The following is a 144,179-nucleotide window of genomic DNA, read 5'->3' as shown; positions in this document are numbered from 1 at the left end:
GCAACTCAAGTTTTAGTGACAAAAAGTTGAATAAAAAATCACCAAAAATTTTTTTACCGTGTATCATTTTTTTTCAGTGTAGTCCATATCCATACCTACAACTTTGCCGAAGACACCAAATCGATCAAAAATTCCTTCAAAAGATACAGATTTTTGAAATTTCATGCATCATTTTTTGTATGGCCAGCTGCCAAATTTGTATGGAAAATTATAAGGACAAACTAATGATGCAAAATGGGCATACCGAAGGCACCAAAAAAGTTTCAGTCGGATTAAAAAATACAAAAATTGAAATTTAAGAAAAAAAGCCGATTTCGTAGAGAACTGCTCTGTTGCTTTCTAGTAAGATTTTAAACAGATATTTTATAACTTTTTTTGAAACTTATAGAGTTACGTAAACATAAAGCATACAATTTCTTTTCAAATGTTGATATCTACCTAAACAATACAAAACCGACACAGTCGGTTTTTTGAAGTGCAATAAGAAGATTTTTTTAATAGTAGTTCATGCAAAAGGTTGCCTAAAGAAATATTTTTCAGCACGAATTTTACATTTATGTAACGAGGTTCACCGGGTTGAAGATATACGACGTGTTCCATACATTTTTTTCTGCAACTCCGAAAACACAAGTTAAATGGAATGTTAGGTCAAAAGTCCATTTGTAAAGACAATTTACCGTTCAAATGGTAAGAATATTGAAAAGTAATAAATTGCAATAGAAGTGCTGAAAAGTTCAAAGTTTCAGCCCTTGTATCGCAAAGCAGTCCATTTAATCGTTCGCGAATGATAGGAAATGTGAGTAGTTTCAGGAAGGAATTGCAAATAATAAGTTTTATGAATTGAACAAATTGGTAAATCCTTCCCTTTCTAGACTAGACGAAAAATATAAACTACAAGTTATCGTATCCAAAAATGTGAAAAATTAAAAACAAATATTTGTTTACATAGTAGAATATGACAATCATTGGATTTATTTGGTAATTTTTGAATTTTTTATTTATTTTTTTTTTGTTTTGAAAAGGACAGAATCGAAACATTTAAAAAATCATACCATAAATGCTCAAATAAAAACCCAAACCTGCTCGATTTCCCATCATCATAAATCACCCAATTTCACAATCATAGTTGCTATCAGTTACCATCTCTCGAACATCGTGTCGTGTTGCAATCGTGTTCGCCCACACATCCAATTAATTAATCACCATATAACCTTACAAAGTACTAAAGCAGATCCGCTGCCCATTCACCAGCACGCTTCTGCCACTACCTTCGAAGGTTCACACACACCCACCGTCCATTTTCCACTCCACAAACTGCACCTTGCAACCTTCAATTTCGTCAGTCAGTTTATTTTTCCATTTCTTAATCGCCACATATTAAAACGATCATCTGCTCTACCTGCTGCCTGGCGCTGCCGCTTCAAGCCCAAAATGGTTCACAGTTTTTCCACCCTCTTATCACCATCACCACCCCCACCATAAAGCACCAGCTCACGCAAAACAAAGGTCTGTTTTTTGAAGAGGTATTTATGCTTGCACTAATAAAACCACAAATATGACGAAAAATGGTCTTTTCCTTTTTCCATACTGCTGTGGCTGTGAAGAAGCTCGCCCAACCGATAAATTTCCACGCCACCCCTCCCTCAAAACTAGTTCAGCTCAGGTTCACATCACTCTTGTTTAAGTACTTCATAATTAATTAGCGATGCCCAAGCCGCGTTTGAGCAACCTGTCAAAGGTTTCTCCACACAATTTTATCACCTCCCCTCACTCTGCGAGCGTTCTTCTCGTCACTTCTCGTGGAAAATGTGTTTTGTTTCTGGGCTTCTTCAACTTTTTTTTCTTCATTTTTTTCTTCTTCTTCCAAGCTTAACTTGTTTTACTATGCGTGTCTTAAGTTTAACGATCTTTATGATCGCGCACCCCACGTACAAATAATCATCACAACTTGACACGAGCCACGAGCTTTTGTGCAACTGTTCTTCTTCGCCTCTTCGAAAGCTTCTTCATCACGATAAGCCAGTCTAGCGCTCCAGTTAGGGCACACATCTTAAGATTGCTGCAATTTGCTTGAAATTTTCTCAAAAAAAAAAAAGCAGAATTCGAGCTAGAAACCTAAAACTACTAATAAACGCTCACCTTCTGATGAGATACGGATCCCATCGTTGGAGTAACTTTGTTTAATCTTAAAATTTCTGTTAAAAAAACCGTAAAGAACTGAGCTTGAAAGAGAGAAGGGAAATCGCGCGCGCGAACTGAACGCGGTGGGGTCGGACGGCGAAATGAGCTTTCGGGCGTGGGCGGCAGGTCGCTATATAGCATTTTAGCGACTGTACGGATCCGGGGTCTTTGGTTTTAGGGTTTGGTTTGCAGCCTCCGAATTGATGCTGGTGTGAGGTGCGTGTGACACAGTGTGAGGGTGGCGAGGGGAGGCAGCGACGAAAACAAACAAACAAAATCAGCTGATGGATGATGACGGCAGTTGTGGGGAAGTTTGATTAGCCTAAGTGGAGAACTAAATTTAGAAGAAGAGTGTGTTATGTAAATTTTTAAAATCTTTTAATTCAAAGTAACTATTGGTTTGGTATCTTCGTAAAAGTTGTGAGTACAGGTAAGAAGAATCTTTGAAAAAAAAATCATAAGGAAAATACTTACATTTTTGTTAACTTTAAAATCAAAATAAAAAAACAAAGCGAGTGTTTTGTGATACAACTCAGACTCGATTATCCAAAAGCTCGATTATAGGAAGCTTCGATTATCCGAAAGATTGTATATGACTTCGGATAATTGAACCATTTTCAAAAACAGGTATTTTATTTTTTTCTTATTTTTAACAGTGAATTCGAGGTCTGTGACCTCATATAAATCGAATTTAAATTTACCAAACGCATTTTAAAAATATTTCATCTCCGCCTGTCAACAGCCATCTTAGACTTAAAAATTCAAAATCACTTTTGATTAGTTTAGAGGTTAATAATAATAATATTGAATGATTGGCCCTTTTGAAATGTTAGTCTTGATTTTAAAAAATATAAAGAATTTTCTCAGCTTTTCAAAAATATTTTTGGCAAACATGGGCGCTAATTTAAAAAAAATGGATAACTGCGACTATTTAAAAAAAAATTACCTACAAATGGCTCTAACTTGAAAACGTTGCACTTTATCAAAATTTCACTTAGGTACTTTTTGATTGCAATTTGATTTAACGTCTTAAAATGAAATTAGTTTTTTTTTGCGTTCAGTATTTATTCAAAAATTCATAACTCGGTTAAAATTTTTTGCCTACTCTGAATGTTTCTGAAAAGTTCGCATTTCCCATGTAACATTTTTAAACCAAAAGCCACCACCTAGTTTTATTAAGGTTTTATGGTAGCATCTTGATTGCTTAATAGTTTTATTTTTGCATTCACCGCAACCAATAAACAAGAGCTAATTAATAGGTTCTAACAGGATTTTATGCCTCGGACACAAAACCTTTTGACAATAAAAGCTAAATGGCTTTCAATAAGGTTTTATGAAAGTTTAAGAACGAGTTTTTCACCAATGTGTAACAGGTCGTATCGAAGTGCTCCAATTTGGATGAAACTTTCAGCGTTTGTTTGTCTATACATGAGATGAACTCATGCCAAATATGAGCCCTCTACGAAAAAGGGAAGTGGGGTAAAACGGGCATTGAAGTTTGAGGTCCAAAACACATGAAAATTCTTAAAATTGCTCGAATTTCCGTAAAACTTCATCAATTCCAACTCTCGTAGATGCATTTGAAAGGTCTTTTGAAGCACTTCAAAATGAGCCATAGACATCCAGGATCGGCATGACTTTTTCTCATAGTTTTTGCAAATTACTGTTGAAAATGGATTTTTTTAAAACCTTAATATCTTTTTGCAACAGCCTCCAACACCCATACTCCTATGGGTCAAAAGTTATGGAATTTCATCGACTATAAGCCTACGGTAATAACTTTTTAGCCAACCGGCTCCGTGGCTTAAAGGTTAAGGCTTCTGCCTCATAAGCAGAAGGTTCAGGGATCAAATCCCGGCCGGTACCTTTGAAATTTGGAATCGGAAATTTGAACTTTGAATATGAACAAAAACGAAAATGAATCTGGTGGGATTCGAACTCACGCCTCTGGATTGGTGGTCTGGGACGCTAAGCAGTCGGCCATCAGAAGGTTTACACTCTAGCAGTGAATTGATCCGTAGTATTGAAACATGTCATTTTCTCATATTAAAATACGCGCTGATCCCTGATTTGCCTGAGGGGATTGGAAGTCTAAATATAGATCGAGTTTCCTTCAGATGTTTGCTTCTATGTTTAGGCGGGGCCGAACAATGCCCAGCGACCTCGGAATTGGACCGCAAGGAGCTCTGTCATTCTGAAACGGGTCGTTGGAAGCAGCGCGAGGGCTATCACCACCTAATACCCGGGACTGAGATAAGTTGTATCAGCATTCGGCATATACAAAGTCTGATACAAATTATACTTTCCCATAATATCGCTACCGGTTAGCGGGTATTGGATTGGACCACACACACACACACGGTAATAACTTTTTGGCCAATCGCAGTTTTTCTCATAGTTTTTCGATTTTTCTATAACAAACTTTTTACAACGTTAGTTTTTGCCATGTAGGATTCCATAGCGGCACTTTTTGTTCTCAATTTTGTCATATTCGGAATCCTCGGAAAATTTCACGTTAGTCAGAAGTATTGGAGTGGTTAATTTGATTGGAAAAATTGCCATTTAGAATGAATTAAAATATTTTTTTACAATTTGTTGGATTAGGGGGGAAACAGGATTTCGCCTACTTGAAACAGCATTTTACGTATTGATCACAGAGTAAAATAGATCTTTTCCTTTTTCAAAAATGTTTTATTTAATTATTTTTTCAATCAAATTTACCACTCCAATACTTCTAACTAACGTGAAATTTACCAAGGTATCCGGATATGATAAAATTGAGACCAAAAAGTGCCGCTATGGAAGCCTACAGGGCAAAAACTAACGTTGTAAAAAGTTTGTTGTAGAAAAATCGAAAAACTATGAGAAAAATTGCGATTGGCCAAAAAGTTATTACCATAGGCTTATAGTCGATGAAATTCCATAACTTTTGACCTATAGGAGTATGGGTGTTGAAGGCTGTTGCAAAAAGATATTAAGGTTTTAAAAAAATCAATTTTTAACCGTAATTTGCAAAAACTATGAGAAAAGTCATGCCGATCCTGGATGTCTTTAGCTCATTTTGAAGTGCTTCAAAAGACCTTTCAAATGCATCTACGAGAGTTGGAATTGATGAAGTTTTACGAAAATGCGAGCAATTTTAAGATTTTTTAGGTTTTTTGGACCCCAAACTTCGAAGCCCGTTTTACCCCACTTCCCTTTGTCGTAGAGGGCTTATATTTGGCATGAGTTCATCTCATGTATAGACAAACAAACGCTGAAAGTTTCATCCAAATCGGAGCACCTCGATACGACCTCTAGAACAAACCGAGCAGAATTTACAAATACTGCCTCTTAAAGAGAGTCGTGAAAACTAAATGGTAATGTCATGGCAAACGGTTTTATCGCATGCTTCTTTAAGACCAAGGTTTAGCTGTCAAATGCCATTAGGCATGCAAAAAGCTTAATTAAAACCACAAGCTCCTGGAAAAGCTTTTAACGCGGCCAATTAGCAGCGTATAAATATGGCGCTAAACGCGTGTTCTGATGGAATGTGATTGACCGCCATCTTGGTTGAAAAAATAGAGAACTGACAAATTTGATTTAAATTTTACGAAAACACTCATTTATGCTGATTTTCTGATAGAATAAAAATAGCGATAAATGTTAATAAATAATTTGTTATTTTTTTCAAAGAATTGCAATAAAATATTTTTTAACAGTAAAAAATATTTTTTAACATGATCACAAATGATGATTTTTTATGAAGCGAGTTGATTTTTTTTGGCTTTATCTCCCTTCAAAATCAAAAATCAAATTATTCGCTCTACAGCATTGCCTTGGCGTTCCCGATTACGGGATTCCTACTCGAAACATGATGTCCGAAGGCTTGATTGTTGAGGCAATTGCAAACCTCTTTTTACACCTTAGCTTCCATCCACCCCGGGATTCGAACTAACGTCCTTTGGATTGTGAGTCCAACTGCCTACCAGCGACTCCACCGGGACAGGACCCAGGGAGACGACTCCTAGACCTGGACTGAGCTAACGACCTAACCTTTTTAGGTCAGTCCGGGGCCAACATTTACTTCCAGTCCGACGGAAGGCGTGATCAGACAAATCTCGTCTCAAAATTTGCCACCGGGACCTTCTGGGATCGAACCCAGGCCGACTTGGTGAGAGGCAATCACGCTTACCCCTACACCACGGTCCCAGTCTCGCTTACATTTATCAATACAATTTCAACCGCAGCTGAATTGCGAGAAATAAGCTTTCAAATTATTTCGATTACCTCCAATATCTATTATTTATCATCGTCATTTTTGCAAACCATATCCATTTTATCATGTGGCAAGAAAAAGACAAGCTATTTGGGATAAGACGTTTACAGACGTATGAAATGTAATTGTTGTTTTAACAATGGTTTTTTTTAAGGCTTTGAGGATGTTGTTAGGATTCAGTTGTTAAGCCTTGAACTCCTATGTAGGTTTTATAAAGAAGCCGTTACAATCTTTTGCGAAGGTCCTTTTGGGTTTTAACAGAGGTTTATCGGGGTTCTGGGGAGGCTGTTACAACTTACAAATTACAAATTAATGTTGGTTTTGGCTGATAGGTTTTATAGCGGTTGTGACAGCTTTGATAAAGCCTAAAATGTTACTTGGGTTGATGTCCCCTAAAACATATCAGAAAAAAAAATAATTAGAAGAGTTTTTTTTTTGCAAATCAAGTTTTAGAGACAAAAATTAAATTAAAAGTCATTAGATTTTTTTTTTTGCCCTGTATCATGCTTTTTTCAGTGTAGTCCTTATCCACACCTACAACTTTGCCTAAGACACCAAATCGATCAAAAAATCCTTCAAAAGATACTGATTTTTGAATTTTCATGCATCATTTTTGTATGAGCAGCTGCCAAATTTCTATGGAAAATTATATGGACAAACCAATGATGGAAAATGGCTGGCATACCGCCGGCACCTAAAAAGATTCAGCCGGATTAAAAAATACAAAAATTAAAATTAAAAATGAACAATTTCGTAATGAATTGCTCCGTAAAAGAGCTGTTATGGAACGTCATAGGGCTGATATGCTGACATTAAATTCTCGATAAAATTATATACCTTGGTTTAAAAATATTTTTAACAACATTCGTGATTTTGTTATCATTCTGACAATTTATCGGAAATTTTTTAAATCAGCTTTTGTAAATTAAAAATAGGTTTTTTTTAAATTTATTTTGAAAATATAAGATACGAAAACATTTCAAAAGCAAAAACGATAATACATAAGATGAGCATGAGCACTAATGGGTTTATAAGTAGTTTGTAGATTTCATAGTAATTCATAGAATACTTTGCTAATCTTGCGTAAGGGATTGCATAAATGAGATGAAGGCACCAACAACCTATAGGTGCATTTAGTAACATTTATTGAAAAAATACATTAAGGTGGATTTAGCTAGAAAACAGTGCACTTCATCAAAACTTAGTTTTAAAAACTAACTTAATCCACCTGGTTGGTGCCTTCCTCACTCTGTCTATGCCAACAATTGGTAATTCGATTCTCAATGTTTTGGACTCGTTGGAAGGGTTTTTTTTATTACCAATGCACAATAAATTACAATGTATAACATGATGGTATTTGAGTCGATTTCTGGTTACTTATCTAACATCCGGATAAATACAAAATCACATTTTTAAACATGATTTTTGATCTACTTATCGAAACTTTATAATAATCAATAGATACGCCCGGAACCATCATCCGACCCATCGTTGGTTAGGTAATCAAGAGACCTTTTCAACGAGCTTACAACATTGAAGATTTGGCAACCCTGTCTCGAGTTATGACCACTTAAGTTATATCTGTGTACTTATTTTTTTGGATCTTAAAAAATAGCTGAAATATGTGTCCAAACCACTCATATTACCCATTGTTGGTAAAAAGTGAGGAAGGCATCAACCACATAGGTGGATTAAGTTAGTTTTACTTTTAGATTCTGAGTCTGTGTACATGATGGTGGGTCTACGAGCTTTCTGTGAAAAGTTCATTTTTCGAGCAGAATTATAGCCCTACATCAGTGAGGAAGGCAAAACATTTCGTTTACAAATTCGATTTCAAAATGAAAACGTTGCTAACCTACATCTGGCGAATAATTAGGCTACAATTTTCATTAATACTAAAGAAATCATAACTTTTGATAGAGTTGTCAATGTTTTTGCTTTCCGTCAAGTTCTTTACAATACATCTCAAAAAATTAGTATATATTAGTCTTTCAAAAACACCCTTTTTACAAACTTGAGGACTTGAGTTAGGAACGACTTTTTCAGCATAATTTTTGAAGTACCAAACTAAACTAAATACCTTAACAAAATTGAAGCGCTTACTGACATCAATTTGGAAAATGTTGAGATGTGTTCTTATTGTTTCTAAGAGGGTGTCTATTCCTCTCCACAAAAGGAAGTCATTTTCATTCTCCATGACAAGGTCGCAGGAAGTTCCTAATCCACTGTCAGTGAGACCCAAAATGAGCGATCAAATCTTGTGGGACATATTCAAATTCAATGCTCCTTCATACTTCAACACCGCCCATTAATAGCCCTTACCATGCCTTGCTGCCAGAGTGGCTCAAATTGCAAGTTCCCACCAATCAAACCTGCCCGCTCGCGTGGTGATCGCATTGTTTGTGCACCCAAAAAGTTGCAGGCAAATTTGACTACCTTCTTTTTTGTCTCCAAAAGGCAAATCATGTTTAGCCCAACAATAGCGTAGCTCAAGATCACATCTGAGGAAGGGAGGGAAGGAGGGATTCTTTTTTGGCAACTGCTCAAGACCATTTTCTGAGAGGCACCTCGTATTTTCCGCTACTTATGGGTGAGATTTATAGTCTAAATGGGCGATTAGAGCCGCAGCTCCCCCTTCTTGTGACAATGTGAGCAGTCCAAGGAAAATAAGTGAGGGAGGTTTTGATGGGGGAGGGCGGAGAACTTTTAGCATAAAAACCAACGTGAAAATGATTCTACGAGGCGGCCTATGAGCTGTGGGAGGTGTTCTCAGTAAAATCGTAATGTTTCTGACTGGTTCCAAAGCACTTGAATATGTGGGCACTTGAATATGTGAACAAGTTAAAACTGCACGTATAAAATCAACAATAACTCAAATATGGGACAGCCCAGAACCAATGTCCCCCTGATGAAGGTACTCAACTAAAGTGGTGGATTAGGGACATAGCACAGACCGCAAAATTAAACGGAAATTGTTTTTTTTCCGAAAAATGGTGCAATTATGGAGCTTTGGTGTCTTCAGAAGAGTTTTTGCAAATAAAAAGGGGCAACTTTTAGCTTTTAGCACGATTAAAGTGTTTATAAAATTCAAACTTTTCAGGATTTTTTAGGTTTTTTTGTCTTCTAGAAAGTTGTTCTCTAAATTTGGTCGAAGAAGTGGTGTATCTAACAATGTTGCTTGGATTGACAAGCCAAACAACTTTCTAGAAGAAAACAAAATATCCCAGAAATATTCATGAAAAGTTCAAATTTCATAAACACCCCAATCGTGAACCACTCTAATTTACAATCAAGCCAAGAGTTGCTTCGTTCCCTTTTGCAACAACTCTTCTGAAGACACCAAAGCTCCAGAACGGAAACATTTTCGGAAAATCAATTTTTGATTAAAGCACTTTGAATCAAGATTTTCATGTTTTTGATTGTTATCATTTTTGGGCAAGGCAAAATGCCAAAATTGGTTCTATGAAAAGTTTACACAAAGTATCATCAAAATCGAAAATACTGACTGAGAACTAAAAACCCGATTTAATCCCACCTGGGGTGAGATAAAGCCTTTCTTACTAATGAATATAACAATGGTAGAACTTTTTTCAATTCATAACATCGACTTTGTTTATTTATAACGTCAGCACAAAAGAAAGTCTTATGATGAAAGCAAAGTACTATGATGATATTATGAGTATTATGAATGATATGATTTCCAAAAGAAATAAAAAACGCAATTTTCACCAAAAGAATATTTTCAATCGTACAATATGTTTGTACGTTTGTAATCAAACAAGCGTTTATGACAAACGCGATCATAGCAAGCTTTCCAATGCGCCAGTGGCAACGCACACCGCGGTTTTGGTTTTTTAGCTTCGGTGAACCGCGTGTGCTGCACGGTGCAGGGAAGCTAGCCATTCAGCTTCTAAGAAAGTGACAAAGTCAGAGATAGCTATTTTCAACAACCGCACCACTACACACTCAATCGCGAGAACCTTTGGTAGAAAACCATTGGCGTCGCCAGCATTGAAAACTTTGAAAACGATATAAACGATGAAAGCTTGGAAAGCTCTTATTGGAATCCAATGAACCCTGTTAAATAAAATTACGAAAATGAAGTCTACATTAAGGCGATTTTAGGAGCGCACGGGAAACAAATTGATTGTAGCCAGATGAATGTCCTATGTCACAAAAGTTTTTGCATAAACATTGGACAGTTATGCAAAAAAGGACAGAGCAAAAGAAACCGAAAAGCCACGATATCATGCATGTTGTAGGAAACATCGGTAGACAAGCTACTACAAAACGAGTATAAGTCGAGCCACAAAATATATGCGCCAGCATTCTCGCGCCAGTATTCGAAGCTCAACTTGACAACTTGTCGACTTGGCAGTGTGATTTTTTGACGTTTTTTCCGATTAAAATTCATGCTGAATCGACATATTTACGAAGTTGGAAATGACGTCCAGCCTTAAAGTAAAACCTATACCTTTCTTTAGTAAGAAAGGCAAAAAAAAAATTAATATGTTAGGTTTTCTTGAAAACAAAATGTTTAAAGTTTTCTTCACAGAAAAAAATGTGTTATTTATTCAGCAAAGCCACAAGAATTGCCGTTTTAAGGATGACTCATATGTGTGAAAATAGAATTCAATTTATGTTTGAAGGGGAAGTGAAGTGAATGGAATTCATCGTTTTTGAGATAAATTTACCATAAGTTTGATTTCGACAGCAGACCTGAATTTTTAAAGATTTTCAAATGGTGCTTTGTATTTTTGCTTCCTTTAATATTCTGTTTTGATATTCCTTTATATTCTTCTAAAAATATAAAAAATAGACCTCTACATTGTGATAAAACATAGGTTTTTGTAGGTTTATTGATGATATGTTATATTTTTCAACAGAAAAAGTGCAGTTACACACAAAAAGATGTAAATTTACACATTTCCCAATGCAACAAAATTATGTTTTTTTTCGTAAAAACACTCAGAGATTTATTGCTCGTAAACGCAAACTTTAGAACTTTGGATACCACTCAGTTTAATCATTTTATGTCCCTAAGTACAAATTTGTGTTCATTTTTTTAACAGTTTCAAAATTGTAAATCGATAATATTATCGTCTGACGATAACGATGATGGTTATTGCCGATAATTAACGATAACTTATTTTTATAATCTTTCTAAAATCGATTAATGCAACCATTTCATGTTTAATTTTCAATGCTATCACTAAGCATATATTTTTTGATAATTTTAGTTAGGTGCAAAGTATTAATATTTATTCAAAATTGTTCACAAAATATCAATATTTTCGTAATTTGCAAACAAAGTTTCAAACTAAGCAAAATTTTGTATGCATTTTCAATTTTTTAGAGTTTTTTTTTTTGAAAAAAAATCAAATACCGTATTTTTTAGAAATTACTTAAATTTAAAAAAAAATGCAATATGGGTATCAAACGATAAGAATTTTTTTATACTTTTTATTTTTGTTGCAGTTTTAATGGAATATACTAAAATTTTCACTAAACACCTTATTTTTCGAAAATACACAAATTTTCAAAATTTGCAATATTAGAATCAAACGAATTTAAATTTTGTTTGCTTGTTCACTTCATTAGACTTTTTTTTTTAAACTTTTTTTGAAATTTTTTTTTCAAATTTTGAAAATTTGTGATTTTTCTTAAAAATATCGGTAATTTGTGAAGTATTCAAAAAAAAAAACTCCAATAATTTGAAAAAGCAAACAAAATTTTGCTTCGTTTGATTGCATATTTTGAAAATTTGAGCATTTTCGGAAAAATACGGTAATTTGTGAAAATTTTAGTAATTGACAAAAAAATCTTATAATGTGAAAAAGCATACAAAATGTTGCTTCGTTTGATACCCATATTACATATTAAGAAGATTTGAGTATTTTGAATAAATACAATAAATTGTCAAAATTTTAGTACTTTCCAAAAAACTCTAATAAGTTAAAAAAACATACAAAATTTCGCTTCGTTTGATACCCATATTGCAAATTATGTAAATTTGAGTACTCTCGAAAAAATACGATATTTTGAGAACAATTTTTAGTAGTAAATCTTAGGCCGTTGCAAATATTTTTCAAAGTTTGGTCCTAAAATTCAGAGGGCAAAAATAAATTTGCGAATGGGGTATTATGGAGAATTTATAATGATACTCTTTTTTCTGAGTAGCTTACACGCAAAAAATGGGCAACGTGCTCAAGAAGGCCAAAAACTGAAAAAGTTAATTTCTCAATACTTATGCTCACGGAAAATATTTTTTATTTGTGCAGCTCGAGTCCCGAGTTAAAATCACAAATGTTTACGGTAGCCGGGCATGTACGTGTGTCAAACGCGTTCTAATCGAAACCCCTTTGATCGTTTGTCGCACTTACAGCAATTTTCGGGATGTGTCAAGGTAGCACGACAAGAGTGAAACTTCTTTCATATCAAGAGTGACGGACTTTTTTTCGGTTTTTATTTAATATCTCAGGATTGAAATCGAATTTCAGGGATCTGTGAAGGTCAAAAGGTGAGGCATTTGGTGCACGATGGAATAAATTTCCGTTCCCCTGTCAAGAAATCGAGTTTCGCAGAGAATTTTCACTACGTTTTGGGCCTACTAAGCTCGTAGTTGGCCATCAGGTTTTTGCGCGGGCGTGGAGGACGCGTGAACGAGAGGAACCTTTGACAAATTGAACACAATGGGCGGCGTCGGTGGTGGGTGGCTGGCTGGCTGGCCGCCAGTTGATGCAGGGGGTGGCATGCAGGGTGTCCGGAGCACCCCTGTGTTTGGCAAGGTTGGGAAAAATGTGCGACTTATTCTTTTGCATTTTTATGCGAAAATTTCCGATTCTTTGGCACACGAGGCGAGGCGAAAAATCAACGGAAAAAACGGTTGTGAAACGGACTAGAACAAAAGAACGTGTGCATGGTCAACGTGGTTAATGTGTCTTTCAAGCTTGTACAAAAGCTAAAGAAAAATCTCTAAAGAACGCAAACCTTAATCTCTTATTCTTTCAGCGGACTCCACAGTAGCTGATATTGTCTTGTTGAAATAAAGAAAACGCACTGTTGACTAAATTGTCCCTAAATGCCCTTCCAAGAGTTCAGCATTTGCATTTAAAATTTTGCAAGCGAAAAACAACAAAAGTAAAACTGACCAAACATTTGGCGCTAAGTGATTCATAACTGTCACAATTACTACCACCCCCTTTTACAACGCCTAATTGTAAATCTCTCATCAGTGAAACAGCAGCGCCGGGGGTAATTCAACCATCGCCACCCACCAACAAACAGATTGTGGAGGGAACTACTAATCGTAAAGCGATATTATGCTGCTTGCGGAAGATGAGCGTGAACAAGCGTTGGTGTGCTTGGAAAACTATGAGGATGTAATACCAAGCGGAGTGCCTTCACAAGGTTGAGGTGGACCACTCCGATGGGGCAAGTTGACCTCTTGGGAAATGGTTGAACGTGATAGGTGTTGAAAGAATTTGTAAAGATGTTTAGTAGCTTTGTAAATAACATATTTTTGACGGCTTTAAGATCATCAATGATTTGTTCTGCACGTACTTCGGCACTACAGTCATGCCTCGGTTTTGCACGCCTCGGTTTTGCACCGTTCAGCTGCCTCGGTTAAGCACGGCCCATTGCTTAACTGAAGCACAGAGCTTATGGGTTTTTGGCTATATGGGAGACATTATCCTTAATCGTATGAAAAATCATACAAACATCAAAAAATTATACTGTTTTGGAATCGGGATGATGTCAGTTCGTCGCCATCGTGCAAAACTTGTCGTACGTGCATTTTGGGCCAAATTGAGTTAAGAACGCCAGTTTGTGCAGCTCACAATGCCTCATCTTTTGACCTTCACAGATCCTCAAAATTCGATTTCAATCCTGAGATATTCAATGAAAGCCAAAAAAGCTCGGAAATTTTTTGTCACTCTACATTTAAAAGAAGTTTTAATCCTGTCGTGCTATCTTGTCACTCCCTGAAAAATGATGTAAGTGCGACAAAGGGCAAAGGGATTTCAGGCCAGGATGCGTTTGACGCACGTACAAGTTAGACTACCGTAAACATTTTTAATTATAACTCGGGACTTCAGCAACCAACTTCAACCAAACTTCGGGACAATGCACAGAATGGTCAGCCAAACAAAACGTGTTTGTTATTGTTTACATTGCGTGCTTTCGTTTTTGTTTATTCAAGGTCAAACATTAAAACGCGTTTTTCTCGGAACGTCAAAATGGCGGGTGCGACATGATAGCACGACGACGTCGAGTTAAAAATTATTATGTTATGAAAATTTTCACAAAAATACGTATTTTTCCTGTATTTTGAAAATGCATTTTTTCTCTAAAAAATCCAAAAATATATTGTTATTGGAATATGGGTATCAAATGATCAAGTTTTTGAATACATTTCGGATATAATAACAAAATTTTTAGAAAATACTCCAAATTTTCACAAAACTACGTTTTTTCGAAAAAAAACTAACTTAATCCACCTAAGTGGTTGGTGCCTTCCTCACTCTTTTCCAACAATTGGGTGATATGTGATATGATGGGTTTGGACACAAATTTCGTCTAATTTCGTTAAGTTCCGGAATACAAAAAAAAACACACATATCACTCAAGGGCTCATAAGTTGCATCATAAGTGGTCAGAACTCGAGATAGGGTTGCCAGATCATCAATGTTTTAGACTCGGCCTTTCAATTATCTTACCAACGATGGGTTGGATGATGGATCCGGACATTGTTTACATACATTTAAGTGAGATCCGGCTACAAAAAAAGTGCATAAATATCACTTAAGTGGTCAGAACTCGAGACAGGGTTGCCAGATTATCAATGTTTTAGGCTCGTTGGAAAAGTCTTTTGACTACCTAACAAACGATGGGTCGGATTATGGATCCGGACATTGTTTACATACATTTAAGTGAGTTCCGGCTACAAAAAAGTGCATAAATATCACTTAAGTGTGTCAGAACTCGAGACAGGGTTGCCAGATTATCAATGTTTTATACTCGTTGGAAAGGTCTTTTGATTACCTAACCAACGATGGGTCAGATGATGGATCCGGACATTGTTTACATACATTTAAGTGAGTTCCAGCTACAAAAAAGTATATAAATATCACTTAAGTGGTCAGAACTCGAGACAGGGTTGCCAGATCTTCAATGTTTTATACTCGTTGGAAAGGTCTTTTGATAACCTAACCAACGATGGGTTGGATGATGGATCCGGACATTGTTTACATACATTTAAGTGAGATCCGGCTACAAAAAAGTGCATAAATATCACTTAAGTGGTCAGAACTCGAGACAGGGTTGCCAGATTATCAATGTTTTATACTCGTTGGAAAGGTCTTTTGATTACCTAACCAACGATGGGTCAGATGATGGATCCGGACATTGTTTACATACATTTAAGTGAGTTCCAGCTACAAAAAAGTACATAAATATCACTTAAGTGGTCAGACCTCGAGACAGGGTTGCCAGATCTTCAATGTTTTATACTCGTTGGAAAGGTCTTTTGATTACCTAACCAACGATGGGTTGGATGATGGATACGGACATTGTTTACATACATTTAAGCGAGATCCGGCTACAAAAATAGTGCATAAATATCACTTAAGTGGTCAGAACTCGAGACAGGGTTGCCAGATTATCAATGTTGTAGACTCGTTGGAAACGTCTTTCGATAACCTTATCAACGATGGGTTGGATGATGGATCCGGACATTGTTTACATACATTTAAGTGAGATCCGGCTACAAAAAAAAAGTGCATAAATATCACTTAAGTGGTCAGAACTCGAGACAGGGTTGCCAGATTATCAATGTTTTATACTCGTTGGAAAGGTCTTTTGATTACCTAACCAACGATGGGTCAGATGATGGATCCGGACATTGTTTACATACATTTAAGTGAGTTCCAGCTACAAAAAAGTACATAAATATCACTTAAGTGGTCAGACCTCGAGACAGGGTTGCCAGATCTTCAATGTTTTATACTCGTTGGAAAGGTCTTTTGATTACCTAACCAACGATGGGTTGGATGATGGATACGGACATTGTTTACATACATTTAAGCGAGATCCGGCTACAAAAATAGTGCATAAATATCACTTAAGTGGTCAGAACTCGAGACAGGGTTGCCAGATTATCAATGTTGTAGACTCGTTGGAAACGTCTTTCGATAACCTTATCAACGATGGGTCGGATGATGGATCCGGACATTGTTTACATATATTTAAGTGAGATCCGGCTACAAAAAAAGTGCATAAATATCACTTAAGTGGTCAGAACTCGAGACAGGGTTGCCAGATCTTCAATGTTTTATACTCGTTGGAAAGGTCTTTTGATAACCTAACCAACGATGGGTTGGATGATGGATCCGGACATTGTTTACATACATTTAAGTGAGATCCGGCTACAAAAAAAAGTGCATAAATATCACTTAAGTGGTCAGAACTCGAGACAGGGTTGCCAGATTATCAATGTTTTATACTCGTTGGAAAGGTCTTTTGATTACCTAACCAACGATGGGTCAGATGATGGATCCGGACATTATTTACATACATTTAAGTGAGTTCCAGCTACAAAAAAGTACATAAATATCACTTAAGTGGTCAGACCTCGAGACAGGGTTGCCAGATCTTCAATGTTTTATACTCGTTGGAAAGGTCTTTTGATTACCTAACCAACGATGGGTTGGATGATGGATCCGGACATTGTTTACATACATTTAAGTGAGATCCGGCTACAAAAAAAGTGCATAAATATCACTTAAGTGGTCAGAACTCGAGACAGGGTTGCCAGATTATCAATGTTTTAGGCTCGTTGGAAAAGTCTTTCGATTACCTCATCAACGATGGGTCGGATGATGGATCCGGACATTGTTTACATACATTTAAGTGAGTTCCAGCTACAAAAAAGTACATAAATATCACTTAAGTGGTCAGAACTCGAGACAGGGTTGCCAGATCTTCAATGTTTTATACTCGTTGGAAAGGTCTTTTGATTACCTAACCAACGATGGGTTGGATGATGGATCCGGACATTGTTTACATACATTTAAGTGAGATCCGGCTACAAAAAAAGTACATAAATATCACTTAAGTGGTTATAACTCGAGACAGGGTTACCAGATTTTCAATGTTGTGGACTCGTTGGAAAGGTCTCTTGATTACCTAATCAACGATGGGTTGGATGATGGATCCGGACATTGTTTACATACATTTAAGTGAGATCCGGCTTCAAAAAAAGTACATAAATATCACTTTAGTGGTCAGAACTCGAGACAGGGTTGCCAGATCTTCAATGTTTTAGATTCGTTGGAAAGGTCTTTTGATTACCTAACCAACGATGGGTCGGATGAAGGATCCGGACATTTTTTACATGCATTTAAATGAGATCCGACTACAAAAAAGTACATAAAAATCACTTAAGTGGTTATAACTCGAGACAGGGTCGCCAGATTACCAATGTTTTGGACTTGTTGGAAAGGTCTTTCAATTACCTAACTAACGATGTATAGCATGATGATGTTTGGTTCAGTTTACTGCCATTTATTCAACTTCTGAAAATATGCGAAAACACATTTTTATACATAACTTTTGAACTACTTATCGAAACTTCAAACAATTCAATAGCACCGTATGGGACCCTAAACCAAGTCGAATGCGACTGGTTTGGTCAAAATCGGTTCAGCCAGTGCTGAGAAAACTGCGTGACATTATTGGTCACATACACACACACATACACACACACATACACACACACATACACACACACATACACACACACATACACACACACATACACACACACATACACACAGACATTTGTTCAGTTTTCAATTCTGAGTCGATATGTATACATCAAGGTGGGTTTTCGAGCTTAAAATAAAAAGTTCAATTTTGGAGCAGGATTATAGCCTTACCTCAGTGAGGAAGGCAAAAATACTCAAAATTTATTTTTTTACAATATGGGTATCAAACGATCGGGACTTTTTCATACATTTCGAATGTAATAACAACATTTTCAGAAAATACTTAAAATTTTCACAAATCTACGTATTTTCGAATAAAATACTAAAAATTTCAATCTTTACAATATGGGTATTAAACGATCGGTAATAACAACATTTTTAGAAAATACTCTAATTTTTCACAAAACTACGTATTTTCGAATAAAATACTAAAAATTTCCGTTTTTACAATGTGGGTATCACACGATCGGGATTTTTTCATACATTTCGAATGTAATAACAATATTTTTTTTGAAAATACTCAAAATTTTCACAAAACTACGTATTTTTGTAAAACTTTTCAAAATTTCAGTTTTTAAAATATGGGTATCAAATAATCAAACCATTTTTTTCAAAAATACATAGTTTTGTGGAAATTTTGAGTGTTTTCATTTTTTTAATAACTTTCGAAATGTATAAAAAAACCCCGATCGTTCAATACTCACATTGTAGAAACGGAAATTTTTAGTTTTTTTTCAAAAATACTTAGTTTTGAGAAAATTTTGAGTATTTTCAAAAAAATATTGTTATTAAATTTGAAATATATGAAAAAATTCTGATCGTTCGACACCCACATCGTAAAAACGGAAATTTTGAGTATTTTTTTTAAAGAAAATACGTAGTTTTGTGAACATTTGGAGTATTTTAAAAAAAATTGTTACTACATTCGAAATGTATGAAAAAATCCCGATCGTTTGATACCAATATTGTAAAATCGGAAATTTGGAGTATTTTTTCGGAAATACGTAATTTTGTGAAAATTTGGAGTATTTTCAAAAAATATTGTTATTACATTCGAAATTTATGAAAAAATCCCGATCGTTCGATACCGACATTGTAAATACGGAAATTTTGAGTATTTTATTCGAAAATACGTAGCTTTGTGAAAATTTTGAGTATTTTCTAAAAATGTTGTTATTACATCCATAATGTATAAAAAAAACGTTGCTTAATCCACCTTAGGTGGATGGTGCCTTCCTTACATTCATAAAGTTAATTCGCGCTTGCCATTTCATTAGGGCACATAACTTTTTTAACAAAGAGTGTGTCCCTTTCACACCTTATGAAAACTGTCATTTTAGTGAAAGGGATGCACTATTGTTTACAAAAATTATGTGCCCTTTTGAAATTTTAGGCTCCAATGCAGCCTCAAAAAAGAGTATAAATAAGACTTATTGTTATCAAAATATCTGAGATCCGGCCTAAAAAAGTGTATAAATAACACTTAAGTGGTTATAACTTTTGAAATCGTTGTCAGATCTTCAACGTTTTAGGCTCATTGGAAAGGTCTTTTGATTACCTATACAAAGACAGGTCGCATGGAGGATCCGGACAACGTTTTCATCAAAATATTTATGATCCGGCCTCCAAAAAAGTGCATGAATAACACTTAAGTGCTTATAACTTTTGATAGGATTTTCAGATCTTCAACGTTTTGGGCTCGTTGGAAAGGTCTTTTAAATACCTTTATAAAAATGTATAGCATGACGGGTTTTCTTACAAAAACCACCCTTTTTACAATCTTTCGGACTTTATTCGAAATCGTTTTTTTAGCATAACTTTTGAAGTACTTTACTAAACTTCATAATATTAACTAGGGACACAAAGACGGATCGAATGAGACCAAAACGGTTGAAATCAGTTCAGCCAATCCGGAGATAATCGTGTGCATATTTTTCGGTGCACGGACTCACATCCAGACACACGCACAACATTTGTTCAGAATTTGATTCTGAGTCGATAGGTATACGTGAAGGTAGGTCTACGAGGTCTAATAAAGAAGTTCGTTTTTCGAGTGATTTTAAAGCCTTTCCTCATTGAGGTGAGGAAGGCAAAACCTGATCATTTGATACCCATATTGCAATAACAATATATTTCTGGTTTCTTTAGAGAAAAAAATGCATTTTCAAAATATAGGAAAAATACGTATTATTGTGAAAATTTTCATGAAATAATAATTTTAATGGATAGCTGACATCATCCCGATTTCAAAACACTATAATTTTTTGATGTTTGCATGATTTTTCGTACGATTAAAGCCAATGTTACCCATATAGCAAAAATCCCATAAGCTCTGTGTTTTGGCTTTGCATCCCCCATATGCGGTGCTAAACCGAGGCATGACTGTATTCACAACTGAGGTTGCATTTTTTCCTAACAGAGTCAAGTCATTTCATATGGCTCTTTACAAAACTTTAAATCCTCCTCACCCTCTTCGCCTGAATGCTAATGGCGCGTGCGTTTCCAATTGATCTTAAAAGTTTATCATTCTCATCTGACCAAAAAGATTTGTCTTTGCTGATTATCTGCCCGTCCCATTTATAAGCCCCATTAAATTTGACACAGAGAGCAAAAACTGCAGCATGGTCGAGCAAATTTTTATCCGTTTTTAATGATTACAATATCAAGGTTTGCGTATAATTTTCGACCTCCCAAAACTGGCACTGAAGATATAGATAGAGGCTGGAAAACTCCCACCATAATAACCGCGACCGATTCCGATCTTTGGTGGCCACGCCACGCCGGTGATCTTGACGTCGAATCAAAATTCAGTAGATTATTCCAATTTGTGCCAAAATAGGTTCATTTTAATCAGACTTGTCTATAAAATGAAAAAAAAAAACATTTTTGTAAGAAATGCAAGCTTATTAAAAGTTATGAATAATATCGTTTTTTCGTAAAGATATAAGTTTTGCTCAAATTCAGCCAAAAAACAGCAAAAAGTAGAGTTGACCACCCTTGCCTCTCGGCCATTTTCCGACCCAGAAGTTTAAGGTCGATCACGAGCAATTTTGGTGCGGATTGTTTTGTGCACTTTCGTGCACGCGGGGTGGTGGTTAAATAAAATCAAGCTAATCACTTTGGCGCCTGCGTTGACGTTGATTCGGAAGAATGGCGCCCGTCAAGATTGGCGCGGGGGTAATTAAAGAAAGGGGCTCCCATCGCCTTAAGGTGACAGATACGTTCAAGTTCAGCGCTAAGGTGGGGCTTTCGGTCACGCTACCAATATTTTTCAACTCAGGTATTGGTTAGATGTGGCGACCTTAACATTCTTTTCGAACTTTGCCGAAATTGCTGTCTTTTGGGCAAGTTGCAAAACCTGGCCGGTGTTACAAGAGACCCAGAGCAAACAAAGCCGAACTTACTGAAGCAAAGAAGCGTTGAATTAAATCATCTCTTTTTGCCAAAAACAACAAAACCTATCGAAATCACCTAACTAATTGATCTTGGCCATCGAAGGAGGCGGACCAACGCCAACCTAACCGGCCAAGTTTGGATCATTCGTCATTTGGTATCTGGATACGCTCCAAAAATTTCCCCCCGAGACAATCTCTTAGTAGGCTTGTGAAGTTTGTCTCCTTGGGCGCGGTTGTGCGAAGTTGGTGCTGATCGTCATCGTCGCCTTCTGAGATGCAGCAAAGTCAATTATAAATAATTCATGTAGAAAAAAAAAACAAACTTTTGTAAAAATCATAAATCTTTACGTGGACAGCGGAGGAACATCTACTAAAAAGAGCGGTCTAGATTGGAAGGTGTCGATAAGTCGAGAGTGAGTGGTCACTCAGTTTTATTGGGTACAAGGTAAAGGATTGCAAAGAAGATGCCTTTTTTAATGCAATTTTGGGCAACATATTTTACTATGCGATGAGAGTTGAGCTTAGCTGTGTCTGCTTATTCATTCTCAGGAAAAGGAAGTTTATGTAAGATCTTGAATAAGTTTTACGATTTTTTAAAAACAAATTTTGGTTCTGATTTTGCCCTCTAAGAAGCTTCTCTTATCTTCACAATTTTCTCAAATTGAAACCCAAAAATGCCTTTAACTTGGGCAATAGCAAATTTAATTTTGAATTTAAAATTCAACTCCGACTCCGGTGCTTGAAAATTTAGCGAGTCCAACTCCAGCTCTCCAAAAGTACTCGTCACAGTTGTTGGTTGAAACTTAGCTGACTCCGACAAAGATTGACTTCAGTTTCTAAGAAATTGGTGACTCCGAGCCCGGATTTTTAAAAGACCCGACTTAACCGACTCCGACTCTGACTCTAGTTATTTTTGTTTTCATTATATGGCTGTGGAGTCGGAGTCGGAGTCGGAGCCGGAGTCGGTGGAGTCGGGTCTTTTTGGGAAGCCTGGAGTCGGAGTCGGAGTCGTAAAAACTCGAACAGCTGGAGCCGGAGTCGGAGCCTGAGTCGGCTTAATTTTATGAGCTGGAGTCGGAGTCAAAAATTTCTGATTACCCGGAGTTGGAGTCGGAGTCGGAGTTATCTTAAAGTCAACAAAAATTATGTTCATTTTTTATGTTTTAGTATTTGCTATAAAACAGATTAATTTACAAAACTTCTTATATTTTTCATTTTTTTTTTCAAGTTGCATGCGCTGCGTTGCCAATTTTTTATTTTTTTAGAGATCACTAAAAGATAACCTATTAATCAGCTCTTACCTAAGCATGTAGTATTATCATAACTCAAAAAAAATAAAATAAAAACAATATTGGTTTTGTATTCCGAAATACTTAATTGATTTTTGACTGCATCCTTTTGCCAATATTTATGTACCCTTTAAACTCAAATTTGACCAAATTTAATCAAGTTCTTTCTGCCCGAGCCACGTAGCCCAGTGGTAACGCTTTCGCCTCGTAAGCGGTAGATCTGGGTTCAAATCCCGGCTCGGACCAACACAACTGGTGATCTTATCCCTTCTGGAATCGATTGCTTAGTAAAGGGAAGGTAGTGTATCGTCACAAACTGGACCTTATCACGACACCTTAGGGAGGCGACCTATGGAATGTTATCATTAACCCTAACATGTTAACATTAAGTTGAGAATGAAACTGCCACTGAATCCGCTTTGTAAATGCCGGCCCCGATACTCTTCAAGGGTGTTCCCCTCAGGAACTGGGAAAGATTTACTTTACTTACTTTCTGAAAAAATTACCCACATAGTTATCTGATACCCCGATAGTGAATGCTTGGTGGTTTTAAGTAAATCGATGGTCAGGCAAAAAGTTACGAGGTACTGTCAGTGGGGGTGACATTGGGTCTGGGGGGTGAGATTGGGTCAAAGTGATTTTTTACTGATTTTACCATTTTTCAGGTTATTCTCAATGAAACTGAATTCTGTTAAAGGGGTTGTGTAGGGGACATCTTAAGATGACTTCGCTGAAAAAATCTGGTTCCAACAACAAATCCTGTTATTTTGGCAGATGTCTAAAGTTAGGGTAAGTTTTTGGTCAAAAATGACCTCTCGAAAAATCATTTTTCTAATATTTTTGTTAGAATTGCTCGAAAACTACCCAAATGTTTGAAAATCTCCACTTCAAACATTGTAGCGTGTCAATACGATTCCCTCGAACAAGAAACGCTGTTGGATGACTTGTTTTTACCATATCGTTGTATTTGAGCATCATTTTAGTTTCATTTGACCCAATGTCACCCTCTCTAAGGGGTGAGATTGTGTCAATTTTCAAACTATTTTGGGAAAATGTTAGTAAACTATCTAAGAACAAATCTACGTTGAATGATTTTCGATGTTATTTAAATTGTTTTTGTTATTAAGAAATTTCGAGAGGTGTATCGTTTTTTGACCCATAGTCACCCCCACTGACGGTACATCAAAAAATATAAATAATAATCACTATTTATGGAAATCGGAAACAACAAAAAATCATTGACAGCATAAATCTTCCAACAAATATTCAACGATTATAACAAACTATTACTTGGAACTCAAACTTTGTACAAAAATTAAAAGTGTATGAGAATGTTGATCCTTTGGCAAACTATTTTGATATTGTTGCAAATTATTGTTAAACAAATCTCAAGATATCAGGATAGGACAGAATTTCAAGATAAAAAAATATCCGTGACCTAAAAAATATTTATCCTGTGGATTTTTGTTTCATATCCAATTCTAAGTTGTTTCATATATTTTCATGGAGGCGTACGACCATTCATAATGCTTCGTTTTAGGTGAAGATGCAAGACTTATCGAGCGCCTCCTTTTAAATATATAAAAAAATAAAAATTCAAATAAATCCAAAATTCCGTGGTAAAATCAAAGAGTATTGAGTGTACCCTCTCATTTCCCTTCTCTCTGGTAAAATATTGCCTAGGTCACGGATATTTGAAAAGAACTCCTTAAGCGTTCTTACCACAAAGATTTTTTTAGATACATTGATTTGTAATAATAAACTTCTTCAGCCTTGGCGTGATGTCCATGTACGTTTTAAAAATGTCAATGGAGCTTTAAAAAATAGTTTCGTTTAAAATTGTTATTTAAAAATACAAGGTGACAAGGTATGATAGTCACTGTGCTTCTCATAAATGTCAAATTAAAAATGAGCAAATTGAATTTATATGTTATATCAATCATTTAGGCCAGCTTTCTTTTAATGATCATTAAAAAAATAACAATTTAATATTTTAGCTTTTAATCATTTTAATGTAAATTTGAGGTTAAGTAAATAAATCCAAATTTACTTACCAAACTGTTTTTCTGAAAATGCCTTCCAAACTGGCGTTTTTTTTTTTTATTTCTGTGTCAATTACGTCTAAAACTCGTATAACTAGAAACTTTTTTCCGTTTTTTTCACTTAAAGAGTTTTTTAAATAATCCTATTTATCCAAGGGTTTCCTAAAGCGTTTATTACTTGCCAGTCTGCCAATTAATTATTCAAATTACTGGTCCAAAATGATTAATTACACACATTTCTTAATTACTTTTCAATATGATAAAAAAACATTTAATTTATATTTAAGTATTCATTTCTACGGTTCTAAACTAATATCATATAGGCGATCAAACGTCAAAAATGCCCCCAACTAGAGGGCGCTGAAACTTTGAGTGATGTTTACATGATATCCTACAGCGAGTTAATTTGGATTTTTTTGTTTTATTATAAAACTTGTATTTAATGATACAATTTTTCGGTAAAAAATAAGTAGCTCAATTGATATCTAGAGTTTTTTTAAATAACATATGAATCACAATAGCTTATAGGACCTTTAAAAAAAACTTTGGATATAAACAATAATAATTGTTTCATGGCCAATTTAACTTGTTCATTATCTGATTCGAAACTTCCTTATTGAAACGTGAACAAATCATCCGAACCCTTATCAATCAATTGCAAATGAAGATTATTTAAGTTGACTTACGTTTTTTGAAGTCATGTTTGCAATAAAAGCAAAAAAAAATATTGTACTGTTTTACTTCAATATATGAATTTCAATAATATTTTCAGCTTCCAGATCGAATGCCATTAATTTATAGAATTTGTTGTTAAAAGGCCCCCTGATTATTTGAGCTAAACAAAAACTTTGACAAATATTTGCAGCGGCTCTTCTTGAGAATTGTGGAATTCATCAAAATAACGTTAAGTTTTAATAGTAGTTTATGCAACATGTTGCAAAAAGAGGATTTTTTCAGCACGAGTCGTACATTTATCCAACGAGGTTTACCGAGTTGGATAAATACGAAGAGTGCTGAAAAAATCAAGTTTTGCAACGAGTTCCATACAACATTTTTTGCAATTCCAAAAATCACACACTTAGTGAAATTTTATGTCAAATTTTCATGTATTTTGTCAATAAATCGTTTAAATCAAAAAAATGTTGAAATGTGTTACTTTTCGAAACAGGTGCTGAAAAGTTCAACTTTTCAGCACCCATTTGTGTGCTGAAAAGTAGAACTTTTCAGCAATTATTTAGAAAAGTGTTGCTATTCGATTCTGTTATTTTTGGTACAGAAAAGTAGGCTATTTCGTCGTTCAAGAATTTGGTACAGAAAAGTAGGCTATTTCGTCGTTCAAGAATGACAGAAAAAGTAAGTAGTTTCACGACGGAATTGAGCATGAGCATGAGCATGAGCATGGTTGACTGCCATTGAGCTGCTACTCCGTTATTGACAGATCAGCTGAAGTTAAACAATGAATCAAAAATGATCAGTGGGAGCCAACCATCCATTCACTGTTTAACCTCTGAAGATCCCTACTTTATTAGTCAATACCGGCGCCCTCCCAAGAAGCCTGCAGTTCAACGAAAGGGAGGAATGTTAGTCCGATAGTTGAAGTTGCAGACTCATCAAGCACATAGTTTTTCGCTATATACTTGTTGATACCGCTTGAGACCGTTGAATCCACAGCATCTCCTTCAAGCATCACGTGATTATTATTTTTTGGGTTAGTAGGATAAGGTATTGGCTTTTCGATGCCTCCCGAGCTACGATGCTATGGGGAGGACTTTCATAACAGACCCGTCGGCGAGCCTTCCGAGCAACGATGCTATGGGAAGGTCTTTCTGGTTAACACACAAAATCACTCACTCACAATTATTTCACTACACTATTAATTAATCCAAAATGTCAGTGCGTCTTTCGATCATTGTATAGAAATGGCTTTTTCACCATTAAAAATAAAACCTTATTCAAAACATTATACACAATTTACCCGACGCCGTGCCTTCCGATCAATGATGATATAGGAAGGGCTTTGAAAATGACAAAACAATTAATTAAGATCTCAAAAAAAATCACAAAAAAACACCAATTACTCAACGAAAATTACGCTCAAGACACAAATAATTCAGTAAGTCATGCTATTATTCGATCACCACAATCACTCACCCCTAACGAACAGCGACACAAAAGCACACAAAAAAAATAACCTGCATAATCACGATTTCGCGTCCCCACTTCCAGCGCACTAATGATGCTATTATTCGATTACCACAATCACTCACCCCATACGAATCACAGCGACACAAAAGAAATGAAAATGAGCATGCAAAAACAAGACAGCGCGTCCCCGTGGTCAGCGCACTAATGATGCCATTATTTAATTATAATAACCACGCACCCAAGCACACCAACAGCGACACAAAAGAAATAAAAATGAGCATGCAAAAACAAGACAACGCGTCCCCGTGGTCAACGCACTTTTGATGCCATTATTTAATTATAATAACCACTCACCCAAGCACACAAACAGCGACACAAAAGAAATGAAAATGAGCATGCAAAAACAAGACAACGCGTCCCCGTGGTCAACGCACTTTTGATGCCATTATTTAATTATAATAACCACTCACCCAAGCACACAAACAGCGACACAAAAGAAATGAAAATGAGCATGCAAAAACAAGACAGCGCGTCCCCGTGATCAGCGCACTAATGATGCCATTATTTAATTATAATAACCACGCACCCAAGCACACCAACAGCGACACAAAAGAAATGAAAATGAGCATGCAAAAACAAGACAGCGCGTCCCCGTGGTCAGCGCACTCAGTAGTTTCACGACGGAATTGCAAAAAAAAGTTTTTTTAACATTGGTTTGACATTACTTTGCATTTTTTTCTGAAGCAAATTTAAAAAATCTGTTACTGAAAATACAGATAATGTGGAACGTGACATTACCATTGGATTCAATTGCATCTGAATATTAATCGATTTTAATTTCACTGAGTTTGATTTTTACGATTGAAACATTTGTCTCAGAAATATTTGGCATTTTTTCGGGAAAATAGCTTATCTCTTAATAGAGAGATATTACAGGACTGCAAATTTCTGCAGATGATGAAAAAATATTAAAAAAAAACATATTTTTATTTTTATTGATTTTTAAATGGCCAACACTTGAAAACTTTGTTTATTTCGATGATAATTAAGTACATTCTGGTTTTAAATATTTGATCCACAAAAACTTCAAATAATTTTGACTGCCTATTAGAAGGAAAAGCATAAAAAAATAATCGATTCTAATGTAGTTCTTGCAAAAAAAAAAACATATTTTTATAATAACATAATAAAAATGAATAGATTTCGGATTAACAAAACATTTTTCACTGGGTAATATATCATGGCCTTTCGTTGTTAATCAGTTCGATAAACAACATGATAAAAATAAATTTTAGGAGAGTTTTAGGAGAGAACTATGGCGAATAAGGCTTTCTACATACAGAATCAGTTTTTGTTATCTTTGTGTTTCACTCTTCTTTGAAATTAATAAGATTCTGTTCAAATAGATTTTATATAAAAAGTAAATAGTTTCGTTGAAAAAGTATAATTAAAAAAATCAATTGCTGTAATTACTCAAAAATTACTTTAATTACCAATTAATTACTTTAAATTACCCTAATTACCATGAATTACTAAGTAATTAAAGAATTACCTAATTACCAGCTAAAAATCAAAGTAATTATTAATTACTTGCCAGTCTGAGGCCTTGCTGGAAACCCTTGTATTTATCAATGTTTTCGAATTAATAGTAAAATAACTTTTGAAATATTTGAAAATATGTGGAATCGGAGTCGGAGCCAACCATTTTTTGAAAGCTGGAGTCGGAGTCGGAGTCGGCTAGACTTGGTGGGCCGGAGTTGGAGTCGGAGTCGGAGCCGGAGTTGGAGTCAGAGTCGGAGTCGCTTGAAATTTGCCCCGACTCTGCAGCCCTGTCCGATATTTTCTTAAAACCATCATCAGTACCAGATTTTTCAATATCCCAAACCTTTGAATAAAAGAAGTTTTTGTATGTCCCTAACTTCTGATTTTTCTATATGTTATTCGGCAACACTGTTGGCCCTTGCTGAGTGGGTCTCGTGGCGCAGGGGTAGCGGCTTCGGCTGCCGATCCCGATGATGCTATGAGACGCGGGTTCGATTCCCGCCTTATCCACTGAGCTTCTATCGGATGGTGAAGTAAAAACGTCGGTCCCGGTTTTTCCTGTCTCGTCAGAGGCGCTGGAGCAGAAATCCCACGTTAGAGGAAGGCCATGCCCCGGGGGGCGTAGTGCCAATAGTTTCGTTGGCCCTTGCTGGGTCATCGCTCAGAAGTTTTCTTTATCTATCCTCTATGACATATAATGTTTATAAAAACATTTCTTTTACAATAGTAATATGCGAGATCTGATTTAAGTTGACAATTTTCTTGTGTGTTTTATAGTCAACAAATTATAAACAGCCAAAGGTCAAGGCTACCATCATTCATGTACATGATAATCAAATTGTCACAAAGTTTAATTATGCAAACGTTCCATTGTAGCCAAATTTGATCGTTTTTCCCCCATCAACCCTTCATAGACAGTGCATTTCCATGGTTTAACATTAACATTTATTTTGGCTTGCTAATCATAGTCAAACCAAACCAAACAAACACTTCCGCTCAAGCTGCGAATAATAAACACCCACTCGTTTCATCTTTGAAACCAAGGAAGTCACAAAAACAAACTCAAATAAACCAATTGGAATTGACCATCCTTGAACGTGGGTGTCGTCGCGGGGTGGCTTACGGGACAAAGTCGCCGGACTCGTCAACATCCGGACCTTGGGTTCAAATCTCACAAACGGTTGGACGGACGCCGCCGGTGGGTCATAACTCAAAACTACTAAAGCAGTTCAGTGTCATTTTCATATAAAATGTTGCAATTTACGACTCTTAATCACGTCTTTATCGTGTCGCTCGTTGTTGAACTCTAGTACAATATCGTCAAAAAAGGGGGAAACAATGCCCTAAACTAGCCTTTGAGTGGTGTACTAGTGGTTGTGTGTATGCAGATTCATTTCTTCATTCTTCTTGCGGGTGGGAGTAGGCACTTCTTGACAGACCTAGAAGAAACAAAAGCAAAACAATAGAACAACCGGTGCAGAGTGCGAAAACGGCATTCCCACGGCAGTAAAATATTTGTTTTGTCTATTTTTTTCTGGTTTTTGAAGAAAATGACGCCGAATGAGGTTTAATGGACAAAGTTGAAGGTGGTTTACTGGTCAATTTAAGAACTTGTGGACTCGGAAACTGGAGATTAGTTAGTTGATAGGGCATGCGAGAGGTGAGAGCATTCTTAGAATAATAACGCTACATGACACACAACAGAGGGTACTTACATCGCATAAGTCAAATTTGAAGGTTATTTTACGCAGTTGGGTCGTTCTTTTAAAGTGCATTGTTGCACTTATTTCTACGCTGTGAGTAATGTGTGAAATTTTGGTGCGTCAAATTTGAGTTGGTTCTATTCAGTTGATACAAATATGAATGCTTGGTATTATTGTTGAAATTGGTATTAAAATAATGAAAATTGTAGTCAGCTTCAGTTTTTTTATAAAACACAAAAAATACATTTAACATTATCTTGAGAACTGGAAGTCTTTTAACGTTAAGAAAAATAAATTTTAATTAAATTAAGTCATGATTAAGACGATACCAAAATTTTCCAAACCTTATTGTATCTGTCCAATAAATGTTAAAATCTTATTCTTTGAGATATTTTCTTTCAAATTACCATATTTTCGAACACTACATAAATTTGATGCGAATGACAACAGTTTGGTTCAAGTCACCTCAATGAAGTAATTAAAAACAAGTTTAAAAGGGCTCAAAAGCAGACATTTTGGCCTCATTTTTCCGTTTTTTTTTACAATGCTATAACCTGGGCCACTATTTGTTTTTGTTGAGTTTGTTGTGCTGGAAAATTTGGCTCTATTTTTTTAAATTTTTTTTGAGTTTAATTTTAAAGTATATTTGAAGTTTTTTTTTTTGAAAAAAATCATATCTTTGTGAAGTATTTTTGACCATACTATCAACTAGCTCAACAGTTATTTTTAAGTCAATCGATTTTAAAAGTTATTAAAAATAAAACTTAAATATTAAGCAATATTTTTTGTCACGGATTTCTATGCAAAAGTTGAAATTCAATTTCCATCGGCCTTGTAAACAAATAATTGTGCTATTGACTAATGACTAGGCTAGGTAATTTGAAAACACAAAAATTCACGGAAATTTCACGGATCGCGAAAAATCCTCAAATAAATAAACCGAAACGATTTTTGTTAACTCTGATATATCGATGCCTCTGTGCTCTCTTATGCTATCTAAATAGGAAAACCAGCAAGCTAAGAACAACAGAGCACAAAATAAATGCAAATTTTGTTTCAGTTGTTAACCTTATTGCCCTTTATATAAAATACAAATTTTGTTTCAGTTATTGCTTTTCTCCCTCTCCTTCACAATTTCCGAAAAAAAAAATAGGAAATTATTGCTAACAATACATTTTTTTATTGAAACAAACATATTAAATAGATTTAAAAAAAAAAATATTTTTTATGCAATTTCATTCAAATAAACTGCCGTTCTACACAGAAAAAAAAATCATGGTAATATTACAGCTGGAAAGGGGTACATCTTTTATGTCAGAAAAAATGTGAAATTTAACCTCTGAAAATATGTAATTTTACCTATATTCCCATGTCATTTTTGAACGATTTTGACTTTTTGTCATTTTTCAATTAAGTTTGGCGTATACTTTTAGAAAAACACATAAAATTTAGTACTTTTTTCAGAAACTCTTCAAAAACAACACCAAGTCTGTTTGTCCCATCGTTGCATTTCCACGCTTAATTGTCCCAAGCTAGAGCGTCCAATTTCCCGGGTTTACAAATTTCCCGGGAAACGGGAAATTTTCAACCAATTTCCCGGGAAATCCCTGGAATTCCCGGGAAATTTAAATTTATTGAAAATTGTTTTGATCTTGGTTCTGCTGCAACTAAGTTGTTTAGAACAGCGACTGAAAGGCTAAAACAAGATCAATTAACAGCTTAACTGCATGTAAAAAATCATAAAATTGCAAGAAAATGTTATTTTTTCTTATTTTATAAGCTCCAATAGTACAATAAATCAAAAAATAATGTCATTTTTTTATGAGCAAGGTAATTAGACAGTGAGTAGTGGAACAGCATCTTATTCCGTCGTACCTCTTATGTTGGCAGGTCAGCACTTTGACGTTCAATTGCAACTCATTGAAGGCGATTTCAACTGAAATAGAGTGATAAATAGCTCAATAAGAAGTGAGCAAGCAAGTTACTTTAAAAAGTTTTGCAAAATTAGTTGTCTGAATAAAAAAAAATAGCAAATTGGATGGAGTTAGGAGCGAGTGCTTAACCTGCGAAACCTACGAGAATTTCCCCTAAAATGAATCCATACTCCACAATCATAAAAATTATTTTCTTGCCTCTGTGACCAGTAAAAGAAAGCGTGGTTTGATACAAAAAAAATGAAAAAAAACATGCAGAAATTATGTTTTTCATGACAAATCACTTTTCTAAAATCAATTTTCTCTTGTTTGTTTTAATTTTTGTAATTGATTGTTTATTTGTGACGAGAGTCTGTTAGTTTACAACTTTTTATCAGGTCAAGGAGGTACTTCAAACAACTCAATGTTTTCAAACATTTGGAATTAACATCATGTCATAATCAGTCTTACATGTTTTGATATTTAACCTTCTAACACCCATTGTTACACCAGTGCTTAATTTTTCTTTTACTACATATTGTAATTTCTTGTATACCAGGTATTTAACGAATTGAAATAATTCTTCTATTTTAAAAATGTTATGATACCAATTTGGTTTTCAACTCAATAGATCATGGTAAACAAAAACGTAAAAATTCTCAATTTAATATATTTTTTTTAAATAACTCCAAATATTCTTGAAAAAGCCACGACCGAGCCACGTGGCCTAGTGGTAACGCTTCCGCCTCGTAAGCGGTAGATCGGGGTTCAAATCCCGGCTCGGACCAACACAACTGGTGATCTTTTCCCTTCTGGATTCGATTGCTTAGTAAAGGGAAGGTAGTGTATCGTCACAAACTGGACCTTATCACGACACCTTAGGGAGGCGACCTATGGAATGTTAACATTAACCTAAACATGTTAACATTAAGTTGAGAATGAAACTGCCACTGAATCCGCTTTGTAAATGCCGGCCCCGATACTCTTCACGGGTGTTCCCCTCAGGAACTGGGAAAAATTTACTTTACTTACTTAATTTTCCCGTAGCTTCAAAAACTAATATTATCCGATATCAAAGTGTCTGATAATCTAATTAATTGTATATGAGCTATAAATTAAATTTAATTGAACAAAATCTTCTTAATTTATTTTTCTCTGAGCATCTAAAAAAATGGTTCCAAAAAGTATAGAAAATGTATACTTTTGCTTAAATTTCGGGAATTCCCGGGAAATTTACAAATTTCCCGGGAAACGGGAAATATATTTTTTCGGGAAATCCTGGGAATTCCCGGGATAATTTTTCCCGGGACAGGAAATTGGACGCTCTGTCCCAAGCAGTTTATGGCGCATGTTTTCGAATGGATTTTTGTTTGAAACTGGATTCTTTTAATTTGATAGTGCTCTCTGTAAAAGAAGTCCAAAAAATACCTCTAAAAATGGCTTTGACAACATTTACTGGTCGAAAATAGTGAATCGAAAAAAAAAATGTTCGTCTCGGACCCCACGGCTACAAATCTGACTTATAAAAATTGTGGGTTTTACGAGCGGTTTTCCAATGATGGAAGACACCAATTTTTAAGAGCGGATACAGACAACACTCAAGTATTTCAGAAAAAGAGCTCTCATAAATCAGTTTTTGAGTTCCGGGTTTCGGACCAAAATTCAATCGAAAGAGTGCTTCTATACCTTCAATTTAGCAATAAGATTTTTTTCTGGTGTGATTTTTTCTGAGAAAAGCGTATTTCCAAAAGCAAACCTTAAACCTTCCTTTTCTAAGAAAGGCAAAAAATGATTTATATTTTGCGTTAGTAGCATAACTGATATAATGCAATTACTTTTATTTTAGAAAATTCAACTTGAATTTAAAATTGTGTTATTTAAATTTGTTTCAAACTCCCTTCCCTCCAACAATTCACGACCAGATTTGAAAGATAAAAACTATTAGACCAATTCCGGCGTTGCAACGTCACGATTTTTTTTCTCTTTTTTTCGAATTATGTCTCGTATGATATCAAAAACATTCCAAAACATAAATATTATAACAGATTCGGATCAGAAATTTAATTTTCTACCAGAAGCGACTATGGATAGTTAATGATATGTCAAACTTTTATTTGCCACGTCGATTAGGGGAGCTGGGGGTAAGACGGCCACCCCACTGTTTTAATAAGTATACTAATGAATATTACTAAAATGTTTAGCAAATACTGTTCCTCATGCTAAATAATGCATATGGAGTCTCCTTTGCCAACAAAATAACAAATAATTTTTGAACTTGAAACTGGATGTAATTTTCCTGAATAACAACAAAGGCGTTTTTGTTAGATAACAATATGTTTTTCTGTCTTCAAATATTTTGTCATGTTAAATTGAAGTTTTCCCTAGATTATGTCCCTCGGAAAAGTTTAAAAAATGCGACGAGCTTTTTATTTGGGGGGCAAGACCACTCGTAATTTTTAAATTTTATTTGATATAGGTTATATTTTTGACGGTTTTTTGACTGTTCAGACATATTTGTAGCTAAGGAAAAGCATTTACAATAAAACTATCCATTTTTGATCAAAATGCTGTTAAATACCGTTTCGACAACATTCTTTACTATGATATAGCAAAATTCATTGATTAGTATAAAATCCTATGAAACTTTGCATAAAAATCGCTAATTTAGTATTGTTTACATAATTTTGATTTACTTATTCTAATCGAAATACACAAATTAATTCGTTTGCATCAAATTGTGTTTGTTTCGTAGAAAAAAATCCCAGTTTTTCATAAAATGTGGTTGCAATAATATGAAATTTACTGAGCCAAATTTGTATTTTTTAAACAGTATTTTTCTTCACACTTGAAACTTGTTGCCATTGTTAATGCGGCTGTGATTGATGATTGGACTAATAAAACAACAAATAATTATTTAAAATGTTCGTCCTACCAACCAAAACGTACCGTTTTTGTTGCGGAAGAATGTGCCATTACTATTTTCTTCACGTTTTTTGTATCCTTTGGTTTTGGTTCATCAGGCACGAACGTTTTCATAAAAAATAGCTCTACAAAATGTATTTGCAATAGAGCATGAACTTCCCTGCTGCTTCCAGTTCCAGTTCCAATTCCGGTATGGCAATCTGTACTGACAGGAGCACTAAATCACATCCTTATTGCATTGTCTAAATTGCTGGCACCTTTCCCGAGAAGATTATGAATGCGGCTAAGAACAATTGCGCTAGGCTTTTGCAGATGACTTTTCCCCCACAAGGGTAATTTATGGATTTTGTACTTCCGGTTCCAAGCTGGCCAGTGAATTCTTGTTGAGAATATGTGGCATTCTTAAAGGAAACAGTTGAATTGCGTTCAAATCCAATTATAACTTAACATTTCTTAAATCGAAACTTGATGCAAATGGAACGAAACACAAAAAAAGAACAAAAAGTTATCGCATGAAACGTTAAATTCAAAATGATGATGATGATGATTACAAATAAAGCTTGCTACGATTCCATTTCCAAACATTCCTCCGTTTTCGTTCTTTTCGTTAAAAGCTTGGTAAGCTTGGAAGTTTCGAGAGATCGCAACTTTAAATCGATCAAACTATCCAGTTGCGATCGTCGATTCAGACGGACAGAAAAATAAACGCCCTGATCTATGCAACCGTCAACGCTCTTTTAAGTCGATTGTAGGTGAAGCTTTCTGCTGATGTTGCCGAAGCTCATTATTTGTTCGAGCTACTGCTCGAAATTACACTGTTCGAACGTTGCCTCTAGACGGGTTGAGTCCTCAAATGCGTCAAATTGATTTGAAGATTGGTTTGATTTATTGGAAAATTGTCACTTTTTCAAAATTATGGTTATTGTGGCTAGTTTTGTTTCATGTGACTTTGTGATTTTTTAACTCTCTAATGCTCTTCAAATTGAAATTCAACTAAGATGTTTACTTATAACATTAAAAATTATATTTAATTTGGTTAAGTCTTAGGGAGCAATCTTTTATTACGCAACGGAACGCACTTTTATATTAAAAACATATTCGTATTTATCAAAATTGTTTTCAGTGTAAGTATAAACAAAGCTCCTATACTTTCCAGTTACACCATCGATCTTGACATCTGCTTTTCATCATTTCAAAAGGGACATAAAACCCACTGCCCAAAATCCGGAACTTTATTCACCACTAACCTAATCTTGGGTTGCCAGATCGATTCCAAGCACACGCAAACCTGCCAACACCCACCCACAACTAATCCATCAATCGACATCGATTCATCGGTTTTGAAACCCTTTCTCCGGGCACCCGATTTGTGATCGATTTTTTCGCCGTGGTCAGTCGTCCACCCAACTCGGTAGCCACGCGCTGAATACCAATTAGTAGTGTGGTGATGGTTATGCAACCGAGTTTTGACGGACCAAAACAAGCCCGCGTGTGTGTGTGTGTGTGCTGTATTGGCATTGCGATTGAGAAATTGCAACAACTGGCAAACTACTTTTACTCACTGCTCTTGGAATTGCCGGAGTTGTCCAGTTTACTCATGACTTGATTGACTTTGAACTAGTTGCAAGCGATTTGGTTAATTTTTGGGTGAATGTTGCACACTTTTCCGGATTGATTTATTCGTATTCTTCTTTGTCTCCATGTTTTTTTATTCATCTATTCTTCTGTTTTTCTGTTCTTCTGTTCTTCTGTTCTTCTGTTCTTCTGTTCTTCTGTTCTTCTGTTCTTCTGTTCTTCTGTTCTTCTGTTCTTCTGTTCTTCTGTTCTTCTGTTCTTCTGTTCTTCTGTTCTTCTGTTCTTCTGTTCTTCTGTTCTTCTGTTCTTCTGTTCTTCTGTTCTTCTGTTCTTCTGTTCTTCTGTTCTTCTGTTCTTCTGTTCTTCTGTTCTTCTGTTCTTCTGTTCTTCTGTTCTTCTGTTCTTCTGTTCTTCTGTTCTTCTGTTCTTCTGTTCTTCTGTTCTTCTGTTCTTCTGTTCCTCTGTTCTTCTGTTCTTCTGTTCTCTTGTTATCTTGTTTGTCTTGCTCATATTTTATAATAAAGCTTACTCAAAACGTTATCACATAATCATTCAAAATCGTAGCAAAGCCATTACGCAATCCCAACATGTTGGCCTTAAGTTACGCCGCTGGACCCTATTTTCACCACCCGTGGGTCTCGTTCACAGAGGCCGCCACGTGTAGAAAAGGGTCGCGAAAAACTTTTCTCCACCGTGGTTGCCGCCACCAAAGACCATTATGCGGACGGCAAAGCACTACATCTTTGTGGCAAATGGAAGCGCAAATTATGGGGTATTAGCGATATTATTTAATTCGCACTCACCTGACCGAACCTTTCCTCTTGACGGTGACCTAAAGTGAGCTTGGCGGGTCTCGTTGCTTCACGCGATTTGTTTGAAGAAGAAGGGAGAAGAAATTTGAAGAGTTTTTGAAAATGCTAATCAAGAAGGTATAAAAAGTAGAAAACAAATCATTGAGAAACAGAACAGAAGAACAGAAAATCAAAATTTAAAGTTGCATAATCCATTCACATTGTAAGTTCTTCCAGGTCGTCGACCCTCTAATAAGGAAATTATCCAAAACAGTCATAACCTCAAACTTAAAAAGAAAAACAAAACCGGTGTTTCCACAGGAGGTTGTTCCGCGCAGACCCCGAGGCCCCCTTCCTCTCGGCACCTGGTTAGTTGAATCCAGTGCCAACCTTATGCAACCGCAATTCGGTCAACGATCTACAAACATCCCACCCGGCGACATTGGACCCACCGCGAGTGTGTGTGCCTCTGGAACAGGCTAGGTTGTGGACCGCCCTGGCACACAAACCGGTGGCGCGACCTCTCGCGGTTCTGTTTTTCCACGCGGGCAAGATAAACCGGGATCCGAAAGTGAAAGTGCATCCAGGGTGGGGGGCACTGAGGAAAATTTGTAATTAAAACATTTTTAAGATATATTTCATCAAAATTTTGAGACATTTTTTGATTTTCAGAAGACCGAGATTACAAATGTTTGCTTCTAATACACAACATTTTCCCACGGTGCACCATACGGTAAAGTTACAAGGTGCCAGTTTAAACTCTAGCATGATTCATGTCGCCAAAACTTAAGGAAGTCTCACCAGTTGTGATGGAGAAATGGTGGCTGTGATCCGGACTTGTTGCGGCACTTGCACATGTGATTAAAATAGACAAAAAAATACAAACTAAAAACATGCATGCAAAACAAAACGACTAAACTAAAAGACAAAACCAGATTGAGACTTTGGAGTTGTGATTAAACGCGAGTTCACACGCTACTTTAAAGATCTGCCTGCCTGGAAATTTACTTTCAACTATGCACTATGGGAACGTTCGAATATGACCTAACACCTTCCAAAGAAGTGACTATAATTCCTTGGCTTAAGCGATTCTATTCACTCTTCTTAAACTCTATTAAGATTCTAACTGAAAAGTTGACAAAATAATAAAATACCTACTTTCTTTTGATAATCTTCACTCTCAATGTCCACCATATTTTTTTTCTTCTGAGTCTCATCAAACAAGTCAAAAAAAATAGAAATCTTGCAACCCTGTCTGAAGTGATGACTCACAGCAAAAAATCGCATGCAAAAGCATGCACATCACCTTTGTGAGCAAAAGCATGTAATGTTGTACGAGAAAACGTGTACACAAAAAGCGTGTACTGAAGAAAAAAAATCAGGTCTGCTCACCACAAAAGTAACATCAATCCGGCGAGAATCATATTCATATTACCAAGTCCACGCCCCAACCCCCTCGGCTATTGCCGCTATGTATATTGAAGGATCTTCACCGATGTAGCTGTAGGTTCCCCATACATCTTATACAATGGTGCACTTCCATTCGAGCAGTTTTTGCTTGTTTCTACAATGTATTTCTTATTAGGTTTTGCAGCGTGACGTCACGAGCGCACACGCACACTCATTTTCAGTGAGACACACGTGAAAAAAATGTAAACAGTGCAGCCAAGCTGTCAAATTTCTAACCTAAAAATCGAGCCGGTGAAAAACCTAATGGAGCGAACTGTCAAAAACTGCGGGTGCTACATTAACACAGTATACGACGTACGGAAAACCTACTCTTAGATTGGCATTGATCCGTTTATTTTTACAGCGGCGAGATAGCCGAGCGGGTTGAGGCGCGGACTTGGTAATCTGAATAATTTTTCTGATCTGATTTTTTTTCTTCGGTACATACTCTCTGTGTACACGTTTTCTCATACAATATTACATGCTTTTGCTCACAAAAGTGATGTGCGTGTTTTTGCAAGCGATTTTACACAGATTGTTTTCGCTGTGTACTTATGAAACATTTATGTAATTTCTTAAGCCGGATCTCAACAACTTGGATGAGTATGATGCCTGAAACTTTTATGAGATCCATCGTTGAATAAGGAATCAAAAAACCTTCTTTGTGATACAAAGAGCATGGGATTTGCCATCCCTATTTAGTGGTTGTAGTAAACACGACTTCTCTCCAACGCAATCCTTTATCAAATTCCGTTTCAACGCGAAAATTTCCCCTTTATCACCTTGTTATTGTTTTACATTTTACGATCTAAGAAGTTCATCGTTGATATTTCCAGATTAAATTTCAAAAGGTCCTATCTACACAGGAAACCCATGACTTGTAGGTTGTTCTGAAAATTTACTCTAGTTTTCTGAAATAATGAATTCGATTTTTGTTTGAATTCATTTATCAATTTTTTATGTTTAATTTTTTTTACCTTTGGCGTTGAAGTAAAAGTACTAATGAAACTTTTTATTATGATATTTTTTATGGTATGAAAAGAAAATGTTTAGCTTTTGTAAACATGTTTCACAATTTTTAAAAAAATTACATTTAAAATGTTCAACGTTTTCTCATCAATCTCTCACAAACTGAAACTGGATGTATGTGAAACGTAAAATTAGAGAATCTAGTCAAATCCCCAAAATTTCCTTTACAAATTGAAAGGGTTCAAGTTGCCCCAAGCATTATAAAAGTGTTATATACATAATATGTTCTGAAAACGCTTGATACATTTGAAAACACAACCAAAATTGAAAGCTATTGGTTGTTAATTTAATGTAGTTAATGTATTGTTTACATACTAATTCTTTATGAATCGTTTAAATGCAAATTGTGGGCGAATCCCTAATGTTACCCATTTTGTTTGGTAAGGAGTGAAGAACAAACAACATGATTGAATGTCACCGTCAGCTGGGGCGAATTGGGACAGCAGTATTAACCATGTTAGAGCACAATATTTTGATATTTTTTGATAAGTTTCAGATAGAACAGACTCAGCCCAACAAAATGTGTTCATCCATTTCCAAATTTTAGACCTTTAAGTGCTCTACACCCAAACGGCGGTCGCATGATTTTGATGCATGGCGGCATGAAAGTATATCAGAATCTGCATGAAAACTGTCCTCATGCATTTTTTGCGATATAGGGGTATGACATTTTTGCCCGTTACCGACAATTATCGACATTACCGACAGCTTTTTGGTTGTATTTCACAAAAAAAAACCTTAACAGAACGAGGATTGAACCACCAATTTCTTGGTTATTGATCCGACACGCTACCACCGCGCCATGGACGCTTGATGAAATGTGAGTGAAAGAGCACCAACATATGCTTCTCTTTGGAGTGTTGCTCGCGGACGGGCCAGCATTATATGTGTTGGTGAGAACTGAAATATTTACACGCGGGCAAAAATGATCTAGGGGCTTGCTGCAAAAAATGTTATAAAATGTGACATTTTCTGCAGCAAATCCACTGTTGCAGATTTTGAGATATATTTTTCTGTTGGGTGTAAACACTGCTGTCCCTATTCAGACTGTAGTCCTGATTTGCCCCAGATGACGGTAATACAAATAAAAATAAAAATAAATACTTCAATGATAATACGCACATTAGGCCGATGCAAATATTTAAAAAAGTTTTTGTCCCTCGGCCCTGGCCGAGGTCAAGGGGGGGGGGGCAAAAAAAAAAAATATAAAAATTTAAATAACAAGCCATAATCTTCACATTTAAATGAAAAAAGTGTTTTAAAATGCATTTTACACTAGTTCAGTTGTTTTGCAATCATTAGTTTTCAAAAAATCTAAGATCTGACAAAAACAAAAATTGTAACGAAAAAAAAGATTTTGCATCGAAAATTTTCAAAAAATCTTAAGATTTTTTAATAAACCCAAACATGCTTAAACATGATTTTAAACGCAGGAGAATGTATTTTCATTTGATTTCAGCTGGTTGCACTTGAATTTTCATTGAAGTTTATTGTAAAAATATTTTTTTTGCCCCCTGATTTTTCGGGCCAATTTTGACAAAAACTATTAAAAATATTTGTACCAGCCTTATTGTAGGCAAAAAAAAGTTTACCATCTCGCATCTTTTATGAGTGTTTTGTAACATCTGAGACAATTTCCACAAAAAAAATGATCGAAAAAAATCGTAACATCTCCTCCAAATTTACCTTTAAACTTAAAATCCAAAAATCTCATAAAATGTTCATAATTTTTATTTCAGTGTATCTTTCAGATAGCTCATTTCAATTTCCTGATACGACACAACGGCTTCGTGTTACAGCAATATTTTAATAACGATATGCAAAATTATTTTAATAACTTACGCTCTTCTCAAATGTCATTCTCGAGAGCAAGCCAGATATACACAAGAATGGCTCATATACACAGAAAAAAAAGAATTTTGGAAGGTTGAAAATTTGATTGGATTGGTATATTTTTTGAGAAATTTTACCTAAAAATGTGTAAAAATGTGAACCTGATGAAAATTCACCAGTTCTCACACATTTTTTGACACAGCCTAGAATAACATTTCTAATCATGCAAAATGTCTTTTTCGACACAAGGAACGCGTGGAAAAATATTCAGAATCTCGAAAAAATAAAACGATTCATATATTTATCCAAAGCTACAATTTGTTTAAATTTTTCTACAATGTTTTGCTGATTCACATATTTAAAAATTTCAAAGAACTTTTTAAAAGCATTTTCACGATAGTTTTTTTTTGAAATTCAAAAATCTGTATCTTTGAAGGAATTTTTAAATCGATTTGGTGTCTTGGACAAAGTTGTAGGTATGGATATGGACAACACTGGAAAAAAATGATACACGGTAAAAAAATATGGTGATTTTTTATTTAACTTTTTGTCACTAAAACTTGATTTGCAAAATAATTTTTTTTATTTTTTTTTTATTTTTTGATATGTTTTAGAGGACATCAAATGCCAACTTTTCAGAAATTTCCAGGTTGTGCAAAAAATCATTGAATGAGTTATGAATTTTTGAATCAATACTATTTTTTCAAAAAATCGAAAAATTGGTCGCAAAAATTTTTCAACTTCATTTTTCGATGTAAAATCAAATTTTCAATCAAAAAGTACTGTAGAGAAATTTTGATAAAGTGCACCGTTTTCAAGTTAAATCCATTTTTAGGTGACTTTTTTGAATATAGTCGCAGTTTTTCATTTTTTTAAATTAGTGCACATGTTTGCCCACATTTGAAAAACATATTTTTGAAAAGCTGAGAAAATTCTCTATATTTTGCTTTATTGAACTTTGTTGATACGACCCTTAGTTGCTGAAATATTGCCATGCAAAGGTTTAAAAACAGGAAAATTGATGTTTTCGAAGTCCCTCCCAAACAACACACCATTCTCTAATGTCGATATCTCAGCAACTAATGGTCCGATTTTCAATATAAAACATTCGTGAAATTTTCCGATCTTTTCGAAAAAATATTTTCAAAATTTTTAACCAAGACTAACATTTTAAAAGGGCGTTATATTGAAAGTGGGCTAACATGCGCACGGATTTAAAAAAATGAAAAACTTCGACTATTTTCAAAAAAGTCACCTAAAAATGGATTTAACTTGAAAACGGTGCACTTTATCAAAATTTCACTACAGTACTTTTTGATTGTCAATTTGATTTTACATCAAAAAATGAAGTTGAAAAATTTTTGCCACCAATGTTGACTCGCTCAAAGATTTTTTGCACAACCTGGAAATTTCTGAAAAATTGGCATTTGATGTTCTTTAAAACATATCATAAAATAAAAAAAATAAAAATAATGTTTTTTGCAAATCAAGTTTTAGTGACAAAAAGTTAAATTAAAAATCACCACAATTTTTTTTACCGTGTGTAATTTTTTTCCAGTGTAGTCCATATCCATACCTACAACTTTGTCCAAGACACCAAATCGATCAAAAAATTCCTTCAAAAGATACATATTTTTGAATTTTCATGCATCATTTTTGTATGGCCAGCTGCCAAATTTGTATCGAAAATTATTTGGACAAACTAATGATGCAAAATAGCTTCTTTGTGCATACCGAAGGCACCAAAAAAGTTTCAGTCGGATTAAAAAATACAAAAAAAATCGAAAGACCGAAATCTGAGAGAACTGTTCAGTTTTCAGTTTGTGAGTCCAAATTAAGTGTCGAAGTACAGTTTTTTTTTAGATTGGAAGAGGAAAAAATATTCATAAACAAAATGACAATAATATAAGAAAGATATTCAACTGAAAACAATAAATATCTGACAAATGTTCGATTCGGTGTTTTCATTCCATTTTAAAATAAGTTATAGATGTCATAAAAGCCATCATTCAAGCTTTAAAAATATGTTCAAAACTACTGTGGAAGGGTTGCCATTTTTTTTTAATAATGATTTATGATTTTATGTCAAATTTAACTCACGGAACCATCTCAGTCCCATCCAACGTTATCCAGATCGTACCGTCGTACCACCTTCACCTTCACTTTGAGGGCAGAAAATCCGCCGGCCGTAATCTGCCTCCAGCGATGGTCTCTGTGCCACCGTCGTTAAAAAAAAGCAGACGCCGGTCATCAGGAAGGAATCTCAAGAGCGCGCGTTCAAAAACACCAGCTGAGCTGAGGAGATGCTGCGCCAACTGCAAAACACTCCAAGTTTAGACTGTACTTCTTCGAGGGTTTGAGGTGTGGTCTGTTAAAAATGTTTGGCTGATAAAAAATAAGATAAGGGAGGGTTGGGGTGTGAGAGTTCGACTAAGTTTGTACGAGACTTCAATTACGGACTTCAGGTTTGATATAGCAACTCAAAAATTGTTTCAATAGTTCGTTTGAGTCAAGTCAGGTAAGTGTTTAGATTTCTGGTAAGTACTCTTGTCAACTGTCACCAGCTGTCACAATCTGTCACCTGTCAAACAATAACCCCAACCTCCCTCGTACATGCGAACCCCTAATCAGCTTGGTTAATTTTGGTCAAGCTTTTTTTTAGTTTCGCACACACGTCAAGCTTTTCCCCAGGTTGTGGTCCTATGTGCAGTCGCGCAGTAGGCATTGAAGTTCAAGGTCACGCTTAATAGCCAATTAAACTTGGACTGCTTAGATCCGCGTTGATGATGACGCGAAAACTTCAAAGCTTCTCTCCCCTCAGGGGGGTGTGTGTGTGTGTGCATCAGCAACCTAGGGAACGACTTATTGTTTACTAATTTTTGAGACGGCTCAGCCAAAGTGGGCTGCTGGAAGAGCTTGTCCGTTTGAGGATTTGTTGAGCTCGGCTTGATATGCGGGGTGATACGCCGGAGGTCGGAAGGTTGTCGATTGAGGAAGAGATTATGAATATTTTAATTAGGTTTTTCGAGGGTTGATGAATGAGCTGATTAAGTCAGAGCTGTTGGATTTACGCGAATGATACGTTCCATTTTGAATTGTTTGGAAGTTTCCTGGTTTCAAGATGACGTTCTTAAGACTTTTAAATCAGTACTTATCTCAATTGACAGTTAGCTAAACTAACCACAATTATCATCAAGGTTGCACAAATAGTGCACAATTTAGTCGCCCGCCAGTCAGCCTCTCTTTACTCTCACCCGCTGATGTAATCGCTTATCGATTGACGGCATGCAGTTTCGCCACCCGTCATAAGGCCCCAAGTTGTCAATCTGGTCGTACGCGTAGCATTGCAAACCACGTGCTCGGTAACGAGGTGGCATCCTAATCAGGAGACACTTTGCTTTACTTTTACGCTCGGTATTTTCTTGGACCTTCTAGAGCCACAAGATCTTTCACAAGATCTCGATCGCGTACTTTAACGGGTTTTAACCCTCACCAGTCTTCTTGTTTCTTGTTTCTTGTTTCTTGTTTCTTGTTTCTTGTTTCTTGTTTCTTGTTTCTTGTTTCTTGTTTCTTGTTTCTTGTTTCTTGTTTCTTGTTTCTTGTTTCTTGTTTCTTGTTTCTTGTTTCTTGTTTCTTGTTTCTTGTTTCTTGTTTCTTGTTTCTTGTTTCTTGTTTCTTGTTTCTTGTTTCTTGTTTCTTGTTTCTTGTTTCTTGTTTCTTGTTTCTTGTTTCTTGTTTCTTGTTTCTTGTTTCTTGTTTCTTGTTTCTTGTTTCTTGTTTCTTGTTTCTTGTTTCTTGTTTCTTGTTTCTTGTTTCTTGTTTCTTGTTTCTTGTTTCTTGTTTCTTGTTTCTTGTTTCTTGTTTCTTGTTTCTTGTTTCTTGTTTCTTGTTTCTTGTTTCTTGTTTCTTGTTTCTTGTTTCTTGTTTCTTGTTTCTTGTTTCTTGTTTCTTGTTTCTTGTTTCTTGTTTCTTGTTTCTTGTTTCTTGTTTCTTGTTTCTTGTTTCTTGTTTCTTGTTTCTTGTTTCTTGTTTCTTGTTTCTTGTTTCTTGTTTCTTGTTTCTTGTTTCTTGTTTCTTGTTTCTTGTTTCTTGTTTCTTGTTTCTTGTTTCTTGTTTCTTGTTTCTTGTTTCTTGTTTCTTGTTTCTTGTTTCTTGTTTCTTGTTTCTTGTTTCTTGTTTCTTGTTTCTTGTTTCTTGTTTCTTGTTTCTTGTTTCTTGTTTCTTGTTTCTTGTTTCTTGTTTCTTGTTTCTTGTTTCTTGTTTCTTGTTTCTTGTTTCTTGTTTCTTGTTTCTTGTTTCTTGTTTCTTGTTTCTTGTTTCTTGTTTCTTGTTTCTTGTTTCTTGTTTCTTGTTTCTTGTTTCTTGTTTCTTGTTTCTTGTTTCTTGTTTCTTGTTTCTTGTTTCTTGTTTCTTGTTTCTTGTTTCTTGTTTCTTGTTTCTTGTTTCTTGTTTCTTGTTTCTTGTTTCTTGTTAGTTTTTAGTTTTTAGTTTTTAGTTTTTAGTTTTTAGTTTTTAGTTTTTAGTTTTTAGTTTTTAGTTTTTAGTTTTTAGTTTTTAGTTTTTAGTTTTTAGTTTTTAGTTTTTAGTTTTTAGTTTTTAGTTTTTAGTTTTTAGTTTTTAGTTTTTAGTTTTTAGTTTTTAGTTTTTAGTTTTTAGTTTTTAGTTTTAAGTTTTAAGTTTTAGTTTTTAGTTTTTAGTTTTTAGTTTTTAGTTTTTAGTTTTTAGTTTTTAGTTTTTAGTTTTTAGTTTTTAGTTTTTAGTTTTAGTTTTTAGTTTTTAGTTTTTAGTTTTTAGTTTTTAGTTTTTAGTTTTTAGTTTTTAGTTTTTAGTTTTTAGTTTTTAGTTTTTAGTTTTTAGTTTTTAGTTTTTAGTTTTTAGTTTTTAGTTTTTAGTTTTTAGTTTTTAGTTTTTAGTTTTTAGTTTTAGTTTTTAGTTTTTAGTTTTTAGTTTTTAGTTTTTAGTTTTAGTTTTTAGTTTTTAGTTTTTAGTTTTTAGTTTTTAGTTTTTAGTTTTTAGTTTTAGTTTTTAGTTTTTAGTTTTTAGTTTTTAGTTTTTAGTTTTTAGTTTTTAGTTTTTAGTTTTTAGTTTTTAGTTTTTAGTTTTTAGTTTTTAGTTTTAGTTTTTAGTTTTTAGTTTTTAGTTTTTAGTTTTTAGTTTTTAGTTTTTAGTTTTTAGTTTTTAGTTTTTAGTTTTTAGTTTTTAGTTTTTAGTTTTTAGTTTTTAGTTTTTAGTTTTTAGTTTTTAGTTTTTAAATTTTAGTTTTTAGTTTTTAGTTTTTAGTTTTTAGTTTTTAACTATATAAACTCCAACAATCGAGAGTTAAACAAAAAACACGTTTTCATCGCCCACTTTGGATTGAGCGCGATATCAACCTGCAATCGAACGCTGTGCACGAGGTGTTTTGCGGGGGGCATATTCTTTAATCGCATTTTTATAAAACTAGTTCAAATAGTGGCCCGCTGCAGCCAGTCAGTCTGAATCTGATGCAATTCGTACAGGTCGTTGGCCGACCAAACAGATTCGCGAGCAGACGGAGTTGCCTCAAGCGGGGTGAAATGTGTGATAAATGTGCCGATTTATCGGACTAGATCGAAAGTGGTGGTGAGGTGAGGTTATGTCATGCACTTGCTGCGAAGCTGGTACGAACAGGTTGATGTTCTAGATTTTGAGATCGAAGCTTTGGGGAAATTCCTTCGCCATCAATGATGATTGGACGTACGATGTATTGCGACTTACCTTTTACGGATGTTTAAGCAACAAACTTTTGTGTTACGACTGTCTTTTAGAAAAGTGATTTTCGTGTTCATTTCAAGACCATTTTTAAAAATTTCTCCACTGCCCTTTTACAACATTACAAAATGAACTCGCTGCCCAAAATTCGTTTCCAAACTGACAGTCAGTTGAACCTTGATCCTTTCTACAAACCTTCCTTATCTAACTCTGATCAGGTTGTGTTTGATGAAATTTATCTTAGTAAAAGGTGCTCACTAACTCACTTTTGCCATGTTTTCTATAGAAAAAACAAAACCGCCATCGGGCATTAACGGTGCTGTGCGTATAACTCTTTTTCTCTCGAACAACCAGGCCGTCTGTCATGTAACGTGATTTTATGTGCCCTAGCCTCGGTTGACAGCTCTCGCGGTGTAACACCGCACAGATAAATTAAAACCACCCCCGCAGAAACACGTGGCGTCCAGTGTGTCTTAAAATCGAACGAAAACAAATGAAACCTTCGTGGCAGACACTTTTTCGAGGAGGTGTCGAGTCGTAAAAAAGGCAATCAATCAGTGCGACCAAATTGATTCGATTCGTTCGGAATTGAGTGGATAATAATTGGATCCTGTGCAAAAATGACACAATGTCGCCATTGGAAAAAGGAGGTCATCAAAAACTTAACAGAGTAAAAAGTTGAGTAATATTTAAAGTTTTATTGTTTCTTCTTTTAAGAAGAAATATTACGCAAATTAAACCTGAAAAAATGAATGGTTAGTTTACACATTTTTGAAATAAAATCAAAATGATTTATCTATCATGGTAAAGTTTCAATGCTGACTAATTTGGGATCAGGAAAAACAACCTCTCAAAATTAGTGAACTAGGATGACAAGAAACAATAAAAAAATGGAAAATCTCAAGATACCTGTGAATTTAACTGTGGAGCAGTTCTCTCAGATTTCGGTCATTCGATTTTTTTTTTGTATTTTTTAATCCGACTGAAACTTTTTTGGTTCCTTCGGTGTGCCCAAAGAAGCCATTTTGCATCATTATTTTGTCCATATAATTTCCCATACCAATTTGGCAGCTGGCCATACAAAAATGATGTATGAAAATTCAAAAATCTGTACCTGTAGAAGGAATTTTTTGATCGATTTGGTGTCTTCGGCAAAGTTGTAGGTGTGGATGCGGACTACGCAAATATTCATTTATTTATTTATTTATTTTTTTCTTAAAAAACTATGAACTAATTCTAGATTTGAACACATTTTTAGACACAATAAAATCAAAACATGAATGAACGTCATTAAACATTCGTGAAATTTTCCGATCTATTTGAAAACTATATTTTAATTTTTTTTAATCAAGACTAACATTTCAAAAGGGCCAAACATTCAATATTACATCCTTTAAAAATGTTAGTCTTGGTTTAAAAATTTTGAAAATATTTTTTTCGAAAAGATCGGAAAATTTTACGAATGTTTCATATTTCAACATTGTAAATCGGACCATTAGTTGCTGAGTTTCGACGTTACAAAATTGTGGGTTGTTTGGGTGAGACATGGAAAACATCAATTTTCATGTTTTCAGCAACTAAGGGTCGTATCAACAAAGTTCAAAAAATCAAAATATAGAGAATTTTCTCAGCTTTTCAAAAATATGTATTTTCAATGGTGGGCAAACATGTGCACTAATTTAAAAAAAAAAGAAAATTTGCGACTATTTTCAAAAAAGTCACCCAAAAATCGATTTAACTTGAAAACGTTGCTTTTTATCACAATTTTAACATTCCAACGCCCAAGGCTCCAAAAAAGTTGGAACGGTAACTTCAACTCGCTGGTTCTCGGGCCTAACTCAACCAATCAAGATGATTCTTCTTTCTAGTGATTTGTTAGGATGTCTAGATCATTCTAGAACTTTGCAGATCTTAATTTGATCAAATCTGTAATATTTGCGATCAAAAACATCGTTCCAACTTTTTTTTTCGCTTGTAAAAAAAAATTCGCCGAAAATTCCGCGGAGGCAGTCTTTTTAAAAAAAGGTGGAACGATGTTTTCGGTCGCAGAAATGACAGATTTGATCAAATTAAGTTCTGCAAAGTTCTAGAATGATCTAGACACCCTAACAAATCACTGGAAAGAAGAATCATCTTGATTGGTTGAGTTAGGCCCGAGAACCAGCGAGTTGAAGTTACCGTTCCAACTTTTTTGGGAGGCTTGGGCGTCCGTGTAAGTTGGACATGCGTTGGGCGTTCCAGTGTTAATACAGTCACGGCGTGTTTTCTAGAACAAACATTTCAAGAAAAAATAGTTATCAATACTGTCAAATGTGTCTTAAAGGAAACTTTCCCAGTTTTACTATGCTTCCAAGAGCGAAATGTTTCATCGGGAAATTTCTGAGATATCTATTTTTAAAGTTTTTCGTTTTAAATTCCAGTATTATTTATTGTAAACTTTGTAATAACTAATCTGGAAACTTGTCAAATGATGTTTTTCATGCGTCATTTACTCATCAAAATGTGCAAAATAAGGCAAGAAACATCTTTGGAGGTGGCTGCCAATCGCTAAATATTTTTAAAATTATGTTTAACCGAGTTTTTGAATATATGAGATGTATTCAGAAATGAAAATCATAAAACCGTATTAAAAAAATATTTTTTTACAGTAATTAAAACATAATAACATAATTTTGTTTACGAATATCACGTTTATGCTCGAATTAAGCTTGAATTAAGCTGATAAAACCGATTTTTTGTTGCAAGTTTGAGATTAGTTAGGATATCACTAGATTTTTATGAAAAAAAATCATATTTACTTAAACAAAAATCAATCAATTGGATACAAAACATGTTATATACTCAAATTGAACTATAAATTACTGTGGCAAGCTTCAGGAGAAAAACTTTTCATGAGTATGAAATGATTTTTATAATTTTTATTTTGTATGTAATGATCAAGGAATCAGCAATATTATAGAAGTCTTATCTTATCTTTTTAAAACGTTTTTAAAATACTTTGATTTTTGTTTGAATAGTTTGGAATGGAAGTCTCTGTTTGATTTTTTCTGTTAAATAATATTTTATTTATGTTTAAACCAAAAAATGTATGTGGCAGTGGCTCAACATTCAGAGTTAAAACACACAAATTTTGCTCCTACATTTAAATTCATTTTCAACAGTAATTTTTTTTTTCGTTATTTCATAAACATGAGAATATAACTTTTGAACCTTGCAACAGTAATTGGTAGTACATTTTCGATTTTAAATCATCTTTTAGATCCATGTTCCCGGTTCATGTATGCTTCATGAAGTATCATATTTATTCATAAAAATCCATTAATAAACTTAACAATCTCAAACCTTCAAAAAAAAAATCGATTGTATCAGCTCAATAAGAGCAGACACGTGATATTTGTACACAAAAATTGTGTAATTATCTTTTAATTCTTGTAAATAACATTTTTAAGAAGGTTTTATGATTTTGATTTTTGAATAATTCGCATATATTCAAAAACTCTGTTAAACTTAATTTTAAAAATGTTTAGCGATTTGCAACCTTCTTCAAAGTTGTTTCTTGCCTTATTATGCACATTTTGATAAGTAAATGACACATGAAAAACATAATTTGACAAGTTTCCAGAATAGTTATTATAAAGTTTACAATAAAGAATAAAGGAATTTAGAACAAAAAACTAAAAAAAAAGATATCTCAGAAATTTCTCGATGAAACATTTCGCTCTTAGAAGCATTGGAAAGCTGATAAAATTTACTTTAAGACACATTTGATAGTAGCGATGACTATTTTTTCTCCTTAAGGTTGCCCAGAAAACACGCCGTGCAGTACTTTTCGATTGCAAATTTGATTTTACATCGAAAAATGAAGTTGATAAATTTTTGCGACCAATTTTTTTTTAAATCTGTATTGATTAAAAAATTTATAACTCGGTCAAAGATTTTTTGCACAACCTGCAAATTTCTGAAAAGTTGGCATTTGATGTCCTCTAAAACATATCAAAAAAAAAAATAAAAAAAATTAAAATTGTTTTTTTTGTAAATCAAGATTTAGTGACAAAAAGTTAAATAAAAAATCACCAATTTTTTTTACCGTGTATCTTTTTTTCCAGTGCAGTCCGTATCCATACCTACAATTTTGCCCAAGACACCAAGTCGATCAAAAATTCCTTCAAAAGATACAGATTTTTGAATTTCCATACATCATTTTTGTATGGACAGCTGCCAAATTTGTATGGAAAATTATATGGACACACCAATGGTGCAAAATGGTTTCTTTGGGCATACCGAAGGCACCAAAAAAGTTTGAGCCGGATTAAAAAATACAAAAATTAAAATTGAAGAAAAAAGACCGATTTCGTAGAGAATTGCTCTGTAGCAGATCAGTCATCTTGCCTTTATGCTCCCACCCAAAGCATTCCTCGAATCGCCCAAGATCAAACTATTGTGAAAATAATTTGCCGCCGGGCAAATTGCTTCCAGTTGACTAATCCACAGCCGCATGGACTCTGGCAAAGTCTGACTAAGTCACCCCGTTACCGCAGGTTCCCAGGCTCCTAGGGCCAACTTCTGTCGCACAAATCGAAAAAAAAAACACCCCACGATTTGTAATTACTCCCAGGTGCACTTCTAAACCTACAGTCGGTACCATTTTCACGCACTTTACGGGCGTAAATCGATTTACGTTTCTCAGCCCCCCTCATCCGAATCATCGTCAACCGACTTGGTACCGTATGCGCGAGACGGAGAGACCCAATATCCTTGAAGTGGTCACATTCCTCGCGGCGTTCGACGCGGTTGCTGCTTTTGATGGAGTGTAGAGGTACTCTAGTTACGGGTCAGACTGGTTCTCACCACACGTAACTGGCCTGCGAACCGTTGCAAATTGAATCACTCCTCGCCAGGTCTCTTAATCCGAGCGGGTGCGAAATTAGAGCTGGCTTTGTGGTGGTCACTTTGAAACGGGCAAAAAAAAATGTTAAAATTTCGTGATTTTGCGGGTTGGATTTATTGAATGTCAATATTTGCTATCGTGAACTCCACGCCCATTTTGGTTTGAACTCTATAAGATTGTATTGTAGAGTTGTTCAGTTGTTGTTGTTATTTAGTTATCGAGTTGTTAAAACGCTGAACTGACGATTTGTTGAATTCAAGAGCGATTTTCCACAATTTTGTTTGCTTCAATTTGCATAAGTATTCACATTCACATAAATTTCAACTCACAATTCATGTGCAAATTCACAAAGATACTGCAGTCTGATCACAATCTCGCCCCAGCCCTAGCAAACCTCAAGGTCCGCTGCAGTTATGCGCACTCCAAGATCACCAAGTTGGTTGCGCGGGGTTCACTCAACAATCAACCCCGCCCTCACTTCGGGGCCCCAACCTCCCACGTACGAAGCCACGTGATGCTCCAGAAGTGCACCGTGTCTTGGGTGTCTACCCAGTGTCGGTGTTTTGTATGCAAAACAATGTTCAAGTGATTAATTTACCATATTTTATTGCTATTTTTTAAAAGTATTTGCAACCAAGCTTGAGTAGTTCATAGGAATTCAACGCCTTAAGGTATGCAAAGTATGCGACAAGTTTTTGACGGTCATTTTTGCCCACCAATGACCACCAATTTAAACTAGATCAAAGTCAACGACCAGTGCTGCGCACACTTTTAGGTTAGGTTTTACGACCCCAACGGAGAGTGCCAAGTCGTAAAGATTGCCCCTTGTCACAAGCGCGGAGGGGGTCATAAAATTACCTTTTTCGAAATGTCACCGATTGAGGCGTTGATAAATTACACCGCGTTGAGTGAGCCAAGCCGGATGTTTTGCGAGGGCTAATTGGCCGGGGCTTAGAAAGGAGGTGTATCGCGAGAGATTGTTGTTCCAAATTAAGAAATCAGCACAGAAATGTTCCTAGAACGGCCAATTTGTCTGATCTACGGATTAGTGTCAGACGGTAAACGGACGATTTGTATTGCGAGCTCAATTTTAAGGTTAATCCGGCACCGTAAAAATGTTCTTGAGGTGGGCTATTTTAGGGTGCAGCTGATGGTCAATCACAGCAGGCCTGGTGAATTTCGAGTAGCACATGGCATACTTACTACGACGGGGGTTGAATTCTTGTGAAAAATAAAACTTACGGCAATGGTCGCTAAGGAGTCTTGCGCAGTTGGATTAACCAGTTTGTTGATCGAGGCATGTGCGTAATAAATATGAGTTGAGCTGCTTTTTTCCAAACTATGCCACCTTGGAATGGGTGGGGGCCTGGTTGTTGTCAACCTTCTAACCGTTACAGTTGCTTACATTGAACGAGTTGACTAACGGCTGTTGTAAACATGTGGCTAGCTCTTTGGGTTTATTGCATTATGCCTATCAGCACATTAATAAATTAATAAATCTACCTTTAGCAATTTGAAAAACCAAAATGCTAAAAAACTGGATCTCAAATAAAATAATAAAAAAATTAACAAATCAACAAATCAACAAATCAACAAATCAACAAATGAACAAATCAACAAATCAACAATACAACAAATCAACAAAACAACAAATCAACAAATCAACAAATGAACAAATCAACTAACCAACAAATCAACAAATCAACAAATCAACAGATCAACAAATCGACAAATCAACAAATCAACAAATCAACAAATCAACAGATCAACAAATCAACAAATCAACAAATCAACAAATCAACAAATCAACAAATCAACAAATCAACAAATCAACAAATCAACAAATCAACAAATCAACAAATCAACAAATCAACAAATCAACAAATCAACAAATGAACAAATCAACTAACCAACAAATCAACAAATCAACAAATCAACAAATCAACAAATCAACAAATCAACAAATCAACAAATCAACAAATCAACAAATCAACAAATCAACAAATCAACAAATCAACAAATCAACAAATCAACAAATTAACAAATCAACAAATCAACAAATCAACAAATCAACAAATCAACAAATCAACAAATCAACAAATCAACAAATCAACAAATCAACAAATCAACAAATCAACAAATCAACAAATCAACAAATCAACAAATCAACAAATCAACAAATCAACAAATCAACAAATCAACAAATCAACAAATCAACAAATCAACAAATCAACAAATCAACAAATCAACAAATCAACAAATCAACAAATCAACAAATCAACAAATCAACAAATCAACAAATCAACAAATCAACAAATCAACAAATCAACAAACCAACAAATCAACAAATTAACAAATTAACAAATTAACAAATTAACAAATTAACAAATTAACAAATTAACAAATTAACAAATTAACAAATTAACAAATTAACAAATTAACAAATTAACAAATTAACAAATTAACAAATTAACAAATTAACAAATTAACAAATTAACAAATTAACAAATTAACAAATTAACAAATTAACAAATTAACAAATTAACAAATTAACAAATTAACAAATTAACAAATTAACAAATTAACAAATTAACAAATTAACAAATTAACAAATTAACAAATTAACAAATTAACAAATTAACAAATTAACAAATTAACAAATTAACAAATTAACAAATTAACAAATTAACAAATTATCAAATTAACAAATTAAAAAATTAACAAATTAACAAATTAAAAAATTAACAAATTAACAAATTAACAAATTAACAAATTAACAAATTAACAAATTAACAAATTAACAAATTAACAAATTAATAAATTAACAAATAAACAAATTAACAAATTAACAAATTAACAAATTAACAAATAAACAAATTAACAAATTAACAAATTAACAAATTAACAAATTAACAAATTAACAAATTAACAAATTAACAAATTAACAAATTAACAAATCAACAAATTAACAAATTAACAAATTAACAAATTAACAAATTAACAAATTAACAAATTAACAAATTAACAAATTAACAAATTAACAAATTAACAAATTAACAAATTAACAAATTAACAAATTAACAAATTAACAAATTAACAAATTAACAAATTAACAAATTAACAAATTAACAAATTAACAAATTAACAAATTAACAAATTAACAAATTAACAAATTAACAAATTAACAAATTAACAAATTAACAAATTAACAAATTAACAAATTCACAAATTAACAAATTAACAAATTAACAAATTAACAAATTAGCGAATTAACCGCTTTTTGATATCTCGTGACGGAGGAACGGTACGACCCCTTTCATTTTTTAACATGCGAAAAAAGACATGTTTTTCAATAATTTGCAGCCTGAAACGGTGATGAGGTGTCAAAGAAACTTTTATGTAAAATTGGACGCCCGATTTGACGGTGTACTCAAACTTTCGAAATAAAACTTAAAAACCCCAAAAACCAAGAAGGGTCATTTTTTTTTAGAGCAAAACTTTTTCATTTTAAAATTTCGTGTTTTTTTCAATCAGGGTTATTTTTTAGAGTGTAATAATGTTCTACAAAGTTGAAAAACAGACAATAACAAAACAAACGATAAATCAAAAAGAAACAAAAAAGTTTTTATTAGTTTTTTTTTCGTAAAATCGCAAAAACTCGTGATGGTTACAGGAAAATTCCTTAAGTTTATATATTAAAATTTCCAGCTCTACAACTTTGTAGATCATTATTTTACTCTTAAAAAATACCCCTGTTAAGTTAGAGAAAACTCGAAATTTTAAAATGAAAAATGTTGTTCCAAATGAAAAAAAAATCCCTTCTGGGTTAATGTAGATTCAAAAAGTATATAGAATTTCCATTAAAATTATATTTTCGAAAATAATCTACAGTTGAGTATCCATAAATGTCCGAGTTTTTTTTTGAACTCTCTGGGTTTTTTCGATGAAAAGTAATTTTGTCGGATTTTTTAGTAGGGTACGTTATCCATTAGTGGACCCCTTCCCTATAATGGACCCTCTGAAGGGTTTTTGATGAAAAAAATCAATAAAATCACAATTTCAAGCGTGTTGTTGCCTACAAATCTATTATTTGACATGTTCAGCAACATTTAAATCAATGTTGACTGATATTGAATTGTCATTTTCACCAAAATAAGTGTTTTGAGTTTGAAATCTGAAATCAGCCATGGCCACAAGCATTTTCACAACAAAACTGCTTTTATATTTTATGATTGAATTAACTATCCAATCATTTTTTGACTAATTATTTAACTTCAGCAAGTCGAAATAATGTAAGTTTAAGGAACTTTACTAAAATAAAGCGATGAACTGCTCATTTTCGAGCAAAAATTAGGGGGGTCCAATATAGGACAACGAAAATCCAAACTTTTCCAAAAGTGGACCCCTGTTAATTAAACTATCAAAAATAAAGAAAACTGTGTATTAAAGCAATAGTTTCTTTTAAACATTCAATATATGCTTGTTGTTATCAACTTAAACGCATATTTTTTTCAATTGAGAGTATAAATATAGCTGTTTCATGTTAAAAGTACCAAAAATGCTGAAGCCGTAAAAAATTATAATTAATCAAAACTATAGTCAATTAAACTTAACTCAAGCATCATAATTGCAGTTTGAAATCATATTTTATAAAACATTTTTTAACAAAACATTTTTTAAATAAACATGCGTGGTTTTATCAGCAACTGTAAACAAATCTATTGTTTAGTTTCGGTCTACTATTTATGTAATTGAAATGAAAAAATGTGCATCAAAATTACTTTTTTAAATTATTTTTATGTTTACAGTGGTTTTTGAAACGTTTTCGGCTAATCTTTTTCGGAAATAAATGTGTTTAAATGTCTGTTAGGTTTATGTTGTTGTTTAAAGCCAAATTTGTTAACAAAACATATTTGTTTATGGAGCAATTCTAGCTCAAATCAGGAATTTTTCTGATACTTTTGTACCCGACCCTCTCCGATTTCAATGAAACTTTTTAGACATGTTATCCCAGGCCTATATAAGCCATTTTTGTTTATATGGAGCCAATAGTACTCGAAAATAACATTTGAGAAGGGCGTAAGGTATTTAAATATTTTTTGTATTTTGTAATATAATAATTACTGTATCTCGAAGCAATTGCGTCGTATCAAAAAGTGGTCAAAGACAAACTTGTAGGAAATTGGACGGGCTTTCTGAAAAAAATACACTGAAACAAAAATACACGCCACTTCTATGAGATTTTTTGATTTTTAAGTCTTAAACTTAAATTTAAAGGTGTTGTCACGATTTTTTTTCGTTCAAAATTTTTGAGGAAATAGCCTAAGATGTTACTAAAAGACTGACGAAAAATGCAGGATGGTATGTCTCTCCTAAAAAAATACAAAAATCATTTACTAAAACTGTTTTTTTGAAAAGTGGTCTAAACGTCAAAATTAAAAAAAAAAAAACCCATAGTGAGAATCGATTTCCCAGACAATTTTACATAAAAGTCTCCATATTGACCATTGTCCTATCTCCAATCCTTGGGAAGATACAGCGGTTTTAAAAATAAAAATGTTGAAAAAATAGGTTTTTTGATGGTTTTTCGCAATTTCTATATGATTGACTTGATTTTTCGGTCTCGAAAATATTTTTACCGGAAAGCTCGTCCAATTTCCCATAAGTTTGTCTTTGACCACATTTCAATTGGATGCATGGGCTTGCAGATATAAGCTAATTTACTATCCAGGTTACTACACTACACTGAAAAAATATTATGTTCCATCAAAAACCCAATTTTTCCACATTTTTATTTATTAAACCGCTGTAACTTCACAAGGATTGGACTTAGGACAATGGTCAATATGGAGACTTTTATGTAAAATTGTCTGGAGAATCGACTCTCGTGTTGGGTTTTTGAAAATTTTGACGTTTAGAGCAGTTTTGAAAAAAAAAAACATTTTCAGTAAATGATTTTTGTATTTTTTTAGGTGAGCTGCTCCATCCTGCATTTTTCGTGAGTCTTTTTGTAATATCTTAGGCTATTTTCATAAAAATTTTGAACGAAAAAAAAATCGTGGGCTCACCTTCATATTTGACTTTTAAACTTAAAAATGAAAAAATCTCATGAAAGTGGAGTGCTTTTTTCGTTCAGTGTATTTTTTTTTGGAAAGCCCGTCAAATTTCCTACAAGTTTGTCTTTGACTACTTTTTGATACGATACAATGGCTTCGAGATACAGCAATATTTAAATTACAAAATACAAAAATATTTAAAACACTTACGCCCTTCTCAAATGTCATTATCGAGTGTAACTGGCTCCATATACACAAAAATGGCTTTTATGTCTATAAAGTTTCATTGAAATCGCAGAGGGTTGAGAAAAAAGTACCTAAAACATTCCTGTTTTGGGCTGGAATTGCTCTAATATATCAAAATGTTTGTTACTGTCTGCTCTATAACTTTGTAGAACATTGTTAGTTTATAAAAAAAAACTGCAAAGTTAGAAAAAACACGAAATTTTAATATAAATAAAAGTGTTCTAAATTTTGATCTAAATAACAAAATTATCTTTCTGGATTAAAGTAAATACAAAAAGGATTGATCTCCCTTAAAATGACATGTTCCAAAAAAAAAATCCGTTGAGTAACGAAAAATGCCAGAATTTTTCAAACTTTTTCGTGTTTTTTTTTTTCACGAAAAACACATTTTTCCGTATTTTGAGTACGCCATCAAATCGGGCGTCCAATTTTACATAAAAGTCCCTTTGACACCAATTTTCCATCTCTTCACCTTCATCTAGCTGCAAATTATTGAAAAACATGTCTTTTTTCGCATGTCCAAAAATGGAAGGGGTCGTACCGCCACTCCGTCACGAGACATCAAATAACGGACCTCGGATTCGTGATCAGGGACAAAAGTTACCCATTAGGACAAAGTTTCACGCAAATCGAAGAGGGGTCGGGGCAACTGCTGTGTGAGTTGGCATTCAAAGCTCTAGAATGTGCTCTTCCAAGCACACATTACCTTCAACCAAAACCTTCTTCCAATACCTCCCTGTCCCGCTCGGGGTGGTCTCGAAACTCGAACCATTCTAATATCGATTAACATCTGTTTGTCGGTTCTCGTCAAAGTCAAAGGTCCTTGCAAACCGCGCGCACTCGCTGGTTCACCAACGCCTCTCAACCAGTGCTCAATTAGGAGATTGAAGTATAGTGACTGTGTGTGTGTGCGCACACACTTGAGAAGAGCAAACGTTGCGGGGTGACTTTGGTCAGGCTACCGTTCTGCGGCTAATCATTCACGCGTGAGTGATTAATTAGTTCCAACCAATTCGATCGGGCAAACCTTTATGAACTCTATACAGTCTGCTGGATTGCTGACTGTAGCAGCTTAACCGAGCGTAAAGTGACGTCCTTGAAAGGTGGACAGGTCTCATTACTTCCACATTTAACCTCCCCCACTCCACTAACGGGTATTATTCAGAGATCCAAAGACCACAAGTTTGCACTGCAACCAATTGGTTTGAGGCTTGGTACTTGCAAGAATCGATTGGTGCGATCTGTACGTACACCAATGCTAAAGTGGTTACGACTCTGTAGACGCCAAGCCCACGGAACGCACTTTCGCGCCAGAATCGGCTATCGCGAAAAAAAAAAGGTTTAGTATTTATTAGACTGGTTCAAATTTTAAGTATATGCAGTTAGAAGACGTAATTTCAGAACAAATTTTGAACCAGTCTACCCCCTCCGGAATCAGCAACCATTCACCTTATATTCCCTTCTGTTTGTGGTCCCTACCGGATCTCCGAGACCTTACAACCGGCCGCCGCGTGGCATTTCGGCGAGTTCTCGACGAGGGCGGAGTGACTCAGCGCCGTCGGAGGGCGTCGTCTAGATCGCTGTGCAGACAACCGTCGCTCGTTTTGTTTGTTGAGCAGCAGAATCTAGAATATGGTCTGAATTTATTAGAAAGGCGTTGGCTGGTGAGTTGATGGTTGGTCGCGCATGTGAACGCGGGCAAGAGCATTTTGTACCACGGTGACTAATCACGAGGCTTGGTCAGGGCGAAGAACACGGCAGGGGAGGGCTTCGTTGGAACTGTCAAATTACCGATATTATCGAAACTTCTCGGTATGATCGGCGGGATCGTTCTGACGCGGACGTGTCCTTGGAGGGAACGAGGTAAAAGTACCGGTCTGTAGGTTGAGAATGTCAGCTTTTTGTGGTTCGGTTTGATTGATTCGAGTTGGTTTAAGGTGCTACAAATTGGCGTAAGAGCAACGATCATGTTTTACAATGTATGACAACAAAGATTTTATCAGATCTTGATCATAGATAGTCGCAAAAGAGTATTTTATGATCTATTTCGCAAATTTATTCTTGTGAAATGTTCAAAAGACGATACAAACCATAAGATAAAGCTATTTTTTAACGATTTTTGTTGCCGAAGGGGCGGTACGACCCCTTCCATTTTTAAACATGCGAAAAAAGAGGTGTTTTTCAATAATTTGCAGCCTGAAATAGTGATGAGATAGAAATTTGGTGTCAAAAGGACTTTTATGTAAAATTAGACGCCCGATTTGATAACGTACTCAGAATTCCGAAAAAAACGTATTTTTCATCGAAAAAAACACTAAACAAGTTTTAAAAATTCTCCCATTTTCCGTTACTCGACTGTAAATTTTTTTGGAACATGTCATTTTATGGGAAATTTAATGTTCTTTTCGAATCTACATTGACCCAGAAGGGTCATTTTTTCATTTAGAACAAAATTTTTCATTTTAAAATTTCGTGTTTTTTCTAACTTTGCCGGAATATTTTTAGAGTGTAACAATGTTCTACAAAGTTGTAGAGCAGACAATTACAAAAATTTGGATATATAGACATAAGGGGTTTGCTAATAAACATCACGAGTTATCGCGATTTTACGAAAAAAAAGTTTTGAAAATGTTGGTCGTCATTGATCATGGCCGTTCATGGTCACCCACGACAGACACGGACGACGAAACAAAGAGAAACGCAAAAAGTAACTTTTTCAAAACTTTTTTTCGTAAAATCCCGATAACTCGCGATGTTTATAAGCAAACCCCTTATGTCTATATATCAAAATTTTTGTAATTGTCTGCTCTACAACTTTATAGAACATTATAACACTCTAAAAATATTCCGGCAAAGTTAGAAAAAACACGAAATTTTAAAATGAAAAATTGTGTTCTAAATGAAAAAATGACCCTTCTGAATCAATGTAGATTCGAAAAGAACATTAAATTTCCCATAAAATGACATGTTCCAAAATTTTTTACAGTCGAGTAACGGAAAATGGGAGAATTTTTAAAACTTTTTTAGTGTTTTTTTTTTCGATAAAAAATACGTTTTTTTCGGAATTCTGAGTACGTCATCAAATCGAGCGTCTAATTTTACATAAAAGTCCTTTTGACACCAAATTTCTATCTCATCACTATTTCAGGCTGTAAATTATTGAAAAACACCTCTTTTTTCGCATGTTCAAAAATGGATGCGGTCGTACCGCCCCTCCGTCACAAGATATCAAAAAACGGACCTCGGATTCGTGATCAGGGACAAAAGTTACCCCTTAGGACAAAGTTTCACGCAAATCGAAGAGGGGTCGGGGCATCTTTTCCCGATTTTGTGTGAGTTGGTAGAGAATTACCCTATATCCTTACAGAAACAAAAAAAATAGATCCCAGATAAACAATTGTCAGGGATCATTTGTTGTCTGACACTGAAAAATATGTTGAAAATAATGGCAAAAACAAATTTGGGACTGAGCAATTCTCTGAGACTCCAGTATGTGATGGATATGAGCACACTCAAAAAAAAAAAAAAATAAGTTCGCGTAAACGTGAACAGAGTTCATGCCATCGGGAACCAGGAAGAAAACTGTTCAACTTTCATGGTGAAATTTTGAATTTTGCACCGTAAAAGTTGAACAGTTTACTTCCTGGTTCCCGATGGCATGAACTCTGTTCACGTTTACGCGAACAATTTTTTTTTTGCGTGTAAGGTTCTATGATTTCGCCAATCGACTTTTCCTTATATTTTTTTTATTTATATGATACATTATCCATAAATTAACGAGGCATGGTTTGAAATGAAAGCCGGGACAGTGGTGTAGGGGTAAGCGTGATTGCCTCGATCCCAGAAGGTCCCGGTGGCAAATTTTGAGACGAGATTTGTCTGATCACGCCTTCCGTCGGACGAGAAGTAAATGTTGGCCCCGGACTAACCTAAAAAGGTTAGGTCGTTAGCTCATTCCAGGTGTAGGAGTCGTCTCCCTGGGTCCTGTCCTGGTGGAGTCGCTGGTAGGCAGTTGGACTCACATTCCAAAGGTCGTCAGTTCGAATCCCGGGGTGGATGGAAGCTAAGGTGTAAAAAGAGGTTTGCAATTGCCTCAACAATCAAGCCTTCGTACACCTAGTTTCGAGTAGGAATCTCGCAATCGAGAACGCCAAGGCAATGCACAGTGTTCGGAATGGCAAAATTAAGTGGAATAAATCGATAACTCCTTTATTTGACGTCCTAGCTAAATGGTGTCTTCGGAAGAGTTGTTGTACTTGATAAGGGCTATCTTTTGAAGTTATTCACATACAGGGTGACGACCTTCCAGGGTGTCAACCAAAAACTAACTTTGTTGGATAACGTTGTACGGCTTTGGTGTCTTCGGCAAAGTTGTAGAGGAGAAAATTTCATGAAAGTTTGTCGAAGGCGCCAAATTTGTAGCTCTTAATCTACTCGAGATATACGCCATTTTTGCAAAAATGGTCCAAAAAAGCACTTTTTTGGTGATAACTCAAAATGTTAGCATTTTAGCGGCCTACTATGTTCTGGAGAGTTGTTTATGAAATAATATTACACATCTTTGCCAAAGACAGCAAAATGTTTTGAGCCTTTATTGAGGAGTTATATCCATTTTTAAGTGCTTTTGAGTCTTTTTTCAAGTTGCTATGTTTTCAAAATGGCGCATTTTGGCGCAAAACCGAACAAAGTACACAATTTCAACTACATCTCCTGAAAATATATCCGTATCTATCCGTGTCTATTTTTAGATATCTCGATTTGAATTTGACGGTTTTTAATGAATCTATTTATAAATGTTAATCGAAATCCTATTGAATACGAGTTGAAAATCGGTGAATTGAAGGGAAAATTGATCAATTTTTATGGATAATACCTTGTCTATACAAAAATACGACAACCTTTCTAAACTGACCAAATATAAAAGGAAACATTTAACTTTAAATACGAACACTTAAATATTTAAAATTTTAATTAACATTATTTTTGGGCTAAACATGTTTTTATTCATAAGTTTAGAATGTGTGTCATAATTTTAAGCATAAACAATGTATTTTCCATAAAAATCGATCAATTTACCGATTATTACCACGTTTTCAAAAAGATTCCGCTTTAAAATATAAATAAATTGATTAAAAACCATCAAATTCAAATCGAGATATCAAAAAATAGACACGGATAGACAAGGAGATATTTTCAGGGAATGTAGTTGAAAGTGTGTACTTTCAGGTGCATTGTTCGGTTTTGCGCCAAAATGCGCCATTTTGAAAACATAGCAACTTGAAAATAGGCTCAAAATCACTTAAAAATGGTTATAACTCTTCAATAAAGGCTCAAAACATTTTGCTGTCTTGGGCAAAGATGTGTAATTCTATGTCATAAACAACTCTTCAGAACATAGTAGGCCGCTAAAATGCTAACATTTTGAGTTATCACCAAAAAAGTGCTTTTTTGGACCATTTTTGCAAAAATGGCGTATATCTCGAGTAGATTAAGAGCTACAAATTTGGCGCCTTGGACAAACTTTCATGAAATTTTCTCCTCTACAACTTTGCCCAAGACACCAAAGCCCTACAACGTTATCCAACAAAGTTAGTTTTTGGTTGACACCCTGGAAGGTCGTCACCCTGTATGTCAATAACTTCAAAAGATAGTCCTTATCAAGTACAACAACTCTTCCGAAGACACCATTTGGCTAGGACGTCAAATAAAGGAATTATCAATTTATTCCACTTAATTTTGCCATTCCGGACACTGTGCAATGCTGTAGAGCGAATAATTTGATTTTTTTTTGGTTTGAAATGAATAAAGTGTTTAAAAATGCATTATACACCTGTCCAGTTGTATTGCAATTATTAGTTTCCAAAATTTCTAAAGGAGCTATTACACTACTACAAACAAACTAACAAACTCGCACTTTTTGACAGTTTGCCAGTTTGTCTGGATTTGTTTGTACAAACGTCAGCATGCATACATTTTGCCTTGTTTGCGAGTTTGGCAAACTGTCTGACACAAAAAAGGTCGAGTTTTTTTGTTTGTTTGCGGCAGTTTAATGGCACCTTAACTGCCCATGTTCGCATAAATGTCCCATATGCAAAAACAGCAAGCTGAGAAAAACGCATTTGAAGTTTGTCCCATACGTAAGGCTACGTGTTAAGTTTTCGTGAAAAAACTGGATTTCCTTCTGATTTCTAGAACAAAATACTGGATGTTATAGGATCTTTTGAAAGAACACACGATTTTGAACCAAACTGCATCACAAACTCGAAATCGATGAAAATGCATATGGGACATTTATGTGATCAGGGGCAGTTAAGTATTGACGAAAATTTAATGTTTTGCGAAAAAAATATTTTGCTGTGCTGTGCATTGGTTTTGCCTTCCTCACCTTACTTAGGAAAGGCTATAAAATCACTCGGAAAATGAACTTTTTAATTAGAGCTCCTAAACCTACCTTCATTTGTACATATCGACTCAGAATCACCAGCTGAGCAAATGTCTGTGTGTTTGGCTGTATGTAGACATAAGTACCAAATCAATGTCACTGGAATATCTCGTCACAGACTCAGCCGATTTTGGCCGGAATGGTTTTAATCGATCCGTCTTAACGACCCCTATGTTGCTATTTAAATTCATGCAGTTTTATCATGTATTTAAAAAGTTATGTTAAAAAACTGTTTCATATTAAATTAAAATTATGGTAAAAAGGGTGGTTTTTTCATGAAACTCTCCCATGTTATATATTTTTAGAAAGCATATGAGAAGACCTTTTAGGTGGAGTAAGAATTTTCAAAATCTGACTTACCTATCTTAAATTACAAGCAGTTTTAAAAATGGTCTGAATTCACATAACCCCAACTGGTCGGGTCTGATCGCCACGAAAAAGCTGTGTAGAGTTCAATAGTTAAGTTACGGAAATTGCTTTCCGCATAATTGATCGACGCCACCAACATCGTCAGCACAGCCGACAACAGTAACCCAAACTGCGAACAAAGCTAAACTTCGTTTACCTCGCCGCGATTAAAGCAAGTAGCTCGATTAATGCTTTGCAAGCAAAACCTCAGTACCTCGTGTGTGAGGCTCTGGGGGACTTTTCGATCACAATAAAATCAGAACGTTTCGGACCGTCAAACTCAACACTTTGGAGTAATTAATTTAGAGAAAACCACCCTTGCATAATGGGACCTTTATAACTGTTATGTATAGTTCAATAGTTATGTATAAAAATGTGTTTTCACATATATCCGGATCTCATTTATATGCATGTAAACGATGTCCGGATCGATCACCCGACCCATCGTTGGTTAGGTAAACGAAAACCCTTTCCAACAGGTTCTCAACATTGATAATCTGACAACTCTGTCTGGAGTTATGAGCACTTAAGTTATATCTGTATACTTATTTTTCTGGATCTAAAAAAATAGCTGAAATATGTGTCCAAACCACTCATATAACCCATTGTTGGTAAAAAGTGAGGAAGGCATCAACCACATAGGTGGATTAAGTTAGTTTTTAAAATTACCCTTATCGTAAACCACCCTAATTTGAAACCAAACCAAAAGTTGCCACAACTTTTCTGATGATACCAAAGCTCCGAAACATTACCATTTTTTGAAAAATTATTTTTTCACTTTATTTTGTGATCTGGGACACTGCTCATTTTCCCAACTGAGAAATAAATTATTTTTGTAAATTGATTTGTTTTAAAAAAAATTGTAGGCAATTATATGGGAACAAAAAACAAATATTTTTCAATCAAAAAAATAACAATCGAAAAAGAGCTCGAATCACTAATTCAAGGGGAGTGCCACTCCTTGCTTCGACTCAATATTATTTTTGATTTAAAATCGTTCAACTTTCGGATGTCGATGTCACGCCGTCCGACCTTCGAGTTCGAGTTAATTTCTTTTATTACGCGCGCCAAACCGAACCGGGAGAGTTGACTCCTACTCCAAACTGGCATCGAAATCAAACTTCCCCTGGGGGGCAAAAGTTCGAACTGTGTGTGTGTGTGTGCAGGTTTTATGAATCACACACATAAACCTGGGTTATTAATGTTCGCGATCGCAGGTCGATTGTTGTTGTGAGAAAAGAAGTTTACTTTGAGCGACTTTTCGGGGGCACGACACACACACACACCAAGTCAATTAATGAGATTTTCGACCACGCGCGATGACAAGCAGCAGCCGAGCCAGACCCAGGTACAACACAACAATACAAATACCGCGCACAATGACGCAACTGAAGCAATAACATTAGCAACAGAGCCCCCAGAACAGGTCAAGACACGGCCATTTATCACGAACGTGCGTCGAGTTGGTTTCGGACCATGCCGAGGGGGTCGACACCGAGCAGGTCTTTTGTTGGTTCGGTTGATTGAATGTCCACGCCCAAGGTCGCCGGACCCGGCGGTTGATTGTGCCGACACACGTGAAGTGCCCCAGTGAACTTCGCACTGATTGTGCGTGTGTGTGTGTGTGTGGAGTTGACAGTGGACAAAGTGTGGCAGGACCTTCATCATTGATTCCAGATAAGAGTGTGCCAGTGAACAAAAGTTGAGAAATTGAGTTTTATGGAGGATAACGGCATGGAGTCCTTGTGATATGTTTTGTCATGTTGTTTTTTGATTGTCAGGTATCGAAATCAAGGTTTTGAACCTGCGATAATTACAATTGAGCAATTCAAATCAATCGGGAGTTACCTAGTACTGAATCATCTACTGTGTAAAGTTGACGTTATAGCTTTTGGCCACTTTTGCAACATAAGTGTATGAAAGCTCGGCACGGGGCGAATACGTTTTTGATACCCATATTAACATTTAAAGTATTTTGGCACCCGCTGTGGGATTTGAACCGCTGACTGCAGGTTTGTGAGTTCAGTGCGCGTTCCGATTGATCCACACAGGTGGGAAGATCAGTTTCAAAGTTTTATATAAACAGTTTCAAGAACTTTATAGGTTTTTTTTTTAATTTGCAGAAAAAATATGCTCATGCTAATGCCATTTCCATCTACTCTAAAAAAAACATCATCTATTCTACTTTTTCGAGTGCAAATTTGATTTAGTTTTGATAAAATACTTTTTTTATTTGTCTAAATTTTTAAATTTTATCCGAAAAATCCGTTTTTTTTTATTCATATCTCCTTAACCAGGTTGACACCAACAATCAACCGCCGGGTACGTTCCCTTAAAAATACTTTTTATAATTAGAAAATAAAAATTGAGTTATTTGAGAATTTAACTTTTTGTCATTAAAAAATGAATAACAAAATGGATAAAAATCGTGTGCCTATTTTTCAAGGTCCTAATCCTTACCTACAACGTACATTGTTCTTGTTTGTTACAATTATTGTTGTTTATTTTTCGAATCTTTCAAGCATGATTTCATTTAAAAAAAATCGTGAAATTCATATATTTTTGCTTCTGAATAATTTTTATGAATGTTTTCATTCTATCAAAAAGTGTATTGCTCATGTTCGCGTAAATGACCCATTTGCAAAAACAACAAGTTGAGAGAAATGAAAGCCAAATTTGGCCACCCATAAAGATACGTGGTAGGCTGTCACAAAAGAAAAATACTGGATTGCCTCTAGATTTCTAGCTCAAGATTTTGGACCAAACTGCATCACATTTATGCGAACATAATTGCAGTTTTTTTTAAGGTTTGTTGAGGATTTTTGTGTCAAATTAAAACAAAATTAAACAATTTTATTTTTTAACTTTGTGAGTTTTTTCATTCTTTCATATTTTGGTAGACTCTTAAGGTTTGATAAGATTATTAAAATATTTATTCTAAATGATTTTTTGACGAAGCCATTATATATTTTAGATTTTCCTATTAATTTTCAATAGATTCATTTCAGTTTCAATAACATTTTTGTGAATTTTCCATTCTTTCAGATGAATCGGCGTGAAACTTCGATTTATTTCCGAAACCACAATACCTTTTGAACGAATGTTATAATAAAACCCTTGTTGGGCCATTACCTACGCCGTTTTACGGTGGTCCGAAAAATTGTAAATTTCGTCAAATGTCACAAAGAACACATGAGCAAATCTCCACCAAACACGGAAATTGATTTTAATTACATTTTTTTCTCCAGGACAAATCCCCATACATTTTTGGCAGCTGTTCATACAAATTCCCGTATCTTCTAAACCATTCAGAAGCATTGACCAAAATTTTGCCGACGATTTATGATTTTCTTAAGTAAAGATTTTTGTAAAAATTTAAATCTTGTGCTTGAAATTGTTTGACCTAATTTTTTTTTTCATGTAAAATCGATTTTGCAATCGAAAAGTACTTCACAATTGTTTTATTAAGTGCACCATTTTCAAAATAAAGCCATTCCACAGTTTTCGGAATGGCAAAAATAAGTGAAATAAATTGATAACTCCTTTATTTGACGTCCTAGCCAAATGGTGTCTTCGGAAGAGTTGTTGTACTGCATAAGGGCTATCTTTTGAAGTTATTGACATACAGGGTGATGACTTTCCAGAGTGTCAACGAAAAACTAACTTTGTTGGATGAAGTTGTAATATCTCCGTGTCTATCGATGTCTATTTTTAGATATCTCAATTGAAATTTGACGGTTTTAAGCAATTTATTTATTAATATTAATCAAAATCATATTGAATACGAATTGAATATCGGTAAATTGAAGGGTAAATTGATCGATTTTTATGGAAAATACATTGTTTATACTTAAAATTATGACACACATTCTAAAATTATGAATAAAAACATGTTTAGCCCAAAAATAATATAAGTTAAAATTTTGAATAATTGTTCGCATTTAAAATTAAGTATTTCCTTTTATATTTGGTCACTTTAGAAAGGTTGTCGTAATTTTTCATAGACATATTTTCAACTCCTATTCAATATGATTTCGATTAACATTTATAAAAAAATGGCTTAAAACCGTCAAATTTTAAATTGAGAAATCTAAAAATAGACATCGATAGACACGGAGATATTTTCAGTAAATGTAGTTGAAAGTGTGTACTTTATGGTGCATTGTTTGGTTTTGCGCCATTTTGAAAACATAGCAATATGAAAAAAAGGCTCAAAATCACTTAAAAATTGTCATAAGTCCTCAATAAAGACATTTTACTGTCTTCGGCAAAGATGTGTAATTTTATGTCCTAAACAACTCTTGAGATGATAAAATGCTAAAATTTTGAGTTATCACCAAAAAAGCGTATATCTCGAGTAGATTAAGAGCTACAAATTTGGCGCCTTCGACAAACTTCCATGAAATGTTCTCCTCTACAACATTGCCGAAGACACCAAAGCCCTACAACGTCATCCAACAAAGTTAGTTTTTAGTTGACACCCTGGAAGGTCGTCACCCTGTATGCCAATAACTTCAAAAGATAGCCCTTAGGACGTCATAGCCCTAGGACGTCAAATAAAGGAGTTATTAATTTATTCCACTTAATTTTGCCATTCCGAACACTGAGCCACTCAAAAATACATTTTGTCCGAAAAATTCCTGTTTTTTTTTATTTTTTAATAAGTTTCTATGATTGTCCATTTCTGAAAATATATTTAGGAAATTTCGTCTAATAAATATTGAAGATTGGACAACTGGTTGCTGAGATACAGCGAATGAAAGCAAAAGGAACAGAAAAATTGATTTTTTTTACACAAACCACCCTTCATTTTCAAATGTCGATATCTCAGCAACCCCGATTTTCAATGTTGAAAAGGAAAAATTCGTGAAATTTTCCGATCTTTTCGAAATAGTAGTTTATGCAACAAGTTGCAAAAAGAAGATTTTTTCAGCACGAGTCGTACATTTATCCAACGAGGTACCGAGTTGGATAAATACGACGAGTGCTGAAAAAATCATGTTTTGCAACGAGTTGCTTACAACATTTTTTACAATTCAGAAAAACGCTTATTTAATGGAATTTTATGTCAAACATTCATGTGTTTAGTAAATTCATCGTTCAAAACAAAACAATATTGAAAAATGTTACTTTTCGATACTAGTGCTGAAAAGTTCAACTTTTCAGCACCCATTTCAGTGCTGAAAAGTAGAACTTTTCAGCACTGTTGTTGAAAGGTATTAATTTTCCATTCTGTTATTTTTGGTAGGGAAAAGTAGGCCGTTTCGATTCTCCAGAAGGGCAGGAAAATTTTTCGTCAGTTCTTCCATTTGAGCAACTCTTCAACAAGTTTATTGATAAAATGTCCAATTATTTCTAACAATTCCATAATATGCATGGTTATTAGGGTGTCAAGAATGCTCGATTCATTAAATAAAAATAAGTGCAATAATTGTTACTGTGCCAGTTTTGAGCCAAATGGATATAGGTTTAAGGGCCGCTTTTTATCGTTGAAGTTTGTATGGAAAAAATCGAAAAAATGTATGAGTAAAGCCACCAATTTCAAAATTCCGCCAAATGGTGCCGTAAATGTGTCGGATCATTTGTGAGATTCTTATGTTTTATGACAGACAACTTTGTCGAAGATCGCAAAACGATCCGAGTTAACCCTGGCCTGTATGATTTTTTTTTTCACCAGCCTCAACAAAAGAGACCCGTAACTTTAAACCGATTTCGCTCAAAATTTTCACAAATTTTCAATTTTCGCACAGTTGTTTTTCAAAATTTTAAATTAGTTTTTCAAAATTCAAAATTAGTTTATCACAAGTTATGCATAAGAAATACTATAAACACGACATTATATTATACTTACCCTAAAATATGCTCAACCTATGATAGAAAGTCATGTGATATATTTTCAATTAAAACTCAAACACAATGCAGTATTTTTCACTTTTTCTTTATTTACTCAATTCAATTGGCATTTATTGTTCGCATATTTGCTTAAAACGATAAGAGTTGGCTTCTTTTTCCTCTTCTTCATCTTCTCAACACTAATTTTCCGAAGTTTCTCCCAAGTTAATATACTAACAGTGCATCGCACACTGTCGCACAACTGGTCATTCGTAATTTTGATTAATCCTTCAGCAAAAAGAAAACAAAAATGAACACGGTAATAATCTCCTTTCAAAAAAAAAAAACAATAAAATGCTGCTTATTTACAAGTGTGGCTTCCGCTGCTTTTCGCGTCAAGTTTCTTAGAATGTAAACATATTTTGCTTTTCGATTTTTTTATTACTTGCTCCGTGGTGAAGTTTCAACGAGTTCTCCGCCTTAACAGGTTAAATATCTTTTAAGTCTTATTCCGATCGTGGGTGGTGGTCAGAGAAACGGGAGGGGGGGATTAACTTAGGATGTGCGCGGGAAGCGCAGTCGGGCATGAAACTGTAATCTCAAGAGTGGGTAACTTTGTTTTTGTTGACACTTGGCTGACAGTTTGGTCATGTTTTGCTTCGGATTTTCTACGGGTTGTTTAGTAACAATTTGGTCAAATTTTCTTCACTGTTAAGGAGGTATTAGACTATGACAAACCAACTCGCACTTTTTCGTGCTTGACAGTTTGCCAAACTCGCAAAGCAAAATGTATGCTGGCTGACATTTTCGCAAACAAATGCATGCAAACAAACAAAGTAGGCAAACTGTCAAAAAGTTCGAGTTTCATGTTTGTTATAGTCTAATACCTCCTTAAAATTCTGAATTCGTTGATTGGGGTGACTGACAGCTGTCATAAGTAAGAAACCACGTGTGCGGAAATCGTCGAACAATGGGGTTTGAAATGTCAGTCAGTCAGTCAGCGAAATTCGAATTAAGTGTGAAATGACAGCTACACCACGCTACACGCTTCGAAGAAACAACTCAATTTTGGGTAAACGCTCTTGCGGTCAAGTTTCACGTCCGATTTGCCCGCTTAGGACATAAGGGATGGGAAGGGAGGGAACTATAAAGAGGGAAGGGATTAAATTAAACCTTAACACGACACAAAAAATAATAGATGGCTTCGCTTCGCAGACTAAACAACTAGACAAAACACAAAACTCTAGCTAAATTGGGTTGTGCGAGTACGGCCCTCTAGTACTCGATGTTGTGTCCCCGCAGGAAGGCGTCGATCTGGCCGCCGGCCTGGGGCGCTCCCTGGGGCTGGATGAAGTAGTACTGCTGCTGGGGCTGCGGAACGCGGTGGATCTGTGGCGAGGACGCCTGGAAGCGGTGCTGCTGGAGCTGCTGCTGCTGGGGGTACTTCTTGGAGGCTTCCACCCGGTCGGCGCGGAGTTGGCTCTGCTGGAGCTCGAGCTGCTGGGCGAACAGCTGCTGGCTGTTGATGAACTGCAGTTCGTTCTGCTGCTTCTGGTAGATCTGCTGGGGGATCTGCTGCTGCTGCTGGACAGCTTGCGGGGCCGGTTGAGTGCGGTAGAGCGGGCTCTGCTGTTGGAGCTGATCCAAGCTGACTAGCTGGTGCTGCTGCTGCTGCTGGTGGATCGGGTTGTGCACGTACGGCTGGATGCGGTGGTTCAGCTGGAAGTTGTCCTGGCTTTGCGGGAGCTGCTGGTACAGGGCACTGTCGTACTGGCCGGTTTGCGGGTCAAACACCAGCTGGGTCTGGTAGATTGGGTTGTTGGTGACCTGCTTCTGGGTGGAGGACGAGATGGGCCTGGCGGAGGTCGGTTGGACCTTGTTCTCCTGCTGGAACTTCTTGAACTCGGCGTCAAAATCGAGGGGTTGGCGGGTTCCTCCGAGCAGGGCGTTGCCCTTGGTCGTGGAGAAGAAGCTGCCGCCTCCGGTTGTGGTTTCCGGACGGTACGTCGTTGGTGGAGGCTGAGTCTGCAGGGTGTTTTGGGGCGCGACTCGGTACACCGGCTTCGGGGTGATGTTCACCGGGAGGGTTTGGGTTGGCTGGTGGTACACCGTGTTCGGGGTGGTGCTGACGATCTGGACACGCGGACGCTGGGTTACGGTCTGGGTCTGCTGCTGGAATGGCCGAGCGGCGGGACGAGCGCGCTGTCCAATCTGGATCTCCTCCTCGGATTCCTCCTGCTGCTGGTTGTACCCGTTGTTGTAGTTGTTCTGGAAGACGGTGGTCGTTGGGCGAGGAGTGGTCGGGGCCGGGCGCGTCGGAACCGGACGGGGAGCAAGCGGTCTGCGCGGATAGTTCTGGGGCACGTTCTCGTTCGCTTCCTCGGACTCGGACTTCTCTTCCTCCTCTTCGCTTCCCTCGGGGTTGTTCGGGTCGCACGGGTTTCCGCTCACGTAGGTGAACTCACGTTTGTTACCGTCCGGGTCGATGTATCCGTACTTGCCGCGCACGACGCAGTCCGTTCCACGGGTCTCCTCCTTGAACGATCCGTCAGCCGCCTCGTATCCGAACGTGAACGAACCATCGTCGTTCACCTTGTTGTAGTTCCGGATGGTCTGTACCGGCGGAGCGCGCGTTTCCGGCACCTTCGAGCGAGCGTTCTGGATCGGCGCCGCCGTGGTCACCTTCGGTCGGTACGTGTCGGCACGTGCCCGCGGCGTCGGCGTTCCGTACTGGCCGTTGTACTCGTCATCGCTCGCCACCAGCACCAGCTGGCGCGGGTCTTCCTCCTCGTTGCGTGCCTGGGCCCGGTAGTACTGGATCGCTTGCTGGGGCGCCGGCCGGTTGTCCTGCTCCTCGACGCTGTCCAACTCAGCGCTGTTCTGCTGCTCCTGCTGGATGACCCGGGGGCGCACCCGCAGACGGCGCTGCTGCTGGGCCTCGGTGGCGCAGGCCAGGAGTAAGGCCACCCCGGCCACTAGCAACCACTGGTGGGAGAGGAAGAGAGGAAAGAGAGCGATTAGTCGAACTGTCGGGTGGTGAAAACAATAGTTGATTCTCTTTTAGAGCGTTAGCACCATCTAGTGGTGGGGTGAGCAACTAATGCAACGTTCAACCAAGCGTCAAAAAGACACAAAACAATTCATTTCAATCAAATTTAGCATAAAGAAGTTACAGTAGCACCTCATAACATCGTTGTAAACAACTTAGGGGAGCTGCAAAGTGCCAATTAATAATAAAGAAGGCTTCCGCCCGAGAAATGGAAGCAAAACGATCCGGTTTAGAGACTCTTTTCATTCATCCACTTTGCATAACTTTCAAACAAAAGGCGTCCGTCGTCACAGTCGCGTTAAACGACTGCGATTATAAATATTGAATGAGGCAAAATTCACCGCTCATTTCTCATCCGATTCCATTCAACAACTGTGGAAGGGGGATAACAATTGATCTAATAACACACTGATACTTTATCAACGAAAAGGTGGTGAGAGATGACTCCTTCGATTTCTGGATTCTCTCTGGGAAATGTCACCCGGGGTTGAAGAAAGAACCAACACCAGATGGTGCTGAAGCTTATGAATTATTCATGATCCCGGAAATGGATGAAAGTGATACCGGTACGTGGCAACTCCACCTCCATGATATGGTCGAACAGGGGATTTCCCCCTTCGTCGATTAGTCTAATTGATGGGGACGGAATTGGATTTCAGAGATGTTTTTTGTGGAATTTGTAGCGAGGTAAACTTCTTGAGTGACACCCTGATTTCCAATGTCAAGTCTCTTCACTGGTTCAGAGACCACCACAAAAAATGACATGTCTGCAGTTTCTCACAAAACTTAATGTCATAATTATAAAACTGTTCAGAACTCATCAACCAGACGGCAATTTTAACACCCCGGTCTCACCGCCGCCAATGTCCTTGCTAGAAATGTTAAAGTTTACTGCTGCTGCTGCTGCACTCGTCCAGTCTGCAGCTCTCCAATTCATCATTGGCATTTTTCCTACGTCCGACTCATCTTTGTTACTACCAGGGGCCATGTCTCCATCGTCGGCGATCACCACCGCACACACAAAGAGAGGCAGCTAATTCCAGCTAATGGCATTTAGCCCGGTCTCTCATGACCCATGGTGACAGTAAATCGCGCTTCTTCGATCTGGATCTCCGATCTGGGTTAATTTGGAACGCCTCTAGGCTATACCAGAGCGACTCATCATCAACATCACAACTCTGGGCCGGGGGTCGTCAATTTCATGTTTGGCGCTTTTTTTTTTGCCCGAGTTTTGCTGCTTGGCGATGGAGCCATTCACAGTCTTCGGCAGAAGGGGGGAATGCACGGAGGAAAAAGTTCGTAAAAATTACGCGTGAATTCCTGACTGATCTGCAAATTTGCAGATTTTTTCGAAATCTCAAAAAATCTCGAGAAAAAAATTAGATTTCCACTCAACAACTACCTTTCCGTGCCAACTTTAGGGGGGTGTCGCAGACGTGTGACTGCAGAACTTCAAGGTTTCAATTACCGGTCGCCGCGGCGATCGACCAGCCAACGGAGCGACGATCCAGTTTTGTGGTCACCGCGGATTGCGGGTGGGGGCGGGAGTCCCTTAAATGGAATCGGCGACAAACTAAAGTGACTCGTGTGGTGCGCTAAAAGCAAGGTTGAAGGACGTTTGTGTCGCCACCAAGAACGTATACACGAAAGCAGCTGATCGGAACATCGGTAAGGGTCATCGATGCTGACGAGTTGAAAGTGACGGCGTTACATGTATGGGGTTGACCTTTGTTGGCGCTTGTAGGGGCTATAAATTAAGCTTCTGGAAAGTAACGATCAAAATGTTTTAAATCGATTTTCGGTTAATTACCACCTTCTAAAGGACCTACGCGTCATCATTCTTTTTTTTCCAGAAGGTAAAGAGGACAACTTCCTCGAGGGGGGTTTCATTCTTGGCAATCCATCAGTCCTCAAAACCACAATAGAAGGTCGAACCTTCAGAAATCAACGCCAGACGTTCCTGGCTGCTCTCCATTGCAGCATTGGATTGTAAATCTTCCCTGCGCGGACTTTGTAATAGATGGCCGGACGGTTGGTCTAGCCGGCAGTGCCAGGTGTGGTTACTGGCACAGTTTGAACCGAAGCCCTACTGTTTGCGTAATCAATCACTGAGTTGGCGTTTTGGTTGTGTGAGCTTGAATGTGGAGTTGGTGTAAGGGCGTAAGTCTAGTTGGGCACATCATTCAAAAATTTGCTTGTTTTCCTGTTTAACTTCGTGAAATTGGAAAATATTTGATTTCGAGTGCCTAATTATTAAAAAAAACTTTGAGTTAAATAAGAAAGACTGAATAATCAACTTCAACGATTTACAGTGTAAAAATATGAAACACTCGTAAAATTTTCCGATCTTTTAAAAAAAAAAATTTCAAATTTTTTAAGTAAGACTAACATTTTAAAAAGCCAAACATTCAATATTACGCCCTTCTAAAATGTAATACTTGGTTTAAAAATTTTGAAAATATTTTTTTAAGAGATCGGAAAATTTTACGTATGTTTCATATTTTAACATTGAAAATCGGATCAATAGTTGCTGAGATATTGACACTAGAAAATGGTGGGTTGTTTGGGTGAGACTTGGAATACATCAATTTTCATGTTTTAAAACCTTTGCATGGCAATATCTCAGCAACTAAGGGTCGTATCAACAAAGTTCAAAAAAGCAAAATATAGAGAATTTTCCCAGCTCTTCAAAAAAAAATTTTTCAAAAGTTGGCAAACATGTGCACTAATTCAAAAAAAATAAAAACTGCGACAATTTTCAAAAAAAGTCACCTGAAAATGAATTTAACTTGAAAACGGTGCAATTTATCAAAATTTCACTTAAGTACTTTTTGATTGCAAATTTGATTTTACATCAAAAAATGAAGTTGAAACATTTTTGCGACCTATATTTCGATTTAAAAAAATCAGTATTGATTCAAAAATTCATAACTCGGTCAATGATTTTTTGCACAACCAGGAAATCTCGGAAAAGTTGGCATTTTATGTCCTCTAAAACATATCAAAAAATAAAAAAAAATTAAAAATAGTGTTTTTTGCAAATCAAGTTTTAGTGACAAAAAGTTAAATTAAAAATCGCCATTTTTTTTTACCGTGTATTATTTTTCCATTGTAGTCCGTATCCATACCTACAACTTTGCCGAAGACACCAAATCGATCATAAAATTCCTTCAAAAGATACAGATTTTTGAATTTTCATACATCATTTTTTATGGAAAGCTGCCAAATTTATATGGAAAATTATATGGACAAACTAATGATGCAAAATGGTTTCTTTGGGCATACCGAAGGCACCAAAAAAGTTTCAGTCGAATTATAAAATACAAAAAAATCGAATGACCGAAATCTGAGAGAACTGCTCATAAGCAATTTTGCATCATGAGCACTTCAATACAAATCTGCAGCTATCCTTCTAAAAATGCTTGAAGAAATTTGAAAACCTGTATTTTCAGATTGATTTATATTTATAAATATTATTTAATTTTTTCACTTAAAATTTTGAATTAGGAAACACACTGATATGAATATATTTTTTTGTAATATCCAAAAATGCATTTTTTTAGCTTTTACATACATTCGTCAAAATTAATTTTGATTTTTTTAAAGATTTGATGACGCTATCTTAAAAAACATAGTTTTTCTTTTAAACGGCTAACGAAAGTTAAATTGAAAAGTGGAAATGTTTCATAATTTAAAGCAAGTTTAAATAACCGGAGAGTAGTTTTAGGTATTAAAAGTCTGTTTTTTTTTTTTTGACCGAAAAATTCAACAAAGCTTAAGCATTTCCGATTAAAAATTATTTTTAGATTTTTATTTAATTAGTTTACCTTGAAAAATATAAGTGGACCAATGGCTGCTTAACAAGGTTGCCACGTTAAAATTGAAAAAAAAATTGGCCAAGTAAAGACGAAAATCAAACAATTATGATAGGAGAAGGGTTGGGAAAAAAATAATTAATTCAAAAGCATCTAAATTCGGAGGGTTCCATTGATTTAAGGCCTCCAAATGGTTGAATTTACGTTATCATCAATACAAGAATTGACAAAAAATTTCGATTTTCTATAAACTCGTTCGTTTGAATCAAAAAGAAAGGCAGAAAATGACGAAATCTGTCAAAATCTAGCAAAGATAGTGATAAATCATTATTCTGACTGACATTTAAAAAATCTGCCATTTCCAGATTTATCTAGCAACCCTGCTACTGAGAGAAAACTACTAAAGCGAAAATGTTAGCTTGGGCAAAATTTCTCACTAGGAAAAGTAAAAAAAAAAAAAATTGGTTTATTGAGAGTCATCAAAATGGCGTACATTATTAAGATGACGATTTCTCAGGAACTAATGGAGAAATTTCCAATTTCAAAATTGAAATAAAGTGCAATTGTGGATCCTTCGAGAGCCATGCCAGATATACAGATAAATCTGTATTTTACAGATTTTCCGATCCCAAAAATCACACAAATCTGTATATACAATTTTTTTAAATTGAATATATTTAAAAAATTCTACAATTTAGTATTTAAACTATTCTTTAATATGATTAAAAAGCTTAGATCTGCTGTTAAATTTTATAAATGTCTTGTATGGATTTTAATTTGACATGTTGCATATAAAATGCAGATTTATTTTTAGGAAAATACAGATCTCCCATAAAATAATCTGGCATCGTTGCTCGAGAGTCAATATTTACAAAAGTCTGAAATTAATCCTAACATTCAGCTATTCCACGTCAAACCAGCAGGATCCAAATCAAACAATCAATTTTGCCTTCCTCACTGAGGTAAGGCTATAATCCTGCTCTAAAAATGAACTTCGTATAAAAACGTCGTAGACCCACCTTCATGTATACATATCGACTCAGAATCGAAAACTGAACAAATGTCTGTGTGTATGTGTGTGTGTATGTGTGTGTGTATGTATGTATGTGACCAACAAACTAGCTCATGTTTCTCGGCACTGGCTGAACCGATTTGACCCGAACTTGTTGCATTCGACTTGGATTAGGGTCCCATAGATCGAGTTTTATACAGATTGAAGTTTCGATAAGAAGTTCAAAAGTTATGTATAAAAATGTGTTTTCACATATATTTGGATCTCACTTAACTGTATGTAAACTATGTCCGGGTCCATCATCCGACCCATCGTTGGTTAGGTTATCAAAAGACCTTTCCAACGAGTCCAAAACATTGAAGATCTGGCAACCCGGTCTCGAGATATGGCCTCTTAAGTGATATTGATGTACTTTTTTGAAGCCGGATCTCACTTAAATGTATGTAAACTATGTACGGATCCACCATCCGACCTATTGTTGGTTAGGTTATCAAAAGACCTTTCCAACGAGTCCAAAACATTGAAGATCTGGCAACCCTGTCTCGAGATATGGCCACTTAAGTGATATTGATGTACTTTTTTGAAGCCGGATCTCACTTAAATGTATGTAAACTATGTCCGGATCCACCATCCGACCCATTGTTGGTTAGGTTATCAAAAGACCTTTCCAACGAGTGCAAAACATTGAAGATCTGGCAACCCTGTCTCGAGATATGGCCACTTAAGTGATATTGATGTACTTTTTTGAAGCCGGATCTCACTTAAATGTATGTAAACTATGTCCGGATCCACCATCCGACCCATTGTTGGTTAGGTTATCAAAAGACCTTTCCAACGAGTGCAAAACATTGAAGATCTGGCAACCCTGTCTCGAGATATGGCCACTTAAGTGATATTGATGTACTTTTTTAAAGCCGGATCTCACTTAAATGTATGTAAACTATGTCCGGATCCACCATCCGACCTATTGTTGGTTGGGTTATCAAAAGACCTTTCCAACGAGTCCAAAACATTGAAGATCTGGCAACCCTGTCTCGAGATATGGCCACTTAAGTGATATTGATGTACTTTTTTGAAGCCGGATCTCACTTAAATGTATGTAAACTATGTCCGGATCCACCATCCGACCCATTGTTGGTTAGGTTATCAAAATACCTTTCCAACAAGTCCAAAACATTGAAGATCTGGCAACCCTGTCTCGAGATATGGCCACTTAAGTGATATTGATGTACTTTTTTGAAGCCGGATCTCACTTAAATGTATGTAAACTATGTCCGGATCCACCATCCGACCCATTGTTGGTTAGGTTATCAAAAGACCTTTCCAACGAGTGCAAAACATTGAAGATCTGGCAACCCTGTCTCGAGATATGGCCACTTAAGTGATATTGATGTACTTTTTTGAAGCCGGATCTCACTTAAATGTATGTAAACTATGTCCGGATCCACCATCCGACCCATTGTTGGTTAGATTATCAAAATACCTTTCCAACGAGTCCAAAACATTGAAGATCTGGCAACCCTGTCTCGAGATATGGCCACTTAAGTGATATTGATGTACTTTTTTGAAGCCGGATCTCACTTAAATGTATGTAAACTATGTCCGGATCCACCATCCGACCCATTGTTGGTTAGGTTATCAAAAGACCTTTCCAACGAGTGCAAAACATTGAAGATCTGGCAACCCTGTCTCGAGATATGGCCACTTAAGTGATATTGATGTACTTTTTTAAAGCCGGATCTCACTTAAATGTATGTAAACTATGTCCGGATCCACCATCCGACCCATTGTTGGTTAGGTTATCAAAATACCTTTCCAACGAGTCTAAAACATTGAAGATCTGGCAACCCTGTCTCGAGATATGGCCACTTAAGTGATATTGATGTACTTTTTTGAAGCCGGATCTCACTTAAATGTATGTAAACTATGTCCGGATCCACCATCCGACCCATTGTTGGTTAGGTTATCAAAAGACCTTTACAACGAGTGCAAAACATTGAAGATCTGGCAACCCTGTCTCGAGATATGGCCACTTAAATGATATCGATGTACTTTTTTGAAGCCGGATCTCACTTAAATGTATGTAAACTATGTCCGGATCCACCATCCGACCCATTGTTGGTTAGGTTATCAAAAGACCTTTCCAACGAGTGCAAAACATTGAAGATCTGGCAACCCTGTCTCGAGATATGGCCACTTAAGTGATATTGATGTACTTTTTTAAAGCCGGATCTCACTTAAATGTATGTAAACTATGTCCGGATTCACCATCCGACCCATTGTTGGTTAGGTTATCAAAATACCTTTCCAACGAGTCCAAAACATTGAAGATCTGGCAACCCTGTCTCGAGATATGGCCACTTAAGTGATATTGATGTACTTTTTTGAAGCCGGATCTCACTTAAATGTATGTAAACTATGTCCGGATCCACCATCCGACCCATTTTTGGTTAGGTTATCAAAAGACCTTTCCAACGAGTGCAAAACATTGAAGATCTGGCAACCCTGTCTCGAGATATGGCCACTTAAGTGATATTGATGTACTTTTTTAAAGCCGGATCTCACTTAAATGCATGTAAACTATGTCCGGATCCACCATCCGACCCATTGTTGGTTAGGTTATCAAAATACCTTTCCAACGAGTCTAAAACATTGAAGATCTGGCAACCCTGTCTCGAGATATGGCCACTTAAGTGATATTGATGTACTTTTTTGAAGCCGGATCTCACTTAAATGTATGTAAACTATGTCCGGATCCACCATCCGACCCATTGTTGGTTAGGTTATCAAAAGACCTTTCCAACGAGTGCAAAACATTGAAGATCTGGCAACCCTGTCTCGAGATATGGCCACTTAAATGATATCGATGTACTTTTTGGAAGCCGGATCTAAAAAATATATGAAACTTGTGTACAGCCACTGTTGTGAGGAAGGCTCCAACCACATATGTGGATTAAGTTAGTTTTTTTTGGTAATTAGGGTGGTCCAAAATTTGCGTTTTTTACCATTTTGACTTAAACCACATTTATTACAAATCGCGGAGGCGCGAATGGCTGAACCAATTTTAGCTCGCCGCGTTTCAAGAGAAAGATCATAAGTTTGGCTGTTAATAGAAAATACTAACACAATTTATACTCGGAGCAAAATACACATACATACCACATAAAAACTCTATTTGTTTGTTTGAATGTTTCTGGGCCAAATAGTTCACAGCAGAAAATAATTATTCTGCTTAGCCCTGTCTGACATTTTTTTTTTTCGAAAATATTTATTTTTTCCGTGTTCAGGAGGTCATTTTGAGCAACTTTTGTTCTACGAAAAACTTTACTTCTCTTGTTTTATGTTTTTCTTGTTTTATTTTTAGTATTTTAATTTGCATTTACCTTGTTCAGTTTATGTTTGTTTTTGGTAGTATTTGCGCACGGCTTGTCTAAAGGTTATTTTTATAAAACTTGAATGAACCTCGGTAATTCTTTCGGGAACTTATTGGGGGGACTGTCCCGAGTCAGGGAAACTATTTTTCAAAAAAAATCTATCGGTAAAAAATGATTTTATCTCATTTTGAAGTTTTTATACAATATATTCAGGCTAAAATCGTAAAAAAATATTTAATAAATTGCTAAAACTGTGATGTTTTTTGTTGTTATTTCATCAAAACATCAGTTACGAGTTTCCTAAACATGTCTCAATATCTTACATCATGGTTAAATGTGTATCTTCCCGAGCAGGGGTAAATAACACGGGAATACCAAATTTTGGTATTACTTGGGCAAATAACAGCGACCAAAATGTGCCCTTGGTTGCCCAGTAATAGATGGTAAAATACCATGAAATCATACCAAAATCTTGTATGTGTAAGGGCACAACAATACCAAACCATGTTATTCCAAGGGTAAAATAATACCTCAAAATAAAACCATTTCAATACCAAGTTGAGGTCTTCTGGATTTTTGAACATTGCTTGAATACCAAAACTTGGTATTGCCATGGTTTTATTTTTAGGTATTCCCGCGCCCTTGGAAAATCATATTTTGGTATTTCTGTGGTCTTTCACATTCATGATTTTGGTATGATTTCATGGTATTTTACCATCTATTACTGGGCAACCAAGAGCACATTATGGTTGCTGGTATTTGAACAAGTAATACCAAAATTTGGTATTTTCATACCATTTTTAGTGCAGCAGTTGCAGTTAGTGAAAAAACGGAAATTATTCATATGCAACAGCCAAATCTACTCACCTGATGATTCCATGTTGTTATTAGTGATATTCTTCACCACACCGAATGCATTTGTCATTGATGAACGGCCTGTGCTTGAAGTTCTTGAAGCTTCTGAAAAATAACAAGATTGAAAAATAAGTATTATTAAAATGAAACTGAATTGAAATCCACCAAAATTCATTAATCTGTCGATTGACTCGTTTTTCAAAGTATTTGGTTATCCCGACTTAGAGATATTTCAACGTTTTTGAAAAAAAATATTATTGGGTATATCACACTAATTTTTAAAATCATCTTTAACATTTTTGGGTTTCAAGTCATTTTAGCGCAAAATTAATTAACTCGTAAATTTTTTTTAACAAATTTCCCATAGTTTCAGAGAAAATTGATGAAACCTTTCAATATTCAAATAATACCAAAATGTGCCATCCTGACTTCGAAAATTTTCCACAATTTCAAGTCATTTCTGTAGGGGGTATATCAAAAGTGTTTAAAATCAAGTTTGAAATTTCCGGTTTTGAATGAAAGCATTCGCTTTGAGACATCATTTTAGCGCAAAATTAATTATTTTGTCAAAATTGGTCAAAATTTTCCCATGGTTTCAGAGGAATTTGATAAAACACTTAAATACCAAAATAATACCAAAATGTGCCATCCTGACTTAGAAAATTTTCCACAATTTCAAGTCATTTCTATAGGGGGTATATCAAAAATGTTTAAAATCAAGTTTGAAATTTCCGGTTTTGAATGAAAGCATTCGCTTTGAGACATCATTATAGCGCAAAATTAATTATTTTGTCAAAATTGGTCAAAATTTTCCCATAGTTGCAGAGGAATTTGATAAAATACTGTAATACCAATAGAATACCAAAATGTGGTGTTCGATCATTGACAAATTCTGCAATTTTGCAATATCAAAACAATACCTTAAATTGGTATGATACCACATTTTGCTCTTGCATAATCCTTAAGACAAATTTTAAAGGGTCCAGGAATATCAAAATTTGGTATTGATACCAGAGAAAGGTATTATTACGCATTTCCCTTGTTATTTACCCATGCTCGGGTTGGTCGTCAGTTTAGATAATACCTGCAAAATAGGTATTTTCCTATTTTTTTTCAAGTTCATCTCGAAACATCATTTTTTTCGTGTTTATCAAATCTGTTTTCGTGGATTTGTAGCAAATAACATCCAGAATAAACTTGTAGAATAAATATGCAATTACATCAAATCTCTGAAAAGTTACAATAATTTTAGTGTAGAGAAAGCTGTAAATTTTAAAATTGTGTGATATTTATTCCCTTTTCGTCCTAATACTACATAAATTAATTTCTGGATGACAAACCAAAAATCTTTGAGTTGGATTTTATTCTTATTTAATTTGTAGAAAAAAAGCATATTGACACATTGTTGAACATCCTACAAAATTCTGATAAGCGACTTAAGTGTATTGTTAAATGAAAATGTTGTATTTACGATGTTCCAATACAACAACTTAAAATTTCGGGATACTCTACCCAAAATAGTTTTATACATAATTTTTGTTAGGTCACTAGGGTGGTTTCTGCCTTGTCAGGGTGGTCCATAAAATGGAAATTTTGTGTATTTTTTTCTTAAATCATTGTCAAACGCCGTTTCAACTGAACTCATGCGTATTTTTCGTTGAAAACTTAATTAGTTTTGGGAATATGTTATTTTATAAGCAAAATCGTCAAAATTGCCATTTTATGGACCACCCTAACGGGTTGATGATTCATGATGAATTTGAAAAAAATAGGTAAAAACCTATTTTGCAGCTATTATCTAAACTGACGACCAAGATACACATTTTACCACGATGAAGGATATTGAAGAAATGTTTAGGGAACTCGAAACTGATCTTTTAAAGAACAACAAAAAACATCATAATATCAGCAACTAACACACCATTTGTTTTGCTGGCGGGTACAAAATTTAACCTCAATCTTTTTCGTGTACGTACACGCAATACATGCGCACGTAGATAACTCAATTCCAGCGTTACTCACAAAGGAGAGAATTAAATATTGCTCAAATATGATTTTTTTTCTCTCAAAGAACGCTCTTTCGATAGAGTTTCTAAGGATCACTCTTCTGAAGCAGTTAAGACGAAATACTTGCATAAACTGCTTCCACCAACCAACTTCAAAGACCTCGAAGAATCAAACAAAACGGGTAGGTACCTCTACTCATCCCGAGCATCAACATCCTGTCAGAAGTGCCCACTCCGGAGTTTCGTTCGCATCATGATTTCCCGAGGGGCGACCGTTCAGCGCACTAAACTGCAACAGTTTTACTTCGAGCAGAGAGAGAGAGATAGATTGCGCGCACTTCTCTAGTAGCTGTTGCACTGGCCTGCAATAATGACAGTGACTTGTATTTAAGGTCTGGTTGAAGGTTTATGGTGACAGTTTAGAGATCTGAAAAGTGTCCAAACCTAGAAACTACTAATTTATGGTGATACATTTTCAATTTGACAACGAACCACACCTTTCCAACCCAAACCTCACTGCAACTTGAGAACTCGGTGGGTGGTTTGATAATTACCCCCTCGTCGTCGTCGTCGTCGTCCTCATCCAAGCCTGTACGGAATCCGCTAATGGAATCCTTCACTTCTGGAATTGCACTCTAGGTAGTTTGCTCGACTAAATAGAAAGTGAGACAGAGCAAGAGAGAAGTTGTGCACCAATTAGTCATCCCCCCACCTCCCCACTTACTAACACTATTCACCGAGTACTAGAGAGTTAGTATCGGTGGGAGGAGGAAGGCGTAAGTTGACAGAATCGCATTCACAAGTGAGTGATTGCATAATTGTACGCGTAGAGAGCGAGTTGTGCGGGATGATAAGAAGTTTTGTCGTTGCTGGTGCCTGGGAAGAAGTAATTAATAGCAGTCACCAGAGATAGAAGGGGAGAATAGGGGGAACTAATTTGCATCGAATCATTGGATGGAAATTACTGCGACCGGGTGAGGTGAAGGGAATTTCGGAATCTGTCTAATAACAGTCAATTCGATGACGATGTCGAGTGGTGACAGTGCTAGAACGCGTGAGTGGAATGCCAAGTGGAAGGAAATTATGACGGTTATTTGCTTTGATTGCTCTTTGATTTGGAGGGAGAGAGAGCTAGTGCAATGATTTAGCTGTTCTGAAATGATTTGAGGTACTGATTTGAAGGAGTTTAATTCTAAGTACTTAAGAGAAATCAGTTTGAAGTTACGATTATCCTGGGATAAATGTGTAATATAATAAATTTGTTCGATATTCTTGTACCTTTTAACCTCCTTAAATTTTCAGGTGTAACAAAGTCGTTTTTCGATCGGATCTCGATAAATTTACGAATTATCAAATTCAAAAATAACTTAAGTGGTTGATCTGCACGTCCATTAAAGAATTCCTAATGAAAAGTCTTTAAATGTTTTTTTTTTGTTTTAACAAGGCACTTAAGAAAATATTTTTTGGAAAACGACGTTTTCAAAATATTTCTTTAATCTTTTACAATTTTTTGGTGGTTGTACAGCAAAAAATTCAGCGTGAAATAAAAAAATAGAAAATTGAACAAATTTGGTATTTTGATCAGTACAAAAACTTTAAAATATAACATTTCTTCTACTACGAACGATATAGAACATTTTCTATAAAGTATTAACAAGACATTTTTAATTTACCTTTGCTTATCTAAGTACATTTCAGACTCGATTATCCGAAGGCCTTGGCAAAATTTCAATTCGGATAATCGAATCACGAAAATTCGATGCCATATATTTGATTCTTGAGCTTTAGTATGACCCCTAAACTACTCTAAAGAATTCTAAGATTTTTTAAATCCAAGATGGGTGCCAAAATGGCAGTGATGAAATATTGAAAAATTACCTTTTTAGATTTAATAGGCAATCAACCATTAAAATTTGACTAATGGGGTTACAGAACTCGAATTTGAAGTTAAAAGTAGAAAAATGAAAAAATACGAAAAAAAATGTTGTTTTTTTCTGCTCGTGATTTGATTATCTGAAGAGCTCTCTAAGCAATCGATCGATTTCGACTATTTTTATTTTTTGTATTTCTTGATTTTTCTCAAACTTTGTGGGGGCCTTCCCTATGACCAAATAAGCTATTTAGGGTCATTGTTTCACTCATACAAGTCTCCATACAATTTTGGCTGCTGTCCATACAAAAATGGTGTGTACATATTCAAACAGCTGTAACTTTTGAGTGAATTTTCTTATCAGTTTGGGTCTTCGGCAAAGCTATAGGTATTGTTGAGGACTATTGAGAAAAAATAGGTACACGGAAAAAAATTGCAGATTTTCAATCAACTTTTTTTCTCCTAAAACTCAATTTCCCAAAATACGTATTTTTTTAATTTTCGAGATTTTTTGATATGTTTTAGGGGACAAAAATCCAAAATTTTTGAGCCATAGAGAAACATGGTCAAAAAATCTGTCACCGAGTTATGAATTTTTGAAAAAAATAGTGAATTTGGATAAAGTTTCATGCAAAAACAAATTTGTTATTATTTTTTAATGCAAAATTGAATTTCCAATCAAAAAGTACTTTAATTTTTTTTATAAAGGGCTCTGTTTGTAAACAGCCACCAAATGTTTGATTTTAGCGAAATATTTGCAGTTTTTCGATTTTAAAAAATAGTGACCATGAGTAACCATTTCTAAAAATATTGTTTTTGAAAAGTTCAGAAAATTTGCTATAAAATTATCTCAGACACATTGAAGATTGGACCTCGGGTTGCTGAGATAGAGCCGCCTTAAGAAAAAAAAAACACGAAAATTGAAGTTTTCTAAATCTCATCAAAACAACCCACCATTTTCTTATTACGGTATCTCAGCAACTTATGGTCCGATTTTGAATATTAATACATCAAACAGTCTAGAAGTTTTTCGATCTTTTCGAAAAAAATATTTTAAGTTTTTTAAATCAAGACTAACATTTTAAAGGGCCAAACATTGAATATTACGCCCATTTAAAATGCTAGTCTTGATTTAAAAAAATTAAAAATATATTTTTCAAAAAGATCGGAAAATTTTATGAATGCTTCATATTTTAACAATGAAAATCGGACCATTAGTTGCTGAGTTATCGTCATTAGAAAATGGTGGGTTGTTTTGGTGAGACTTAGAAAACTTCAATTTTCGTGTTTCTTTTTCTTTAAGCGGCTCTATCTCAGCAACCCAAGGTCCAATCTTCAATGTCTCTTAGACAAATTTATAGCAAATTTTCAGATTTTTTCAAAAAAAAATTAGAAATGGTCACTCATTTTAAAATCGAAAAACTGCAAATATTTCGCTGTCCTTCATCAAAAAATCTGCAGAGTACTTTTCGATTGCAAAATCAATTTCGCATTAAAAAATAACGTCAAATTAGTTTTTGCATGAAACTTTGATTTTTTTTTTAAATCTCTATTTTTTCAAAAATTCACAACTCGGCCGCAGATTTTTTGACCATGTTTCTCTATGGCTCAAAAGTTGCGGATTTTTGTCCCCTTAAACATATCAAAAAATCTCGAAAATCAAAAAATACTTTTTTTGCTAAATTGAGTTTTAGTAAAAAATAAGTTGATTAAAAAATCTGCAAATTTTTTTCCGTGTTCCTATTTTTTTCTCAATAGTCCTCAACAATACCTACAACTTTGCCGAAGACACCAAATTGATCAGAAAATTAACTCAAAAGTTACAGCTGTTTGAATATTTACAAACCATTTTTGTATGGACAGCTGCCAAAATTGTATGGAGACTTGTATGGGTGAACCAATGACACAAAATAGCTTATTTGATCATAGGGAAGGCCCCCACAAAGTTTGAGCAAAATCAAAAAATACAAATAAAATCCATTTCCGGTTTTGGTAGAAAATTGCTCCGAAGTCCCATACAACCCTTCGGATGATCGAACCTCGGATAATCGAAACTTCGAATAATCGAGTCTGTAAAATTTCACCATAAAATCAAATTGTGAACATATGTATGTAAAACAATTCCTAAACGGCAAAATGAAACAAAAATCTCAGTGAGAAGTTCTCACACAAACACTCAACTCAACGGAAATAGTCAGCCGTGAAAAATCCCACTTTCCAACCAACCTCGCACACGCAACCCACTCCAAAAAAAATGACACCCAATCGCAACCAGTTCACGGTCAAGGCCTGCCCCGATCCGCAAAACTCCGCCGACCGGACCGAAGTTCGTTGAGCTTTCTCACGCACAACTCTTCGAGCGTGCCGCGATTGGAATTTCTCACGAAATTTCGAGCTTTTTTTCTGTCTCCCTGTTCCACGATTCGCTCCATTTGCACTTCAATTTCGGGGTGACTTCTTAAAACACACGCGAAAGAGTGCAACAAGTTCAAACAAAACACAAAGAAACACGCGATCACACGAAGATTTTGCAACTTTAATTTCGGAGTTGTGAGCCGCCGCGAGAGATCTCACACTGCTAAAGTCAAAGTTGAGTTGCCGAGTGGGCCACCACCAGAACACAGACATGCAGGTGAGAAAAAACGAGACATCGAGACACAGAACGAGAAAAATAAAAAAGCAACAATTTCAACAAATTGAGCAAGTTGAGGCAGAATAAATTGGTTGGCTTTTAAGAGGTAAGGGTTAGAGCGCCGCGAGAACGCCGACGACAGCGGCAGCGTCTCTTTTGTCACTTGAACAACAACAACAAACATGGCGACGTCGGGGTTTCCCACAAACACACGCGGGTCATAAACAAATGTGCATCATCACGTCACGCGACAACACGCCAAGCGGACCCCAAAATGAAGTGCAACATAATTCATTCAATTTCACGACTAGGGCGCAAAATTTACGATTTACAAACAAAGCAAGGCGCTGTCAGATTATGACATTGCGTCCGAAAAAAGGTAGTTTCTCACGGAGTATCATGTTCGGTGAAAAGAGCGTCAGGTTTAGTAAAAAAATTATAGCTTTTCTATTTTTCAATTTATTTTTCTAGCAATCTTCAACCAGCAATTCTTCAATTCTGCCAATATGTATTTTTTCAATCTGCTCTGTGAACCTGCCTACCTGTCTACTGATCTGCTTTTCTTTTAATCTGAAAATTACCAGTCTGCCTAACTGCCCTTTAGCAATTTGCAAATCTATCAATCATTCTTTTAGCCCATCCGCCGATCTGCCGTTTCGTGAAACTTACAGTCTGCCAATCTGCTTCTCTGCCATTTTACTAATGTTCCATTTAGCTAACCTCCCAGTCTACATGTCGATCCATCTGCAAATCCTCCTATCTACCCATCTGCCTTTCTGTGAAATATACAATCTGCCTATCTGACAATCAGCCTATTTACGCATCTGCCAATTTTTCCTGCCTTGCTGTCTGCCCATCTGGCTTTCTACCAATGGGTATGTGATTTTTTCAACCTGCCCGTCTGCCAATCTGCCTACCTGATTACCTGTCAACTTATGTGCCTTTCTTTCAGTCTGATTATCTGCTAATAAAACTTGTGATCAGCCCAACTGCACTTCTGCCAATCTACGAATATATCTTTCAGCTCATCTGCCAATTTTTCCAATTCACCTTCTGTGAATCAATAAATCTGCCAATCTGTTTATCTGCCCTCCCACCAATCTGACCATAGATGTGCTTTCTGTGAAACTTTCAATCTGTCTATCTGACAATCAGACAATATTCCTGCCTTTCTGCCAATATATGATTTTTTCAACCTGCCCGTCCACTTACCTGCCAACTTATCTACCTTTCTTTCAATCTAATTATTTGCTAATAAAACATGCAATCTGCCCAACTGCACTTTTGTCGATCTATCAATCTATCTTTAAGCTCATCTGCCCAACTTTCTATCTACCAATCAGCCTTTTGTGAATCACGAAATCTACCAATCTGCCATTCTGCCAATCTGACCTTTTGCATATCTCTCAAGCTACATGTCAGTCCATCTGTCAATCTCCCTAAAACTCATCTGCCTTTTTGTGAAACTTTCAATCTGTCTATCTGACAATCAGCCAATGTACCCATCTGCCAATGTCTGCCCATCTGCCTTTCTGCCAATATGCCATTTTTTCAACCTGCCCGTCTGCCAACCTGTCCACCTATCGACTTACATGTTTTTTTTTTCAATCTGATGATCTGCTTGTCTAAAAACTGCCAATCTGTCCAACTGCACTTCTGCCAATCTGTCCAACTGCACTTCTTCCAATCTTTCCATCTACCAATTTGCCATTTTGTGAATCAAGAAATCTGCCCATCTCCCTATTAACCCATCTACTTTTCTATGGAACTAACCATTTTGCCAATCTGACCATTTGCAAATCTTCCAATCTACATGTCAGCCCATCTACCAATCTCCCTATCAACCGATCTGCCTTTCTGTCAATCTAACGACTGCCCTTCAGCAAATCTGTCAATTTACCAATCTCTCATTCAACCTAACAAGCGATCTGCCAATCTGCCCAATTAAAGTATATGCCTTTTTGTCAATCTAACAATCTGCCTATCTACCGAATTGCGTATCTGCCAGTCTACCAATTTGCATTTCTCCTATTTTACCTAACAGCCGATCTGCCAATCACCTCATCTACCAATCTGTCTTTCTGTGAATCTTGTAATCTGCCTATCTGCCGATCTGCTTATCTGCCAATCTACAAATTGGTCAATCTCATAACCTATCTATCAGTTCATCTGACATTCTGCCCATCTACCCATCTGCTTTTCTGTAAATCTTACAATTTGCCCATTTGTCTTTCTATCAATCTTGCGAACTGTAAATTACCTCCCTTCTGCTTAGCAGTGAATTTGCTACTCTCCCAATCTGCCGATTCATCCAGTTACTTATCTGCCTTCTTATAAAGCTGGTAATCTACTTACTTACTGATTTACCCATCTGACCATCTGCCAATTTTTCAGTCTGCACGTTAATCCATTTGCTCAATTTGACTATTAATATGACTATTTTCATATACTAACTAATTTTCCCCACTTCCGGTCAGCCATGTACACTAAGTTTCAATCTTCCAATCTGCCTATCTGCCAATCTGCCCATCTGCATTTCTGCCCAATCCTGCAATCAGTTATTATGACTTATCTGCCAATTTAGCTAACCTATCAATCAGCCTACATGTCTATATGCCAATTTACGTTTAATCAGTCAATCTTCCCGTCTGTCCATCTGCCATTCTGTTAATATTTTAATACTGCCTTCAAACCGTTCAAGCCAATTTTCCAATCTGCCGTACCAAATTTTGTTGACAATCTCGCATTTTGATATTCGGGATTCAGCCTATATGTCATTCCACCGATCTGTCAGTTCACAAATCTGAGAATCTGCCCCATTACTTTAAGCTGTCATTCTGCCGGTCTTACCCTCTGCAGTACAACCCAAAAAAAAGAAAATTTGGTTTATTAGACCTTTGAAATCTAAACTTCAAAGCTCGAGAAAAAAGGTTTAGAAGTTTAGGTATTGAACAAATATTTCATAAAATGACGTCGATAGTTTGTTTTGTGACTTTTAAAATGGTATTGAAAATGCATTTTTTTGGAAAACAGTTTTGGATTTTTTTAAAGTCAGCATAAGTTTGCAGTAATTTGAGTGTAGCCAGATTTTGCTAGATCGATCTGGCAACGTATGTTTGGAGCTTGCCAACACTGCCAAGTTTTTTTGGGGCGTAAAGGCAAATGCTCGTTTGGACACGTCACCAGTCCAGTCTCCATATTTAGGGTCCCTAGTGTCCCCAGACTATGTTCTTAAAAAAAATTAAAGCTTAAGCCAGGGATACCAGATAAAATTTCTGCAAAAATCTGCAGATATTTTTCCAAAATTCTGCGACGGAATTTAGCAACCAATTTGGAAATTCTGCAAATCTGGCAACCCTGACATAAATCGAAGGGGGTTAATTTTATGAATTCAAAAACTAAAAATAAGCAAAACCTAAAATAAACACATAAAACTGAGCAATTTTTGGAGACAGTAGAAAAGCCACAGTATTTCTACGAAAGCAACGAAACACTAAGGGAGCGTTCTTTTATTACGTAACGCAGATGAGGGGGGGGGGGCGTGTTGCGCTCCATACAAATTTTTTAAAAGTTGTATGGAAATTTTGTTACGAGGGGTTCCAAAAATCCGATTTTTGGCGTTACGTAATAAAATAACGCTCCTAAATCAACCAATTTCAAAGCTTATTTTGAAATGAAAAAAAAGAAAAACAATAAATAGTTGATCTTCCAATTGACCAATCAGCCCATCTGTCAAAATTTCCTTCCGACTGACAATCTGACTATCAATATATCTCTCAATAAAATATGTAGTGAAAAGTTATTTAAAAAAAATCATCAACAACAACAATGAAAAAAATAACCGGCGTGATCCTTTCTTACTCAACAATTCCTCATTTGGTCAATTCCATAACTTTTGACAGTTTATGATCCGTCAAGGTCTCTAAGCCCACTGCGGTTCCAAAAAATAAAGCAGTGCCGTGACCCTGAATCAGTTCCTTCATTAAGGCGCGCGCACCAAAATGCCACCCCATCCATAAATCACAAACCCATTAGCTCGTTGACAACTAAACGATGAGGTTCAGGAAGTCCAACTATCCTCAAAAAAAACTCGTCCATTTTGCTGTCACATGGCTCATTGAGTTTGGTGGTTGAGCATTTTCCTTTGACGCAGATTTTGTGGTGCAATCCGGAATCGTAATGCAACTGTCAAGGTTGATGTATTTTTGAGGTTGGAATTATTTAATCGCTACAAAAAGTGACAGTTTTTTTTTTTCAAATAAAACATTTGAGGCAGTTCTGTCAGATCAGATTGTTCCCACCTTTCCGTCAACCACCTTGGTAGCGTTTCCACCTCGCTATCGGATGCGATGCAGTTGGCATAACTTTAACAGTGGGGTGTGTGGGAAGGTGCGATCGTTACCTAGTGATAAAGATATGGCGGAGGCGTCGTCGGAAAAAAAAGCGCGGCTTCCTTGATTCATTCAATGGCGCTATTGAAGGGCTATTGAGCACACATAATGAAGTGAAGGTGTGAATGGAAGAAGCATGTGTATGAGAAAGGGTGGAATTCATTCATTTCTTTGTTCGGTGAGAGTGTGGAAAATTGTTTGATGTTGATATCTACTAATTGGTATTTTTTCATCTTTGACAATTTTAGAGATAAATTTAAAATAAGTTTTATTACAAGTTTGTAGGTAGATATGACGTTGAACAAACAGACCCTAATCAATATATTGCGTACATTTCAAACATTCAAATCTTAAAACTGATTCCATGTTCAAGATGCACAACCTCACAGTTGTTCCCGCTCTTCAAACCCGTAACCCACTAATCCCCAGGTCACGACGACCCCACGACACACGAAGCCCTAATGAAGCATCTGGCGATGGAGGATGCGCAACACTCACTGCGACTGACTGACCTTTTCACTTGACTTATCTCATCGACCTGTCAGTTGCGCCGTCTTAAGGTGCACCTCCCCCGCAGACACACACACACACCACTTAAAAGTCATAAGTGCCTGCTCCGACACACCATCGTGGATGCAAAGCAGCAGATCTTCTTCGTGCCTTCAAATTTGCTACTTTATTGGGCACCCTTTTTCGATCAATTTTTCCCACATGTGGCGCGATATTGCGCGATTGTACCAGAGAGATCATCTTCACCTTAAGATTTGAGGTTCCCAGGTTTCTGGGGGGGTGGTAGCAAGGTAGTTCATCACGAAAGGTTGCTCTCGAAAGAAATCGAACAATCAATACTTATTTCACTTCACAACTTAAAATTGGATTTGAGGATACTGTGAACGAGTCACACTCCACAGAATCTACACGGAAGGTAGGATGCGTGGACATACCGTGATGGAGACGCTTGGTTACTGACTTGTTATAAATTTGTTAGTTTTGATTAAGAGGCTCAATGAAAGTTCCATTTTCAGAAAATAATAGAACTTCCTCCGGGCCAACTTCCAAGCAACGCAGCCCATCTTCCGTGACGCAATCGCACGTTTCGCTGTGACATTTCCAAGACAAAGTGTTATTAATTACAAATCCGCTCAGCCGGGGCACCCCTTTTTCCCCCAGCCCAACAGTCAAGGATGGTTCCAAAATTAACGTTTCGTCCCGCGACGCCAATAATTACCAATAAAACACATACCAACGAAACGACGACGACGCCATCCTCTGCGACAACAAAATTGAAAATAGAAAATTAATATACCATAAAAAAACAATCCCATCTTGATCTTCGTCTTCTTCGGCACGGCAAAAACCCTTCAAACCCCGTCTTTTAATGGTTTGTTTGCCTTTCTGCGCAAAAGTTTCCCCCAAAGTCTATCGTTTCCGAATGTCGTAAAAACAGACGGTTAAATCAACCGCCACGCGATGGCGCTGCCGATGCTGGGGAGAAGATGGGGAGGGGTCTCATTTTCGAGATAATGAACCCCTAAACGACAAAATAGAGGTGCTTTTGAAGATTGAGGAGCCTCTAGCTGTTTCAGGAGGTGTTGGAACCCCTAATTCCCGGTGGTTTGACAGCGTCAAACTAAACTGTTACGAACTGTCACTTTGTATACGGAGCTCACGAACACTATCAAAACAAACGGTTAGTAGTTTCAATCCCAACGAGGACCCCGATGGTTTGACAAAAACCAATGTCAAAACAACGGTGCTTTAGTGTAGATGCAAAAGAGCTGTCAAAACACTCAAGAAGGTTGAAATTAAGGTTGTAACAACATTTTTTGTTTTAAAATTTTAAGTTGAAAAATTTAGTGAAACTTCGACACGAATTTTCCGTACCGTAAACTGTAGTCAATTGAGACACATGGGGCGAATTGGGACAGCCGTTTTAAGTTGGTGCACAATATTTAGATTTTTCTGGTTGGTTTCGGTTAGAACAGATTCAGACCAACAAAATGTGTATAGCCATTTCCAAATTTAAAAGCTTTAAGTGCTCTAAAAACTGCTGTCCCTATTCAGACTGTAGTCCCGATTCGACCCAGATTACGATACCAAGGCTGTGTAACGATAAAATTATCGAGGTTCGATAACGATAACGATAATTCTATCGTTATCGCTATTTCGATAATTGTATCGGCGAAAATGGACGATAAGTCATTTTTCTAATCTTTCTAAATTCAACTTAAGGGGTTACATACATGTAAATTGACATAAAAGTCAGAGGTTGGTGTGCGCACACAGTTAATTGTATTTAAAATCTATTTTCAGGGCATTAAAATATGCATTTTCATCTATTACCAAAACAAATTTGAAGACATTTGGTTGTAGCATTGCCGAGATATATCTATTTAAGCTTTTTTCACATTACTACAGTTTTTTTTATTACAAAAAAAAATCACAAAATATCGTATTTTTCGAAATTACTAAATTTTTTATAATTTGCAATTTGGGTTTTGAATGATGCAAAATTGTGTTTGCTTAATCACTTTATTTGAGTTTTTTGTAAAATAGGGTAGAGGACCCAGTTTTCGCCCTGCTCCAGTTTTCGCCTACCTACTGGATTTAATCTGTATTTAGCAAACTCATACCATTTTTTGGTTGAATTTATTGTGCAGGTTTACATATTCATACATTTCTAGTACTAACTGAAACTTTCCTAATGAATTTCTATTGTTTATTAAGTTTTTATAAGCTTTTCAAAAAAAGCCTTACTGCAGCCGCCATATTTTTGTCAATTTAGACTACAGCGGGTAATAATGTTTATGAGGGAAATTCAACTCATTTTGTCCGAAAATAATGTGAATGAATAATTCATTAGTTCACTGTATGTCTGAATTTCATGAAAATCTAGTGATTTACCTGTTTTAAACCTTTACTAAAGGTTATTTCAATAAAATAAAGTGGGCGATTTCTGGGGTCATGAAAAAACATTCGATCCAATTTTCGACCAGGGCGAAATCTAGTATTGTGTTTTAAGATTTTATCTAGAACCAGTTTTCGTTTACCATAAAAACTTTTCTAATCGCAGCGAAATGTGGTTGAAAATATATTTGGAACATTCTTGATTATTTTTAAAGGTTAAATAATTATTACATTACTTTCATTCATAAGGGGTTTTTGTTCAAATGTTATAAAAGTTTACTGGTACAGTATGTAAAAAAAGTATTTACACCCCTTGGGCACTATGCACATTTTGTGATGAAACATGTAAAAAATTTAAATTTGACAGGAACCTAGTACTACGTTTTGTTCAAAAACTCATGCCAAACGCTACAAAAGCTCATGAAAGATGATTTCTATAAAAGTTATATAACAAATACTATTACGAAAATAAAGGCGCAAAGTATACACCTTTCAAAAATTAACATAAATAATGTTATTTGTTGACAAATCACCATAAATCCAGTCTCCCAACCAAATAGGCATCCTGACTGATTAAAATAATTTGGATTGAATATAAAGTTTACTAACTACTTAGTATAAAAGTAACTCTGGAAATTCTATATAAAACTTATCTAAACTTAATTTTGCAAACTTTTAATTCAACTAAATGTCATATTATATAATTGCTAAATAAACATTTTGGAGTGGGTATAACACCGTTTTGGGGTATTTTATCGATAGAATAGATTCGTTATTTCGTACCACCCGGAATTACGTCGTAATCCGCCGGCATCGAACCGGTCCACGATTCACAAGTTAACCTATGGAATCGGAAAGGGCAATTTCCGATCTTTTGATACCCAAACATCTAGGTTTTCTTTAAAACCTACGTTTTAAAATACCTAAGCAAAAACGTTGTTATGGTTTCGTTTGAGCAACCTGCCAAAAATGTAAGGAATTTCGTAATTTTTGTTCTCGTGGATCAAACTTACTTTTTGCCCAGGTATTTAAAAACGTGGGTTTTATAGAAAACCTGGATGTATGGGTATCAAAAGATCGGAAATTTTATGCCCTTTCCGATTCCACATAGGTTGACTTGTGAATCGTGGACCGGTTCGGATGCCGGCGGATTTTCCTACGACGTAATTCCGGGTTGGTACGAAATTCCAACGAAAAATCTATTCTATCGATACAAATACCCCCAAAACGGTGTTATACCCACTCCAAAATGTTTATTTAGCAATTATATGGTAATATATTGACATTTAGTTGAATTAAAAGTTTGCAAAATTAAGTTTAGATAAGTTTTATATAGAATTTCCAGAGTTATATAAACTTTTATACTAAGTAGTTAGTAAACTTTATATTCAATCCAAATTATTTTTAATCAGTCAAGGATGCCTATTTGGAGTTGGGAGACTGGATTTATGGTGATTTGTCAACAAATAACATTATTTATGTTAATTTTTTGAAAGGTGTACAAACTTTTTTGCACCTTTTATTTTCGTAATAGTATTTGTTATATAACTTTTATAGAAATCATCTTTTCATGAGCTTTTGTAGCAAAATGTTTGGCATGAGTTTTTGAACAAAACGTAGTACTAGGTTCCTGTCAAACTTTAAATTTTTTACATGTTTCATCACAAAATGTGCATAGTGCCCAAGGGGTGTAAATACTTTTTTTACATACTGTACATAGGAGAACAAATTAAGCAGAGGATGGAGAAGTAGTTACACATGTGCTTTAATATTTTAATTTATTTATATTGAGTCAATTCGGGAGCAAATGACCCACAGGGTTAAAGCTCCCCTAACAAAATCAACAACAACATGGAGCTAATTGTAACTGTGTGCCCTTATCTAGGGTGAACAGGGACACATGAGTTCTATCACAAATTTTGATTCAGTCATATTTTTTTAGTGAGAGTGAGAACATGTTTTGGTTTTAGTTATAATAGACAGAGAATCTCAAAATAAGTAGGATATCTGAAAAAAAACTCCAAGGATTTTTTGAACCTCAATTTACAATACATATGTACGACAAAACATGTGCACATCAATGAAATTTAGCTTCGGGAACATGTTGAGTATCAATAAGAGACCATATTTGCTTAGCTTTGTGTCCTAATTTCATTTGATTTCTTGATTTTTGTTGTCGCGAAAACTGGTTCCAAGGGTGGGCGAAAATTGGATTTAGGGGGGCGAAAATAGGCTCTTCAGAGCACTTTATTAAACGCAAAATTTTATCCAAAATGAACATGTAAATGATAAAAACCTTGTGGAAACTTAAAATCAAATAGTTTATCAACGTTCTTCAACAAATAGAACCAAAAACCATAAATTGTCATCAAATTCTCATCAAATTTCCTAGATTGTCACTATAAAGTGGGCGATTTCTGGGTCCTCTACCCTACTGAATTTTTTACAAAATATGGGTATCAAACGACGCAGCATTTTTTATAAAGCATATACAATTTTCATGTATGTATGAAGCAGGCAAAATTTCACATCGTTTGAAACCCATATTGCATATTTTGTAAATTTGAGTAAGGCCCCCCCCCCCCTTTTCGAAATCGGTTCTAAAAATCAGGGGACAGAAAAAATATTTTTTCAAAAAACTTCATAATTTAAAAGGAAATAGAAGGCTAACCAACTGAAAACAATTTGAAATGCATTTTCCTGCGTTTTAAATCATATTTAGCAAGTCTGGGATCGATAAAAAATATTTTCAATTTTTGTGGAATTTCAAGGTACAGCACCGTGAAATTTTTTTTTCAGCGAAAAAAAAATCTCTTCAATACTTGGATATTTTAAAAACTAATGATTGCAAAACAAACAACTGGGCAGGTGTAAAATACACTTTAAAACACTTTTTTCATTCAAAGACCATGACTTGTACTTTCATTTTTTTTTTTGAATATGAAAAAACATTCAGAATTTCTATTCGATTGATACCTATACTATAAATTTTTAAAATTTGAGTATTATGGAAAAAACTTTTTTTTTTGTAAAAAATTGTATTTAAAAAAAACCAAGTGAAAAGGCATACACAATTTCGCTTCGTTACACTTCAAAAATTTGAGTATTTTCGAAAAAATAAGGTAATTTGTTTAAAAAAAAATTATTTTCAAAAAAATTTATAATAAAGTAAAAAAGCATACAAAATTTCGCTTCGTTTGATACCTATATTGTAAATTTTTAAAATTTGAGTATTTTCGAAAATTGTATTTTTTTTTTCTAAAAAACACTCTAATAAAGTGAAAAAAAGCATAAAAAAATCGCTTCGATTGATACTCATATTGCGAATTATGAAAATTTTAGTATTTTCAAAAAATCAAGCAAAACAATGTAAAACGACCGAAGCTGAAATGTAAACAAAGAATCTCACGTCAATTGATGTTTACATTAGGAACGAGCAGGATAGACTCTTTGTTTACACTTCGGTTTCAGCCCTATTACAATGTTTAGCTAGAAATACGGTATTTTGTTAAGGGACCATCCAAAAACCACGTGGACAGTTTTTTTTAAATCCCCCCCCCCTTCGTGGACAATTGTACATACAAAAAAAAACATTTTTGTATGGATCGTGAACAATCACCATACCCCCCCCCTAAATTGTCCACGTGGTTCATGGATGGCCCCTAACAATTTTGAGTACATATTTATTAGGATGTAACAAAAATGACTTTTTGGCGGGCATTCAGGGGTTTGTTCCGGTGGGCATACTGAGCCTAAATCCCAAATATGAGCTTGATTGGACGTAACAGGAGCTGGCGCTCCGCCCTTCAATTTTAAATGGGATTTAACCCGTAAAAAAAGATTTTTTCAAAAATGTCACTTTTTGAGGCATTTTGGTCACGAATGCGTTTACCAAAAACATCACTGGCGTGTAGGCCAGATCCTTGCGCATCTTTTGGTATATATAACATTGAAGTTTGGAGCATCCTGGAGCTCGGTACAGACCTTCAAAGTTTGACATATTTTCGAAAAATCGGTCCCAGCAAAATCAAATGGCGTCTCGGGCGTCGCGAGGTGCGACGCATATCTTTTTTGCCGGGGCCGATTTTTCGAAAAAATGCCAAACTTTGAAGGTCTGTACCGAGCTCCAGGATGCTCCAAACTTCAATGTTATATATACCAAAAGATGCGCAAGGATCTGGCCTACACGCCAGTGATGTTTTTGGTAAACGCATTCGTGGCCGAAATGCCTCAAAAAGTGTCATTTTTGAAAAAATCTTTTTTTACGGGTTAAATCCCATTTAAAATTGAAGGGCGGAGCGCCAGCTCCTGTTACGTCCAATCAAGCTCATATTTGGGATTTAGGCTCAGTATGCCCACCTGAACAAACCCCTGAATGCCCGCCAAAAAGTCATTTTTGTTACACTCTAATATTTATGCTTTGAAACCAACTTCATTTTTTATTGAAAATTTAATTGATTTCAGTAAGGTTTTAAAAAGTTTTCGCCCATCATTGGCGATAAGATTATCGCCGATAGAATTATCTAAATAACGAAAACTATAGAATACCGTTATCGTATAGATGATAGCCATAATCATTATCGTCAGACGATAATATTGTCAACGATAATTTTATCGATTAACAACCTTGTTATGTACAAGTAAATAAATTGTTATATTTTTTTTATTTGAAGGTAGGTTTTAACCTTTTGTCAAGATACTCAAAGCAACCCATTGTTGACACTCTTGAACCCACACCAAATTTGAAGTGCTTCTCCTAAAAAGTGCACAGGTTCCCCACTCAAAAACAATTTCCCAGTGATGCCGTCGAAAACAAAACAACCAAGCAGAAGCAAACGTCTTTGTGGAGCTTACCACCTGTTTGCCACCTTCCTTGGTGGGCTGTTGGGTTAGGCTAGATTTAGCGGTGGAAAGAGGGGTAATGAAAGTGATCAATTTCGAGGGTTTGATTTAATGGTGTTTGGAGTTCTTCGAGAGGGGAAGGTAGTTTCGTAGAAGTGCGCGATGAAAAGATTTCGCGTTGGTTGTCTTCGACAAATAAATTTGGTAATTGTAGCAAGTGCGTGAGTCATTATTTACAGCTGCAGAAGGGATGGGGAAATTGGTGAACTTGTTGATGTTGAGCAGTTTATTAGGGGTTTCTAGTGTTTTTTTTTTCTATTTTCAGAAAACTTTACGATTAGATTACGCAATTTTTCTCTTCAAATCGTTGGAGATTTGATAACTCTGGAAAATTTTTATTTTAGACAACGAAAGCTGAATATTAACTGATTAATGATATTTTTTTGAAAATTAGGTGAACTAAATACAGTTGTTATTCTTCTCACCCTTCCATTTACATTGAGTTGTTGCAAAATTCAGATTGCTTTCCGGGTCTTACCTGAAAATAGAAAAATAAATAAAATTTATTAGTTTGCATGTATGAAATGAATATAATTTGTGACAAAATTATAAGTTAGTTGCACAAAACTCAAACAAAAGCCTCTAAAAATTTATATTCTCAAGCTTTTGCTACTCTTCAGAAGGTATGCTCTCGAGACAAGGTTGAGTCTTAAGCACATTTCTGCCAAATTATTCTATTTCCCAAAGACAACAGTTTCCCAGCTGTCACTTGGCTTGCATCGAACCCGTACAAAGAAACGACCCGAAGGTCAACCACTGCAAGAGTCTGCCAGTAGCAGAATGCATTTTCACTACGGTTTTCTTCCATTCTCATCCAAGACATTTGAATTGGAAATTTGTGACCGACTGCAGATGATTTGTAATCTTGTGCAATTGTTTTGCCTGCTCTCAGTCGTTCATTTTGAAGATGACTTTAAAACATCCTAAACTGACAGAAAAAAAAACAATAATTGAAACCATCACTCATTACAAGCGTGTGATTAGCGTAGATCGACCTACGACCCCAACTACCGCACAACAAAACATTGTAGCAAGCCTGACCCTCTTCGCGGAACAACTTAATGTGACGCGTAACGGCGGTCATAATCCTCACAACCCCGTTGTGTTCCGCGTGTCTACGACCAATTAACCGGGCGAGAGTTCCTCAAAGGAGTCAAGGGTCACCGCATTGACTCATAAGCCTATAAATATCCCGACCGCACACAACACTCGATGACGACTTGGTGGTGCAAAGTGCATCTCAGACTCTGCAGCAAACCTGGCAAGTCCTAGTGGCTCTTCATTTGAATCCAACCCAATGCTGCTGCTGCAGAGTCGTTGAAGAACTCTTGGACGGTTTCAAGTACCACAGGTTGAATATGTCGTGGAATGACAAGATTGTCAACGTTAGGTTAGCGGTAATAATGTAAAAAAAGTTTTCCACTTTTTTCGAATGATTTCCGGAAGATTCCCGTATTTGGAAGGTTATTTTGAGCTACTTTTGTTCCACGAACAACTAAAGTCCTCTTGTTTTGTGTTTCTCTTCATTCATTTTTAGTATTTTTATGTGCTTTTGTCTTCTTTAGTTTTATAATGGAAGTTTTAGATCTATTTTACAAATTCTATTCATAACCTTATGCCTATCTGCTGTTCTTCCGATTTTTCCAGTAACTTTTTCGATTTTTGTGTGTTTTTAACATTTATATAAAAACACGAACCGTTAGCTTTTGAGTCGCAGCAAAGCGTGTCAAACATCATTAAGAGACTCTTAAAAATAAATAAGATACGACTTTTAAAAGCTTTCATTTGATTCTGAATTGCTAAATATGAGTAGAGACCTGCCAAACAAACGAGAACTAGCCCTAACTGTTTGTACTGTTAGAAGAAAAAGTTCAACAATAAACGCGTGAACTTAATATTTTTTAATTTTTGTTTTGAATTTATCGATCCTACACCCAAACGGCGGTCGCATGATTGTGATGCATGGCGGCATGAAATTATATCAGAATCTGCATGAAAACTGTCCTCATGCATTTTTTTTGCGATATAGGGGTATGACATGTTTGCCCGTTACCGACAATTATCGACATTACCGACGGCTTTTTGGATGTATTTCACAAAAAAAAACACCCTTAACAGAACGATGATTGAATCACCAACTTCTTGGTTATTGATCCGACACGCTACCACCGCGCCATAGACGCGCCATATTATTTTTGTAAGTTTTTAAAAATGAACTGATCTTTTGAAAGTTTACTTGAATGTAGAGGCTTTTCCATTTTTTTGTTTTTATTTTTTTTCCATTGATATCGATTTAAAGCAAGACGGAATCAAACTTATAGAAACAATGGAATGAAAAGTTTTTTTTTATTAAAAATATATAGTCATGCCTCGGCTTAGCGCCGCATATGGGGGATGCAAAACCGAAGCGTGCATAACTGATGCATGGGATATATGGGATTTTGAAAATAAAATATTTTCTTGAAAAAACCCTAAAAATTATTGTAATTTCAGTATAAGTATCAAATGAGTGGAATAATTTCATACATATCGAAAGTAATATCATTCTTTTAAATACTCAAAATTTTCACAGAAGTACGTATTTTTCTGAAATTTTCAGTTTACAATATGAATTGTGGAAATTTTTAATAATTAGATAAAATAAAATTTTGTAAAAATCATGAGTATTTAAAAAAATCTCAACATTTAAGTTTTTAAATATGCGTATCAAATGATTGGGATTTTTTCATACATTTGAAAAGAAATTACTTTTTTAAATACCCTAAAAAACATAACAACGTATTTTCGAAAAAAGTACTTGAAATTTAAGTTTTTTGCTAGTTTTTTATCAAACTACGTAGTTTGAAAAAAATATGAGTATTTTCTAACAAAACTATTCTGAGTATATAAAAAACTAAGTTATAACTTTCGAAATGTAAGTTTTATCAATCGGCTAAGCATGTATGATATTTGATTACTGTAAAACGGGTTCTAATTGAATTGATATTTATTTGAAAAAAACATTACTTAATGTATTTGGAGCAAACAGTACCTTTATATTTACCTAACTTCAAATTTGTATTTGATCATGCAAATTTCAAACATAGAAGTATTTAAAAGAATAACTATCATCAAATGGGCTGCCACTAAAGTTTTTTTGATGTTTTATAAATTATAACATTATAATTTTTATATAACTTCATTTTTATAAAAAAAATACTAACATACATATCAAGTGTTATTACCATAAATCCTGACATCAATATAACATATTTTCCCATATTACTTCTTAAATTTTTTTTATTAGAATAGACAAATAGACAACAAATTTGAATATTTAGAATTATTTTCAAATTTTTATTGAAAAAAATATATTTCAAATGTTTAAATGAACAAATTTCACATTTTTTAAGTCATTTAAGACGATGCAATTTTCTTACAAAACTTATGTCGCCCCCAACATTATTATTGTCACTCGATTATCTCGACATTGGCTGAACCGATTTTGTCCGTTTTGGCGTCATTCGATCCGTCTTGAGGTCCCATAAGTCGCTATTAAAAATTATGCAGTTTAGTTAAGTACTTCAAAAGTTATGCTAAAAAAACGATTTTAGCAAAAGTCCGGAAGATTGTAAAAAGGGGGGTTTTTGTAAGAAAACCCGTCATGCTATATATATTCAGAAAAGTATTTAAAAGACCTTTCCAACGCGTCCAAGACATTGAAGATCTGACCATCCTATCAAAAGTTATAAGTACTTAAGTGTAATTTATACGCTTTTTGGAGGCCGGATCTCAAATATGTTGATGAAAACGTTGTCCGGATCTCTCATGCAACCTATCGTTGGATAGGTATTCAAAAGAGCTTTCTAATGCGTCCAAAACATTGAAGATCTGACAACCCTATCAAAAGTTATAAGCACTTAAGTGTTATTTACGCGCTTTTTGCATTTTGGATAGCACCATTTAAATGTGAGGAAGGCGCCAACCACCTAAGGGTGGATTAAGTAACGTTTTTTTAAATTGAAGTGTTGGGACCATCGATAATAATGACGTAGAAATTATAGAAAGTTATTTTTCATAAAAATAGGCATATTTTGCACTTAAGTTTGGAAATCAGTCTTGTTTTTTTTTTCAATTTTGCTGTATTCATTTTGTGTTTCGATCTCCTATAATGTTAGAGAATTTGGCTTGAAATTTTTAATAATGTTCTCTTCAACCTTCGATGGATCAAGGTTGAAAGACAAACATTTTAATTATATTTATTTCTCTTTAAGGCTGTAGCAAATATTTTTCAAAGTTTATGCCCCCCCCCCCTCTTCCTTCAAAATTGGTCTGAAAAATCAGGGGGCAAAAAAAATATTTTTCCAAAAAACTTCAAAATTTCCATGAAAATAGAAGTCTAATCAACTGAAAACAATCTAAAATGCATTTTTCTGCAATGATAATCATATTTAGCATGTTTAGGCTTGTTTGAAAATGTTTTACATTTTTATGAAATTCCAATATTTTTCGCAAAAAATAAAATTTTCGTCAATACTTAGATATTTTGGAAACTAATGATGGCAAAACAACTGGACTGGTGTATAATACATTTTAAAACACTTTTTTTCGTTAAAATGTTGAAACCATGGCTCGTAGTATAAATGTTTATGCTTTTTTATTTTTTTGTTCAAAACATATTTGCAACGGCCTAACTAACTTTTTTCAATGTTATAGGCGCTCCAGCAAATGGAACTTAAATTACGATATTTCAAAACAGTGTTGCCAGAAAATACATTTGTATGTATGGCTCAATGAGAAATATTCTTTTAAAACCCTACTCTGAAACTTAACAAAAAGTTGGTTGCAGGAGATATTTTCATCAAGATGTCGTTTACTAGTTTTAAAAACTTGTGACAATGTTGCCAGATATGAAATTGAACTCATACTAATTTCCATCTTCAAAACATTTAATAATAAGGAAGGTTTTCTAACAAACACATTTTTTTTTTGTTTCTTAGGAGTTTTTGGTTAAAGCATTTTTATCTAAAACGAGCAACGAAGTAAGTTGTTGACTTCTTATTCCAAAATTGTCAAACTCCTGCAACAACGTGAAATTGTCAAACTCCTGCAACAACGTTACTGTAAAAAAAGTGATTAAAAAAATATTTCAATATTACCCGTAGTTTCGAAGATACTGAAATATCTGTAAAAAAAATCCTAATATTTTTGCATGATACTGAAAATGGCAGGAAATTCTATGAAGACGCCAACCTTATAACCCTGCACCGATCTCGGTGCAGAGGTTCACACAAGGTACCTCGCTCTCACGTGGAGTAGGTACATCTCCACATGGACGCCGCGGCGCACACACTCACGGTAGAGTCACACAGACGTCGCTGTCAGCTGAGTCTTATAAATTATCTTGTCTGGCTCGAAGTGGTATTCGGAATCTTCTGCCTAGCTGGGATGCATCTTCTGCGCGTCTTCTGGGCACATCGTCAACAACAACAACACGACTTCTTCATCTTCAGTCTTCTTCGCAGCAGGTACCGTGAGAATTTGCTTACATTTTCTGTGTGTGTAACTGTGTGTGACTCTACTCAACTCTTCACGACCAGATCTAAGCGGCTTAGAACCGCGCACCGGAGAGGAGATGTTATAGGTTAGCGATAATTAGCGCAAATCAGTCGGAGGTCTCTCTCTCTCTCTCTGCTGCTGACAGGTTTTTAGGAGATTCTCGCGGGTTTCTGATTGTTTCTATCGCGATTAATCAGCCACCCGTTGGCTGAGGAGAGGTCTCCACTCGTAAGGGCCCTTACAGAGTGGACGCTGCAAGCGACGCTACAAGCGACGCGACTAATTTGACAGGCGAAGCGACTACGCGCGACTCATTTGCGGCCAGCAGAAATCGCTCGCCTATTCAGAGTAGAAGCGATTTTTCGCTGCGCTACAAGCGACGAACAAGCAACTGTCAAATTGGTCGCGCGACCGACCTGTGCAAACCGAGGTCAGTCGCTTGCAAATCAAGCGATTTAAATTGGTTCTGTTTTGTTCAGCTTTTCGCTATTCAAAATTTCGAACAAAATGAGCAGAAGAATTGTTAAATGCAATAAATAAAGTACATTTAATTAAAAAAATGCAAAATGGTTCGAAATGAATTTTAAATTGTAAATAAAAAATAAAAAAATAAAAATTCTTCATATTAAAAGGGCATCTCAGAAAGGGTCCACGGAAATAATTTGGTGGCCATTGGCCACTCCGGAACCGGTTCTGAATTTCCTCCGGGAACCACCGAAGTGACCAATATCTGATAAGAGCAAAACCGGTCAATATTGGTGTTGAAATTCTTCATTTTGAAGGACATCTCAAAAATGGTCCACCAAAATAATTTAGTGGCCACTGGCCACCCGCAACCGGTTCTAAATGTCCTCCGGGGAACCACCGAAGTGGCCAATATCTGATCAGAAGAAAACTAGTCAATGTTGGTATCAAAATTCTTCATATTGGAAGGGCATCTCAGAATGGGTCCACCGAAATAATTTGGTGGCCACTCCGGAACCGGTTCTAAATGTCCTCCGGGGAACCACCGATGTGGCCAATATCTGATCAGAAGAAAACTAGTCAATATTGGTATCGAAATTCTTCATTTTGGAAGGACATCTCAGAAATGGTCCACCAAAATAAATTGGTGACCACTGGCCACTCCGGAACCGGTTCTGAATGTCCTCCGGGGAACCACCGATGTGGCCAATATCTGATCAGAAGAAAACTAGTCAATGTTGGTATCAAAATTCTTCATATTGGAAGGGCATCTCAGAATGGGTCCACCGAAATAATTTGGTGGCCACTGGCCACTCCGGAACCGGTTCTGAATGTCCTCCGGGGAACCACCGATGTGGCCAATATCTGATCAGAAGAAAACTAGTCAATGTTGGTATCAAAATTCTTCATATTGGAAGGGCATCTCAAAAGGGTCCACCGAAATAATTTGGTGAAACTGGCCATTCCGGAACTGGTTCTCCGAACAACCGAAGTGGCCAATATCTGATCAGGGCAAAACCTGTCAATATTGGTATCGAAATTCTTCATTTTGGAAGGACATCTCGGAAATGGTCCATGGCGTTCATAAGGAAAATGTACTTGATGACAATCAACCATTTGAATTTTAATAAAATGGAGTTGCAGAACTTGAATTTGTTCAAAGTAACAAAATACAAAAAAAAACAAAACAAAAATTTCATACGATTATCGGAAGTCCACATAGAATCCCAAAATCCCATAGAAACCTTCGGATAATCGAGGCTGGACTGCATAACTTTGTCAAAGAAATCGTATCGATCAGAAAATTTTCAGTAAGCGTCTTTTGAATTTTTATTTTGAAAACATTTTTGTATGGACATTGGACACAATGCAAAATCTTGATTCAATGGTAAAAATGTAGGGCTGGTGTGGTAATGTAGTAAGCAATTCAGGTGAAGCCGTCACTAATTCTCAAGGAAAACAGACCATCATCGAGATCATCATTCTAAAATTCTATAGAATTTTAAAACCTGAAATTTTAAAAATCTAAACATTTGAAATTCTTAAATTCTTAAATTCTTAAATTCTTAAATTCTTAAATTCTTAAATTCTAAAATTCTAAAATTCTAAAATTCTTAAATTCTTAAATTCTTAAATTCTTAAATTCTTAAATTCTTAAATTCTTAAATTCTTAAATTCTTAAATTCTTAAATTCTTAAATTTAAATTTAAATTCTTAAATTTAAATTCTTAAATCTTAAATTTAAATCTTAAATTCTTAAATTCTTAAATTCTTAAATTCTTAAATTCTTAAATTCTTAAATTCTTAAATTCTTAAATTCTTAAATTCTTAAATTCTTAAATTCTTAAATCTTAAATTCTTAAATTCTTAAATTCTTAAATTCTTAAATTCTTAAATTCTTAAATTTTAAATTTAAAATTCTTAAATTCTTAAATTCTTAAATTCTTAAATTCTTAAATTCTTAAATTCTTAAATTCTTAAATTTAAATTCTTAAATCTTAAATTTAAATTTTAAATTTAAATTTAAATTCTTAAATTCTTAAATTCTTAAATTCTTAAATTCTTAAATTCTTAAATTCTTAAATTCTTAAATTCTTAAATTCTTAAATTCTTAAATTCTTAAATTTAAATTCTTAAATTTAAATTCTTAAATTTAAATTCTTAAATTCTTAAATTCTTAAATTCTTAAATTCTTAAATTTAAATTCTTAAATTTAAATTTCTTAAATTCTTAAATTTAAATTCTTAAATTTTAAATTCTTAAATTCTTAAATTCTTAAATTCTTAAATTCTTAAATTCTTAAATTCTTAAATTTAAATTTAAATTCTTAAATTTAAATCTTAAATTCTTAAATTCTTAAATTTAAATTCTTAAATTTAAATTCTTAAATTCTTAAATTCTTAAATCTTAAATTTTAAATTCTTAAATTCTTAAATTCTTAAATTCTTAAATTCTTAAATTTAAATTTAAATTCTTAAATTCTTAAATTCTTAAATTCTTAAATTTAAATCTTAAATTCTTAAATTCTTAAATTTTAAATTCTTAAATTTAAATTTTAAATTCTTAAATTCTTAAATTCTTAAATTTAAATTCTTAAATTTTAAATTTAAATTCTTAAATTTAAATTCTTAAATTCTTAAATTTAAATTTAAATTTAAATTCTTAAATTCTTAAATTCTTAAATTCTTAAATTTAAATTCTTAAATTCTTAAATTCTTAAATTCTTAAATTCTTAAATTCTTAAATTTAAATTTAAATTCTTAAATTCTTAAATTTTAAATTCTTAAATTCTTAAATTCTTAAATTCTTAAATTTTAAATTTTAAATTCTTAAATTCTTAAATTTAAATTCTTAAATTTAAATTTAAATTCTTAAATTTAAATTTAAATTCTTAAATTTAAATTCTTAAATTCTTAAATTCTTAAATTCTTAAATTCTTAAATTCTTAAATTTAAATTCTTAAATCTTAAATTTAAATCTTAAATTTAAATTTAAATTCTTAAATTTAAATTCTTAAATTTAAATTCTTAAATTCTTAAATTTAAATTTTAAATTTTAAATTCTTAAATTTAAATTCTTAAATTCTTAAATTTAAATTCTTAAATTCTTAAATTCTTAAATTCTTAAATTCTTAAATTCTTAAATTCTTAAATTCTTAAATTCTTAAATTTAAATTCTTAAATTCTTAAATTTTAAATTTAAATTCTTAAATTTAAATTTAAATTCTTAAATTCTTAAATTCTTAAATTCTTAAATTTAAATTCTTAAATTCTTAAATTTAAATTTAAATTCTTAAATTCTTAAATTTTAAATTCTTAAATTCTTAAATTTAATTTAAATTTAAATTTAAATTCTTAAATTTTAAATTCTTAAATTCTTAAATTCTTAAATTCTTAAATTTAAATTTAAATTTAAATTCTTAAATTTAAATCTTAAATTCTTAAATTCTTAAATTCTTAAATTCTTAAATTCTTAAATTCTTAAATTCTTAAATTCTTAAATTTTAAATTCTTAAATTCTTAAATTTAAATTCTTAAATTCTTAAATTCTTAAATTTAAATTCTTAAATTCTTAAATTCTTAAATTCTTAAATTCTTAAATTCTTAAATTCTTAAATTCTTAAATTCTTAAATTCTTAAATTCTTAAATTCTTAAATTCTTAAATTCTTAAATTCTTTTTTTTTTTTTTTTTTTTTGAATTAAATATACTTTATTGAATCTTTCTTATAATAATTACATTTGGTTTACATAATAAGTGGTCAGCTGTGGCTCTTCAGCTTTAGTTTGCTTTTCGTGATTTAAACACTGTTCATTTTCATAACTTTAAAAGTATATGATTTATCATTTTTGTAACACTAGGTACAATGAGGAAAAAAAAAAAAAAAAAAAATGTTAAGAAAACATAACCTAACCTAAAACTAATTTAAACTTACCATAAACTAAACCAATCCTTGAATCAAGGGGTATTCAGATATAGCACATTTTTCCCTGAATTTCAAACATTTCTCTTGAATCTTCTGATCCAACGTTTTTACTTCTGCTAATTCATGAACCTCACTTGATCTTGTCCAGCCAGGAACATTCAAAACCATTTTGAGTACCTTGTTTTGGACACGCTGGAGCTTCAATTTATGAGTTCTAGCGCAACACTCCCAAACAGGTACTGCATACTCAATAACGGGGTAAATTATTTGTTTGTATACTGCTAACTTATTTTTCAAAGAAAGCTTTGATTTTCTGTTAATTAAAGGGTACAAGCACCTGATGAGAATGCTGCACTTGTTCAATATTTTGTCTACATGATGCCGAAACAAATGTTTCGAGTCAAGTATGAGACCTAAGTAGACAACTTCCTTTGACCAGGGTATTGAAACATCATTCATTTTTATCAAAACATCATCCTTTGGGGCAAATCGGGCCGATTTGGAAAGTGGAAAAATGATGGTTTGAGTTTTGGCTGCATTTATGCGAATTTTCCAGTCACCAAAGTATTCGGAAAGAACGTCAAGACCCTTCTGAAGACGGCCAACTAAATATCTGGTTATTTTACCCTTATAAATAACGGCAGTGTCATCAGCAAAAAGTGACAACACACCATTACCAGGAAGAGTAGGCAAATCAGATGTAAAAATATTGTACAGAAGTGGGCCAAGAATACTTCCTTGGGGAACCCCAGCATCAATGTTGAATAATCCAGAAGCAATCCCATTCAGAAAACCTTGAACGATCTCTCCGAAAGATAGTGCTGGATAATTTTGATAAGATACATTGGAAAACCGTATAAATACAGTTTATGTATCAAACCATCATGCCAAACATTGTCAAAAGCCTTCTCAACATCCAACAAAGCCATAGCAGTTGATTTAGACTCAAGCTTGTTCTGCTTGATTATTTTAGTTACTCTCGTAAGTTGATGAGCAGTATTATGTCCCTTTCGGAAGCCAAACTGTTCGTTCAAAATTATATTATTATCGTTGGTAAAATCCAAAAGCCTTGAATAGATGACCTTCTCAAAGAGTTTGGACAGAATACTCAAAAGACTAATGGGACGATAACTTGTTGGCGATGTTGGATCTTTTTGAGGCTTCAAAATTGGTATGACTTTGCCCAGTTTCCAATTGGTAGGAAGTAACCAAGTTGCAAACATTTATTGAAAATATTGGCTAGATGTTGAAAGAACTGATCACTCTGTTTTTTCAACACTAGATTAAAAATGTTATCAAAGCCTGGAGCTTTCATATTTTTCATTTGTTTAACTGCAACTTTGACTTCCTCACCAGAAACATGGGAATCTGCAGGAAATTCAAAGGTAGAGTCATTGATTGTTGAAATACTATTGGCAACTGATGTTTCTTTACGGCTGGTCATGGAAGCGCCAATTCTTAAATTCTTAAATTCTTAAATTCTTAAATTCTTAAATTCTTAAATTCTTAAATTCTTAAATTCTTAAATTCTTAAATTTAAATTTTAAATTCTTAAATTCTTAAATTCTTAAATTCTTAAATTCTTAAATTCTTAAATTCTTAAATTCTTAAATTCTTAAATTCTTAAATTCTTAAATTCTTAAATTCTTAAATTCTTAAATTCTTAAATTTTAAATTCTTAAATTCTTAAATTTAAATTTTAAATTTAAATCTTAAATTTAAATTCTTAAATTCTTAAATTCTTAAATTCTTAAATTCTTAAATTTAAATTCTTAAATTCTTAAATTCTTAAATTCTTAAATTCTTAAATTTAAATTCTTAAATTCTTAAATTCTTAAATTCTTAAATTCTTAAATTCTTAAATTCTTAAATTCTTAAATCTTAAATTTAAATTCTTAAATCTTAAATTCTTAAATTCTTAAATTTAAATTCTTAAATTCTTAAATTCTTAAATTTAAATTCTTAAATTCTTAAATTCTTAAATTCTTAAATTCTTAAATTCTTAAATTCTTAAATCTTAAATTCTTAAATTCTTAAATTCTTAAATTCTTAAATTCTTAAATTCTTAAATTCTTAAATTCTTAAATTCTTAAATTAACTACGGAGTACGAAACGTTGAGATTTCTTATTATTTGAATGTACTTAAATTTTTTTTAAATATTGATTTTTAAAAGTTATTTTTTTTGAAATTATAATTTCTTCGTTTTTTTAATTCTTATATAGCATTGATAAAAAATTTAATTTTTATGTTCTAAACCTATAACTTTTTGAAAATTTTAAACTTTTGATTATTTTGCTTTTTTAATTTTTTTTATTTGTAAATTTAAAAATAAAAAAATATTTAAAAATAAGGTAGACTGTGCCTTCAAAGCAAAAACTTTAAGTGGAGTAAATAAAATTTTAAAAGTCTGTAAAATCTTTTCGAGATACTTTGACCCACTGAGCAACGCTGTGTTAATTCGATATAAAATATCCATTTTTGCATTAACACAAGTTTTATAAATTACCCCTCTACCGGTTTCATGAATAAATTAATTAGTTCAGGTTTGATAAGTGTTGGAAATCAATAAATAAGTACCTGCAAAAAAAAGCAATCCACTTTAACGACCCCCGGGTCTTTTGTGGGCTCTGTTGCAAGTTTCTACTCATTTCTAGGCGTCCGAAGGTGTGTGGTGAGTCACTCAAAACCTCTTTTACGCTAATGGACCGACGTTTTACTTCCACATCCGATAGAAGGCGTGATTAGGCAAATCTCGTCTCGAAAAATGCCACCGGGTCCGTCTGGGATTGAACCCAGGCCATACTGGGGTGAGAGGCTACCACGCTAACCACTGCGCCACCGGACCCGGCTAAGTACCTGCATTCTATCCAAAAATTGTATAAGTTAGTTAAACACAGTTTAGACTCTGTAAGTGGGTGAATACTGGAGCATGACGATTTCTGGGTGCTCTACCATATCCACCCCAGATAATGATTAAAGTAAAAAATATTAGGCAAAATCTCCAAAACTATTATGTTTTGTTACAAATATCCGGATAGTACGGATTGTGCGGATAATTAAAAAGCAAAACAACGTGCTCGGATATCGTCGAACAATGGGGTTGAAATGTCGAAGCCAGTTTGACAACTGGTTATAACTTTTGAGTGCTTTTTAATTCGAATTCGTTTCAGTTAGCGAACATTTGCTCTGTATTTGTATTTTTGAATTTCTAAATTTATGTGTTTCAGAACCGGTTCCGGAGTGGCCAAGTCAATCTAAATTTTCAGAATGTTCTTCCAAAATATTTTTTTTTCTGAGATGTTCTTTTAAAATAAAGAATTTCAATACCAATTTTGACAGGTTTTGCTCTGATCAGATACTGGTCATATCAGTGGTTCCCTGGGGGACATTCAGAACCGGTTCCAAAGTGGCCAGTGGCTATTCAATTATTTAGGTTGTCCATGTCTGAGATGTCCTTCCAAAATGAAAAAAAAAGATTCCAATAATGACAGGTTTTGCTCTGATCAGATATTGGCCTCTTCGGTGGTTCCCCGGGGGACATTCAGTATCGGTTCTGGAGTGGCCAGTGGCCACCAAATTATTTCGGAGAACCATTTCTGGAACTAGAGCACAACAAATACTGCATTTAACATCAAAAGATATTATGTTTGCATCGAAATTGCTTCTTTCAGTCGCGTTGCTTGGAGTCGCTTCTAGTCGCGTCCACTCTGGGGCAAAAATCCAGTCGCGCGTTGTCGCTTGGTCTGTCAAATTAGTCGCGTCGCTTGTAGCATCGCTTGTAGCGTCCACTCTGTAGGCACCCTAAGTCAATGGTCAAGGCTTTGGCCGTGGTGCTTGCTTGATGGCAAGCAGAATGGTGATTTTGGAGGATTTTTTTGTAAATTGGAAACAGTTGCATTAAGCTTCTGCAATTGTTTATTCCACAGCCATCAATCGAACTACCTTTTTATAGAAATCCATCCGAGTCAACCCTTAACCGGTTGGTAAGTAATGATTCCCCTCTCAGATCTCAAGTCAGATCTGGCGCCTGCCAGTGCAATCAACAACACCCAATAGATGAAGTAATTTGTTCCCATTTTCGTCGACCGACAGCTGTGTGTCAGCCCAGGGACAGACGTCACAAGGTAGCCACCGGCAAAGAAACAACAGCTGAGCAGCTGGCCCTGCTTCTAGTCTGTTGTTCTATCCTTCTAGTTCAACTAGAGAGGAAGGGAAATTCTAGTCTATAATTTAGCAATGAAGCCGCTCTCCCATCGTTTGCACACCTTCTTGAAACTTCTTTCAAGTTAGAACAAGGCGTCTAGAATGTAAGGTAGAAGCCGCTTTGTGTTAATTTCCTCCAACCTATCATCCAGAACCTCGACTTTGCAGAACTTCATACGTGTGGGGGTTGATGCAGGCTGCAGTACAAATAACACAACATTCGCAAAGAACGTGTTGAAGTCATTTTCCAGATGGGAAACCCAGTGCCGTGATAGCTGCTCTCTGTCGCAATCTTTGGAAGAGAGACCCCCAACCTCAACATTGACTGCAGCAGACTACCAGACAAGGTGGTACAGGTTTACGAGCTATCCGAGTCTAGAGGGTTCGGAGAAGATGGTCTGATGCTGTTGTTTGGGGTACTGCAGCGGGATTGTCGATGGGAGGAACAGAAAAGAGCTCTCGAGCTCTATTTGAAGTAAAAAGTAATTCATTGTATAGATCTGTGGATTTGTCAAGTCGTCAAAGCATCTTTATAATCTGAAACTCTTTAGAGTATCCAAAATAATTCATTTATTTTTCCATGAACATCTCTTAATCGTGAAACCTCGATTTTTCATAAGGATTTCTTCAAGATTTCGATTAACGATTTTTTTGCATATTAGATTTGAATTAAATTTCATGACTATTTTCAATCTGACTAAAGAGATGGTGATAAAATAAAACAAATAAAAATATAAGGAATTGATCAAAACTGATTTTTAATGCTTATAACGTCAAAATATAATATAAGTGGGCATTTAAGGGTTAACATTTTATTTTTATCTAATTCCTTGGACAATTTTCTATAAAATGCAACATGTAGAAAGTCTTTTGGCTTACAGATATAAGCTAATTTACTATCCAGGTTACTAAACTACACTGAAAAAATATAATGTTTTCAGTTATGAGCAATGTAATAAGCTTATATCTGTAAGCCCATACATCCAATTGAAATGTGGTCAAAGACCAACTTATGGGAAATGGGACGAGCTTTCCGGTAAAAATATTTTCGAGACTGAAAAATCAAGTCTGTGATATAGAAATTGCCAAAAACCAGCAAAAAAAACATTTTTTCAACATTTTTTTTTTAAAACCGCTGTATCTTCCCAAGGATTGGACATAAGACAATGGGCAATATAGAGACTTTTATGTAAAATTGTCTGGGGAATCGATTCACACTACCGGTTTTTGAAAATTTTGATGTTTAGACCACTTTTCAAAAAAACAGTTTTAGTAAATGATTTTTGTATTTTTTCAGGTGAGTTGCTCCATCCTGCATTTTTTGTGAGTCTTTTTGTTACATCTTAGGCTATTTTTGGCTATATTTTGAACGAAAAAAAATCGTGGGCTCACCTTCAAATTTGACTTTTAAACTTAAAAATCAAAAAATCTCATAAAAGTGGTGTGTTTTTTTCTTTCAGTGATTTTTTTCGGAAAGCCCGTCAAATTTCCTACAAGTTTGTCTTTGACCACTTTTTGATACGATGCAACGGCTTCGAGATAAAGCAATATTTAAATTACGAAATATCTAAATATTAAAAACACTAACGCCCTTCTCAAATGTCATTATCGAGTGTAACTGACTCCATATACATAAAAATGACGTATATAAGACTAGGATAACATGTCTACAAAGTTTCATTGAAATCGGAGAGGGTCGGGTACAACCGATTCCCTATTTGACATGGAATTGCTCAGCAGACAATTACAAAAAAATTAATATATAGACATAAGGGGTTTGCTCATACCCAAGTAATCGCGAAGCACTAAATATCAGCATTAAATCAGCATTATATTGGCATTTAATACCAGCAAATAATGCTTCAAAACATTTAATCAGCACTTTTCCATTGAGAAATATTTCAAGTGGCGCACAGTGATGCCGATTTAATGCTTCACCGAAAGCTCGAACAAAAACAAACTGCTTTATCGACGTCAAGGCTGGGGGGAAAAAAGAACAGCTGCTCCACTCACACACTTGGTGGTGGGCCTCCTTTGTTTTTTTTTCTTCTGTTGCGTTTCATGTGTGAGTGTGAGACTTTGAAGTTATTCTTACATTTTTCTCGTCGATCTCTAGGATGCGCGCCAGCCAACTGATGTATTCGGAATTGAGTGTTTGTTTTGAAAGTTTTAATCGATGTGGTTGATGCATCGAACATTAATTAAGACTTTCTTTCTGCTGTTTCGAGTTTCCGTTGTGATTTCGTTGGACGGAAATTATCGATTATCACTCAGCAAATTGCGGCCAGCCAGGCAAGTGCAGTACAATTAATTACGGGTTAAAAGGGACAAGCACTGGCTAACGGCTAACGGGAACTGCTTTTCCGAGGAGTGCTTGGTCCACGGTTGGCAAAATTTTACAAAGTTTATCAGACTTCCGGAAAGCAGCTTTTTGCTTGTGAGAAGTCATTCAATTTACCAGAGAACTTTTGATAATGTTATTTGTGCTATGGGAATATGTTTTGAAAAATTTGACTTAATTACAGGCTGCGGTTTTGTACAAAAAAAAAAACAAAAAAAACACTTCAATTAGCGGGAATTGAACCCAGTTCATGCAAAAATGAAACTGATTCAAACTGGGGGAACTGCGCCTTAACCCGCACACTTACTAGAACGGTATGACGGGAGAAGGATTAAAGTCAATAAGAGCGTGCCTGATTGAAATGTTTCCCGTACACAGCTAAAAAAGTACTAATCCAGCTGCGTGTAAAAGGCCTGGGTGTAAAATAAACTTAGCATTATTTTATGAAATTCTGTGTAATATTACACCCTGAATAATGTAGCCCATCAGTATGGGAAACCTACTTAACCGAAATGTCAAGCTCATATATGCGTTTATCCTTACAGTTTTTCATCGGTCTGATGGCCGAGTGGGCTAAGGCGCCAGTCCTTACTGTTGAAGCTGGGTTTGAATCCCGTCGGTTGCAACTTTTTATTTTGTGTTTGCAAAAATTGTACATGCAGTGTGTAATATTAAGTGTTTATTTTGACGAAGGTGATGTGCATGCTTTTGCATGCGATTTTACCATCGGATTTTTTGCTGTGTATCGATGGGTTACTTTGTTGATAAACATCAAATGCTTTGAAGCACATTTTCATGGTCGTAAATGGTGATTTAATGCCAGTTGTAATGCTGCAAAGCTTTGGTACTTTGAGGCATTCGCAAAGCTTATTTACTACTTCAAAGCATTCGAGTGCTGATTTAGTACTGAATTAATACTTCAATTTAGTGTTTGTGGTTACTTGGGTACTTCCATAGGTCAAAAGATAGGTAATTATATGGACTATAAGGCTACTGTATTAACTTGTTGGCCAATCGCAGTTTTTCTCATAGTTTTTCGATTTTTCTACAACAAACATTTTACAACGTTAGTTTTTGCCCCATAGCCTCCATAGCGGCACATTTTGGTCTCAATTTTGTCATATTCGGAATCCTCGGAAAATTTCACGTTAGTTAGAAGTTTTGTAGTTGTAAATTTGACTAGAAAAATTGCCATTTAGAATGAATTAAAATATTTTTCAACAATTTGTTGGGTTAGGGGTGAAACAGGTTTTCGCCTACTTGATACAGCAATTGACGCATTGATCGCAGGGTACATAAAATCAATATCTTTTTTCAAAAATGTTTTATATAATTATTTTTTAAATCAAATTTACCACTCCAATACTTCTAACTTACGTTGTAAAATGTTTGTGTTAGAAAAATCGAAAAACTATGAGAAAAACTGCGATTGGCCAAAAAGTTAACACCGTAGGCTTATAGTCCATGTAATTACCTATCTTTTGACCTATGGGAGTACGGGTTTTGGAGGCTGTTGGAAAAAGATATTAAGGTTTTAAAAAAATCCATTTTTGACAGTAATTTGCAAAAGCTATGAGAAAAAGTCAAACCAATCCTGGATGTCTAAAGCACATTTTGAAGTGCTTCAAAAAACCTTTCGAATGCATCTAAGAGAGTTGGAATTGATAAAGTTTTACGGAAATGCGAGCAATTTTAAGATTTTTTTGGTTTTTTGGACCTCAAACTTCAAAGCCCGTTTTACCCCACTTCCCTTTGTCGTAGAGGGCTCATATTTGGCATGAGTTCATCTCATGTATAGACAAACAAACGCTGAAAGTTTCATTCAAATTGGAGCACCTCGATACGACCTGTTACACATTGGTGAAAAACTCGCTCTTAATAGAAAGTTTTTAAAAGTTGGAATAAAATCAAATTTGAAAAATTTGTGATTGCTTCTTTGTTCAAGATTTTTTTTTCAAATGGGTAATTCTCCGCCAACTCACACAGCAGTTGCCCCGACCCCTCTTCGATTTGCGTGAAACTTTGTCCTAAGGGGTAACTTTTGTCCCTGATCACGAATCCGAGGTCCGTTTTTTTATATCTCGTAACGGAGGGGCGATACGACCCCTTCCATTTTTGAACATGCGAAAAAAGAGGTGTTTTCAATGTTTTTCAGCTTGAAACAGTGATGAGATAGAAATTTGGTGTCAAACGGACTTTTATGTCAAATTAGACGCCCGATTTGATGGCGTACTCAGAATTCCGAAAAAACATATTTTTCATAAAAAAAAGAAAATAACAGTTTTAAAAATTCTCCCATTTTCCGTTACCTGACTGTAAAATTTTTTGGAACATGTCAATTGATGAGAAATTTAATGTTCTTTTCGAATGGGTAAACCAATGACACAAATGACACAAGCTTCTTTGGTCATAGGGAAGGCCCCCACAAAGTTTGAGCCAAATAAAAAAATACAAAAAAAATGGTCAAAATCGGCCGATTTCGTAGAGAGTTGCTCATGAGCAGTTCTCTAGGATTTCGGTCATTCGATTTTTTTTGTATTTTTTAATCCGACTGAAACTTTTTTGGTGCCTTCGGTATGCCCAAAGAAGCCATTTTGCATCATTAGTTTGTCCATATAATTTTCCATACAAATTTGGCAGCTGTCCATACAAAAATGATGTATGAAAATTCAAAATCTGTATCTTTTGAAGGAATTTTTGATCGATTTGGTGTCTTCGGCAAAGTTGTAGGTATGGATACGGACTACACTAGAAAAAATAATACACGGTAAAAATTTGGTGATTTTTTATTTAACTTTGTCACTAAAACTTGATTTACAAAAAACACTATTTTTATTTTTTTATTTGATATGTTTTAGAGGACATAAAATGCCAACTTTTCAGAAATTTCAGGTTGTGCAAAAATCATTGACCGAGTTATGAATTTTTATCAATACTGATTTTTCAAAAATCGAAATTTTGGTCGTAAAATTTTTAACTTCATTTTCGATGTAAAATTAAATTTGCAATCAAAAGTACTTTAGTGAAATTTTGATAAAGTGCACCGTTTTCAAGTTATAGCCATATTTAAGTGACTTTTTGAAAATAGTCGCAGTTTTCATTTTAAAATTAGTGCACATGTTTGCCCAGTTTTGAAAAAATATTTTGAAAAGCTGAGAAAATTCTCTATATTTTGCTTATTCGGACTTTGTTGATACGACCTTTAGTTGCTGAGATATTGCAATGCAAAGGTTTAAAAACAGGAAAATTGATGATTTCTAAGTCTCACCCAAACAACCCACCATTTTCTATCGTCAATATCTTAGCAACTAATGGTCCGATTTTCAATGTTAATATATGAAACATTTGTGAAATTTTCCGATCTTTTCGAAAAATATTTTCAAAATTTTCAAATCAAGACTAACATTTCAAAAGGCCAAAATTCAATATTACGCCCTTTTAAAATGTTAGTCTTGATTTGAAAATTTTGAAAATATTTTTTCGAAAAGATCGGAAAATTTCACAATTGTTTCATATATTAACATTGAAAATCGGACCATTAGTTGCTGAGATATTGACGATAGAAAATGGTGGGTTGTTTGGGTGAAACTTAGAAAACATCAATTTTCCTGTTTTTAAACCTTTGCATTGCAATATCTCAGCAACTAAAGGTCGTATCAACAAAGTCCGAATAAGCAAAATATAGAGAATTTTCTCAGCTTTTCAAAAATATTTTTTTCAAAACTGGGCAAACATGTGCACTAATTTAAAAAAATAAAAAACTGCGACTATTTTCAAAAAAGTCACTTAAATATAGCTATAACTTGAAAACGGTGCACTTTATCAAAATTTCACTAAAGTACTTTTGATTGCAAATTTGATTTTACATCGAAAATGAAGTTGAAAATTTTACGACCAAAATTTCGATTTTTGAAAAATCAGTATTGATTAAAAATTCATAACTCGGTCAATGATTTTTGCACAACCTGGAAATTTCTGAAAAGTTGGCATTTTATGTCCTCTAAAACATATCAAAAAATAAAAAAAAATAAAAATAGTGTTTTTTTGTAAATCAAGTTTTAGTGATAAAAAGTTAAATAAAAAATCACCAATTTTTTTTACCGTGTATTATTTTTTCCCAGTGTAATCCGTATCCATACCTACAACTTTGCCGAAGACACCAAATCGATCAAAAAATTCCTTCAAAAGATACAGATTTTTGAATTTTCATACATCATTTTTGTATGGACAGCTGCCAAATTTGTATGGAAAATTATATGGACAAACTAATGATGCAAAATGGCTTCTTTGGGCATACCGAAGGCACCAAAAAAGTTTCAGTCGGATTAAAAAATACAAAAATTAAAATTGAAGAAAAAAGACCGATTTCGTAGAGAATTGCTCTCATGTGTAAAAAATTCTGTTTTTGGTTTTGTAATCACGAAATGTAATCAATAGGGCCATTTTGAAATGTAAGTTGTGATTTTGAGTAAATTATTTTTAGAGTGTAACTATTTTTTCGGAGAACAGATTTTCAAATGTTTTCATAGCACTTTTCTATGGACGACCTCCAAATTTATATGAAGACTTGTATGAAGAAACTAATGATGCAAAATGGCTGATTTGTATATTTATGGATCTTATAAGGAATCGAAGGACAAAGTTTCATACAAATCATTCTTGTTAATTTCTAGAGATTTGCTAACCTGCAAGCGCAAAAATTACTCGATATTTCCTGGCTCAAATTTTTAGATATACTTTACTCTTAATCCAAAATCTTTACTAAAACTTGAAGTCTCCAAATCTTTGCAACTATTTGAAAGAGTCTACCACTCTTCTAAGACAATATCGAACGCTCAACCACGCTGATCTTCGACAGTAGGTGTCACGCTGAGACCTTATACCAGTGAACTCAACGCCCACCACACCACCACCGACTCTTTCGAATCTCTGGACAGCTCGTCCAGACAAAGAAAACCCAATTTCAGCGCGCTTCTGACCTAGAAGAACCGCTAACTGGTGAGGATCGAGCGCTTAGGTCAGTCGTATTGGCCGCGAGATCCAAGAAGATCACAGCGCTCCGGTAACCAACCACGATGAAAACGAAAGTGTCTACAGAGCCGTGTTGCATGTACGTGTGTGTGTGTGTGCCGGGTAAGTGTGCAATTTTATAATCGACCACAAACGAGCCTGAACGCGCCAGGTCTGTGTAGAGATTTTGCGCCGGGGGTAATAATAATGGGATGCAGAGAGAGAGAGAGGGAAAAATGTATCTTTAATGGTTATAGCGTACACGACCTACAGAAGGTTGGTCGGCCCCCGGGGTCTCAACGGCAAGGGGCGGATTAAGGGAGGGGGGGGGGGGGCTACAAGTCCAGATCATGACGTGTACTCTCGAACGTTGTGCATAGGAGGAAGAAATATTTGCAGAGGTAAACCAGTCGTCTCGGAACGATCGCTGTATGTGTGCACTGGCAGGTGCTGTATGTGTGTGCAGTGTGACGACGGGAAAACTGGCTTGGTTATGTCAGTCCCCCAATGAAAGAGGGGGTGGGAAGGTACACAGTGCATATTCATCATAAGAAGTGGAGAATTTTGCGTTGGCTTTGTGCCAAAGTGGTGGCCGGATCAATGAATGGCAATCTTTCTCACAACTTTGCACACACACACACACACACACACACACGTGTCTGTACGTGTGTCCAGGTTGGTTTTTCCCAGCGTTCAGAAGGCGGACAAGAGGAGGTGGTGGTGGTTTTTCACAAAACAGCGACACCAGAAGTATGTTTATTGTTTTTGAAACCTGCCAAATGAGCCAAAAGGAGGAAATTTATGCTCTCGGAGGGCCATTTTGCTGCCTTACTTGCTGTCTTTTTCAGTATGTGTGTGAGTGTGTTTGTGTATGAATTACGGGCAGCCGTGATGTAATATGAAGGAATTTTTTGATTATCCAACTATTGAGAGCAAAATTGCACGTGGAACAGAGCGGAGCCTTTTGTTGTTTGGTCGCGAGAAGAAAGGGGCTTGCTTTGTGGAAATGACTCATTTGGTACATCGAATGACTTGCAATTGTGCTTCCTACTCGTCAGAAACTTTAAAATTTAGACTTGAAATCAAAAAAGACTTGGGGACTTTCAAGGTTTAGAGAATTTAATGATTTGGAGACATTAGAGATTTGGAAACTCTTTAATTAAGAACTCTTAAAATTTGCGGACCCTTATTTTTTTAGTTATGCAATTTTAAAACTCTTTAGGTTTGGAGACTTTTAAGATTGTAAGACTTTTAAGATTTAAACCCTCACCCTATAAAGATTCCTATTTTTTTATTTGGAGAGTTTATAGATCTAAAAATCACGTTAAAGAATTGGAGACTTGGAAGTCTCGTAAGATTTAAGGTGCTTGAAATTTTGAGACTTTTGAAAATTTGTTGACTTTTGCGATTTCGAGACTCTTAGAATTAGGATCATTTTAAATTAACAAGCCACTTAATATTTCTACATCCATAACAAAGCCTCCTTGAATCTATTTTTGTTTTTTTTTTGAGACTTTGATGATTTGGAGACTTTTAAGATTAAACACAAGACTAGTCAAACTTAATGACTGTTTATGATTAAAGTTATTAAGATTTGGAGACATTACAAATTTGGGACTTTAAAGATTTGGAGACCTTTAGGGTTTGAAAGCTCTTATGATTTGGAGACTTTTCAGATTGGAATCTTGAGACTCGTAAGACTTTTAAGGCTTAAGAACATGAAAATTTTATTCGAATCGAAGTAGCCATGTGCGAGTTCGGACGTGAAATTCGTTCGGTGCCAAAAATTTGACGTTTTTCTTCGGCTTAGAGTTAATTTTGGAAAATTCCAAGAAATTTTTTGATGAGTTTTTCGGATTTGTTTGTGCTGTAATCTACATGCTGAAGACAAAAGTGAAGCTCTGCGTGATTTTTTTCGTGTGGCGTAACGGAAAGGATTTCCGTTTGGTTCCAGCCGTTCCGACAAGGCCAGAAGCTGTTCGCAACCTGCGTATTCCTGGACTCGATGATGTTCTAGTGAAGCAACAGCATCGTATTCGATGTATATTCGGTTTGTCGAATGCTTTGAAGAACCTTGGTGAGATCTTTCCATACTTTTTTTTTGGTAGACAATTTATATTGTATTCAATTAATCAAATGAAATATCCTTCCTACCCCACCCCATCTTCCATGTCCTTAAACCAAATCCCACCCCCTCCCTCATTACCCTCATAAAAAAAACAATTAATTGCCAAATTAACACTTACACACCCAAGCACAACTCATTCGGAGCGTTTGGTACGGTATGTCCACGCATCCTTCCTCTCCTGTTGATTCTGTGAAATGTGATCCGTTCTCAGAATCTGTCTCTGCGGTTAATGCAACGCAGTAGGCCTGGCCGCTTTAATTTTTGCAATACATATTCGGGGTTACTCAGATGTAATGCAATCATTAATATTGACAAGAAAGGACGTGGGGCGTAATCTAACCACAAGTTCTTCCAGGATGCTTTCTTCGGACTGGCTGCGCTTGTGTTCGATTAGATTAGATTAGAACATGAAAATGTTATTCACTTTTAAAATTTAAAGAATTGAGATATTTGGAGACTTCACATACCTGTATGCTCTAAGCGATTAGGAACTCTTAGGGTTTAGGAACTCTTAAGATTTAAGAACTCTTCAATCTGGAAATTTGGAGACGCCTAGGATTCAGACACTCGTAAGATTTAAAGTCGTTTATAATTTAGAGACTCTAGAGGTCTGGAGATTTTTAAGATTATAAGACTCTCTTTTACCACTCCTAAATTTTTGATATTTTTGAAATTTGAAGAGTTTGAAGATTTCGAATCTTCGCTTAGTAAAGCTTATGTAAAGAATTCTAAGACTAATAACATGCGAAGAATATTTAGATTTGGAGAATTTTTGAGATTTGGAAACTCTTAAGATTACTAGATTTTTATACTTTAATCTTAAAGACTCGGAGTCTCTTAGGGTTTGTAACCTCTTAAGATTAACTTTTATAATTTGGAAACTCTGAACATTTGTAAAATCTTGAAATTTAAAAATTGTTACTGGTTGGAGAGTTCCATGATTTGGAGGGTAAAAACATGGAGCATAATAAGATAGGAACTGCTAAGGTTTGGAGACTCTTAACATTTATAGAATATCAAAAATTGAAAACTCTTTAGATTAGGAGTCTTTCATGAATTGGAGGCTTTAAAGATTTTAAATCTCTTAGAATTTTTGAAATTCTTATGTTTTGGAGACTTAGCAAATTTGAGACTGTTAAGGTTTAAAGTTGCTTAGGATTTTGATATTTTGGATTTGATGGCTCTTGAGATTGAGTGACTCTTAAGATTTAGATACTCTTACAACTTGGAGACATGTAAAGACCACTAAGGTGAAAAAATGCTAATGAAATCAAAAGTCAGATTTCAGATACTCTTAATTCAGACTCAGAGATTTAAGAAAGTTTGGAGAAGAGTGTCAAGAATTTAGTGACTATTACGTTTTCTAGACTCTTGATATGTAGAGATTCTTATGATTTGGAGATTTATAAGATTATGGGACTTATAAGATTTGGAGACTTATCAGATTTGGAGTAGAGCTGGGACTTCGGATATCCGGATAATTTGCAGCATTAATAATTCTATTAGAAAATGAACTAACTTAAACAAGCCAGCTTTGCCTCACGACTGTGTGGTGACATAAAGATGAAACAAAATAATTTTACAGGTTTTCAAAAGAAATTAAATTTTGAATCACATGATTTATGGCCGAATACTATTATCCGAAAAACTACCCGATCCGTTACATTTTGCCTTCCTCACTGAGGTAAGGCAATAATCCTGCTCTAAAAATGAACTTCGTATAAAAACGTCGTAGACCCACCTTCATGTATACATATCGACTCAGAATCGAAAACTGAACAAATGTCTGTGTGTATGTGTGTGTGTATGTGTGTGTGTATGTGTGTGTGTATGTATGTATGTGACCAACAAACTAGCTCATGTTTCTCGGCACTGGCTGAACCGATTTGACCCGAACTTGTTGCATTCGACTTGGCTTAGGGTCCCATAGATCGAGTTTTATACAGATTGAAGTTTCGATAAGTAGTTCAAAAGTTATGTATAAAAATGTGTTTTCACATATATTTGGATCTCACTTAACTGTATGTAAACTATGTCCGGGTCCATCATCCGACCCATCGTTGGTTATGTTATCAAAAGAACTTTCTAACGAGTCCAAAACATTGAAGATCTGGCAACCCTGTCTCGAGATATGGCCACTTAAGTGATATTGATGTACTTTTTTGAAGCCGGATCTCACTTAAATGTATGTAAACTATGTCCGGGTCCATCATCCGACCCATCGTTGATTAGATTATCAAAAGACCTTTCCAACGAGTCCAAAACATTGAAGATCTGGCAGCCCTGTCTCGAGATATGGCCACTTAAGTGATATTGATGTACTTTTTTGAAGCCGGATCTCACTTAAATGTATGTAAACTATTTCCGGATCCACCATCCAACCCAACGTTGGTTAGGTTATCAAAAGACCTTTCCACAAGTCTAAAACATTGAAGATCTGGCAACCCTGTCTCGAGATATGGCCTCTTAAGTGATATTGATGTACTTTTTTAAAGCCGGATCTCACTTCAATGTATGTAAACTATGTCCGGATCCACTATCCGACCCATTGTTGGTTAGATTATCAAAAGACCTTTCCAACGAGTCCAAAACATTGAAGATCTGGCAACCCTGTCTCGAGATATGGCCCCTTAAGTGATATTGATGTACTTTTTTGAAGCCGGATCTCACTTAAATGTATGTAAACTATGTACGAATCCACTATCTGACCCATTGTTGGTTAGGTTATCAAAAGACCATTCCAACGAATGCAAAACATTGAAGATCTGGCAACCCTGTCTCGAGATATGGCCCCTTAAGTGATATTGATGTACTTTTTTGAAGCCGGATCTCACTTAAATGTATGTAAACTATGTCCGGATCCACCATCCAACCCAACGTTGGTTAGGTTATCAAAAGACCTTTCCAACGAGTCTAAAACATTGAAGATCTGGCAACCCTGTCTCGAGATATGGCCTCTTAAGTGATATTGATGTACTTTTTTAAAGCCGGATCTCACTTCAATGTATGTAAACTATGTCCGGATCCACTATCCGACCCATTGTTGGTTAGATTATCAAAAGACCTTTCCAACGAGTCCAAAACATTGAAGATCCGGCAACCCTGTCTCGAGATATGGCCCCTTAAGTGATATTGATGTACTTTTTTGAAGCCGGATCTCACTTAAATGTATGTAAACTATGTACGAATCCATTATCTGACCCATCGTTGGTTATGTTATCAAAAGACCTTTCTAACGAGTCCAAAACATTGAAGATCTGGCAACCCTGTCTCGAGATATGGCCACTTAAGTGATATTGATGTACTTTTTTGAAGCCGGATCTCACTTAAATGTATGTAAACTATGTCCGGATCCACCATCCAACCCAACGTTGGTTAGGTTATCAAAATACCTTTCCAACGAGTCTAAAACATTGAAGATCTGGCAGCCCTGTCTCGAGATATGGCCACTTAAGTGATATTGATGTACTTTTTTGAAGCCGGATCTCACTTAAATGTATGTTAACTATGTCCAGATCCACCATCCAACCCAACGTTGGTTAGGTTATCAAAAGACCTTTCCAACGAGTCTAAAACATTGAAGATCTGGCAACCCTGTCTCGAGATATGGCCCCTTAAGTGATATTGATGTACTTTTTTGAAGCCGGATGTCACTTAAATGTATGTAAACTATGTCCGGGTCCATCATCCGACCCATCGTTGGTTATGTTATCAAAAGACCTTTCTAACGAGTCCAAAACATTGAAGATCTGGCAACCCTGTCTCGAGATATGGCCCCTTAAGTGATATTGATGTACTTTTTTGAAGCCGGATCTCACTTAAATGTATGTAAACTATGTACGAATCCACTATCTGACCCATTGTTGGTTAGGTTATCAAAAGACCTTTCCAACTAATGCAAAACATTGAAGATCTGGCAACCCTGTCTCGAGATATGGCCACTTAAGTGATATTGATGTACTTTTTTGAAGCCGGATCTCACTTAAATGTATGTAAACTATGTCCGGATCCACCATCCAACCCAACGTTGGTTAGGTTATCAAAAGACCTTTCCAACGAATGCAAAACATTGAAGATCTGGCAACCCTGTCTCGAGATATGGCTCCTTATGTGATATTGATGTACTTTTTTTAAGCCGGATCTCACTTCAATGTATGTAAACTATGTACGGATCCACTATCCGACCCATTGTTGGTTAGGTTATCAAAAGACCTTTCCAACGAGTCCAAAACATTGAAGATCTGGCAACCCTGTCTCGAGACATGGCCACTTAAGTGATATCGATGTACTTTTTGGAAGCCGGATATAAAAAATAGATGAAACTTGTGTACAGCCATTGTTGTGAGGAAGGCTCCAACCACATAGGTGAATTAAGTTAGTTTTTATTCTTAAATCTATTTTGGGTTCTTCACATAATTTTATCCAAATAATTTTCAGTTCTGATACGATTTTCGTATATCTCTTTTGATTTGGTTTGAATAAAAAGATGTAATTTGATTTTATATAGAAAAAAATGTAAATTATCCGGATATCCGAAGTCCCAGCTCTAATTTGGAGACTTATCAAATTTGGAGATCTATCAGATTTGGAGAGTTGCCTTCACGGAGATTAGGAGAATTATACAATTTGAAGACTTATATGATTTTGAGACTTATAAGATTTAGAGACTTTCATGATTTGGAGACTTTGAGGATTTACAGTCTCTTTGGGCATGAGAATTTTCAAATTGAAGACTCTCACGGTTTAGAGATGACTAGGATCTGGATGCTTTTAAAACTTAGTTATCATTGGCATTATCAAAATTAAGAGGCTCTTAAATTTGGAGACTCTTGGCATAGGAAAACCCCTAAGATGAGAAGATTGTAAGCTTCAGAAGCTCGGAGACTTAAGATAATTCAGAAACGCTTGAGATTTGGAGACTTTTCAAATGTTAGACTCATCAATAAAATAATAAAATATTAAGAATTTAGAATCTAAGAGCTGAATGATTTGATGACTTTTAATATTAGTAGAATCATAATATTTGGAGACCCATATGATTTGGAGACTTTTATTAATTGGAGACTTTCAAAATTTGGAAACTTACATCGTAGAGACTTGGAGACTCTTGGGGTTGGAAACTGTGTAGAGTAAGTTACTCTGCAATTCAAAGACTTTTAAGGTTTGGAGTTGCCTTCACGGAGTGACTGTTAAGGGTGCACAACAGCGAAGGAAGTTGTTGTCTTCTTATTCCAAAATTGTCAAACTTACGGACCCAATCCTGCAACAACCGTATTGTAAAATTAGTCAAACTTTGTTGTAAATTGCTTTGTGGACAGTACTTTAGAGGATGAATAAAAAAATATGTCGATAGTACCCGTAGTTTTGAAGATTCTAAAATGTCTGTAACAAAAATCTGGGTGCAAAAGCTCTGGTTGATGTGCACCGTTAAGGTGAAGCCGTTGATCATTTTCGAGGAAAATTGATCATCACAATAAAATATTCTGTATTAAATTCAATTTAACGAAATTCAGCACCAAAAGGAATCAGCATGTGCCGGTTGTTGCCTTCTTGAAGCCACTGAAAGAATTTTTGATCTAAATCAATTGTGCTTCAAAATTTATATAATTTTGTGGCGTAGTCATTGACGTCCTAGTTGGCAATAATTGATTAATGACGATTTCCATAACTTTACAAGGAATGGGATAATCGTTACCAAAAGGAATCAGCATGTGTAGGGAACTATTCTAAACAACTTGAATTTTGTCAAAATATTGAAAGCGACGCAAAATTTATATCTTTGAACGAAAAATCATGACAATGATGGAAGTCTTCACGTTAAAAGCAAATTTAATTACCGATGTATTTATTTTTGTCCTAAATCTTAGTCCCTTGAAATTTGGTGCCTTCAGAGAATTTAGTGACACTTAAAATTTGGAGACATTCGAAAATTTGGAATCCTTCAGGTTTGATAAAAGATTTGGTGGCTCTTAAAGATTGAGAGACTCTTCAGTTTAGAATCTCTTGAGACTTGAAAGATTAAGTTACTGTTAAGACTCTAAAAGTCTTGAACTTTATGATTTGGAGACTTTTAAAATATGTACTTTGCGATTTCGGAGATCCTAAAATCTTCTGGTAAACTCTTTAGACCCTAAACAATTCTTCTAAGATTTGGAATTTAGAACGCCTGAAATTTTGAGAATCTTAAGAAATTACGGAATTTTAAGCTCTCAACATCTGGAAACTCTCTGGTCAGATTTGAAGACTATCAAGAATTTAAAAACTATTAAGGTTTGGACTCTCTTTAGACTTTGAAAATTTTAATATTTGGAAACTTTTCAGATTTGAAGACTTTTAAAATATGGAGACTTTATGATTGTGTTGCTTTTTAATTTTGGAGACTTCTTAAATTGGTTGGACATTACTACCTAAAAAAAATGATTTAGAGAATCTTTAATCTCGGAGACTTTTAAGATTGTAGACTCTTTAGCCACTAAACAGGTAATGACTCCTAAGATTTGAAGATTTTCAAGATTTTGAGAATGATGATTGAGAGTAACTTAAGATAAGCTTAAGCTTGGATAAGCTTAGGATTTGTAGACTTTTGAGATTTGTAGTCTCTTATGGTAGGACACCTTCAAAGATTTGGAAGATTGCAATTAAATTTGTTTACTATGAATTCGAAAATCTGACACTGAGCTCAAGATTTGTAGACTCTTGAAATTTGGAGGCTCTAATAATAAGGAAAAAATTGTGACTCCTAAAATTTAGAGACTAATGACATTTCAACATTTATTCATAAAATAAGTAGAAGTCTTCATAGTGTTTCGATTTCCAGCAATAAAGGTCTCCTCACCAAAGGTCTGCACAAGTATCGCAATCTTCAAAGCCTCCGTATCATAACAAATCGCTCCCCGGTGCGCTCCGGTTATGATGAATCAATTTCATAATCTATTTTCAATTCAACTCAAGCCGCGCACAGGTTCAAGTGTCATTACGCCGTTTAAGGCAACCTGTAGCTCTTGTTGAAAAGTATGGAAGAAAAAAATCGGTTAGATACCACTTCAGCAGACAATCGTGACGGATGATTGATACCCCCTCCGCCCCCACCCTGAACTCTCCCCAACTCTCCACAAGCCGCTACCAAATGATTTGTTATGGTTTCGCCACCAACCTCGAAAATTTCGTAACACAATTTGTTAGACTTCACTTGTGTTCCACATCGCATGCCTGAACAGCCCCAGATTAAATTTCCAGTTATGGGACGATAATGTTTTGCGGCCCAGTGTCAACTGTTGCCGCCGGCAACAGTTCCTGTGACCCCGGTCGGTCTCAAATTAGTCGGTCAAGTTCACGCGCCACCTGGCTGGGAACCGGTAATTGGTGAGCCCCGCAGGGGGAAGTAGCCGCGGCCCCAATTTGGGGCTCGTCAAAGATTGATAAATGGACTGGTTCTCCGGAGATCGGTGGCGCGTCTGGGAATACCGTTTAGATGAGGCGATTTTTTGGCTCTGATGTCTCATAAAATAGGCGATTTTTAAAGGTTGGACCTTTCGCTTTTTTTTCAATTTGAATGCTAATGATGTGAAAACAACTTGAAACCGAGCAAAAACAAAAGGCTTTTTGATTTTGGGAACATAAATCTTATTTATGAATATTGGACATTTAAGTTTGGAAAACTCTTAAAGTTTCAATACCTTGAATCTTCATAGAACTCTTACGACTCGAAGACTCTTCCCGGGCAGACGGTAATAACAAAACTCATGCCATTTCAATACCAAATACAGTTAAAATAACAGAAAGTGTTATGGAATCTTCTTAAAAAATCCATTTTTGCATAAGAGTTGGATAACAGTTTATGTTATCATAACACAATTTGTTATTGGTCTGATATTGATTGAATGCCAAAACAACTTTGGAGTAACATTTTTTGTTATGGAAGAATACCGCCAACTGTTATTAGGATGATCGGATTAGTTGTTAAAATAACAAAAAATAATAACAAAAATTTGTTCGAAGAATAACGCAAAATGTTATTAGTCTGTTATTACAATAACAATCCAATAACAAAAAAATCTTAACGACAAATAACAAATCTTGTTATAAATAACATACAATGTTATTTTCCTAGTATTTTTAAATATCAAATATTGTTATTGCCAAGTTATTTCGTCTGCTTGGGTTAAAATTTAGAGACTTTTGAGATTAGTAGTCACATGTGATTTTAATGCTCTTTAGACTCGGTGATTTGGATACTTGTAACCAGGGATGGCATAATCGCGAAAAAATCAATTTCGCTAGCGAGCTTTCTCCACCCGCGAAAGAGAGAGGAGGCAAATCACGCAGGAGAAAATCGCTCCCGAAATTTTCCAAGAAAATCAATCTACTGATGATTTTTTGTGAATTTCCTGATTTTTTTTACCGATCTTTCGTGCACGATGAACGTTCAATGATTTTCTTTCGATGATGATTATTCCATCGCTGCTTGTAACAAACTCGTTAGAAGTATCAAAATTTTGGGACTCTAAAAGTTTTAAGAATCCTAATATTTCATTCTCAAAAGTAATTCAGAATTAGATACTCTCAAAAATTGGATACTCTCAAATGTTTTGATGCTCTTATGATTTGGAGATTATAGGTTTGGAGACTTTTCAGTTAAAAGATTGTGAAGATATTGGGGTTTTATGGTTTGAGCTGAGAATAGGCTTTTAATAATTGGAGAATTTTAAGTTTTGGAGACTTGTGAGATTTGGAGACTTTTAAGATGTGGAGACTCTAAGAAAGACCTGAATAGTCTACAAATTAACAAACAAAAATAACATATTTTTCCCAGTTTGGAGACTTTTTAGAAATATTTGGAGACTACTGAGATTTGGAGATTTGTTAAGCTTGGAGACTTTGAAAAATATAAGACTTTGGCTTGAGACGATTCAGAAACAACTTATTGAAAAACTTGAAAACTTTGGAGACTTGTAGACTTTCATAACAAATTTTATGTGAACAAGGTTGGAAATAAAACTTTTTTTTTTACATTTTGAATTTGTTTCCATAAGTTCAAGTGTCCCAATTCACAACTGTCACAACGTTTTGCACCAACAACAACAACTCTCAAACCCCCTCCCGCATCAATCTGTCAATTACGGTGTCACAGCGTGCAATTTATCACCTGCTTATCTACGGAAAATTACACGCCTCTCTCCACTTGCCATCGTCAATTTCCAACGGTCTGTCGCCTCCCCTCTCAGGTGGAGTAAATTACATGTGTCCAGGCCAGTCGCAGTCGCAGTGGTGTGAAGTCGATGCCATTTTGCACTGCCGGACAAATCAAAAACTTCAACGACCCGTGCTTACTTCTTGCCCTCCCTTTGAAAAGGTGTTTTTTTTTTGCTGCCCAGCACCTGACCGAAAAGTGATTGATTTGATTTTGATTTGATAACCCCGTGAGCTGTGTTCAAAGGCGGCAAACGGAGTCTAGGGTTAGATGTTCCGCACCTCGCAGGTTTTTGTATGGTTTGAGGTACGTTGGGGTACGTCGAGAGATCGTCGATTGTGTAATGGCTTGACCGCAGCAGGTCGTAACTTAACCCTTGAGTGGTCAATTCGGGAAAGGCTATTGCCTTCAGCACAGACAAGGGATATTTCATCATTTGTTCAATAGATTAACTAGAGCAACTTTTGTTCATTGAAGTAATTTACAACTGAGTGATTTCCTCTGTAATATTTATTTTTGTTTTGATCAAACTATTATCATGCAATTTCTAAAAAATGTATTCTTTTAACTTCACAATATGCGTTTATATGTATTAAAGGACTAAAAAGGGCATCTTTTACGCTCGAGTAAGGGATAGGGCAAAATCTGATACAAGAGCATTTTTTTTAAATTATGACACTATTTGAGAAATATTAAATAAACTGCTTACAATTACAATATTTTTGTATATTTTCATTTACTTTTTAACGGTGTGCACCATTTTCAAGTCAAAGGTTTTTGAAGGTTATAAATTTAGAAGTGCAATAAATGTATTACTTTTCTTGTTCATAAAGGAATAGCACCCCTGCAAAACAAATTCGGAAAGTTGAAAAGTATTTCCTTTTATTTTCGAATGTAGTCTATGTTGATCGAACTGCTAGTTGCTAAAAATTGTGAAGAATTCGTTTTTTAATGCACCTAATTTCAACTGACAGTATCTTAAATGACTTTTAAGAATTATTGCCATCTGGTTAACTAATAAACTTTACAGTTGCAACTAAATACATTAAAATGTTGTCTAGGAAAAAACACAAAATATTGCTACACAGCAAAAAATCCGATGGTAAAATCGCATGCAAAAGCATGCACATCACCTTCGTCAAAATAAACACTTAATATTACACACTGCATGTACAATTTTTGCAAACACAAAAAAACGTTGCAACCGACGGGATTCAAATCCAGCACCAACAGTAAGGACTGGCGCCTTAGCCCACTCAGCCATCAGACCGATGAAAAGCCGGAAGGATAAACGCATATATGAGCTTCACATTTCGGTCAAGTAGGTTTCCCATACTGATGGGCCTTTTACACGCAGCTGAATTACTACTTTTTTAGCTGTGTATATGAATCAATGCATTATTTTCCTTATAGAAAGTCATTTGCTTAATTTTGTCAATAGCATAACTGTTACAATACATGAATGTACTCGAATGCAATAGAGGTTATAGTATTTCTGAAAACAGATATCATCAAATATATGATTATTATCTATACAAAAAAGCAAAATTTTAATCTCATTACTTAAATAAATCCAAATTCCATTTCAAAAGTAAAATGAATAGACGATTCATTCATTCATTCACATGATATAAGTTTTTTGAAAATATTTTTTTAAGATTGCAGATTAATCATTAAGCTGGTTGATTTTTGTTAGCTAAAAATTAAAGGCAAGAAATCATTGAACTAAAATTTTTAAAATACCAAAATGGATACCAACACAGCTAAAAAAGTAGTAATTCAGCTGCGTGTAAAAGGCCTGGGTGTAAAATAAATATTGCATTATTTTATGAAATTTTATGTGATTTTACACTCTGAAATATGTAGCCCATCAGTATGGGAAACCTACTTGACCGAAATGTGAAGCTCATATATGCGTTTATCCTTCCGGCTTTTCATCGGTCTGATGGCTGAGTGGGCTAAGGCGCCAGTCCTTACTGTTGGTGCTGGATTTGAATCCCGTCGGTTGCAACGTTTTTTACCATCGGATTTTTTGCTGTGAAGCTTGATAAATAAAACAAATTAGATATAATTAACATTTGCAACAAATCTTATATGCATTCTTTTTATAATTATTGTGCATCATCCAAATCATACTTCTGAGATTTTTTTTTAGAAGTTAGGCCCTTCGTTGTTTTTATTATTTGACTGATATTTTATTTCGGTTTTCCCTTTGACAAAGAAACCATTTGGGATCATTACTTTGTCCATACAATTTAGGCAGCTGACCATATAAAACGGTTTCGAAATATTCTAAAATCATTATCCTGAGTTAACAACTTCTGATCGAATTGGTGTCTTCAGCAAATTTGTTTTTAACTACATAAAACCTCTATCAAATGTTAGTCAACTTTTCATAGCATATTTTAAAGAAAGATCGAAAAATTTCACCCATTTAGCCTTAAACAAAACAAATGTTTCTGAAATGGACAACCTGGGCATCAGTTAAAAAAAATCAAGAAATTGCTTTTTTCACAAAATTTTACTTGGGTGGATTTATTTTGAAAATTTCTGTGCAAACTATTCGATTTTAAATAAAATGTTACGATCAATACGATTTTTTTCATCCTTGGTTTTAAATTATCCCTAAATCAATATTTAAAAAATGGCAACACTGCCAAAGAATTGTGCCTTTATTGTAATATTTCCTTTTTTCAACTAAAAATTGACAGCAAACGAAAACTTTGGTTAATCGTGTTTTGCTTTACGTCGATCAGAAATTTGAATGGAAATTTTATGGACAAACCGATGAGGCAAAACAATCTTTGGTCACGGCGCCATTAAAAAGTTTTGAGTCAAATCAATTACTCCAAAGAACAGAATTTCGAAAAGAGTGATTTGAGGGTTAATTGTCTTTCTAATTTCGTGGATCAAAGTAATCGATCTATTGTGAGTTTATTTTTTCTCAAACAAATTTAAATTTGTATGAAAATCATTTTTTAATTAAAACAGAAAATTACCAGAAGCTTAATTTATTGAGGATCAGGAACAAAAAGAAAAACTAAATTTTAAGGCAGTGAAAAGTTGACGAGTGTGGTAGGAAAATGAAACAGGGATTTGAAAAACATAAAAAAATAGAAGTATTAATTTAAAAGTGAAAGAAGTGAACTGAAGAAAACAAAACATAAAATGCTAAAAGAAAATAACTCAAAAGATATTATTCTTTTTTTTTAATTAAATAGAATTTGCCAAAACATATAGGTTACTGTTTTTAAAATAGATATTTAATTTAAAATAAATAAGAATGAATCAATCAATTCAATAATTAGTCACCTTAACGTTGAAATCCTTCACAATCAGCTGCCACCAGTTAGTAGAACCCCTCACAGCTTCACATTTCCAATTACTAGACCAATCAATCCCCAGCATCCACCCGTACAATCTCGTGCTGTGCCTTCCAAGTAAAAGTTCACGCCACGAAGTGGTCCAAGTTTCCCTTTCACTTAACTGGGTAGAGTTAAATGATACCGCGCCCGTTCACCCCCTGCCCCGAGCCACCGTCAACCAAAGATTAAGGTCAAGTTCAATCGTTTTTCCCTTCCTTTCCGGACGCCGGTAGGAAAATTTAAGTGCCATTTTTTCCCTCCATTTAATCCGCTCGCTCATTTGCATTTTTATTTCGGTTTCGAATCCAAAATTGAACGCGAATGATTGGGTTTTGGGAAGGGCACTGTTGAAAAACAAAGTTGAGCGACAGTTTTAACAAAACATTAAGAAATGGCAAATCTAATTTTTGGTTAGTTTACTGCAGAGTTGGACTAACTCTATCTTGATAAAGAAAAATTTTGGATCTGAACTATTTTCCAGAAATTCGGAAAATTTTAAAAAGTCACACATTTTAGTATGAGTAAAAAAATACAAGGCAAATCATGTCAGTGGTTAGTTAACTGCAAATAAAGACTAACTTAATTTAGTCGATTTATTGGTAATAACTATCGAAATAACTTAAATCTGTAATATAATAAACATAGCTTTTTTATTATTTTGAAAAATAAATCTACTCAAATAAAAAACAATTTTTCACCGTGCAAATCACGTGGGAATCTCTCGCTCGCGGGACGCGAGAAGAGAGAGGAAAATTGAGTCATTTTTTATCGTTAAATGGCTTATCCCTTCCTCCCCCCTGCCCTAGCTTTAGGCCTCAGCCTAAAGGCAGATAAATCGCCCAGTAATCGTCATGTCTTTTTTATGGGACAGATTTTTTTTGCGCTCTCCTTGTGACGAACTCATCTTCGCAAGGCGGGGGGTGTGTGGGATGTTTTCACACCACAGCTCCGGTGCTGGAAAGGCTGAAAGTATGAATAATGATGATGCCACACACCACCACCCGGCAGTAAATCAATTTTGACGCCACTCAATCAGCCAATAACATGTGTGTGTGTCTTTGTGGGTGAGGGTGGGGAAAGCAGGATGATCAGGAAGGGTGCGAAAATTATGGTAAATCGAGTCTATTTATGCTAATGGAGATGCGTGGGTGGCCAATGAGGTTTTGCATAATGATGTGGTGATTTATGGGCGGGAAAATTTTGGGATTTTTTGGGGATTTTCTTGTTAAAGGTACATGGCTAAAACTTATATTATGTTTTGTTGTAATGGTAAAGTATCGTCGTTTAAGCTCTCTAAAAAAATGGTGGGCTAAGTATATTTCTTGATTTTTTCCACAAAATCTTAAAACTCTCTTAATTTAATCTGAAATCATGCTATTTTTCAATCCTAATCTTCTTTTATTGTAAAAAAAAATCACCAGTTCTTCAAAAGTACACATATCATAACAAATTTTTGACTTATTTTAAGTCTTCAAAAAAAACATAGAAAAAAATTCCTGTTATTATTATAAAAAAAATCTTGAATTTGATGATTTTCCTTCTTTTTTATGTGTCTTTGGCTATAGTTTAAAAAAATGTTTTTGTGGTCAACTTGGACATATCATAAAATTTTGAATAGTTTTAAAAGATAACTAACTATAGAATCAAGAAAATGTTGATGAAAAACATTATTTAAATCTTCTCAAAGTGTCATGAATTTTGCAACTAACATGATTTTGAATCGGAAAATGGAATGCATTTTCGGATTCTTGGACAATTTTCTACTAGGAGAAGGTAAAATAAATTTGTAAATAATAAATATTAAGTTTTTTTTGGAAACATAATTTAAACAAAAATGTCTCATTTACAGGCATTTTTCAATGAACAAATTTCATATAAAATGTGAAATGTTTTTACTCAAGCTTCAAATTCAGTTGAAGATAGATGCAATATTAATCGATTATTTTATAAACAAAATAAGAATTTCATGCAAAACTCTGACTTTTCAAAAATTTTACCTTTGTTAAAAAATACTTATTACATTGATTTTTTCCTTGAAAACTATATTAGATACCATAATGGTGGTACATTCGACGTAAACAAAAAAAATTAACACCTTAAATCTGATTTTAACAATAAAAAATAAAAAAAAATAACTTTTTTCAAAAATTGTGCATGGACCTTATGTGGACTACCCTTATACATGTTTTAAAAATAAAAATCTTGAGAAAAACCAGCTGAAAAATATTCAAAAAAAAATTAAATCCTTTCAAGGTCACCCCGGTTTACAATAAGTAATATTGTTTTTGTTTTTGGGCACTTTGTTGCGATTTGAAAGTAAATGGTTAAAGCATATTTCAAAAAAACCCCAAGTTTCGATCTCACTAGTTTTTTTTTTTTTGCCAAATTTTCCCTAGTTTTTGTTTAATTGCATTTGAAGTTACTTCTGTTACCAAGCGGTTAATGAACAGGAAATAGTTGCAAGGAACACCAAATCTCTATGAAACAGTCATTCACACAAGTTGTAAAATTGTTGTTTTGGTAAATAAAAAGAATCGAAATGAAAATTTAGAAAGTAAAAGCACTTCAAAAGTTAAAAAATGGATAAATCAAGGAACAAAATCAAACTAAAATCATGAAAATATTCAAAATAAACAGGAAAACAACTTAAAACGAGAAAAGCAAAGTTTTTTGAAAAACAAAAGTTGCTACTGAATAAAGTGTGTTTTTTACAAATAAATGACGGCAGTAGAGGGTTCAAATGAATAACCTTATACCCAAAACATTGCAAAAAAATGACTTTAGATATTCCGAACAGACGAAAATAACTTGGGAATAACATTTTTTTTGATATTTGAAAATACTAGGCTAATAACATTTTATGTTATTTATAACAATATTTGTTATTAGTCGTAATGAATTTTTTGTTATTGGATTGTTATTGTAATACAGACTTATAACATTTTCAGCTATTCTTCGAACAAATCTTAGTTATTATTTTTTGTTATTTCAACAACTAATCCGATTATCCCAGTAACAGTTGGAGGTAATCTTCCATAGCATAAAATGTTATTTCAAAGTTGTTTTGGCATTCAACCAGTATCAGATAAATAATAAATTTTGTTATGATAACATAAACTGTTAACAGACACTTATGCCAAAATGGATTCTTCTAGAAGATTTTATAACATTTTCTATTATTTTAACAGTATTTGTTATTGAAATGACATAAATTTTGGTATTGCCGTCTGCCCGGGTATTTAGTTACTCTTAATCGAAAAATGTGAATTTATGAAAAAAGACAACTTTTCAGAAATACTTAAACAAAGTTATGACTATAAAATAAAACATTAAAAATACTTTGCAGTAAGTTTTCGATATGCTATTTCAATTATTCAATGCAATAATCATTTCTGTAAGAAAATAAATTTTAAAAATCACAAAAACGAATTCTTTTTTGAAAAACAGTATTGAAAAATCGTAAATATCAAAAAACGTAAAAATATTAAAAGCTTATTTGAGAAAAAAGCTTAAAACAGTTAAAACTTTTCGATGAAATTTAGATTTTGTTGAGTTATCGAGTTACTGATCCAAAGTCAAGGGAAGCAATGAATTTAAAGAAATATTAGCCATGGTTTAAAAACTTCACTTTAAAAAAAAATATTATTAGTAAAAAAAAAACTGTTAGCTGGACTATCATATTTTTGCTGGAAATTGATTTTGAAAATTTTGAAGCTGTTTAAAAATAAAATGCTTCTGATTTTGGTTTCAATATTGAGGGCGAACGTGGAAAATAATTGCAATGGCCTTATAAGACAAATAAATATAAAAATAATCCTTCTTGCTTGAAGATAACACTTCAATGAGAAGTTTTTTTTTTATAAATTTTGAAAATTAATCTATAGTTGAAAAACAGTTGCAAAATGGATCCAATTCTCCTAAAGTGTCATTTTTAATGAAAACGAGACAAATTCGAAATATAGATTTCATTTCCGGATCCTTTGGACAATTTACACATAAATCAGGGTATTTTTTTGCATCATAAGCTTAAAGCGACGTTGAAACAAAATTCTTATATATCTTCAAATATTAAAGCATTTTAGTAAATCAAATAAAAAAAATGAATAAAAATGAAAAAGCATTTTGTAAAATTAAAAAAAAAAAGAGATTTGATCCGCTTCAAAAAATTAAGCAATGTAATCCCTGAAAAGTACTCTAGGATTTTAATTTAAATTAAAAATAAAACATCTGGCAGAAAAAAATATTTCACTTAATGTGAAACATAATTTTTCAGCGAACAAAATAACAATTTCACACAGTCACAATCTATATAATTGAACTTACCGTTTCTTGGAGACGCATCTCTTAATCCTTCAAAGGGCTCCTTTTGCTGGAATCCGCTGCTCACGAAATGATCCTTTTCCTCAACAGCAAATAATCACTCACTAAAAACTTTCCTAAACAAATTTAATCGTAAACAAAAGAAAAAAATTAGCTCAATTCCAACACGTATATCAAAAGTAAAAAAGAAACAACCACTAAAACGTTTAAATATGCCACTGTAATCGTTCAAAGTTTCACTTTCGATCGAAATGAAAAGGATACAATAACAACAGAAAAAAATCAAAACCCAATAACTAATAACTTCGATGACGGATGTGATTAACATTCGGTGCACACAGGAAACAAGCGAAAAAAAACGCTGAATAAAATATCGCCCTTAATATCGTTAGTTGATCATGCTAAACGTGTCCCAAGCTGGGTTGGCTGGCAGATCACTTTTGCTTTCGAACTACTGTGCACACACTGACTGGCTGTGCCAGCCGAAAACCGATCGTTTTCCTTATTCCAATCCCGTTTTGTGTTGTGCTCGACTAGAGACACGAGCATTCAATTTCTCAACACACTAGTTGCAGGTTTTTTCCTTCTTTTGGTTTATGCACGTATTTGTTTGTTATTTCTTCACACTCTTTTCTGCAGTTTTTGGCTTTCATCAGTCACTTTAATCCAACTTTTCATCGTTTTCATCGATCCAGTTTCGCTTAAGGTCACATTAATCCTTGCACAATCCAGCTGGTTCTCCGAGTGGTCCTCCTCCAAAAAAGAAGCTATCCCTCCAAACTGCACTAATCCACCCCCCAAAAATACTAACTGAAACAAAACCCGCACTGCGACCGACTTCGACTACTCCGGGGACGTTCTTTGCGCAAAATGACTCCGGTGACCTATCCCGCGCACTGTTTTATAACCTCCACTTCTTTTTTTCCACCTTGCTGCCCAGCTCAATCACGAGAGACTCGCGAGCGAAAATCGTTGCTGAGACCCCTTGCGCGCAACAACGAGCGCGAGGTTCGTCGCTGGGGTGACGAAGCGTTGCAGTCTCCCGTCTGAAAACGCGCCAACTTTGGGGTCCGAGAGAGCGTGCGCTCCCGAACCGTGGAAATCGAGAGTGAGAGTGGATTAGTGTACTTAGTGGGTGGCTTACCGGGAGATTGGGAGAATGTTTGCTGTTGTAAGAGGTGGAGCGGAGAGAATGCGGAGCTTAAGCTGGGTTACACCGGGGCGTTTGGTTGGGAAACGGTGTAATCTAGGAAAACTACGAGAGTGAAGTTTACAAATAGTAGTGAAAAGTTTATTTGATAAAAAGTACTCAATAACTTGAAAATTGAAGTAATTTTGTGTGGTTACTGCTGCCTTCATACCAAATTCAAGAACATTTCAAATTGGTTGAGTTTTTGTTGAAATGATTTGTTTGTACCCATTATTTGATGATAATGGAAATTATA

General features: G+C 35.0%; 2 protein-coding genes across 2 annotated transcripts in view; both read right to left on the bottom strand.

The window, feature by feature from the left end:
- LOC6050705 (RNA polymerase II degradation factor 1) overlaps positions 1–2,266 on the bottom strand; it is an 8,864-nt gene extending 6,598 nt beyond the window's left edge. Inside the window, exon 1 of the mRNA XM_038266454.1 lies at positions 2,140–2,266. Within this exon, the coding sequence (XP_038122382.1) occupies positions 2,140–2,163 (24 nt within the window). The 5' untranslated portion in view covers positions 2,164–2,266. The remainder of the gene's footprint in view (positions 1–2,139) is intronic.
- Positions 2,267–71,527: 69,261 nt separating this feature from the next.
- On the bottom strand, positions 71,528–143,634 carry LOC6040736 (putative mediator of RNA polymerase II transcription subunit 12). The gene is made up of 3 exons (XM_038248292.1): positions 143,546–143,634; positions 142,738–142,850; positions 71,528–74,422 (listed from the first exon to the last, which is right to left on the bottom strand). Exons 2-3 carry the CDS (start codon positions 142,753–142,755, stop codon positions 72,713–72,715), a joined length of 1,728 nt encoding a protein of 575 aa, XP_038104220.1. The 5' UTR covers positions 142,756–142,850; positions 143,546–143,634; the 3' UTR covers positions 71,528–72,712.
- Between the last annotated feature and the right edge of the window lie 545 nt (positions 143,635–144,179).

Source organism: Culex quinquefasciatus, chromosome 1, assembly GCF_015732765.1.
Source record: "Culex quinquefasciatus strain JHB chromosome 1, VPISU_Cqui_1.0_pri_paternal, whole genome shotgun sequence".
In the NCBI taxonomy this organism is placed as follows: domain Eukaryota; kingdom Metazoa; phylum Arthropoda; class Insecta; order Diptera; family Culicidae; genus Culex; species Culex quinquefasciatus.
Note: the sequence above shows the minus strand (reverse complement) of the source record. Positions and strands in the feature narration are given on the sequence as shown.